Raw genomic sequence first — 142,243 nt, forward strand, 5'->3', positions numbered from 1 at the left:
TCATATCAAGTGCTTTATTTTTGTTTAATCTGCTCGGAATCCATTTTCATTTATTTACTTATCTAGAAAAGGCTAATACTAGAGCTGTTTTGATGCTATTATGCAGTTAAATTCGATACGAGTGTAGTAGTTTTTTACTGTAATGTTAACTAATAACAAGTAGTGAAAGTGCACTATATTTTGTTTCTGTGTCACATTAGGATAAATTAGAACAGTTTCAATGCACAGCTGCTTCTCCAACATTATTCTTGTCCTAAAATAGATTTTGAAAATCTGTTCTTCATACCTGACTTTGTCGTTATATAAATTTGTTGCTGGTAGATTGTACAGCTTATCTTGATTGCACATCAGAAATGCTAATTTATTGTGTGTGATATTAGGGGAAATATTGTCAGTTGTGATAATAGGCTTGAATTTTTATTGCCATGAGGACACTGGACAATCCTACCTTTTTCATTTTATTGGATGCTGATCTTCAATTATTTTATCTAATTCAACTGTGCAGTGGTCTTATGAGAAGTGAGCACTGCCTTTTTAGCAATCCTTGTTTGAGCTTCACTCCATGAGTAGACATTTTCATAACAAATGGACTAATATTTGTGACTATTTAATGTCTGGCGGTGGGTCGAAGTATATTCTTAAGAAAAAAAAAATTCCACCATAGAAATATAAATGATCTCTAATTTTTGAAGTGATCATACTTGAAGGTGTAACATTCAGTTATAATTTATTGTGTTGTATTTGATTGCTACACATTTACATGGAAGAATGGTGCTCTAAAATATGCTGATGACTATTCCTTCTTTCAGCAAAGAGAATTGAAGAGAGTCCCAGGGGCCAGGTTACCAAATTTATTAGCGGTGATGATATTGAGGATGACTTCATGATAGATGACGTACGCAGTGGCGATAATAACAAGTCAGCAAATTCAAAGGATGTCAATGTAACAGCAAAGAAGAAAGATCCTAAAGTTGTGATCTTTAACTAAGGATATCTCAATGTATTGTGTGGACATTGGTTTCCACTCTCCATTTTTGTTTCCTATTCTGCAGTGTGCAGAATTTCTTCCAGAATGAATGTAATCGCTTCTGCAAAGTCTCCGCTTCCCTAGAGTTTGAAGAATTGACATGTAAACGAGGTATTTTTTGGTAAAATTGCTAGTCTTTACTTGTTGATTGACTTTCGCAGCATTGTTTTTCACCACTGTATGTAACAGTAACTTTCTCTCACTAAATTTAGAGATATTTTCTGTGGGGTAATAGGTTTATGTAATTATATGAACAAAATTTTAATATACAAAATTTCACCCTCACATGTTTTTAAAAGGACTTTGGGTGCATTCAAGCAAATAGTTTGATTAATCACTTATCATGTGTGTATATTGGTGGCAAAACCGGTGGAACAGAACTGGTTAAGGGCCTTGGCATCTTGATTGCCGTCACACACATATATATTAAGATTATAATTAATTATACAATATTTTCTAACTTTTTAACAAATCAATTATAAAATAAATTAACACGATTATCATTATGATTTGTTAAATTATTTAACTGTAATGAAGTATTGAACTTAATTTATAAGTATTAATAATTTAAATTTATCATATTATTGAATTATAGCTTGCCATCCCGAAGTATGTTCATGTTATTTTTACAATTGAAAAAGAAGTACGCTTAAATTGTTTTTGTAAAAGTGTGTAATAATGTAATTTTCTCTGAAATTTTAGAATTTGATTAGTATCCCCATTAGTTAGAATAAACTATCCTCTTATACTCATAAAAAAGGAGAATCTATTTGAAATGTATCAAATTTCGACGTACTTTAGGTGCTTATTTGTCCCACGAAAACAGAATCAAACAGGCTTTAAATTGGTAGGAATTAGGTGCAGGACTCTTCATGATGTAGGATTTTTTTTCCCTAAAAAGACCTAATGGAAAACAATTTTTTCCAAACCAATACGATGACAAAAATATTTATTAGAACAGATATGATTTTTGTTAAGGTCAAAATTAAGCTATCGGGAAATCAAATGATTCATGTGATAGGGTAGTGGCCATGAAACAGTTGAAGATTCGACTCGAAATATAATTTTGATATGATTTTTTTTTTCATTTTTTAAAGAAAAAAAATATTATTTTGAATAATCTAGATCAGTAATAATACAAGTAGAAGTAGTGTTATATTTAAATTATTAATTTTAGTAAAATTAATATTATTAATATAAAAATATCTTAAGTTTATAATTTTGTGTGAAAACACTCTGTTTGGAGATTTTTTTTTAAATTCTTTTTGGGAAAATTTCATTATTTAGGAGAAAAATTTAAAAAGATTTGAAGGACAAAACAAGCAAAGACCCGCATTTAGCGTGCATTGTAACTTTGTTGATAATTGAAAAAATAATTCAAGACAAGTTTTAATTTTCTTTATTAGACAATTTTAAACTTCTGCTCCAGTATAATTGATAAAATAAATAAAAAATATCAATAATAAAATTATATAACATATTTATTTTTATAATTATAATAATAATAATTTTATTGTTATTTATTATCACAAAAAAAACGTGTTTTCACTTGATAAGATAAATATAATGTGGTTTGAGGAAAACATACTCGAGTGGAGTAACCCTAAATGTGTTGTAATCTTATAGGCTTATAAAATTAGGAATATTAAAAGTGAATTTAAACCTGTTTAAAAAAGTTCCATTGATTATAAACATTTTAATTTTTTTTGTTTGAACTGTAATTCTGGTGATCCATTCTTAACTGTGTCAATTAATTTTTACTGGTGGCAAAGTCGTAAGATTGAGCAGTGAATTAAGGATATCCCTAAAAAACCCTTACAAATTGCAGTTTCATTCTAGAAAAAAAAGGAGAAAAATTTAATTCCTCTGACAAAGAAAAACCCCGAATTAAACCCTAATTTGCGCCGGTTGCTTTAGCTAAGCAGCACCTTCGCCTTATAAGTCCTCTGTAGTGTTTCAATTCATTAAGCTGATGCTATGGCTGTAATCGATAGCCATGGCAACAAGTTGAGCGAGTCCTCCGTTAATGCGGAGGAAAATCCTCAAACACTATCTTCTCCGGAACCTGGCGCCACTGTGAAGAGGGAGAAAAAGAGAAAGAAAAGAAACGAGGGATCAAACGAACAGTTTCAGGCTGAGGTATGCCCGAAACCCTTAGTAGACTCACCATTTTCTCAAGAGGGAAATGTTGAAGCCGCTGCAGATAATGCTAGCCCAAACCCCAAGAAGAAGAAGAAGAGGATTAAGAATGTGCATGGTGATCAACAACTTCAGGCATCTGAGCCTTCAATTGCGGTTTGTGTGGAATCCGATGATACAAAGGGAGGAGGAGTTCGACAAGGTGATGCTAATGGTAACGGAGATTTGCTCCCTAAACCCTTATTAGATACACCAGTCCCAATTGTTTCCCATCAGGAAAATTCTGAAGGAACTGCATTGAATCCTGACGCGACCCCAAAAAAGAAGAGAAAGAAGAAAATTTTGCAAATTGCAGAGGAAACATGTGACCCTTCAATCCGGATAGGTGTGGAACCTCATGTTGCGAAGGATGAAGGATCACGAGAAGGTGATGTTAATGATAATGGGGGTTTGTACTCTAAACCCTTGGTAGATACATCAGTCCCAATTGTTTCCCATGTGGAAAATGCCGAAGCAAATGTACTTAACCCTGGCGCAACCCTAAAGAAGAAGAGGAAGAAGAAGATTTTGCAAGGTGCAGAGGAAATATGTGAGCATTCAATCCGGAAAGATGTGGAACCTGATGTTACGGAGGTTGAAAGATCACGAGAAGGTGATGTTAATGAGAATGAGGGTTTGTGCCCTGAACCCTTACTGGATAAAAAAATCCCAATTGTTTCCCATGAGGATGCCGAGAGAACTGCACGGAACCCTAGCCCAACCCCCAAGAAGAAGAGGATGAAGAAGATTTTGCTAGGAGCCGAGGAAAAATACGAGCCTTCAATTCGGATACGTGTGGAACATGATGTTAAAAAGGATGAAGGATCACCGGAAGGTGATGTTAATGAGAATGAATGTTTGTGCTCTAAACCCTTATTGGATACACCAATCCCAATTGTTTCCCATGAGGAAAAGGCCGAAGGAACTGCACAGAGCCCTATCCCAACCCCTAAGAAAAAGAAAAAGAAAAAGATTTTGCAAGCTGCAGATCAAATATGTGAACCTTCAATCCAGACAGGTTTGGTGCCTGATGTTCCGAAGGATGAAGGATCTCGAGAAGATGGGGTTGATGAGAATGGGGGTTTGGGCCCTGATCCCTTACTGGATACAAAAATCCCAGTTGTATCCCATGAGGAGAATGCTGATGGAACCGCACAGAACCCTAGCCCAACCCCCAAGAAGAAGAAGAAGAAGATTTTGCAAGGTGCCGAGGAAAAATATGAGCCTTCAATTTGGATAGGTGTGGAACCTAATCTTAAAAAGGATGAAGAATCACCGGAAGGTGATGTTACTGAGAATGAATGTTTGTGCCCTAAACCCTTATTGGATACACCAATCCCAATTCTTTCCCATGAGGAAAAGGCCGAAGGAACTGCACAGAGCCTTATCCCAACCCCTAAGAAGAAGAAAAAGAAAACGATTTTGCAAGCTGCAGATCAAACATGTGAACCTTCAATCCAGATAGGTTTGGTGCCTGATGTTGCGAAGGATAAAGGATCACGAGAAGTTGATATTAATGAGACTGGTGGTTTGTGCCCGGAGCCCTTACTGGATTCAAAAATTCCATTTGTTTCCCATGAGGAGATTGCTGAGGGAACTGCACGGAACCCTAGCCCAACCCCCAAGAGGAAGAGGAAGAAGAAGATTTTGCAAGGAGTCGAGGAAAAATGCGAGCCTTCAATCCAGATAGGTGTGGAAACTGATGTTAAGAAGGATGAAGGATCACGGGAAGGTGATGTTAAAGAGAATGAGTGTTTGAGCCCTAAACCCTTATTGGATACACCAATCCCAATTGTTTCACATGATGAAAAGGCCGAAGGAACTGCACAGAGCCCTATCCCAACCCCTAAGAAGAAGAAAAAGAAAACGATTTTGCAAGCTGCAGATCAAACATGTGAATCTTCAATCCAGATAGGTTTGGTGCCTGATGTTGCGAAGGATAAAGGATCACGAGAAGTTGATATTAATGAGACGGGTGGTTTGTGCCCGGAGCCCTTACTGGATTCAAAAATTCCATTTGTTTCCCATGAAGAGAATGCTGAGGGAACTGCACGGAACTCTAGCCCAACCCCCAAGAGGAAGAGGAAGAAGAAGGTTTTTCAAGGTGCAGAGGAAAAATATGAGCCTTCAATCCAGATAGGTGTGGAAACTGATGTTAAGAAGGATGAAGGATCACGGGAAGGTGATGTTAAAGAGAATGAGTGTTTGAGCCCTAAACCCTTATTGGATACACCAATCCCAATTGTTTCACATGAGGAAAAGGCCGAAGGAACTGCACAGAGCCCTATCCCAACCCCTAAGAAGAAGAAAAAGAAAACGATTTTGCAAGCTGCAGATCAAATATGTGAACCTTCAATCCAGATAGATTTGGAACCTAATGTTGCGAAGGATGAAGTATCACGTGAAGGTGATGTTAATGAGAATGGGGGTTTGTGCCCTGAACCCTTACTGGACACAAAAATTCCAATTGTTTCCCATGAAGAGAATGCTGAGGGAACTGCACGGAACTCTAGCCCAACCCCCAAGAGGAAGAGGAAGAAGAAGATTTTTCAAGGTGCAGAGGAAAAATATGAGCCTTCAATCCAGATAGGTGTGGAACCTGATGCTAACAAGGATGAAGGATCACCGGAAGGTGATGTTAATGAGAATGAGGGTTTGTGCCCTAAACCCTTATTGGATACACCAATCCCAATTGTTTCCCATGAGGAAAAGCCCGAAGGAACTGCACAGAGCCCCATCCCAACTCCTAAGAAGAAGAAAAAGAAAAAGATTTTGCAAGTTGGAGATCAAATATATGAACCTCCGATCCAGATAGGTTTGGTGCCTGATTTTGCAAAGGATGAAGGATCACGAGAAGATGGTGTTAATGAGAATGAGGGTTTGTGCCCTAAACCCTTATTGGATACACCAGTTCCAATTGTTTCCCATGAGGAAAAGCCCGAAGGAACTGCACAGAGCCCCATCCCAACTCCTAAGAAGAAGAAAAAGAAAAAGATTTTGCAAGTTGGAGATCAAATATATGAACCTCCAACCCAGATAGGTTTGGTGCCTGATTTTGCAAAGGATGAAGGATCACGAGAAGATGGTGTTAATGAGAATGGGGGTTTGGGTCTGGATACAAAAATCCCAGTTGTATCCCATGAGGAGAATGCTGAGGGAACTGCACGGAACCCTAGCCCAACCCCCAAGAGGAAGAAGAAGATTTTGCAAGGTGCCGAGGAAAAATGTGAACCTTCAACCCGGATAGGTGTAGAACCTGATGTTAAGAAGGATGAAGGATCACGGGAAGGTGATGTTAATGAGAATGAGGGTTTGTACCCTAAACCCTTACTGGATATACCAATCCCAATTGTTTCCCATGAGGAACAGGCCGAAGGAATGGCTCAGAGCCCTATCCCAACCCCCAAGAAGAAGAGGAAGAAAAAGATTTTGCAAGATGCAGATCAAATATGTGACCCTTCAATCCAGATAGGTTTGGAACCTGATGTTGCTAAGGATGTAGGATCACGAGAAGGTGATGTTGATGAGAATGGTGTTTTGTGTCCCTTATTGGATACACCAATCCCAATCGTTTCCCTTACTGAAAATGTTGAAGCAACCGCACAGATCCCTAGCCCAACCTGCATGAACAGGAGTTGGCCAAGTGGTGAACAAATATGTGACCCTTCAATCCAGATAGGTGTGGAACCTGATGTTACAAACGAAGAAGGACGGGGAAGAGCTGATGCTGTTGTGAATGGGGGTTTGTGCCCCAAAACAATAGACGGACCACTCCCAGTTGTTCCCCCCAAGGAAGATGCTATAGCAATTGCACAGAACCCTAGTCCAAATCCCAAGAAGGAGAGTTTGCATGGTGCACAGCAAATATGTGATCCTTCCATCCTGATAGATGTGGAATCTAGTGTGCCAAATGCAGAAGGAGGACATCAAGGTTCTGAAAGAGCTGAGACAAGTACACAGAACCCTAACCCAACTCCCAAGAGAAAGAAGGGGAAGAATGTGCAAGGTGAACAGCAACAACTTCAGATTTGTGACCACTCAATCTCGATAGGTGTGGAATCTGATGTTAAGAAGGAAGGAGCAAAACAAGTTAAAGCTCATGAAGTTGGGGTATCAGGAATAAGTGAAGAACGCCCTATACCTGATTCCTCAGCCCCAGAAGACACGGACCCGAAAAAGGATTCTGTGAGGAAAAAAAAGAAAGCCCTTAAGTCTCAAGGGGCTGAAGCTGAATCAGAACCAGAACCAAAGGAGTCCAATAGCACAGAGAACCCTCAACAGTGCACCCTGGACCTGAAACTGAAAAGTAAGGTGAAGAAAGGGCCAGGAGCCAACGCTGAGAACTCTGGAGTGTGTTCTCAACCTGAAGTTGCACCCCAATTAGACACAGCAGCCACTACGGCCTTAGAAAAGGCAGAGCTAATTGAAGTTAACAGGGAGCATTCTGAAGCGAGTTCTAAACCTGAATTAGAGCCCTCAATAGACATGGCAACTCAAATGAAGGTCCAAAAGACAAAAAGAACGAGGGAAGAAAAGAAAAAAGAGACAAATCCGAGCGAATCACATGTACAACATCCTCAACCTCAAACTTGTTCTAACCATGCACCTGCAGTTCGAGGAATAATTGAAGAATGCCCTGGACCTGAAGGGGCAGAATCCAGTGATGGCAAGCCACCTGAAACGCCAGTCCAGGGATTTTTATATCCTGCAGTAGCACTATCAATAGACCCTAAAATCCCAGACCAAGCTTCCCGAAAAGACACAGCAACCCCAATAGACCAAGATCAGAAGGTGAGTAAGAAAAATAAGAAGAGTAATCATGTAGCTGCCCCCTCAATAGAGCCAACAATTCAAACAGGTCAAGATCCCCCAGTAGACCCTTCAACCCCAGTAGACCCAGAACAGATGACGAAGAAGAAGAGTAAGAAAAGTAACAGTGCACTAAAAAACGAAGGGTTAGAATCTGAGAAACGCAATGCTGGTCTAAATGCAGAAACCGCAGTTCAGAAAATAGAAAGACCCACAGCCAAAAAATCTATGGTATGTAGAAGGATCCATATAGTTTCATTTGTGGTTGTATTATATGTACCTGAAATCTCTAAAATCATTAACAGATTCTAAGGAACAATGTTCTTCTGTTTCTTGAGATTGATATTATTAGATTTTGTTATTAGTAAACGGTACTTTGGTATTTACAGGGCAGACACAATGCAGAACCAGCTGCTAAAAGCCCGGTTCGTAGAACTGAACATCTCAAAGTCACTGAATCTCCCTCTAAACGACATGGTGATAGTTCCTTGGTATGTAGTGGCTTCTGCAAATTTAGTTTCTGTAGTGACTGAATTCGATGTTTGCTGTAGCCTGGAAAATTATGAACAATTCCTAACGATTTTTTCTTCTGTGATTAATATGGTTAAACCGTTGTACTGTATAAATTGTAACTTGATTTGTTCAGAGTTGCGAGGCATGCCAACAGCTTGGTCACAGATTAGATCAATGCAAGAGGTTGAGACGTCTTTCCAAGAAAGAAGAAGTCTGCTTCTTTTGTGGTAAAATTGGTCATTCACTTGGAAAATGTGGTGTCTCTCAAGCCGGTATGCTAAAATCTGAATGCTTTTCATGGGATGCTTTTTAGTTGAGTTCGAGAATTTTTAATTTTCATGCGTCAAAACTGTTTTGCATGCAAATTGGTAATTTTGCAATTTTTTATTGAAATTTACATAACAGCAATACATGATGTTTCAAATCTTACCTGTAAATGTATGACCTTGGCTGAATAATTTTATACATATTATTATTACAGGCCATCGGTGAGATCTTATTTGAGTAATAAAAGTTCTTTTCATGGGATGCTTTTTAGTTGAGTTCGAGAATTTTTAATTTTCATGCGTCAAAACTGTTTTGCATGCAAATTGGTAATTTTGCAATTTTTTATTGAAATTTACATAACAGCAATACATGATGTTTCAAATCTTACCTGTAAATGTATGACCTTGGCTGAATAATTTTATACATATTATTATTACAGGCCATCGGTGAGATCTTATTTGAGTGATAAGTATTTTTATTTTCCTTCATTAGCTCAGATGTTTAGCCATTCACTTCTATTAGATAATTAGACACCTTACCTTATTGAATATGTTACGAATTTTGAATAACACACAGCTAGGGATTTTCATTCTGTCCTTGGACTCGCTATCTACTGGCCTGAAACTTGCATTATATAAGTTTAATCTCTATTAAATGCAATCTTCACATATCTGAAATGTAATCGGTTTCACTTTATTTAATCTGCTATCTAATGATTCAAAATTATTTAATTGCTGATGCAGGGGGAAGGTTTGCGAAGTGCTTACTCTGTCATGAACATGGACACTTCGGCTATAACTGCCCTCAAAGTGAAAATGGAAAAAAGCGTAAGGTGTGATTTCTCTATTATTTTAATTTTACACAATTGTCATATAAGTTTTTCCCTTTTCCTGGAATCTTTATAGATGTATGGATACTTTTGATTTGTTATCCTAACTTTTCCCGTCATGCCAAGTCTAATCTTTTCACGCAATTTGTATTTCTTAGGAGCTTGTAGCAAATGGGGCTTCCAGTGGAAGTAAGTGTTTCAACAGGAGACTGGATTAAATTTACTTTTACATTTTTGTTAATAATATTGTTACTGAAGATGTTTATAGTTTGGCTAACACATCTCGGGATTTCCATTCTATATTTGGGCTCACAATCTACTTATATTTTCGTTCTATCTCTGTTACAATACAATCTTCACAAATCTGAAATGTCACAGGTTTCACTCTACTTTCTTAATCCGCTATCTTGTGATTAAAAATTGTTTCTTTCCTGATGCACAGGTGAAATAAGGTCTGCTAAGTGCTCACTCTGTCATAAACGTGGGCACCGCAGCAGTAACTGCCCCCAAAATCGTCATGATCCAAAGGTGTTATTCTCTATTATTTGGATTTTACGCAATTGTTATGTTTGTTTTTCTTTCCCTTTTTAACTGTAGTCTTGGTAAATTGTTATGTTGGATATTGTTGATTAGTCTTCATAAATTTTCCGGTCATTCTAAGTCTGTTCTTTTCATACAATTTGTATTCCTTAGGTGCTTGCAGCCAATGGGGCCGTCAGCAGAAGTAAGTCTTTCAACGAGAAACTGTATTTAATATCCTTTTTGGTTTTTTTTTTCACGATATTAGTTGTATATCATGTATATGTATGATTTGCTCAAAATTCATAGGAATTTCGTAACCTTGTTTTAATATTGATACATGTGTGAATCTATTTTTCAGGTCGTTAAACATCTTGATATGGACAATTAATTTGGTCAAGGTAGTGCTCGTAATTTTGGTTTGTGACTGAGCCTTTCCCAATGGGATGTCCATTGCATAATTTTTTGTAAAATAGGTCGTATGTTAATAAAAGGAACCTATTGTTTTTTCATAGAATATCTGGGAAAAGATTAATCGTAGGCTTTTTTAGGGTGGAAATGGATAATACATCCGTCGACTGCCTCGCTTGTGTGTCTCTTACAACATGTGATCGTCATTAGTACAAGTGTTCTTAGTTGCTATTTTAGATTTTAGTCCAAGGTTTGGTCCAATTGACGGAGTATGGAGGAGACTTTGTCATGATTGTTAATATTTTAGACTCAGACAAAAAGTTCAAATATGTAGTAGAACTTCTATCTCAGAAACTGCTCTCTCTAGTGCTCAAGTGAAAAATAAATTCCACGTCCATCTTCGGTTTTTTGGATGTAGTTTGGTACAAATGATTCAGGGGTTACTTTCCTTCGATCCTGAATAATCTGTTTATAGTTCTTCTATTCACGTGTCTTCAGCCATGAGTTTCTTCTGATATATATCTTGCTAAGCAAGAAAGGGTAGTCGTAATTATGTCCTGACAACTTGTATTCCATTATTTGTAGCAGCAGTGGAAACTAAAGGACAACCTCTTCCCGAATTTAATGCGAGCAGCACGGTCTTTCTGATGAGCACGAGTCAATTTACACCAGTACTCCCGCACTCGTGGATCCCAGTTCCTCTGCCTTAAGATTTGATGATTATATCATGTCTGTTAGACATGATTTCCCAATTTTGGTAGTTTAAAATTCTCTATATGTAGCAAACGGCAACATTATTTCAGACCTTATTGGGTTTTTCGTACCTATTTCTTGTTTACTTCTCTACGTCGGAATTAGTTGTGGCAGTTACAAGGTAAATGCGACAAAGGGTTGCTTAAGAGGTGAAGTAATAAGCACATGAGAAATGGCCCCAATATTTTTTAATTCAGTTGATGTTGAGACAATTTGGTTGCAGATATAGAATGTTCTGGAAATAATATATTGATCCTTTTAAATTAGAAGTCTTGTGAACTTCATTTTATGAAACTTTTGATCATATTGCTTAGATGGTCAAAATTTAGGGAGTTACTCAGTTGTCAAGTGATGACCATACACAATGAAAATGTGCGTGAATGTTAAGGTCGAGCTACAATTTTAAAACTTTATGAATCAGAACTTACGTGAGGTACAAGAAACTGATTATGTTTATGAGCTGCGTTTGTTAATGGGGTGCCTATTGATACTGTTCTGCCACTAAAAATTACAGAGGAAACTAGGTAAATGTTAAGCTAAAATTTCTTCATCTTTCGGTACTGTATGAAGTAATATTTATTAATGCACTAGCGACCATAAATACTTCAGGATATATATATATATATATATATATATGATAAAAATAAGTCCACCTACCAGGTATATGTTCCACTAAAAAGATTCCACAGGGTTTTGTTTGTGGATCTATTGGTATTATTGCCTAGTCTGTCAGACGGAACTTTGTTGTTAAGGTAGGAGAAAGGAAAGGGAGGCAGATGCTAAGTTTTTCATAAAAACTCAACTTAATCAAATTGTTTCAAACAACTTCGATGATTGACTTACACATTTAAACTTTGAGAAAATCAGTTCTGAACCATTCTTGGACACTACTTTTAAACTCAACTGTTTCTACAAACAAATACAAACATACTAAGATGATTTGGTACATTAATTCTAAATTTTAATGATACAAAGAAAAATTCTTGAAAAGATCAACTTCAAGATCCAGAGGATAGCCATTTTCATAAAAAGTTAAGTGAACAATCTTTTAAAGAATAATTCATTAATTGATTATTATTCGCTTAACGAAAATGAAGTAACGGTACAAGATTGCATTTATAAAAAAAATCGTTGAATGAAATACTTTTATCGATTGAAATTTCTTTAGAGAAAGTTGGTGTTATCCTTAGGGTCAATTTGTTCAAAAATATTTACAATCTATAAATACATTCAAGATTGGATAACCTAGAGATGCATTCTGAAAAATGTATTATAAAATTATATAATTCATAATGTATTTTCAAATTTAAAATATATATTTTAAATTATACAATTTAAATTATGTTTTAAAATTGTACAATCTGAAATATAAATCATATATAATTTAAACTTGTGCATTATCTGATGAGAAATATGAACAATCCATGAAAGTAGACGAGAAAAAAGTGCAAAAATATTTCTTTTGTGAATGTTTTTGAGTTGTCGGTATATTTATGGGTCAATTATCACTCTTCTTACATTGTCATTCATATTTTAAAGAGTTTACAGTTATATATATAAAGCTTTGATAACTTAAAAAAATCTTGATAAGATAAAAATATTGATTCCAACCAGTTTTTTATTTTATTTTTAAGAAGAGGTATTTTTCAAAATTAAAGACACATAAGTATTTGATAATAATTACATATATTTCCAAGATGAGAAAATAAAAAAAAATTGCTTACACACTCTTAAGTAAATTACAAATAGTAGTTTAAAAAATATATGTAAATAGAGGAATTCATGGCATCTTGATGGCTAGAATTAAAAAGTGAAAGACACAGGTGAGAGTGCACGTATACATGCAAAGAATGCATGGGTTTCAGAGGATATTAACACCCATAAAAGTTTTGAAGGATTTCAACCTCTGTTTCCTTCCTCAAAATTCTCTTCCTCTCCCTTTTTCTCTCAAACTTCTCATTTCCATTTGCCTCCCCCAAAAATAAGGATCTCTTCCTCTCTTTCTTTCTCTAACCCTTTCTTTCTCACTTCTCCATACCCTTTCTCTATCAACTCCGACAACATGGTACGTTCTCTCTCTGTCGCTAACGCTCCACTTCTTCATGGAAATCACTGCTTACATACACTTATATGCATATCACATCCACCATTTTTGTTTTTCCATGGACAGATATATTCATTTGTATGTTAGAGTAGTCTTATTGGCAGAAATGATATTGTTTGCATGGTAATTGCTCCATTCGATGCATGCATATGCTTCTAAATTATGAAAATTGCTAATTTTACGATTTTGGAAAGCACATTGATCAATTGGATGCCTAGAATTTTTCACGTTACAGTTAAGAACTTCTAAACTTCAGGGGTAACCATCCCTGTAGGCTAACAAGAACAAGACAACATTTTTTATCAGTTTCATCTGAATAGTATAGGCGTGACACTGAGTTTTCCCCACACCTTATAGTTCTGTTTTATATCCATTTCTTTGAGTGCTGGACTTGACAATGAATTGGTTGAGGAAGTGGGCCATTCTGGCTGAGTTTTCCTGGATTGAGACAACAGATTACATTTGTGTTTTAAACTCCACCGTTGGGGGCTATTTAAAGTCTCAAAAAGAGTTAAAGTCTACCAACTAGTCGTGATTTGGCCCCTAAAGGAAGATCCTAGGATTGGAAAGGAATTAGATTGAAAGGGAAGACTCTATTAACATGTTGAGCCGGATTCTTTGATGGGAATTAGTCATTGACAAAGCAAGTAGATACTCCGTGCGAATAACATGGTTACTAAAAAAACTTAAGTCTGGTTATTATCATCAAATTTTATATGAACTCATACTAATTTTCTGAAAACGTGTTGTAGGCCAACGCGGCATCTGGAATGGCTGTTCTTGACGAGTGTAAATTAAAGTTCCTGGAGCTAAAGGCAAAGAGGAACTACCGTTTCATTGTGTTTAAGATTGAGAACTACGAAGTGATAGTGGAGAAACTTGGAAGCCCAGAAGAAACCTATGAGGACTTCACTGCATGTCTGCCTGCCAATGAGTGCCGATACGCTGTCTTTGATTTTGATTTCACAACAAATGAAAACTGCCAGAAAAGCAAGATTTTCTTCATTGCATGGTAATATGTTATCACTCAGTTTTTGTTCTCTAACAGAAACTTATTTAATCTTAAAGAAACTAATCCAAAGCTACACTTGGAAATACTAAGAACGACAGAAAAGCTATTAACACATTGCAGTATAGGATTCTTAGTCTATAAATGAATGTTTGTGATGTTCAAATATGGCACCCTCGTATTAGAAATGAAACCTACTATGTTTAAATACTGACTTTGCTGTCATGTATTTATCTTTACTTTCTTGTTTCTCATGTTCAGGGCTCCGGATACGTCAAAGGTGAGAGAGAAGATGGTGTATGCCAGCTCCAAGGACAGATTCAAGAGGGAACTTGATGGCATTCAGGTTGAGTTGCAAGCAACGGATCCCAGTGAGATGAGCTTTGATATCATAAAAGCAAGGGCAATATAATAATGTCATCCAATTATTAAGATTTCACCCTTTTCCCTACAGCTAGCTTTGGCGGCACTATTAATTTCTTTATTTGTTTGACTTCTGCTGTTTTTTTTTGTTCTTTTTGTCAACTGGCCTACATTGTAAACTGGTAGTTTAATATGATACCTAGAAAAGCACTGCCATGGATTACAGGCTATATCGAACAACCTTATTATTGTATACACTACATTCTTTGAAGGTACAACTGCATTCCACTGCAAGTCTATTATGATCTTGTGTTTCTTCTCCACACTTTTTCCCCTTGTAAATTTGCTAAGGTTAACTGTTGTGAAACATTAGAAAAGAACCCTTAGACGACTGTGTAATTTTATGAATAATTAGAATGAGCATATGATGGGAAACTTATGTTAACTCAAGGTAGAAGTTGAACTTATTGTCAAGCAATCTAAATAAAAAGGCCGATTAGAAAACTGTTTGACAGGAGCTCTGATACGATGTTAGAAATTAGAAGATGAATTTTAAACTTAACCTCATCAGAAAAATAAAGTTTGCATTGACTTCTATACTCTATTTTTGTCACATCATTAGATAACGAGGGAGAGCTTTTGATTATATGCTAAAATATTATTTGGTCTGAAAACATCTTTATATACACATATTTTGGCTTAGTCTGGTGTAAAGACACAAAACAACTGTACCACAAAGCACAGATCCAACATAGGAAACAGAACTATAATATATAAAAACAGGAAATTACTAGCCAGAGTTTGTTATTTGTGTCTCATTTTGGTTGAGATAGTAGGTCCCAGGATGGACATCTAGGTCTCGCAAATTATATACTTAGACAATGCAAGGGTACCGAGTTGATTTTTCCAGAACAGAGAAAAAAAAAAAGAAAAACAAGGAAAAGCTGAATGAAAAAACTTGCTTTGCATACCGCAGTTGCACTTTTTTATGTTTAGAAATCTAAAATAAGCAATTTAAGTATTCCTTTTGAATACAAATCCACTCCCTAAGCCCATGTAGAACCATGACTTTACTGCAGATCCACTCCCTGATCAGATTTTTGAATCTTCAAACCGCACATATGTTGTAGATAATGTATTAATGAATATGTGCAGTGAAATTGAGAGCTTAGACAAAGACACAGGAAAAACAATCAAGCAAGAGGAAACAAGCTCTCTAGTCCTTTTGAATATCGATAATGACAACACATTGTTTCTACATTAAAAAATTTCATGAGATTTTAGCCATGTTTATATTAAACAGTTACCAATATTATCTACCAGGCTTACACACATATACCAAGGAAAATCCCTTAAATTTAGTATGATAAGAACACTCACAGGAATATAAAATTAGTAGTTTATATTAGGGTGATAATAGTCTGCTTACACATCTAAATGATCGTGCTTCTTTACCATTCTTTGAAATGTCCAGTACGAAATTAAATAATTCTTTTCTCTTTCAAACTAAGTATTCAATTTCTTAAGTTTATTTTCTTTACTAATTTCAGTCAACATTTGTTTTTTAATTAACTTTTAGTAAGTTTCCTTGCCGGCTTCGTAAATGTGAACAAGAAGACTTGATTCAAAAATTCATTTTTCTTCAGCTACCCCGAAGATAATGATCGATTCCGTTATCCAAAATTCACGAAAACCTTTTTAGTTTACGACCTTGAACAGCCATCTAGACCAAGTCCCCACAAATTACTATCGCGTTGACTCGTCTACTTCCCCCCAAAAAAACTGTTTCTTATGAAAACAACCACAAAGTATAACATGATTTTCGAATTTCAGTTCTTCTATCCAAGAAAACTGCGCTTATTGGCAAACATGAGAGCGGACTCAAATGTTTTGTTCCTTGTGCCTTTGGCTTTGTTGTTCCTTATTGCAATTCCACAATTGTGCTTGTGTGCAAATTCAACCTCTGACCACACAATGGAAGAGCGACAAGCACTTGAAAGTCTCAAAGGAAGTTTCTCCAACAGCTCCATGTTTGTTTCTTGGGAAGGAAAGGATCACTGCCAGTGGAAAGGAGTGCAATGTGATGCTATCACCGGACACGTTGTCAAGCTTGTTCTCCATTGGCAAAAGACATGCAGTTATCGTCGAACCGGTTTTGTACGCACGTGCTCAAGACAAAATTCTAATGGCGTTCACCCTTCTATATTGGATTTGAAACACTTGAACTATCTCGAACTCACAGGAATTTCTTTTGGCAATGGTCCTATACCAGCATTCCTTGCTTCCATGAATCAGCTGACACATCTTAACCTCTCTGACTGTGATTTCAGGGAAAAGATTCCTCACCAACTCGGCAATCTTTCAAACTTGCAGGTTCTTGATTTCAGTGGAAATCCTTTAGATGTTGATGTAGATGTTGATGATCTGGCTTGGCTTTCAAAACTTTCATCACTGAAACACCTAGCAATGAATGGAGTGGGCCTTGGAAGGGCACATAATCTATTGCAGGTGCTTGATACCCTTCCTTTCTTGTTGCAAGTAGAGTTTAGTGGATGTGATCTTACCAACATGAACTTTCCTGCTGGCCATGTTAATTCTACGTTTCTTGCCAATGTTCAAGTTCTGAGTCTTGCTCAAAATTTACTTTCTGACCCTGTTCCTGATGCTTTTCTGAACATGAGTTCAATTGTAGACCTCAACCTTGGTTACAACAATCTCACTACACTTCCAAATTGGTTGGTTAATTTTGATGCTCTTGTCAATCTTAATCTTTCTGGTAATCCCTTCAAGAGGATTGAAGCCTCCGTGATATCTATCTTGACAAACATGTGCTCCCTCCGATCATTAGACTTGTCATCTAGCATACCTATTTTTGAAGGGTCGGGGCTAGGTCAGGGAAACTATTCGGGATGTGGAAAATACGATCTGGAAGTTTTAGTGTTGAGAGGAAATGGAATTAAGGACAGTTTGCCTAGTTGGTTTGGACAACTGTCAAATTTGAATATCCTTGATCTTGCAATGAATTTATTCTATGGTCCAATTCCATCATCCTTTGGAAATTTGTTGGCCTTGACAACATTAGATCTTTCGGATAATCAGCTACATGGGTCAATTCCTGCTACCTTTGGACGGTTGTCATCTTTAGGTTTATTGGATCTTTCTAATAATCACTTGAATGGAAGCATTCCAGAAAGCCTTGGACAACTGAGGAATCTAGTGACCTTAAGGATGGTTAATAACTCATTCACAGGTATCATATCAGAGATTCACCTTCGTAACCTCTCAAATTTGATAGAATTTCAAATAGGATACAACAATCTGGATTTGAAGACAGACTCCAATTGGGAACCACCTTTCAAGCATTTACAAGTCCTTGGAATGGCTTACAATAATCTGACACATTTTCCTCAGTGGGTTCAAACACTGGAGCAACTTTTTACATTAGACATCTCTAACAATCAGATTAGAGGAAATATTCCGAGAGATTTTGGTCATCATCTTCCAAACCTGTATAGGCTAAATCTCCGTACTAACCTTATAGAAGGTTCGATACCAGACTCATTGTGCGAGATGGAAAACTTGTTCATTCTCGATCTCTCAGAAAACAGATTTTCTGGCACAATTCCTGATTGTTGGGTAAAGCAGTTTTTCTCCGTCTTAAATGTGGCATCAAATCGGTTATCCGGCACCATTCCAAACTCATTTGGGAATCTTACAGTGGGATGGTTGAATTTGAGCAACAATAGCCTCCATGGAGAGCCTTTTCAACCCTTGCAAAGCAACGAATGGTTGCAGATTTTGGATCTCGGTGAGAATCAATTTACCGGAAAAATACCTTCTTGGTGGGCAGCACAAACTGTTCTTGAAATTCTGAGACTGCGGGGGAACTTGTTCAGTGGTGATATTCCGACATCTCTCTGCCAGTACTATAATGTAAAAATCCTGGACCTTGCTGATAATAATTTGTCAGGTTCAATCCCTCCTTGCATTGGTAATTTCCGGGGTATGATGATAAATGGAGTTGAAGCACCACCAGCATTCACTTATGATGCAGATGAATGGGCAAAAAGGCATTTCAAGCAATTCTTGAAAGGAAATGAATATGATTACACAAAAAAATACGCATATCCGCATTTGGTAAACATAGACTTGTCAAGTAACAGTCTCATGGGATCAATCCCTGCCGGTGTAACCTCTCTTTCAGGATTGATTGGCTTGAACTTATCACATAATCACTTGTCAGGAAATATCCCAAGCAATATAAAGAAAATGCAGTCGCTGGAGTCTCTGGATTTCTCCAACAATAACCTTTCTGGTCCCATCCCAACCGACATGTCCATCATGCATAATCTAGGTTTCTTAAACTTGTCCAACAATAATTTATCAGGTTCCGTTCCAACAAATGATCATTTTTTGACCTTTGATAATCGATCTTTTGCTGGCAATCCACATCTCTGCGGAGAATTCCTGGCGAATAAATGTTCCATCGGTGATGGGGTACCTAGCCATGAAGACAACAATGAGATCGGTGATAAGAAAGAAAATGTGTTGTTTTACTTAGTCATTGCACTTGGTTTCATAACAGGGTTTTGGGCATTCTTCGGAACTCTGTTTTTGAGAAAGGATTGGAGACACGCATACTTTCTTTATGTGGATGGGGTTGTGGATAAGATGTATGTAACAATAATGGTAAGAGTAGCAAGTGTTGGATCGTGAGATGAACAACGATACACTTGTAATTAATCTTCTGATTATTCCAGAATTTGTAATAATTTCAGCTGTTTATTGGTTCATTTTCAAATCAAGCTTTATAATTCCACTGAACTCAATCAGGGATGTTCTTCCCGTCAATGCAACTAAATATATCGAGTTTTCTTTCTTAGCAAGTGAAATCTATCTCAACCTAAAACTCAATAAATTTAGAAGAGACTCTATAAATTAAACTCAACCTAACTTCAAAAACTTCTTATGTACTTTAGGAATCAATTGAATGATTTAAGTATTGTCATGTTGGGCACTATAGAAAGGACCTTGATAATTTGACACTGTTTTCTTATTTTCGTGACTATTATTATCTTATTTCAAAATTTTATTTATTTATTAATATAATATTTTACTAATAATAAGAAAATTCAAAAGAGAAAAGTTGGTGTAAAAATACAATTTTCCCTCTATAAGGTGGAAATATTAAGGGTAACTTACATTATAACAGTTTGCTACTACCTTATAAGCAAGACCAATAAATATGCAATACTCCATTTCAATAAAATAAAACATATTATCATCATTCATACTATTTCGAAATTAAAAATATATATATATATATATATATATATATATATATATATATATATATATATAAATAAGTGGCTTCAAATATCAAATATTAATGTAAATTAAAGTACATATAAAAAAATGTTGCGTTGCATCAACTTTACATTAATATAAAAAGAGTTCTATTGATAATAAATATTTTCATTGATATTTTTTAGAAGGATCCGTAACTTTGATATACATAATTTTGAATAATTTCCTTATTCTCATCCTATAGATAATAATATTTAGTTGCTCAGGTGTGAATGCTAAGAAATAAAGTTCAATTCTCATACAAAATTATCCTTGATTCTTATTACTTATCATTGTAAAACAGTGTATTATTGGAAATTGTTTTTTTTTAATTTAAAAAAAAACGAAGACATTAAATTTATTTAGTACAAATATATTTTCTGTGTAAACATTTTGTTTCATTCAAAATTTTGATGTGAATCGTTCACTTTGAAATTCTTATTTGATAGATAGTGGGTCTAAATTTAAAATATATGATTTCTTCACCATTTATAAAAGATAACGTGAAGAAATTAACCTATTCTACCTATTTAGTTTTGAACATAAAATTGATCTATGATTAGGAAACATGGCCTCAATTTCAGGATTGTTTTCTGTGAGAAGATATGTATGTTTCTTCATTACTTATTGTTTATTTAATAAAAGTATAAGTGCGCGAGGAAACATATTTCTTTTGGACCTTGATACTTTTATACTTTATTTTAATTATAGTTCCATTTAAAATATTGTTAGTTTATTTCAATTTTTTTCAAAATTTACTTTATTTATTAAATATAATATTTTATTAATAAAAGGAAAGACTCAAATGAAAGTAAGAGAAGAGTTGGGTATCAAAATGTAATTTTCCATTTCTTTTTACTACCTCAGATGAGAGTGATGATTCATTTGAATAGTTGAAGGTTTGTATTTACGAAATATTCTGTTCTCATACCAGACATTTTTCTTTTATTTACTTTTATATTTATTGTGATTCTATCTTCTTCGTCATTTTGACAGTATATCAAGATCTTATATTTTTTAAGAGACAAGAGAAAAACAAGTGATCAATAATCTTGATGTATGTGATTATAAAGAAATTTGTAGAATTCAAAATTTTGCTGTGTACATATTTCTTTTCTTATTTTTTTTAAAAAATTTGTAAGAATTGAAAATACAATAAATTGGTCTGATAAAAACTATTAAACAAGTGCATATAAATTTTCTATCCTTTTCTTATTCCCTTAGCTCATGCATATTGAATACCAATTGAAACTTATGCATTCTCATGAAGGGTTAACATTATATTGAATATATATTTTTTTAAGCTTAAATACGTATAGAAGCTATCTTATTAAAGGAATTTATTTGTAAAAGTCTTTCATAATCACCCTTGTTGAACTTACTCTTTAAAATTTCAATATTTTAAAGTAAATTAGATTAAGACTTCCAAAAATTGAATTAATTCTATTAAGAATTTCAAAATTTTCACAAAATTATATTTATATTTTGTAATTTTGTCATCGTTACACTTGCCTCGTTTATATTTGTAATGTTTTCAAAACTTAAAGAAGTACGTGCATAATATTAAAAAGAGAAAATATAATTTATTTTTTAAATAAAAATAAAATTTTATTGTATTTTTTAGATAAAGTGTTAGTATAATTTATTTTATTTTTAAATATATATATATATATATATATATATATATATATATATATATATATATATATATATATATATATATGGGGTTTGCTAACGCGCGTACGCCTGTTTTTCAGTTGGTACATTTTAGTAATGTGTACCGGGTTTTAGTAGACAAAAAAAATATCCTTATATATCATGGATTCTAAGTTTTAAGGTTAAGGGTATTTTAATAATTTTCATTCTCAAAACTAAAAAAAAAAAAAAAGAAATCCTCCAAACCCTTACTCACCTCTCTCATTCCTCTCAACCCTTTCTCTTTTCTCTTTCTCACTCCAATCTTTTCTCTACCCAATTGAAAATCAGAAATTTTATAATGATTTTATAATAAGTTTTCATCTTATAATTTTTGTCTTATCTAATTTTATCCAATTTTCACAAGCATAAAGGAATTGGTAATAGACCTGGAAAAAATCAGAAATACTCTCTGTTAAACAATTTCTTACAGAAAATGATTTTATAATGAGTTTTTATTTTATAATTTTTGTCTTATCTAATTTTATCTAATTTTCACAAGCATAATGACATCAAATGAATTGGTAATTGGCTTGGAAAAAATCAGAAACACTCAGTTATTAAACAATTTCTTAAAAAAAATGACTTTAAAATGAGTTTTCATTTTATAATTTTGTCGTATATAATTTTATTTAATTTTCACAAGCATAATGACATCCGAAAGAATTGGTAATTGGCCCGGAAGGTTTTTTTTAAAGATGATGATTCAACAAAACTAGAGAGGTTAGTGAAGATGGTGAAATTGAAGAGATCTTGAGTGAACCTTTGCCTTGAAGGTGAATATGTCAATGACTACAGTAGGAATAAGTTGGAGTGAGAGAGATGAAAGAGAAAGGATTGAGAAGAATGAGAGAGGTGAGTAAGGGTTTGGGGGTTTCTTTTTTTTTTTTAAGTTTTGAGAATGAAAATTATTAAAATACCCTTAATCTTAAAACTTGGAATCCATAATATATAAGGGTATTTTTGTCTACTAAAATCCGGTACACATTGCTAAAATGTACTAACTGAAAAACAGGCGTACGCGCGTTAGCAAACCCATATATATATATATATATATATATATATATATATATATATATATATATATATATATATATATATACTCATAAACAATTATTTACAAATAAACTTATAAATAATATTAATTACAATTATTTTATTTACGAATTTTTATTTATAGATAATTTATAAATGAAATTATCTTATCTACAGATTTAATGAATATTTACGAATTTTTACTATATAGAATATTTTCTTAAATTATATATAATCAATTCCTACTCTATATTATTTCTTTCTAATAATGTCTTACCTCAATTAAAAATGAAAATATAAAAATATTTAACAATTCATTATCTTTAACTTTTATCGACTCATATTTCAAATTTATCAGCCTTTCCACCATTGAAATGCATAGTGCGACCTCTACAACCACGTGAAGTAACATTGAAACCCCAATTTTCTGTTTGAAAAAACAAAATCCATGTCTCCTTTTTAAATTCCACATCATTTAAAAAATTTACAATTATTTATTTAGTCACTGTTTTTAATATCATTAAACTACAATGTTTCAATTTTTTAAAATTTCCAATTAAGAAAATAAAAAATGAGGAACATATATACGACTTTAAACTAAAAACGGGAAAGACTTAAATGGTTAAAAAAATATATTTTTTTACATCAGTCATAACGTTTATAAAAATAAGATAGTTTTAATAGAAGTTAACTTTTATATTTATAAAAAGTGAAAAATAAGGAAGTTAGGTAAAGAAGAAAAAAAAAGGCAAGGGATGAAAGTAACATTATTCTAGTATTAAATATTCTTGTAATAAAGAAGGTAGTGGCTATCCTTATGTGGCCTTCTGGTAGAGAAGAAACCAGAAGATTTGGAAAGAAAAAACTGCCCCTTTTGGCTGTGGTCAGCAAACCTCTCACATAATACTTTTCTTCCTGTTTTAAATATTAATTAAACATTCCTTTTATAAAAAAATTATAGCAAACGAAACTGATGTAAAAATGAATAAAAAATAATTAAGTTTGTTATCTAATAAACTATGACAACTTAAAATTAGGAGTTAAACATTTTCATATAAAAAATTAAAAAATAAATAAAAATATTAAGAAAAAAAGAAATAATTAATATATATCTATAAATTATATGATTCAATAATATTTGAGATTTGTGTTTTCTAAAATGTAATATATTATTTAAACACAATTATAAAAAAAATGTGTAGTCAACTTTTTAGGTGACAGACAAAATACCTTAAAAACGTCAATAACTTTATAGATATTAAATAAGTTGAATACTATAGAAAAAACAAAAAATTATGCAAAAGAAAGAAAAAAACAAATATTTCTTTAAAATGAAACTAAATTTTCTAAAGATAATAATAAAAATATATTTATTAAATTTAAGTATTTTAATAATATATAGCTAAAACAAATATTATATTCACACTCAATTTAATAATAATTAATATAAAAAAATTCTATCAGAATTAGAATGAGTTTTTTTTTCATCCTTATTATCTATATCAGGCATACTAGATCGGAAAAACTACATATTAGTGCATACAATAATCTAATGTGGTGATACTGTTTTATATGTGAGAGAAAATTTGGAGTGAGAATTTTTTATAATATAAAAGATCAGTCAAAACCAGTATTTTTGTATGGGGCTGTTAGGATTGTATTTTACATTATGTGAAGCAAGATTAATAAATATATCAATCTCATCTCAGTGCATAATTTTTTTTAAAAAATAAACATATAATATAAATATAATAGTATGTTATAAAATTATTATCTATTAAATAAAAATTATTATTCATACACAGTTATTAAATAAATTATAAATATGAAAAGAGTAGGACGAAAAATCAACAAAAAAAAAAATAGTATGAAATAAAATTGTCACTAGAGTTAACGGGCTGTGCGTGTAGTTACATCAAAACCTAACGTTGTACACTGTAGTAAATTGTAATTAATTATAGGCCAAGCTATATTCTACCTGCCATGTATTTACTTAGTAACAATATTACAACTATTTTCTAAACAAAAATTTACTTATAAATTTTTATTATAAGTAAATTAAACAAATTAAACAAAAATAAATTTAATTATATCTCATTATAAATTAAATTTAAATAAAATAAATTTACTTAAATTTAATTTATAATGAAATATAAGTAAATTTATTTTTGTTTAATATAATAAATTTAATTAAATTAATTATAAAAAAATTTATAATGAAGTATAATAAATTTATGCATTTTTATTTATGTAATTACAATAATTATGGTTAGAAATTATTGAATTAAAATTATTTTTATAAAAAAATTAATTTAATTACAAAAATAATTAAAACAATAAAGTTTATTTATTTAATAATATTAAAAAACTTTAATTATTATTTATATATAATTTAAAATATTTTATATACATCTAAATACATTATTTAAAAATTATAAATCGTTTTAAATAATAAAAGAACTAAAAAAAATAAAAGTGTGAAGGGATGCACGACTTTAACTAAAGAAGTCGTCATCCCTCCAAACATTTTAACTATTAAACTTTTTTATTAATTTAAATAATTTATAATGAAAAAATTGTTATTAATTAATTATAATTCGAAAAAAAATATAATATAATAATTAAAATTCAAAAAAATATATTACAATAAAATATAATTTTTAAATATTAATTAGATATAATTTACATTATTTCAAATAAATTTAAAAATATTATTTATAAATTATAAATCATTTTAATTAATAATAAAATAAAAAATAAAAAAGGGTAAAAGTATAATTTTTAATGAAAAAAGACGTGATAATGAATTATAATGCTTGATAATCGATTATAACGATCAAAAGTAAGAAATACACAACTTTAACCCTGCTCAATGCTACATGTGAAGTCCTATAGAAAACACTACTTCTTCATTCGTATAAGCCCCACGACTTGTCCATTCTTATAATTGTCAATTAATTTACTTCCCATAAATGGGAAAGGTTTTGCATGAACTCTTCATTAAGATTCCAACCAAATCAATTGAATACCACCATGGCGCGTCTCTAGCAAAAATTATTCATTCGTAATTCTTCTGTTTGCCTTTGTGACAATGTTGTTCATGTTCCCCAGTAAGGTGAAGTCAGCACAGTCATTATCTTTTAGCTTCAGCAGGTTCGGTCATGACCAAAAGAATCTTATCTTCCAAGGTGATGCCATTTCTGCAAACAATGTCATACAACTCACTAAGTTAAACAGTGGAGGAAATCCTGCCATTGGTAGCGTGGGAAGAGTGTTATACTCTGCACCATTGCACCTTTGGGAAAACTCTGCGGTTGTGTCAAGTTTTGAAACTTCTTTCACCTTTCAAATCTCAACACCTTACACTTTTCTAGCTGATGGCTTGCCCTTCTTCCTTGCACCATATGACACTGTCATCCCTTCAAATTCTGGTGGCTGTCTCCTGGGACTCTTTCCTACTAAGGCTTTAAGAAACTCCTCCACCTCTCAAAACCAAACCATTGTTGATTTCAAAGCTGAATCAAACAAAGTTGTCGCTGTCGAATTTGACACCTACCCTAATCAACATATTGGCAATCTAACATACAGACACATTGGAATCGATGTCAACTCTATTAGGTCCAAGACAACTGCAAGGTGGAACTGACAAAATGGGAAGACAGCCACTGCACACATCAGCTATAACTCTGCCTCTAAAAGATTGGCGGTTTCTACTTTTTATCCTGGGAGTAATCCTGTTATTCAACTGGAGAAGAGAGAGAAATAAATACCATTCTCTCGTGGTCTTTCACTTCAAGCTTGAAGAACAACGAGGTCAAGGACGACAAACAAGACATGTTTATTACAACCGTTGTGTGATCATAAGCGTGGATCAATGGTGTTCTATTTTACATGCATGTAATATATAATATAAATTATGCGTCAATAATGACAAGTACGAGGTAGTACTTGTATGTTGTTGTTTAATTACGAGTCAGTTTTTGTTTCTTGTATTTTGTTGTTTGTATGTACACATATAAAAGTAAACAATATTAATAAAATCATATATATATATATATATATATATATATATATATATATATATATATATATATATATATATATGAGTTTGTTTTAGTTTGTTATGTAAAAAGATCCGATATGTTAACAATTTATTTCAACAATTTTTTTATAACGGGACACGTATCATTTTTTTATTAGTCTCCTTAAATTTATTTTCAGAAAAATATTAAAAACGAACCTATCAATATCATAAATTAAGTCATCAACATATAACTTAAACATGTTCAAATACAATAAATGTGGCATCTCAAATATATAATAACCACAATCATATAACTTAGACTTCCACATTCTAATAAAGAGAACAGTAAGAATAAAATAGTAGTTCAGTAGCTGATATTACCATCATCCACAAAAGGACAGAACTTAAAACTTAAACAGTTTAGAGTATTTCAAAATAACACCAACTTAAATTTAGAAATCCTAAAATACTATACTGCATCATCAGCATCCTCCAACTCTTGCTCTAAGGGAACCTCCTCAACAACTTCTGCTCTCATCCAAGTGGATGATCATCGCAAACGAAAACATACACAAGCAGCAGTAATCATATAGTTCAATCAATAAATAGCATCGTGCTTAGCTACATATAAAGAACAATCAAGGCATACCACTTTAAACCATGACTCAAACACTCACACGACTCATCCGGATTGGTATAACTGTCAAACTATTGGTCGTCTTTGCACTTGCGTAGTTTAGCTGGAACTCCCCAACACTATGCAAGGTAAATCCCCCATCTATCTATATCTAAACTCTAAGACTATAGACGAGAACCTCCATCTACTCTCACCACTTACACTGCTCTCCTCTATTTGAGCATGAACAGTGCTTCGAGTGTAGGGATAAACATACCAGTTCAAAGCTCCATACAGTTATACAGAACAAAAACAACACCCCACACATCACTTTCAATCATCTCACCCCGAGATGTCTACTTCATACTCAATTACGTCATTGTAGTTCACATTCATATGCTTTACAACCACTCAACAACACCATACATACATCCTGGCAGTCAAACAACATCAATCAATCCAAATAGAAGAAGAAAAATGAGTGAGATCCCCTCCATGCACCAGTTTACGTTCATATATATATATATATACATATATATGTATATATATATGTATATACATATATGTATACATATATGTATATACATATATATGTATACATATATACATATATATGTACATATATATGTATACATATATATCATGGTTTTTATTTGGTAAACTACTTGTCTAATTTTCATCATAGTAGATATCTTACTTTTCTCCAATTGGTCACCGTAGGGTTCAGATGTCTGAACGCATCAGACTCACCTTCGGCGCTAGCACATATGACTAGTCACAATGTACTAGACCAGGCCAGGGCTGTTCTATGATTAGGGATGTGCCAACTCAGGTTTTTAAGTGCCCTCTATCCTACCAACAAAGAAAGGTTTTTAACAAGTTATGATTTAATTATCTAAGTTATTAAAATTGTCCTATAGTGTTCTAGACATCAAATACCCAATTATATATATCACCCTTCCGTAACCTTAAACAGTACCTGCCCATATACATGTTATCACAGAGCCCTTATTCCAAACCCTCCAACCAGAACAATTTCAACCAAAACAGATTAATTTCAACAGAGAACAATTTCAACCAAAACAGATTAATTTCAACAGAGACACTTACAAACATAATTGCCACATGTACCAGTTCAACACCAAAGCATAAATTATTTAAGCACAATTTCATCGTCTCAGTTATAATTATCCAATAAAAATTAACATAGTAGAACAGCTTCTAAATAGTACTCCTCACAGCAAAATTCAAAGACACCCTATAAATCATCCAATGGTGATAGAATTAGCTTTTTAGGCTAGAAATTACCACAAATTTGAAGTAGAACACTTCTAATGGAATGCATTCAGTAAAATAACAATGCCCTTGGTGCTAGAAACGGTGGAGAAAAGGAGAAAGTGACTTATCGGTTGTAACGTTCGGTCCGTTACGGAGCCCTTGACGCGGTGAACATTTGAGCACCACTTATTCAAAAATTGAACGGTTCAACCGGGTGGTATTTTAGAGAGAAGGCAGAACAACATTTAGAAGATGAGTTTTTAGAGAGAGAAGGAAAAAGTTGGCAGAGTGGAAAGCTGACTTAGGAGAAAGACTCTTACTAAGGTCATGTGCCTTTGATCTGATGGACCTGGCTGCCCCACATAAGGCCCAAAGACCCCTTTATTAATTTTACAGGCCCTTACAATAAATAAACATAGATCTATTACATTTAAATAACTCTTAAAGATTCAGCATCTAACCAAAGTTTAGATCACACGAGTCTAAACATCAATGGTCCCCTCATCTTCACTCACGCAACTAAGTGAGAAAGATTTTTATCTAGTATTTCAAGTCTCATGTAGTTATGAAATTTAGGTATGAAAGTTGATGGACCATAATTATTACTCATGTATTTATTTACATATCAAAAGTGATACAAGTTGATTGTTAACACTTTCTCATTTTCTTCACAAAAAAATTCTAATGACAATTTTAATTTAAATTAATAGTTAATTTCTAAAATTTAAATTATACAATTACCAAGATCGAAGCTATAAAGATCCTATAACAATATGTTCAGGAACAAAAAAAAATCTATATAAATTTAAATAAATATTATTTATGATGATCTTTTTAAGTAAGGTTCATTATAGAAATTATAGATATATGACTTTAATTTAATCTATATAAGATATTAATATCACTTTTAAATTAAAACTTCAACACATTTAATTTATAGGTATTTTTTACATAATGTTTAATTTTATCATTTTTATTCAATAAATAAAACTTAGATTTAGACGTGGTTTTAAATTTTTTTAACTTATGCAAATAGTGTTATTATATGTATAGATTATAATATTATATACTGTTCTTATTGCATATAAACTAAACATTAATGCCATAGCAGCATCACACAGTGGTGGATTCATTGGATCTCAACATTTTCCAACAATTGCATGGCTACCAAAAACAATAAGAGTTTGATTTATATATATTTTCTGTATAACATAGTTGTACGTAAACATCTAATCAAAATTAATTATTTTATTACATCATTAACTTTATTAATGCAATAAATTATAATAATAACATAAGTTTAACTAAATATCATAAATTAAATTCAAAAAACAATAACAATGCTTTCAACGTGATTACGTACAAGCCCAAATACCAATAGCTGCCCCTAAAGCTCATGGTGGAAGAAGATCAGTGAGTTGACATTTTATGCATGAAATAAACATGTGTTGAATATAAGGAAAGTAATTTGTTTTATTAATTCTACCTAACTCTACTAGAAATATGTATTAAATATAAAAAGATAATTTATTTTTTAAATTATTAATTAATTTCAAATTTTATAAAATTGGAAGGATTTTAACAAAATTTAATTCTAAAGAATATTTTTAGATAAATTTGTTTAGATTTAAAACTGATTTTAAAATTCGTATCAAATCAATTTATAAAACATTCAAACTTTTATATTGTAGAAAAAATAATCTCAAATTTAAATATCATCCCATAATTTGGATTTATTATCTAAAAAAATATAAATATGAATTTAATTCCACTCCAATTATTTAGATTAAATTGATTAGATTTTGAATTAGAATTTTAAAAATTGAATTCATTTCCTACTCATAAGATTGAGAAAGTGTGTCAAATATTGTATATAACTCTGCTGTCAATAAATATATATATATATATATATATATATATATATATATATATATATATATATATATATATACTAAATATGAAATAATATTTATATTTTTAATTATTAATTAATTACATATTTTATGAAGTACTAGTGAGAAACATGTGTTCACTTTTTAATTTTTTTTATGATAATAAAATTAATATTATTATTGTTATTATTATAATTATAAAAATAAATATAAGTCATTTTTATAATTTTATTATAAATAGTTTTATATTTATTTTATAGGTAGTTTTATAATTAAAAATGTTAAGTTTAAAAATTTAAATTAATAAAATGGTTAAATTAAAAAAATGATAAAATTGATAAAATAATTATTTTAATTTTAAAAAACTTTTATTTCAAGAATAAATTTGAAAAAGCAAATATGGACACTAAAAAAGAAATCTCATTTATATATAGATAAAAGACTTCAATAACTTTTCATTCTAAAAAATAATAATTTTACATTATGTTAAATTTAAAACTGATTTTTTAAAATATCCTTTTTGAAATCGGTGTGAGACTAATTTGTAAACATCCAAACTATTTAACTTTTAAAATGAGAGTTTGGATTTAAAATTTAATTTAATTATTTATATTTAGATCTACAAAATATCAAATTATTTGTTTTAGAAGATATATGAATTTAGATTTAATTCTAATACAATTATTTGAATTTATATTGAATTTCAATCCATACCTACACTAAAAAGCAAAAGTACAGTATCAAAATCATATAAGAGAATCATCACATATTAATAATATTACAGATCAGTCTTAAAAAAGATAGAACGTACGGTTTTGGCCGAACGGCCTTACAAAAATAGCAAAGGGTTAAAACTGTACAATGGCTAAAACTAATAGAACGAACAGTTTACAAAAATATACCGAACGATCAAATCAAAAGATGAGGTCATTAATTGACCGAACGTCCTAAGGTTCAGTCTTCACTTCCACCTCTTCCAGTGCTTCCTCCAGCAACTCTTTCCCTTTTGCTCACATCCACACGAACGATCATTGCAACAGGACAAACGATCGAACGAACGACACAGATAAGACAGAAAGTAGGGTAAGCTTATGTAATTCAATTCAAGTATCAAAATATATTTCACATAAATCAATCAAACAGGATCAATAATTCATTCTTGCATGCAACGACCAACACTTAACCCTGACCGTCCGGACTGTATGAATTCTGTGTAGCTACGACGTTTGTACACCCGAGTGATGTGGTGACTGGGATACCCTCAACAGCTGCCACCCGAGATTAATCCGTTCCGTCCAAGATAACCTCATGGACTAGGATCTCCTGTCATTCCCACACATGACTTACCCTCCTCTACGTGAGGAACGAGTAATCACAGAATATCAGGATAAACGCCAGCTAAGCTTTGTCCACATTCATACTTTACCATTCCAATATCAATTCATGAGATATTCCTCCCCGGAACACTCTTACATAACCAAACTCATTTCATCCATATCATATTCTATCATATTTCATTATTAAAACCTCAACTAAACCAAGTTGAATAAAGATCTCATAGTATACCGAATATCGAACATTAGTTTTTAACCCAGAACAAGACCGAACAATTGGAGTGAGACCGAGATGTCTCCAACTCAAAACAGATCAAACCAAGAGAGTTACTCACGGGTTGTGAAAGGGATCAAATACAATAATATTTCCCAGAGAATAATAGAATCGAACGTTATTTACCAAGTGAGCTAATTTAATGAACTGACTCTCGAGAGTTTAAACCGAACGCACTGAGCCTAGGCCGAGTACTAAGAATCCAGGGCGAAACCAATTAAGACAAATATTGTAGGACATCAAATAATAGTACCTAACGAAATCATATGAAGAAACCGAACGCTAATAAACAATTAGCTTATTAATGAGTTAATCATCAATGAAAACAAATGTCAGTCGAAGACCGACCACTGTAGAGAGCGAACGTTATTGAGATTGGACGAATGCTCTTATTGTAAAGATAGATTACGAGAACGAGAACGAGTTGGTGTAAGACCGAGCACTACTTAACTTATAGAATAAGGGTGTGACAAATATAATAAGATACAATTTTAACTAGTTATCAAGGAAGAACGAATATACAAATACATATGTATATTTAATTAATATAGAATACCATTTTAAGTTTATAACTAAATACCAAGGGATGACTACCCTTGGCCGAACGATTATTTACAAATTTTACAAAACGAAAACTCTCGTTGCTTAACTGAAATTCTCTCCAAATGAAAGAATCCAGTTCCAACCGAGTCTAATAGAAACCGAGAATTATAATCGAACAAGCGCTGACCTAATACCAACCACTTATTAAGGACGAACGCTAATGAAAACGAACGCTTGGTCCAAGACTGAATACCCAAGGTTAACTGAATGGTCAATAACCTTCAGTGACAAACATCAATTTTCACATAGAACTACAGACTTAAGATTCTTTATATTAATTCATTCCTCAACATCTATCTTCATACATTCATACATCCATAACATAGTAAATATTCATACTTCACATTTCATTCAGCAATCAAACAAACATGCCAGCATTCAAAAACGAGAATAAAAATCAAATTATATAAGCTTCCCTTACCTCTAAGCGTGACCGAACGTTCACAATTTGAACAGAATAGCTCACCACCAATTTCTTAGAAGACTACGATCACGATTTACGAAACAATCTAGAATCCGAAACTAATCGGTTCAAACGAACGCCCTCGACGCCGGGAGTGTTCAGACGGTGTCTGAGTGGTGATCAGAAGAAGAAAAGATTAAGATTTCTTAGAGAGAAGTAGGGGGTTTTTAGAGAGAATGAGGAGAAAATGAAAGTTCAGAACTTTGGGAAAGAAGAGTGCATGCAGAAGTGACGTGCATTTTTGAAAACTTTGAGTTTTGCTTCTATCGTCAAAATCAAATGTTCAATCTACATCCCACACCTGTCTTTTATTATCTGATTTTTGGATCCCCTTCCTTGACACATGTAATCCACTAAGATGGAGTTTTGAGTGGATTTTAATGGGTCTCCATGAAAATGGAAGTAGAATATTGAAAAATGATGTTTGTTTTGAACATAGAACAGTGGACTATAAGCTTTGCATGACTGTACTGTATTGGATTCAATTGGCACAGTAAAATTGAATATATACATGCATCAGTGGAGATACTCAAAGGTCAAAACTTTCTTTGCATTTAATCGTAATTATGGTGCTTACAAACTTCTACTCCTTGTTACCTTGCTTGTAGGGTAGGGAAGAACAACTTTATATTCAACTTCCTTTTAAAAATAAGTCATTCCTTATTTCAAATCTAATTATAGTATGTAATCACTTAATTTGAATCTAATTCTATAATGCCTTTAGTATTTATGTTTGAAATATTAGTATAATTTTAAATTTTTCATCACTAAAATAAAATTTGTTTTAATAAAATCATACTACAATATAATATAATTGTTACACCAATTTATTTCAACACACTTTTAATGACTTTAACTATTGGTTGGGACTCCAAATAAATTACTGACTTTTGATGGGATATATAGACCACATATAAGTTGCTCATATAAACAAATTGATATTATTTTTAATATAAAATCTTAAAGTTTAATATTTTGTACGTTGTATTTTTCGTATATTTATCTCAACTTTTACAAGACATTCAAGTAATTCCTAACATTTATTTATTCTAATAATTCTTTTATTAACAAATCTTATGTTTTATTCTTGTTATTTGTTAATAATTTGATTTGATCAATTTTATTTATTCTTATCTCTATCTCATCTTATTGCTATCAAATGCATGCATATGGAGAAGTTCATTTTAGTGGAGACTTAATCTCTAATAGCAAAATAACCCAGGTTATTAAATCACAATTAAGCTTTAAGCTTCATAAAATATAATTTTTATTTAAAATAAATATGACTCTGTTAATGAATTAACCTTTCATAAGAACTTTTACATGAAAAAGAATGTAATAAAAATTGAAATATTAACTTCTTATATATAGTTATCTATCTTTTCTTATTAACTTGCATATAAGTTAATGTTAATAGAGAAACTTTTTTGTCTTACATTTTGTATCTCAGTGTTTTCTTTTTCAGGTATTACGATAACAAGACAAAAGAATAGTGGGGTGAATGCATTTTTAAGAGTAGGCACAATCACAGGAATAACAATATTATAGATTGAAGCTGCAAAGTGACAGTCTTTCATCTAACTTGTAATTTTAATTAGATTTGTCGTGATGAGTAGACCATGAGTTGGTGCCTCATTGCCATTGCTGTAAAACAATTCTTAATTTAAAGTGATGGATTACCATGAATCTCAATATCGCCATTTATCTTTTAACTTCCATACATGCTTCTTTTCCCTTTCCACATATTTCGCTTTTTTAAATATTGTTAACATGTTCCCTGACGTGATCAAATTCTTTTTCTTTACGTACAAACATATAACAAGTTGACTGTGTGAGAAGGTACATAGGAAATCAAAATGAAAATATTGTTAGATTTTATATTTTTTTCTGATAATTCTTCCACTGATAAGAACACTATGGTTGAGAAAATTTTACAGAGAAAATTCACCTGGCGAGTAACACAGTTCATCACGTCAACGTTTGTCCTTTGTGTGCTATTGAGTTGAGCTATGCTGGCCAACAGTTTTGCATTTAAAGTGTCCATCTTTTGGATGTAGCACACACAGACACACCCACAAATAAAAGAAGATATCCACAACCGCACGCCTTACTTCTATTACAAAGGCCACACAAGTTTTCGACCCTTCATTACCCTTTTTCTTCTTTTCACGCACATCTTCCTCTTCACAATGGAGGCTCAGGTACTGTTTTTCATCTTCAATCATCTGCAATATTTCTCTCTCTCGCTCTCTCTTTCTTAGTTTTTATTCCACATGCACATGTTAGTGCTTGTTTGGTTATATTTGTATGTATAATTTTTAACTCAAGTATTTGATGGAAATTTTGTTTATCATTCTCTTGCCTCTGTCTGCATTTCCTGTCCCTCACTGGATCCGTAGCAGAAGGTGGTATTAAAGGTCCTTACCATGATAGATGAAAAAACAAAGAAGAAAGCAATAGAAGCAGCTGCAGATATCTATGGTTGGTGTTTACTTATAGTTTCATTTTCGTTCTGGTCATCGAAAACCTTTTCTTTTGATCTGTTTAACTGTTGTTCATTTGAACAAAATAGGGGTTGATTCGATAGCTGCAGATGTGAAGGAACAGAAGTTGATAGTGGTTGGCGAAATGGATGCAGTGGCGGTGGTGAAGAAGCTGAAGAAAGTAGGGAAGGTAGATATAATATCAGTTGGACCTGCAAAGGAAGAGAAGAAAGAAGAAAAGAAAGAGGAAAAGAAAGAGGAAAAGAATGAAGAGAAGCCAGAAGAGAAACCGGAAGAGAAAAAATAAAAGCAATACATATCATCCAAATTTTCAAATTCTTCCCCTCCTTTAAGATATCCCGATATAGATATTAAGCAGCAGATTGTTCGTATAGTTTATGAATAATGAAAACTTTTCTCGGTTCGAATTATCTTTTTGAGTTTGATGATATCTATGCCTTCTGCTCGTTCTTATAAATTGTACCAAGAGTGTGCAGAAGGAAAAAAAACTGGTACAGTGAGAATCCTCTTCCATTCTTTGTGGATCACTTTCTATCAGCCACTGGAAGCATGGTTCAAAAGGGGTTAAGGGTGTGCTCCCTCCGCTTAAAGAATAAGTGAAGGCAAAAAGTGGCTTTTAAATCTTTCTTCTGAGAGATAGATAACTTAAAACACTCAAGGTTCTTTGAAAAGGAAAGCATTTTAATTTATTATGTTCTGAATCATTTGGTTAGCTTTGGCTGTACATATGGCCAAACATGTCACAGAAGTTCACTAAATTTTATGACTGTTCTAACATGAAAGTCTGCAACCATTTAGCTAGCTACTATCATTTTCCGGACAAAATTACTTAAAATAAGAAAAAACTTGCGACAGTTTCAATAGTTTTTATGTCCTCTGTGTCTGTCTGCAACAAGTACCACCACAGTAAACTGTAAGTACTGACATTATGCCCAACATGTGAGCAAATAGTGAGAAGCCCAGAATGGATCGACATAGTTGAAGACTAGTGATACAACTACAATCGAAGATTGATGGTGTGGTGAGCAAAAAGATATCATGAAAAATACAAGACTAAACAAAAAATAAAGGGCGGGGGGAGGGGGAATTAGAGGTTTTAAGTGAAACAATAGAACGTTGTGCTGTGTGAATAGGAAATCCCACCTTATGCTTAGTAATACTGTAATAAGCACGGTCAATGTTATAGACATCATCATGAATCACTCAGATGTCTTTCAGTTCTTAAAATATGCCAACAACGAACTTAGTATGACTCTTGCGCGGAGAAGGTAACAGATTTCCAATGAACTTGACTATTTAAGAGTAAATGGATTTCTCGTATACATGTTCCAATGCCTGGTACAAGGAATTATTTTTATTTGGACTACTTTGATGAACGCGGATATGAATAATGCTGAATCTGAATGCTTTTATTATTCGCAGATTTGAAGAACGGTTCCATAAACTCAGTACTCTTAATCCGTGGAAGAAATAGGGACCACTTGATTTCTAAGTTTAAAATGCAATTTTATTAAAGTCAGCACTTGATTTTAAAAATTATCTATATATATATTTAGACATTCAATGGTTCTTTTTTTCTAAATCCTTTTTCAATATTAGTAGAGTTTTGCTCGGCGGTGGTAGGGTTCAACAGCCAACACCCTTGGATGAAATGAAACGTTCAATTTTATCCTCAGTCTCATTCTCAGTATAGGAATCTCACACGGTAAGTATGTAATGGCTATAATAACCAGTCAATTCAATCAGGAATACAAAATAAACGAATAAAACCGTATTAGAAAGATCAAGGGGGAAAACGCAATGCTGAATAGGCTTAGCTGACAGACCAAAAAAGCAACGGCCGCCTTCATCATTACATGTAGATACACAAGCCCCGGATGACGAATGTAAACACTTGAGTCGCCAATCCATCCAACAGAAAACCTAAAAACATCAATCCTATGAGATTGTACAATCAGAGCGGGAACTTGAATGATGGATGTATACACTTACGTTCAACATTTATCCTGTATGATGTTTAACTGCAAGAACAGTGTTATAATGTGAGTGGTTTCAAAAATAAATCCAATACTAGGAAAAATACATGTGAGAGAGGGTGAATCAAGAAAGTTTGGAAAAGACTTCAGAGATGACAGTGACTCTATGTACATGAAAAATTGCATCAACGTGTCCCATGTATCACTTGGCACGATAAATCGGAGAAATATTAAGCAAAAATCTGTTTGAAGGAGAATGAAAAGGAAGCCTTGTAAAAACAATTGAATCTGACATAAGTGGTTCCTACGTTGGGAAACTTTCTAACGAGCAAAGATGAAATTGTTGCACAACAAAAGCAGATGCAATTAGTTGTCAAAAATAAAAGCAGCCCTGATTTAAAATTTGGAAAGTAGCATTCCAAAAGGATAAGCCATGTAAAATGCTACTTATTATACAGACGATTGTGTGCTTTAGGCAAAGAAGTGTTGTTATCTACCATAAAGTTATACACTTTAATATCTCTAACAACAGCATACGCTTTTGCAATAAAAAGATCTCAAGCGAGATGAATATATGTGAAGACACCCTTACTGTTGGACTGCTCCCATGGCATGATGACAGAATATGCCTATCAAGTATGAAAACAAAATATCAAGCCAAAAAATGAACCATAACAATAACCTGACAATAGAAGAGGATAAGCTTTCCAATCTTCATCTGGAATGTGGCATCAAACTGAATGGCTGCCCTTTGAAGCCACAGAAAAGCAACCAGCTTAAGCATGTGTGTGGAGATCAACTTAAATAATTACTGCATCTCTGACTATTGGCAATATTTGAAGCTGTTGTTTGTTGCTTGCTCCGGATTTTGGAACTCATGAACCAGGAAGATTAGTCTTACACCTCCAAAAGCTAAAAATTAGTGTTATATCAATTTCAGTTTATATACTTCAGTGAAAATAATCAAAAGTGTATTTTCAGCACAATAATTAAATATGTAAACTGATCAGTTATTATGAAAAGAGTTTAATGGTTATACACTGATAATGTAAAACAGGTTTACATTTTTACATTGTCACCCACTCACAAATCGCCACCATTGGTACAATTTTTAAGGTAATTATAGTAAAAGTCAACAAACTTGCTATACATGATAGTTTGTGACTAGATAACAATGTAAAACTACTTTACACAGCAATGCATAGTGTATTTTCTATACGGAAAACAGACATATTATAAACTTTTAACTTTACAAGTAATAAATTAGAACAAGCAGAAGATGGCTTAAAATCTAAAACTACTTTACACAGTCAATGCATAGTGTATTTTCTGCTACGGAAAACAGTCATATTATAAACTGTTAACTTTACAAGTAATAAATTTGAACACGCAGAAGATGGCTTAAAATCTAAAATACAATTACACCATTTATTTCTTCTTTTTCAGGGAAATAGAGGTACATATGTTCCTTCAAAGCAGAAGAGCCAAATAGTGTACCTAATTAATCAATCAACTGTCAAGCATCCAGATTAAAAATGTTTTATGCACTTTAAAAGTTTTAAATAGTATAAGTAAATGCCACAGAATTAGTTCATAACACCACTTATAATTTAAATTAATTAACCTCAACGCTACTACCAAAACAAAATGATATTTACACTATATAGAATCAAAGACAATTTAAGCACCTTATTCGTAGCAAATAAGCTCTTCGACAAATGCAGGCCGATATTAGCAAAAAGAAGTATAGCCTAAAATTGATAAACAAAAAATATTAATAATATGTTATGAAAAAATGGCCATACAGGTTCAGAAATCAGTTACTAAGTGCAGAAATAAGTGAAAAGATGTGTGTGTGTGTGTATGTGTGTGTGTGTGTATATATATATATATATTAGCGGAGGGGGATACATACTTCATTATCCAGCTTCTAGTCAGCTGAACACGCAGCAGATCATGGGTCTCGGTTATCCAGATCAAAAGTCGATGCCTCATTTGTTCCGTTCGTATCTTGAATATATGTGAGTGTACTTGCTCTTCTCTGTCATCTGTCTTATCACTTCATGAGCAGCAGCAGTCTTTCCAGCATTCCGTAAACAACTCACTAAACTATCATAGACAACAGAGTTTGGACTACAACCTTTGGTTTCCATTTCCTTGAGCATTGAACATGCTTCATCAAATTTTCCTTCCCTGCACAATCCCCGAATTATGGAATTGTATGTAAAAACATTTGGAATTTGTTCTCTAGAAATCATATCTTGATACATTTCCAGGGCTTTCTCAAGCTCACCAGCCACTACATATCCTGTTATCATTACAGTGTAAGCCACCACATCTGGGATACATCCATTCTTTATCATTTCATCAAAAAAATACTTGCAAGCATCCATATTTCCAGCTCTGCTAAGTCCATCTATCAATGTAGTGAAATGAAGCACAGTTGGATCTATACCCATTTCTCTCATGTGATTTAAGAGATTGAGAGCTGCAAGCGGTTTGTCGCCTTTGCCAAGAACATGAAGTAGAATATTGAATGTATGAAAATCTGGAAAAAATCCATTTCTACCCATCTCGTCAAACAGTCTGTGGAATTGATCCAACTTTCCAAGTCTGTATTTTGCATACATGACAATATTATAAGTTAAAATATCTGAAGAAAATCCATCAAGCAACATCTGCTGATAAACCCACTCAATCAACTTGTACTGTTTTAAAACAAGAAGACCATGCAGGATTGCGTTATAGGAGTGCTTAAAAGGCCTAAAGTTAAATGTCTTTGATTTTAAGAACCTCTCCACCAATTTCTTAGCCAATCCTGCCTCACCACAAGTACGAATCAAGATATTGAAAGTTCGAGCAGTAGCCGGAAGCTTTTTCTCAATCATTTCATCAACCAATCTCCACAATGCCTTAAACTCCTCACACTCCGCATATATGTTCATAACTAAGTGATATGCATTTGCAGTATGCCGGTAACCCTCTTGCTGACTACACCACACAAAAAACTTGTATGCCAGCTTCGCACACCTAGTTTTATTCTCAGAATTTATGTTCTTAAAAATTCCAAAGAGAACCTCCCTCACAAGAAGCCCTGATGGCCTCACATGCAACTCACCTAAAACCAACCTGGCATCGAGACCGGGACCATCTTGTCGGAGAACCTCAAGAACCCTCTTAGCATCTAACCTCACACTTTCTATGAACCCTTTCCTCAGTGAAAACTGCTTTTGGTTATAGCCCCAATCCTCGTTTAAACGGAGCGTTCCATCCACAGCAGAATCACAATTTAATTCTAGGTTTTTCAAAGGCTCCTCAATGCATTCAAATCCATCACCACCAAACGGATGGCTACATAAACTCCGCAAAATAATCAAAGAATGGGAAAATTTGTGGACCACCTTTGGACCTAAAAGGGTTATTGAATTCATGGTTCGAATTCGAACCCATCATGTCTGACAAATGAGCAACAACTGCGATTTGGCCAATGCTAGAATGGAGGTTTCTTGCAGTTGAAGCTTCCAGAAGCCCCGTGTGCCAACGAGTGGATGGATATCCATCGGTTCGAAAACCAAGTTCCGGGAAAAGGATAGAATCTAAAAGAGCAACTAGAAAAACGTGAGGGGCAAAACAGCTTACCGGTGTCAGACGATCTTTTGAAATATTGGTCAAAACAATGTTGGCTATGTCCAGGAAAGGTATCATATAGTGTTGGAGTTCATTGTGAATGGTGCGAAGTGGAATGTGAAATAAGGTTGTTGAGAAACAAAAATGGCGACCCCAAAAACCCTAAAAGGGTTATGCAAGGAGAAAGAAAACGCTTATGCATAACCGTCGTTTCATTAACGTTATTTTTAAAATTCAATTGGATTTGGGCCTTTCTGGTAGAATGGATTTGGGCTTTAAAGCAGCGTCCATAGGATGAGTTTCATCCTACACCTCCAAGATCTCATTCTGCACCTCTAAAAATTTCATTTTTAACCTTCTGACATCTCATCATTATCCTACACCTTTAACTTTACAGAAAATTTATTTTTAATTTTAATAAATATATTTTTATTTTCTTCTTTTTCTTGTTAAAAAGACTCTATATCACCTTAATAATAATTAAATTTAAAATTTAAATATTATTTAATATAATTTTATATTTTAATAATTATTAAAATATAATTTATGTTATAATAATAATTATATTAAAAATAAAATAATAAAATAATAAAAAATAAAAATAATAACAAAAAATTAAATTATATTAAATAAAATATTTAATATACTTAAATATATTAAATTATATTAAAATATTAAATTAAATTAAATAATTATTAAATTTAAATAATAAACAAAGTTTTAAAACAGTTATTTATCAAATAACAAATAAAATTATATTAAATAAAATATTTAAATATACTAAATTATATTAAAATATTAAATTAAATTAAATAATTATTAAAATTTATATATAAAATAAAACTTTAAAAACCATTCTTTATCGGATATGGATATCCGGTTTATAACTCATCGGATATCGACAAATTTTTCAAAATTTTGTTTTTTTTAAATTTTAATAATTATTAAATTTAATTTAATATTTTAATATAATTTAATATATTTAAATATATTAAATATGATTTTAAATATTATTTTTATTTTTATTTTTATTTTAGTTATTATTTTTTAATTTTCTTAATAGAACTATTTTAAAAATATAAATTATATTTATTAATTATTAAAATATAAAAATATAATAAGTACATATTATAATTTTTATTTAAGTTTAATATTTATTAAATTTTAAATAAAAAGAAAAGTATTAACATATTTTATAGATTTTAATATATAAATAAGCTTTTTAAAATTTTCATTTTTATTTAAAATTTAATAATTATTTAATTTATTTTAATATTTTATTATAATTTAATATATTTGAATATGTTAAATCAAATTTATTTTTATTATTATTTATTATTATTATTATTATTATTATTATTTTTATGTTTTTAATATAATTATTATTATAATATAAATTATATTTTAATAATTATTAAAATACAAAATTATTTTAAATAATATTTAAATTTTAAAATAAAATAAATAAAATTATTATTAAGGTAGTGAAGATTTTTTTAATAAAAAAAAAGAAAATGGAAAAATATTTATTAGAGTTAAAAATAAAGTTTTGAAAAAGTTGGAGGTGCAGGATGATGATGAGATGTCAGAAGGTTAAAAGTGAAATTTTTGGAGGTGCAGGATGAGATCTTGGAAGTGTAGGATGAAACACTCATAGGATTTTTTAAATAAATTTATCATTGAGTGTATCTTACACCTCTAACACTTCTCCTCTCCTCTACATTTTCATTTTTAATCTTCTAACACCTCTAACTTTTCAAAAAATTTATTTTTAACTTTAATAAAAAAAAATTTATTTTCTTCTCTTTCTTATTAAAGACACTTTAACAAATATTTTTCTATTTTCTTTTCTTTTTACTAAAAGTATTCTTGCATCACCTTAATAATAATTTAATTTAATTTAAAATTTAAATATTATTTAATATAATTTTATATTTTAATAATTATCAAAATATGATTTATATTATAATAATAGTTATATTTAAAATATAATAATTAAAATAATAAAAATAAAAAATAAAAAATAAAAAAAATGAAATAATAATAATATAAAATTTGCTTTGACATGTTAAAATATATTAAAATATTAAAATAAATTAAACAATTATTAAATTTTAATAGAAACAAAAATTTTAAATATGCTAACGTTTTGTTTTTTATTTAAAATTTAAGAAATATTTAATTTAATTAAAAATAATATTATTATTTATTATATTTTTATAATTTAATAATTATTAAAATATAATTTATATTTTATAATAATTTTATTAAAAAAATAAAAATAAAAATAACTAAAATAAAAGTAATAATAATGAAAATGAAAATAGTGTTTAAAATTACATTAAAAATATTTAAATATATTATATTATATTAAAATATTAAATAAAATTAAATAATTATTAAAATTAAAATAAAAAATTTTTAAAATTTGTCAATTGGATATAGAAATCCGATAATATATTTTACGGATATGGATATCCGATTAAAAATTTTGTTTTTTATTTAATTTTAATAATTATTTAATTTAATTTAAATATTAATATAATTTAATATATTCAAATATATTAAATGTGATTTTAAATATTATTTTTATTTTTTATTTTTTTAATAAAACTATTATAAAAATATAAATTATATTTTAATAATTATTAAAATATAAAAGTATAATAAATAATATTTTAATTTTCATTTAAATGAAATATTTATAAAATTTTAAATAAAAAACAAAACCGTTAGCATATTTAATAATTTAATTTATTTTAATATTTTAATATATTTTAACATATCAAATCAAATTTTATATTATTATTATTATTTATTTATTTTAATTATTTTATTTTTACTTTTAATATAACTATTATTATAATATAAATTATATTTTGATAATTATTAAAATATAAAATTATATTAAATAATATTTAAATTTTAAATTAAATTATATTATTATTAAGGTGGTGGAGTGACTTTAGTAAAAAAGACAGAAAATAAAAAAATATTTATTAAAGTGTCTTTAATAAGAAAAAAAAGAAAATAAAAGTATTTTTATTAGAATTAGAGAATAAGTCTTTGGTTGGAGGTGCAAATGTTAAAAAGTTAAAAATTAAATTTTTAGAGATACATCAAAATGTCGGAATGTATGATGAAACACTCTAATTTGTAATACAAACTTAAACTTAAAAGATAATATAAAATATAAATAAAATTTTGGATTGTGAAATTTGTAATACAAAATTATATTTAATTGTATAATCTATAATACAAATTTAAAAAATAATTCAACACATAAAATACATTCAAGATTATATAATTTATAATATAAATTTATATTTTAAATTGTATTAAATCGTCATTACGACAGTAAAGCCTCAAGTATTGCGCCATATGCAGCAACGAATCCGAATTTAAAACATGAGCAGACCTCAAATAGGATTTGTATAGCTGCCAGATGATCTAAAGGAGGTTCTTTGCATCTCAATGCTTATTGCACGATCTAAAACTATAATTTCAGACATAATTAGAATTTGAAAAGAAAAAATCAGTGCATAAATAAATTCTCTCTTTTTTTTTCATTCATCTAAATAACATTCTTTTTATTTCGCTTATTCCTTATATTTCTATCATTTATATGTTTTTTCTATTTATTTTATTTCTAGGTCTATCTAGAAATCTACTTTTGCTGTTTAAACAAATTTCTTAAAAAAATGGAAGCAAATAACCTCTCTAACCCATAATTTTAAGAAAATTTTACGATTATGCAAAACCTTTATTATAATTGCAAACAAAAAAGTAATTTCTTTATTGGTACAAACACCTTTAAATTTCATCAATTCAATATAAAAATCAAACTTTTGTTTGTCTGTTCAATCTCCGGATTTTTTCCATAGGAGTCGTAAGACTGAAATTATTTCTGGAAATGTGTAGAATTCTCTAAAAACAATTTTTTAATAAAAAATGCATTATTTCGTATCCATTGCATTATTTTGTACCCTTAAAACTGAGATGAGACTATTTTGTTTTTTTAGAAATCACTAACTAAACACTTTTTACCTCTTTTGTTTTAAGTATAGTATTGAGATCAACAATTTCTAGGTGACTTTTGTTTAGTATTTTTTTCATTAAACTTGGAAATACATTGATTAGTAAAAAATATTAGATAAGATTGTGGAAGTATTATTAAACGAGTCTAATAATACACGTTAAACAGTCATTTATATATTTATGAAGCAATTTTAACAATATATATTAAATAATATTTTCACACAAATTATACGAACTATTATTAGACAAATATTTTCCTTTATTGTTTAGATTAATTTTGCGATATATATTAGACGAGTTTGTTCATACATGTTACACGAGTATGTTTATACACTGATAAGACGAATTTTATAATACAAATTAAACGAATTTATCCATACATTGAGTATACAAGTCTAACGATATACATTAAACAAGTTCATTTATATATATATATATATATATATATATATATATATATATATATATATATATATATATATATATATATATATATATATATATATATATATATATATTAGATAATATACATTAAACAACTCTAATCATTTTATGATTAGACGAGTCTTGCAATATTCATTATATAGGTTTGTCTATATATTAATTAGATAAATATAATTAGATGAATATGTTTCTATACTAATTAGATAAATAATAACATATATTGAATAAGTTTGTCAATATATTGATTAAACCAGTTTAACCATTTACATTACATAAGTTTATTCATACCTTAATTTGTACTTTTAACGAGTCAATTCTACATATTTATATATATTTGTTATACTTTTAGAAAAATTGTTACTCTATTTTTATAGATATTTTATCCTTTATATATTTACCAAGTCTATTATTTATATTTTTATAAATTTATTAATTTTCTAAATCTATAAATTACTTTTAAAAATATATTGACTTTCTGTAAATTATTTTTAAGATTATTTTACTCAAAACTTAGTTATAAACTCAAAAATATTTATTATTATTTTTTCTATTTTTTTTTCTTTAACAATCACATAAACCATGGTAACATGCATGGTGTATGGTGTACAACCATGAGTTTAAAACTAGTTTTTTATAAATAAAAAAATGATACCCTTTGCATTATTTTGTACCCTTAAAAATAAGATAAGACTATTTCTTTTTAAGAAATGACTAACTAAACTCTTTTACCTCTTTTATTTGAAGTATGGTCTCCAGATCAACCATTTTTAGGTGAACTTTGTTTAATATTTTTTTTTCCCTTATATTTTTCATTGTTTAGTTCAAAGAAATGGTAATGCTACGAGAATAAATTATAAACACAACAAATATGGAAACACAAAAATATTAGCATATTGAAAATTACACAATACCAGAACAGAATACAGATATATTGTCACCTTTTTTTTACATTTAACCTTATAATAACAAGTCTTATTCTTTGTTCCAGCACAAAGATATCACACTGTAAATTCGACATCTACACAAACATATAATACTTTCACATGAACCCCATAGACAAAACCTAATACAAGGAGAGAACTAAGCATATGTATTAATCCAACATCCACCAAGATATTTAGCGAGTCTCTGTTTCTTCAATTCGACTACTGTTGCTTTCACCAACAACTGGGCTAACCTGTTCCACTTCTGCACCAGAATTTGTATTCTTGGATAAATGTTCACCTCCTGCAACCATAACAACCGCAAACACAAAATCAGAAAAATACACACACAATTTTGCAAAATCTATTTAGCAAAAGAAACCTCATTCACCTTTTCCCTCAAATTTGCCAAACCATGAGCCAACAACACCCTTAAGCTTGTCAACCACACCTTTTCCTGGATCATGCACACAGCTCTCTTCAAGCATTTTCTCATCCCCACCATCCAAGTGATGCTCATTTTTCACTGTCTCTTCCTTCCTCTTACTTAAAGTTTCAGAAATTACCTCAGAAAGTGCCTTGTCCTCTTCACCAGGCCTTAGCTTCTCAGCCAAATACTCCTTCACAGAAACCCCTTTGTCTTGTTCTTTGACCTCATTTGTTGTCTCAGTTCCATACACTTTGGACTTCACTGCATTTCCTACACCTGCAACCTTGTCATAAACTGGACCTAATTTCTGTGTCAGAGAGTCAGCAATGTCCTTCCCATACTGTGCAGTCGAGCCAGACATGTTAGAAGCATCCCTACTTTTTGGTTGCTCTTCATTTATTACCACGTTGTCCTTTCTTTCGTCTTTCTCTACTGAACCTTCCTCAGAAGCTGTGACATCTTTAGGAGAGAAAACTTTATAACAAGAGTGTTCATCAACTGCGGTTGTGATGGTGCTTAAAGTTTGTCCACTGTCTGTGACATTTTCCAGGTTTTTGTTGACATTGGGGGATATCGTTTGCTCATGGCATTCAGAAGAAGGACTCTGAGTTTGAATCGCAGCAGAAAGGTGTGGCACGGACTGATCATGGTTTTCAACACGAGGGGATTCAGAATCAACAATAGCAGGCTGCAGGTTTAGTTCTGAAATAGATTTTGGCTCCTCCTGCACATTCATTCTTGCAAAAGATTCCTCAACCGGTGTGATTTCCATTTCTTCTTTTACTGCTGTAGCCATCACACATGAAAATCTTAATCCAGACCACGGTATATAAATATCATCAAGAGGAGTCAAATCCATTTTTATTAATTTAACCATCAAATCTTGCAAACAGTTACACTGATATTAATGCAATTAGCAAAAAATTGAGTTGTACAACTTTGTTCAATCATCTTACTTACCTTCTTCAGTTGGATAAGTGACTTTGGTTTGATGACTGGGAGGAATATATGCATCAGGCCTACTTCCGGGAGAGTATTGTTCTTCCTCCAATCCTGTTGATCTCTCCAAATTGTCCTTAGGAAGCCCTGCTTTCTCTTCCATCCGAAATGCTTTGGCTGGATCAGAGGCTATCTTATGATCAGTTTCAGTAGTTGAAAATGGTAGTGAATCGTGATGAGATTCATCTGCCATGACTGTTGTATCTCCAATATCAATTCCTGACTTCCCTAAATTTTCGAGTTGCTCACTTGTGGGTGTAACAATTTTAACATCTTCACTTTCATGAACTGCAGAACAATCAAAAGCATATAGTCCAACTCAACTTCAATCAGATTTGTATTTATTTTTAAATTTGCAATCCTTAAAAAGGGTTAATGATTCCTGCTATTTTAAGAAGACAAAAAAAATTAGAGAAGTGAGTATCTATAAAAGATCAATTTTTAAGGTCAAAGCGGTTTTCAATCTTCGTAAACATGTTGAAATCTGATTGAGTTCAATCTCTGTATAATGTTGTGTAAAAACTGTATACCCTCCAACTAATTAAAAATTACAGTGATATGACTTTTAAGTTTGAAGGATGTTACTGTAAAATAATAACAGTTTTAACTTAGGTGATGATTTTTGAAAGATAACTGTAAAATTCTTATGCATCCTGCATAAACTATTTACTCGGTTTGATTTTATTGCTCCAACATTTTTATCTTCTTATAAACTTTAAAAGTTTTGAAACCAGTTTCTTTTATTGTGTAACATGTATGTATGTAAATTATCACTTCAGGTATAGATATAGAATAACCTTCTTTTATCAGAAGAATAGTCACTAATGATCTGATAAGATATATCATCATTAATAAGTAGGACAATATTTTCAAAAACAAATAAAATTCATAAAGATTAAATCAACAATGAAATTAAAAAGACTAAACATATTTACTGTCCTAAAATATATTTAAGCACAGATTCAGTTTCACTTTATGCAGATGACTTGGAAAAGAACATACTTGGTGTTTCATGAACTTGTGTGTCCTTGTCCGTGTCTTCATCCTCATCTAAGTCATCGTCATCAAGGTTGTGCTGATCTTCATTGTTATACTCACGGCCACGATCAAGGACTTGATGGCCATGTTTCTTAATCGTGTCCTTGATTTTCTTAGCCTTTACCTTGACTTTATTCAGAACAGACTTCTTCTCATGATCAAAGTGTTGATCTTCTTCACCATGTGTTACTACATCAAAAAAATTGTTCATTCAAAGAAAAGAAAAAACACCATATGAAGATATGCCTTCAAACATAATACAACTTATTTCCAAATGTGACTCATACCTTTCTCTAAGGGAACAATGAGGGGGTAGCGTTCATCATTCTCCTGCACTTCACTTCGAACTACTCTTGAATCCATGATTGTAGACAGAAGAAAAGTAACTGTTTGATCGTTAATGACAATTATCACAAAGGCATATTTGTTATATAGGGAAGGAAATGACATTATATGGCACACATGGCATCTCATAAACAGAGACACGTGTGGCATAACCGACATGTCTCTGTCATATGACACGTGTTGAGTAGTTTTTTGCGTACCTGGACTCAGAATGAAAATTGTTGTCGTCTTGAACATGGTGATTATGATGTTTTAGATAAGGGCATTTTGGTCCCCTCCGAATAACGACAATGGTTCATTATCTACACACGTAAACTGTCCTTTTCACTGATGCCACTATACAAGTGTCCCTGGCTCTTTGGAAAGAAAGAAAAGCTCGATACAAGTAATTTTTTTTCCTTGCTATTTCTTGACAACTGATACACACAAATAATTGTGAAATTCGTCAACTTTGGATATGTTACGTAAATACTTGACACACCTAAGAAAAAGTAAATACAAGTGTCTAGTTGGTTCTTTTTCTATTGTTTATTGAATAAGGTGTGGACACTTAAATCAAGGTTTCTATGCTTAATTGGGAATAGGTGGAAATAAATGTCAACAGCAGAAGTGTTGTTGTTTATGCCAAATACGAGACTGGGTGAACAAAGTTGTATTCAATAATTAATAGGAGAATATGACAATTATTTTGTGTCACTTTCTAACAGTTTTGAAGTTAGAAAATGGGTATGCTCAGAATGTACAAAAATTACAGGAAAAAAACGAAAAGTGAATTGGGGTCTTCAGATAGCATGATCAAATTTCATTTATAAGCTATCTTCAAGCCTCTTATAAAAACAGTTCGTTAACAAAAATACCATTTTCATATATTAATAAAAAAACTCATGTAAGCTTTAAGTGAAATTTTCGTATTCGTATAGTATATTTACCCCTTTGTTGTAGTTGTCAGTTGTTATCATCCTAAATTATACAGTTTTCTACCGGTTATTTTTTTCTAAAAAAAATGAAAAAGAGAAAAAAAAGTACCATATGTGCCAACGCCAAAATTTAAAAGGAAGGAGCACATGGTTAAAAAAATCCCTGTTACTCCTGCTATTCTTTCTTTATTCTGGCATCAATTGTTGGTAACAGCACAAGTCTATCACGAGACTTCTATGTTCACACACTCCACAATCTAAACTCGTGATCGCCTCATATATAGCAATTGGAAGCTTGTCTGAATTGTGGTTCTCTTTTTCCATTATTGGAGGCTACAAAACATTGAGGATGTGTTAGAAATGACGCTACAATCCATGGTGTGAATCTTCAGGATCAGTTCTCTCTAAATTCGTCTACGGTTGTTTTATGGAACTTCATATTGAAATAATGAGCAAGAAACGAATAAACAGATAACAACAAAGTTGGAAAAATTCCTTGTCCCCACCAGCTGGTTTTCTCCAACATGCTTTAAACAGTTCTTTCTACCTTTAATTTTTTGTCAAAACTATTCATTACCGACGTTTTTGGTATTGTAAAAAATGGTACTGAAAAAATAAGTACTACACATGGGAATTTTCTTTTACAACAATTGTAAAGTCACTGGCTTTCTGTATGTGACATCTAACACTAGTTTTGCAGCAACAGAAACATTATAATAGGAACTCCTAAACTTAGCTTCAAGTTATTGCTTCTGAAAACCACCAATCAAGGTAACCATACAGATGCTTACCCATTAGCCAGATTTTCTTTATTCGACCAACACTCAATCAAAACCTGAGCATCATAGATGTTATGTATATGTTACATTGGATGCCAAAAATTTCAAACTAATGATAAATCATTGGCTGCTACAAGGGACTATATGAGGCCACAGCATCATGCCCCTGGCTCATTTGCCAATGTATATCATACGACATGAATATTGGATGGACTGAGTGCCCAAAAAAATTTGGATGAGTAAAGTTGTTAGTAGATGTCATATAGGTCACAACTTGTGCAAACTGCAATGTACTGGTTAAATTTGGTTCCTACATTCTGATGACGATGATAGCATGCCTCCTTCACCACTCATGCATGATTTCAACGAGACACCACACCTGCAAAGAGTTCTAGTTCTTCTTCCCATTCTTGAGATTGCGTACAGCCATAACAAGCTGTTGTCTTTCTCCCTCTACCTCTGCAAATTTCAGACTAATCTCTGAATATCTTTCCTCCATGTCTTTCAGCTCATTCTCCATGATCTTGTTCTTTTCCTTTAGTAGCGAAACTTCATTCAACAATTCATTTGTAAGGCACTCACCCTCGCTGTCAGAGGAGACAAAATAATAGAAGTTAGTTCTTGAATGAGACAGGCAACATGAAAAAATTGACATTGGTGGCCGCAATTTCATATAACAAAGACAAAGAATGATAGTAATGTTCATGATTATGTTCAAGAGAAAAGAATTTGATTATACCTTCCAGAAGCTTGACAAACTTTGCTCTCATCTGACTTGTTTACTGTTCCTCCTTCGGACTTGCTTGAAGCATCCTTTCCCTGTTACAAAGATAACAGCCTGAGTTATTATAGAGAACCGGGGACTAGTGTATGAAAGGAAATACCAAAGAATTAAAACCTTGATCAGGCATTTGCCTTTAGCACCATTTTAAGTTTGAGATTTTCTGCTTAATTTGTCTTGTCATGTAAGTGTGTTGAGCTTCATAGACCAGAAAAATTTCAGTTTCACTACCAAAGAACCACAAAAGTTTTAAATTGTGTTTGCTTTCATGCACACATTAGTCTTTCCGTGTCAAGTTCCATAAGAACTGGGTTTCAAGCGTATGTTATTTGAATATTTGTTAACTGTTTTTTAGTTTCACAGGTGACAAAAAGAAATTATAGATTATCTGGAATGCACACAAAGAATATTTATCCACGCTTCATCACCATCCTCACTCGGTTTGAATGATAGAATGCGGGGTTTTATTATTTCTTTTAGATAAAAAGGAGGTTACCTTTTGTAATAATTTTTTAAAATGGCTTTTGAAATTTATTTGTAGACACCAAGGGAAGACTAAAACGTCAATTTGTGTTGTATAGATACCTTTTTAATCATTTGTAATTTTTCATATTACTGTAAAGTTTGACATACGTTTATATTGGGCATGAGAAATATTCCAAACACCTTAAAAAGCTGGATTAAAAGCAAATAATATAATCACATCGAGAGGGGTTCTACAAGGATGACTAGTTGAGATGTTTGGTATATGTTATAAAACCACCGTCACCACCGTAAAAGTTAATACTGCTGGAGAAAACTCTTACATATTATATCATTTACCCAACTTTGTACTGATCTCTGGATTTTAATGCTACTACTTATGTCTCCTTATTCTGTAGAGTGCATAAACCTTAAGGGAGTGATGTTACTATGTATCTAGTCCTAATATGAAACAATAAACTTTATGTTCTTCATCTCTGATTTTAAATTTGGCAGAAGAACAATTACCTTATGCATTTCGGATTTTGACTTCTTGGCATGTGTTTTAGCTGGAGGCACCACACTTTCATTGTCTCTTGATGTCAAATTCATATGTGTAACTGCAGCTCGTCCTTTGTTATTCTTGAGCTTCTTTTCCATAGTACTTAAATCTGCTTCCTTCTTCTTCAGCTCTCCTTCTAATTGAGATATTTGTTTCTTCATACTTTCTTTCTCCATTTGTTCTTTATGCAAACCGTGTTTTATTTCAATATGCTGGTTCTTAAAGGTTTCTACTTCTGACAATAGAGTGCCAAGTATCATCTCCCCGTCATTTGAGATCATAAATGGTTGTCCTTTCTGAGCTATTTTTGCATCCTCCCTTACTTTTTCAGACAATACACCATCTTCCATCAACATTCTAATTTGAGATCTGAGCATTTGAATTTGCTTGGAAAACAAAGCATCCTTTTCATCATAGTGCCTTTGCACATTCTCAAGTTGTTTAGACTTAACTTCTAGTTCTTGTGACATCTGTTCTATTATTTTTGCTTTTGAGTCTCTTTGGTCCAAGAGCTCTTTCATTTTCACTTCATTCTGATCTGTGATAAGCCTGAGCTCTTGATTGCATTTATGGAGCATTTCTTCTATAAGTTTGTTCTGGTGCCGCAACTCATCAGCCTCTGCAACTGCTTTCAAAGTCATATTTTCATTCTCCTCAACTTTTTGTGCCATTTCAACAGAAAGCAGTCTATATTCCTCCTGAAAACGCTCGGATGCTACAGCATTGTTGTGTCTTGTCTTTCTCAAGGCTTCTTCTGCTTGCAGGGCCCTTTCTTCCTGCTCAGTTTTTGCACATTGCATGACATGGAGATCTTCTTCAAATTTCTCTGCCTGTGTTTTCAGTTCTTTCTCCAACGACTTAACTTCATCTTCAAGTTCCTTTATGTAGACCAGAGATGCTGAAAATTCATCTTCCTGCACCTTTAGCTTCTCTTCTAATCTCTCTACATGGGATTCAAGTTGTTGTATTGTAACTAAAGAAGATGAATGTTCATTTTGTAACTTGATGTGGTGTGCTTCATCTTGCTTTAATCTCAAAGATATGTCCACATTTTCCTTCTTAAGTAGATCATACTCCAAAGTAAGTTCTTTAATTTGCTCACTGAGCTCGTCGCGTTGTTTACAGTAATTGTCTATTTCTTCATCCTGGTCTGCAATTTTTAGCCGCAAGAGGTCAAATTCTATGCCCTCTTCACGCTCTTTAGTAGTCTTCTGGGATTTTATATTCGTAGATAGATCCAATATTTCCTTATCCTTTTGTTCCAGCATTGCTTCAAGGTCTGTCACAGCCAAAAGTAATTCAGAGTTTGAGTTTTGTGTCTTCCGCAGTTGCAATTGAAGATTGGCACTCAATTCCTTTTCATAAACAAGCTCTTCCTTCATTGCCTCTAACTGAAGCCTAGTATCTTCAATCTCAGACTTCAAGGTTTTGGAGGTTTTGGAGGTTTTGGACTCATTACTGAAGTTCTGCTGGGACTTGAGTTGCTCGTATTTGGTTTTGAGCAAATCTCTCTCCTCTCTGAGGCTGATTATTTGTCTTGACAAATTCTGTCCCCTACTGCTTTCTTTTTCTATCTGCTTTCGAAGTGATTGTAACTCTATTTCTGACACTTCTGCTTGCCTTTTCAAAGAAGTAATTTCATTCTTGAGGCTTTCATTGGAATTATTTGAAGGCTCTTGTAATCTTTCTCTTGGAGGATTGTCTTCCAGGCTGTTAGTCCAGTCACCTAAACTTCCATCTGATGCCGAACCCATTGACCAGTTCGTGTTTGACCTCTTATGCACCTGGGCTTCTGTTGCAATGGCTTTAACAGTTCCTTTTGATGGAATTGAATTTTGTCTGAAGCTATGAGGATCCTCCCATGAAGCTAACACAGGACTAATGCCATTAGATGCATCTTGTTCAGAATACTCAGATCTGGTCCTCGCCATGTGTTCGTTCTATAAGATAATAATAAAAAGTAATGTAACTGTAATGTCTGTAAATGAATTATTTGTTGGAAGGTTAGCATAACTTGTCCCCTTCAGAAGTTTCTGTTTAGGAAAGTTTCAACTTTGTTCAATAGAATAGTTAACCATATAAAGGTATCTTATAAGACCTTACTTCATCAACATTATAACTTTCGTGGTCTGTACTGCCATAGCTCAGCTGGTGTTTCAAGCTTCTATCACTGCCAAGTTCCTCAGCCCCATTATCTTCCCCATTTCTGGAATCAAGGTATAAAGGTTCAGAGAATATTGGAAACAATTGAATTAAAAAGAAAAATAGGAACGTTGTATGGTTTAAATAAAGGGGGTTCTACGGTTCATTTTCACCTTTCAGCAGCATATCCTTCCACGTTCTGAATAGTCACCTGTCTCAACAATTCTTAAGTGAGAAATTAAGAACTGAATGGTGTTTGTAATCTGATTACGTTGAAGAATTATAATTTTATAAAAAATCTCAAATTCTTAAAGGGTGCTAAAGAATAAGAGATGAATGTTGTGGAATTGCTTATTAAGACCCGAAGCAAGGCAATAGGAAGATAAGGAGCACTAACGTGTAAAACTATGCCTGAATTGGCAAACTTTAGGGGTAGAGAAATTGTGATTGGCTCAATTTCTGCAACAAAATCAGCAAAATCAATCGAGGCCTCTCCAAGAAAGCCAGATTTTGAAGATCCCTGCAAGAGCCCACACGAAGATTAGACTTTCCAACCAACACCCTACTTGAGTAAAGGACGGTGAGTGTGAAACTACAACTACTTCTTACGGTCGAAACAATGAAATGGTAGATTTTCTCATGAATTTTGCCTGATTTTGCATCCGTAACAAGTTTAACGGATTCAAAAATTGGATTCTCCCACGAGCAGGTCCCATCTTGCGCAGCAGTTTTCTCTAGTTTCACTGTTGTCTTACCAACATCATCTGGCACCAAAGATACCATTATAGCATTCTTTTTCATCTTTGGCACCTGATAAAAAGGAGACATGGAACAAGGTCAAAAACACTGTTTGCAGAATCTGGAAATCGGTTTGTGTATATAATAATCCCATCACTGCACAAACTGTCAAACTCTTGTAAATAAAACAAATAAACCACACTGTTTAAATTTCAAATTTCTTGCGAAACATGTTACGATTATAACAGCTAAGTCAGACCCTATTTCTAGATTTAGTTGTGACAGACAATAAGGATTTGGTTTTATGTTTGTCTCACTGACCTGAGTTGCCTGAAATTCCAATTTGAACACAGCTTTGATCTTGTGCTTCTTGCTCCATGACTTGAACATGTTTTCAGGGTGATAAAAACGGCCGTTGCAAGGTTGTAGACGCAGAAGAAGCCTCTTATAAGCGGCACCTCATTGGTGAGGAAATGCTATGTGTTGGATTTGAAACTGTGGTATTTATTATGTGTGACAAACGCAGTTAATGACCAGAATGAAGTGTCAGGATGTTCAGAAAGCCAAGAATCTTGTGAGTTGTGAAGTACCTCCTGATTTCCTGAGATACTGAACTTGCACTAGTAGAAAACTAACAAAAAAAGTGATGGAGGAAATAAAATTGATATTAGAAGCTTCTCAGCATGTCTTCATGCACCAAAGATAATGTAAAAAGAACACAGCTGAATCCCATTATGGTCTACTTTTTGCTTTATTGCAAGGACAAAAGAGTGGGGAAAATTGAAATGACAACATTGACCAAACACATGAGTGTTAATCACGGTAAACTGTTTTCTTTTTTCAATTGATGTTTGGCTCAGATTAAAATTCCAAGATAATAACTACATTTACTTCTTGTCAAACTCACATTTATGGTGAAATGGGGTTTGAGAGAACTTACACTTAAATTAAAAGAAAAAAATAATATGAGAAATAGAGTTAGGAAAAGAGGTTGAAATCAGCAGCTGGATTGTAATTGTTCCAATCCAACATTTAAATGGGAATAATGAGAGCATGAGAATGACATTTCATTTGACCAAATTTACCAAGAAATCTAATTTTTCCAAAGGGTAAGTGAAAGTGGAGAGCAGCGTCCATGTGCTTCTGTGCTGTCTTTGATAAGCAACAACCCACCAAGACATAAATGTAGCACCTTTCTGCTGTAAGGGCATGATGAAGAAAGTTTACTCAGAAAAATGAGTTGTAAATGCAAAGAGCCTTGGTCCCCACAACTGTTAAACCCTCTTCATATCTATTTAAGAGACAATATGCTAATAAATTAAAATATGATTTAATAAAAAACCCTAATTTCATAAACCAAGGCAAAGAAAACCAGGTATTTGTGTATACACACATCCAGCACATGCCAGTGTCGGCAACCAAACAGATCCTTAACGTATTCAAATTATTTCTCCCATGTGTGTTAAATAATAAGCAAGAAACACGTCAACGATAAGGCAGAAGAACCCTTAAAAAACTCACACATTATTTGATGTGTATCATTGAAAAGAAAGTTTAAACAAAAATTCAATTTAATTTAATTTCAGATTCCTCGCACATGAGACTCGCATTATAAGATCTGAAACTAAATATGGGCCATTCTTTGAAAAATAAATTGGTATGTATAAAATACAAAAAATAAAAGTATATAAAATAATTGACCTTCTCTTACCCAAGCAAACGGCTAGTGTGGTCCACAAGCAAATGGTACCTTGCGAGATAGAATGAGAAACAACAGCATTGACTTCATGGCTCCTTACAAATTTAACATGTTGCAGCAGCAGCAGTAGTGAGGTTTATACAATTCTTTTTAACTATATCAAAAAACAATTAAATTGCATTCATATTATTAAAAATGAGAATACATTAAAATTAAAATTTGATATAAAGACAAAAATCAAAATTATTCTGTAATTTAAGGATAAAAGAATAGTTAAAATTAAAGGAAAATTATCAACAATGTCTGGATTCCTATCCTCAAATAAAATCAAATATTCAACTCTAGGTCATTGATTGATATTTCTCATTATGTTAACCTAATGTGTGACATTTGACTATTGCAGCTAAAGAAATATTTTCATTGATGATAAATAAAAGGTTGGGGAATTCTATCATAGTACCAAACCACTTGTTTCAAAGCATGTTGTCTTACATGAGTGGTTTGGAAGCCGTGTTCCATTAGAGATATCAGTGTCAAGTGTGGTCAGTACGTGTAACCAACCAACCCTTCAAGGCATTGATTTGCCATAAATTTAGAAGACGAGGCACTTTCTTTCTCACTTTTTATTTCTTTCTTGAAAAAAAGAAATGGGAAAACCCATCCTCGATTTCTTTTCTTGGTTACCTGTCCAAAGCATCACTCTACAAAACTCACTTTCTTCCCACCACACTGAGCGCTACAACTTTTCTCCCCTGTCCCAGACTTTCGTTTGCATCTTCAGAATAATATTAATAATAATAAATAATTCAGTAGTAAAATAAAATAAAAGTTTAATTACCTTTTCAAAAGTGAGCACTCATCTTGGATTAGCAAGCACTGGCCAGAAGAATGATTGGCTGCTTGGACAATCATGGAGATGGAGTCATGGAGAACCAAAAGGCTGCAAACAAGAATTAAAGATTAGTGCCCCACAATTAGAGATGCAAAAGCAGAATGAAAAGTCTTTTGAGATTTCATGAAGCAATGAAATCGGTTCTTCCTATTCAATGTGGGAATCTTCGGAGATTTTATTTTATAGGCAGAAAAATCTTCAGTCTAATGGTGGCATTTATGTTTGCCAGCTACAAGGCGATGTAAGTTACGTACGTTTCTCAATTGTTTGATGAAGTTTTACTTCAGGAGCATATATATATATATATATATATATATATATATATATATATATATATATATATATATATATATATATATATATATATATATATATATATATATATAATATTCTTTTATTTAATATACTATTTTTCTTACTACACATAAAAAAAAGAATTAAGTAGAGGAATGCATTGATTAAAGTTTTAAAGGGCTTTGAATAATTATTAAATAATATTTAATAATTAATGCGCAATTCCTAAATTAGTTTTAGAAATTAAAAAACGTGTAGCTTAAAGAGGAAAAATTGGAAAAAGAAAGTTTAAACTTGGCTACTATGACAACTATTTCCGTTATAAAAGGTGAACAAATTGTCTAAACAGAAAACAGTTTAACGAAAGGAATTAATGAATTGAAATTTTAAAGAATTTTCTATTAGAATTATTAAAAATTGTGTTATCAGTAAAGACTTTTTTATATAAATAATTCTTGTAATATTAAATCAGAATAGTTTAAGAAATTAAAAATACAACATCTGATTCTAATATTATTCATCGAAGCTTTTCTACAATTTATAGACAGTCTTTTGGTTATTCTTTTATGTGAAAAAACAATTTTGTAGTTAAAAGTACATAAACTGATATCGTTGCAAGAGATAATGCTTTCATTTACATTCTTTTCTTATTATATCATGACAAGTTACCTTTTAAAACCTGTTTATAATTTTACAAAATTTACACTGTAATTAAGAATTAGTTAGTTTATATGTTCCCATTTTCTAACAAGAAGTTTTATAAAACTTATATCTTAAGTTTATTATTTAAAACTTTTTTCAAATAAATATGAAAACTAGTCGTATGATAGTGTTTACCTGCTATTTGTTTTGTCTAAAGGGATTTTTTTTATTAGATATATGTGAAAAAATATCCACGACTTTTTTTTATACATGATATTATTCATAGATGCTTTTATATCTTAATTTTAAAAAATTTAATTTAATTATTTAAAAACGAATATTTAAAATATAAACTTAAATGAGAAAAAAAATAATATTTAAGTATAATTCAAATCAAATTATCCAATAAATATTAATGTAAATAAATTTAATCTAAAAAAAATTAAATAAATTGTGTTTAAAAATTTAACTTCATAAGTCTAAATAAAAATAATAGACTTTTCAATGGCTCCTAAATTACAGGAGTTGATATTAAATAAAAAGTACGACGAATTTAGTTACAAATAAAAAGTTCATACAATTACTTATACGATAATACATTGTTTTTAATCGAAATCTTTTATATTTAGCAAACATAAAAAATTGTCTTCCTGTACGATTTATGCTAAACAAGGGTGAACAAGTTGTGAGAGTTCGATCATTGTTGATTTGTCTAGCCTACATTTTACTTGGATAATGATACTTTTACAATATTTTAACATCTACATATCATTCTGTGATTGGTTTGTATTGGTATTTATGATTATTATTATTGATTGTGGAGTAATTTTGAACCAATCATAAAATGACATGTAAATGATATTAAAATATTGTCAAAGTATCATTATCCATTTTATTTAGATGTTTTGATCATTGCTGATTTGTCTCTTTCTGACTCTGTAAAAGCACAAAATTCGTTACTTGTGAATTTTGTTCCTAGCTTATTGTCGTCATCTTATCAATGTCACATAGAAGATGATATTAATAATATGTTCTCTTTTTTTCTTTCTAAAATGATCACAATTTCATAAATACTAAGATGGCGAATCTTGATCGATCTGGAAGTGGGGTTTGCACTTGATTTAAATATTTCGTCTGATATAGTAATTATATTGAAATAATTATTCTGATAATACACACAAATTAAACCAATAGAAGAACATAACCAATTAGATTAAGAGTTTCAAGAATAATTTAAAAGGTTTCAAAACTAAAGCCGTGTTACTTGAGTTTTTTAAATAAACTTTTCATAATAAAAATTCAGAGCAAACTGTCCTGAACAACGTTTCCATTATTATAGGTAATGTTATAATCATTAATATTTATGAAGATAATATTTAAATATAGATTTTGGTGATATGAAAAAAAAATAATGATTGTTTTATAAGAAATTAATGAAACTTATATAGTATAATTTAAATATTTAATTGTTTATGCTAAAATAGTGAAATATAAAAAGTATTTTAGCTGCACTAACATCTTTTATACACAGAGAGAAAACCTTACTATTACTAACAACACTGCTATTTCTACAATCAGATGAACTTTTTTCTTCAGTTGGTCATCTTCAATCTTCAAAATCAAGGACTTAACTTGGTGTCTTTTTTTACCATAATTAAGTTTCACAAAGATAGTTCCCATGTTCTGACTAAAGAATGACACTAAAACACCAACACAGAACTGATTCAAAGTTATGTTTGAATTTAAATTCCTGAAAACCATCTGGAATTATCAGATGGTCATTTAAGACTGTTGGACCAAAATCTGATAACTGAGGTACACCCTTTGCTTAGAAGATGGTACCTTATCTTTACAATTACTTGCAATTGGAATCTCCAAAACTGTTGCACAGTTTCTTGACATCATAAAGGTAGAGTTGATCTGAGAGACAGCACATGGCATGAGCAACAAAGAGAAGAAGAAATGTGGTCATATGCTGCAGAATTCAACAGATATCTTGAGCAGTCGGCACACACAATAAAGAGAAGGACACATTTTTATGGCAACAACTACATACCTTAATCAATAACTGAGTCATTTTGCACTTAAAACAGAAAAATGGTACCATCACCAACGGATGAGTACGACATATTTAGTCAATGTTGTTTGAGTGGTTAAAGGAAGTAAGAACACTGCTACCAAATAAGGAACTAGCACCTCAAGGACTGAGACCCCATCCATCCACGATATCTTCTGGATATGGCACCATCATGAGGTACTTCTTGCTTCCGATCAATAGTACGTATCTGTATATGAATGATAAATAATGCATAAAATATAGCCAGTATACAATCTAAACAGAGACGGTAAAATTTATAGCCTGATACAATGTAGAAATTGCAGGAAAAGGCCCCCATGAACACTGAAAATCTTGTTTTCAATTAAGGCCGACAAACTGCAGTTTGTTGTAGTCAGCATATGAAATTATAAGGGAAGTCACAAATAACACTATTTGGTTTCTAAAAGGTTGATTTATCACCAATCTGGTCTTCCAAATAACACTTTTGGTCAGCTCATTAAGTCGATATTGAAATGTAGTCCCATAAATCTGATATCTCGATTAAGGATGAAGTTTCATCAAATTTGGAAATTTGGTCAATAGATGTAAATAATCTGTTGATTAAATTGATGTAGCTATTTGGGTTAGACGCTAGTAGGTTATCATTTTGGAATTTGAGCGGTCACGACTAAACCCTACAGAAAGAAAAGCCAATTGAGTAATTGCAGTAAAAACGAAGGAAGAATAGAGGAAATATAAACAGGCCAAGAGGGGGGAACTTTAGAATCTTATAGTAAACAATCTGCCAACCACTTTTATTAAATTATGAGAATAAAAGTTGCAGAAACAACTGCCAAGCAACTTTAAAATCAGATTCATGTCTTTTAAGTATGATTTACAAACAACTAGTCGTGCACTACTTTCAAATATTTATTAAATGGAAACTAACACAACAATACTTACAAGAGGGATATAAAATCAATCCAATCATGCACCAGCCAAAAATACTTCACTACCATCACTGGAAAGTATCACTCGGAAAATAAATTGCTTCTATATTACCTCTCCTTTGGAAAACCAAGGGTGCCCGAGACTGGCACCATCCCGGTGAGGGTGGTATCCACTAAAACTTGGTAACTGCTGAAGAAAGACTTGGACTAATGTGGGCAATCTTATCTGCATAATCAAACATCTTTTATGTTCTTCTTGCAATCATATCTGTAGTAGGAGCACCCACAAACATCCCTGCAATAAGTACATATATGGGCAAGGAAAGAATTGACAAAGAAAGATAACTTTTAGAAGATTAAACTCTGATATTGAATGACACAATCCATTTATTAAAGAATTACGTAAATAACTAAAGCCAATAAAATAATACAACGGACTATGAAAAAGAAAACACCTCCACATGCTTCAAATAATCTGGAGCATCAGATTGATGCATGTATTTCACACCTTCAGCAGCATAAAATTTAGATGTGCATTCAAGGAATGACTTCTCAAAGCTTTCTGATTTCTGAATAAATTCCCAAAGCAGTAAACATCTTCAAAAGATGGGTTTTACCACTGCTTCGCCTTTTCTAAGAAGACAAAAGAAAAAACAAGTAACACATGGCACAAAGAATCTTACAACCTCATAAAAGCTTCATATAACACTTCACATTCAAAAATGAATAATACATATAACATGTGAATATTTTCAAAGAACAAAATAACCCATAAAATCTAGAGTATTTAGGGTTTATAATGAAAAAAAATATAGTAAACGGAATATTTAGGCTTTACAATCCAAAAATCTAACCTTTTCAATTGATAAAATTCAAAAAATGGTACCTTACAAAAAATAGAATAATGGAAATCAGATAAAAAACCGAACTTGTATCCACAAATCAACTATGCACTAAAACTATACCACACAAAAACCAAACCAATAAATATAGACCAAAACTCAACCAATTCATACAAACTCCTTTACTAATATATGACGATGATGAAAACAGATGGAAGAAAAGTGTTGTCGTAAGGAACTAGTATCCAGAAATCAATCAATAAATCAATAAACACCAAAACAGAAAACCTGTATGATAAAATCCTAAACAGAAAAAAAAAATAGAGACAAAAACAAAACTTGTATCACAAAAGTTTACAAACAACTAATCACACCACTTAAGAACCCAACAAACGACAAAGAACACGAAAATAGTAAGTGCCCAAACTTCATCGACACTATCACAACGGACATACCAACATAGGTAAAAGAAAATAACTCACCTTCAACCTTATGGTGCCCGGAAATAAGTAGAAAAAGAAACAATCCTTAAAGCTTCAACCTTGAACAAACAATACAAATATTACTTATCAACTATGAGAACGGAAATATCAAGATACGAAAATAAAGACCTCCACAACGAAGACAACAACAACAAAAATTACCTGACCTAAAATGCAATGGTAACTAGAAAGGAGGTTGAAGAAGAACCTAAGCTATTTGAACCAAGCTACAAGACAATGAACATTATGCAGAGAACGGAAGCTTTCACACCAATCTATTCGACCTCTGCACCACGTCCATCAACCACACTCACAGCCTCAAAAATGACGAAAGGAGCGGTAAAATGGTAAAAACCACAAATACCATTGCAGAGGATGAAGAAAGGTTTGATACGTTGAAGACAAAAAAGACATTTTCGAAAACAACTATGAATTGACCAAATAACCTGACAGGACGCAAACAAAGAAAAACAACTCTAAAATGATCAAATAACCTAACTATGGGACAGGTATCAAACAAAGAAGTAGGGTCAATTTAGTAGTTGCGTTAATGGTGTTTTTCCTGTAGTTGAATTATATTTTTCAAAATAATTTTTTAAAAGGGTTAAATATGTTTTTAGTCCCTAAACTATTGGCCGTTTCTGGTTTTCGTCCCTGTTTCAAAGTAAGGTACAATTTGGTCCTCATTCTTTTCGAAACGTTCGTTTTAATCCTCGAAAACTAAACACTGTTTAAAAATTTGGTCCTCATTTAGCAACAAATGAGGACTAAAACCAAAATTCCAAGGACTAAAACGAACATTTCGAAAAGAATGAGGACCAAATTGTACCTTACTTTGAAAGAGGGACGAAAACCAGAAACGGCCAATAGTTTAGGGACTAAAAAGATATTTAACCCTTTTTAAAATAAGTTTTTTTGAACAACTTTTTAAAATATTCAATTTTTCAAAATAAAGATTTTAGAATTTGATATAGACATTCCTCTTCTGTTTATAGGTTTGATAATAGTATTAACAAATAAGCAATATAGAAGAAAAAAACTACATTGTACCATATAATTTTCACCAAATTCAACGAATAACTTTTTGCTCGTTCTTCGTTCCTACATTCTCCGACATCTCCCCGAGTGAGACTCCAGACTTTCCTAAAGGTAATGAAGGTAACCAAGTGATAGCATGGTACAGTTAAAAGAGAGAATTTTAATTTTTTTCGCTACTAATACGAAAGTCAAGATATAGTAATAATGAGGTTCCAGAAGACAAAGACCCATTTTTAGATCTTTCTTTTCAATTTTTTCTTTTCTAAATTTTAGACTTTCAAAGACCCGTGGTTGTTGTGACGTAGTTATGGGTGTTATACTTTTTTACACCACCAACTTATAAATATTTATTTAAGTATTTTTTATTTAAATCCATTTGCTTATGGTAGTTTGTATAGTTTATTTCGTTCTTTTTTAATTATTATTTGATTTGGTTTGGTTAAATTCTATTTTTAACGAATTCGTGTTTTTTTTAAATATTCAATCGAGTTTTTATTAATGTGATTTTTTCTGTTAAATCAAAGTCAAAAGTGTTTTAAATATGTTATATGTTAAAAATAAAAGTAATATATGAGATACTAAGCTTGAAGTTTACTAAATATTTGATTGTATGCATACTATATTATCAACTCACTTTATTATCCATCAAGAATCAGATTATTATAATTTGAATTCTTGATAATTAGTATTACTTAATCAGTTATAGAGAGATATAATTTTTATATATATATATATATATAGGGGTTTGCTAACGCGCACGCCTGTTTTTCAGTTGGTACATTTTAGCAATGTGTACCGGATTTTAGTAGACAAAAATATTCTTATATATTATGAATTCCAAGTTTTAAGGTTAAGGGTATTTTAATAATTTTCATTTTCAAAACTTAAAAAAAAAAAAAGAAACCCCCCAAACCCTTACTCACCTCTCTCATTCCTCTCAATCCTTTCTCTTTCATCTCTCTCACTCCAACCTTTTCTCTGTCATCCCTACTCTAATCCCAATTGAAAAAAATCAGAAACACATGCCTTTAAAAAAAATTTCTTTGTAAAGAGTTGAGTCATTGACATATTCACCTTCAAGGCAAAGGTTCATTCAAGATCTCTTCAATTTCACCATCTTCACTAACCTCTCTAATTTCATCATATGTATTTGTTGAATCATCATCTCTAAAAAAATCCTCGAGGCCAATTACCAATTCTTTCTGATGTCATTATGCTTGTGAAAATTAGATAAAATTATATACGACAAAAATTATAAAATGAAAACTCATTATAAAGTCATTTTTTTGTAAGAAATTGTTTAACAACTGAGTGTTTTTGATTTTTTTCCAGGCCAATTACCAATTCCTTTGATGTCATTATCCTTGTGAAAATTAGATAAAATTAGATAAGACAAAAATTATAAAATAAAAACTCATTATAAAATCATTTTTGTAAGAAATTGTTAAACAACGAGTATTTCTGAATTCTTTCCAAGTCAATTACCAATTCCTTTATGCTTGTGAAAATTGGATAAAATTAGATAAGACAAAAATTATAAGATGAAAACTCATTATAAAATCATTTTTTTGTAAGATTGTTTAACAGCAAGTGTTTCTGATTTTTTCAATTGAAGCTACGGCAGGGATAACAGAGAAAAGATTGGAGTGAGAAAGAGGAAAGAGAAAGGGTTGAGAGGAATGAGAGAGGTGAGTAAGGGTTTGGGGGGTTTCTTTTTTTTTTTTAGTTTTGAGAATGAAAATTATTAAAATACCCTTAACCTTTATAAGGATATTTTTGTCTACTAAAACCCGGTACACATTGCTAAAATGTACCAATTGAAAAACAGGCGTACGCGCGTTAGCAAACCCCATATATATATATATATATATATATATATATATATATATATATATATATATATATATATATATATATATATATATATATATATATATATATAATTATAATTAACTTATTTATGACATTAATTTTGATTAGATATTTTCTTCTTCAAATTATTAGTTTTAAAAGTAATTTTAATGAAAGATCAACTAGTAAAGGATGCTTATAACTATATAAACATTAATCATAGAATAAAACAACTAAATAAATCTGTGATCCATAAAATTGAAAATTGATGTAAGTTTTATTCTTATTAAATCAAATATTAACATGTGAAAAAATAGTCATTCATATTTATTTTATAAAAATATTTTTCTGAGTAAAATTTAATCCATGCTACGTATTTTGAAATGTTTTCAAACCCATCACTTTAAAAATTCCGTCTATTTTTCTAATTCACTCACCAAACTCTTTAAAGTTCATTTTACAAAACCTTTATTATGTTTGAATAGGAAAAACTAATCAAGTTCTTTTCCTCATTCTTTTCTATTTATGTTATTTTTGTTTTAGTGAGCATAATTCTTACTTAGATCAGTTCAAACAATTTTCACCTACTTAATTACAAAATTCATAAGAGCATTAAAACATTTTATTCGTTAACAAATACTAAAGCAACTTCAATGTTAAATTTTCTTTATCTAAGTTTTTAAGTAAATAATTCAAAGCAAATATTTTGCAGTAAGAGAGTAATGAAGAAATGAGACCAAGAAAAAGTTTGGGTCAAAAGCAAAAACCTAATTTGCCTGTGATGTTTTATTATTGAGTCAATAGCCAAAGCCTAATTTGCTCCTGAGGCTTCATTATTGGGTCAATAGCAAAAGCCTAACATGTCCGCTCATACAATTCAATAAGGGTGTTACTCCCTCCACCCCCACACGTCTCTTCCTCCACCTCCCCAATTTTCTAAAATGCCAATTATATCCTTCTAAAATGACAATTATATCCTCAAAAGTTAAAATTTTTTATTTTTATTATTTTAATATTTTAATTTATTTAAAACTTCTGATTTACTTCCTCTGCACCTCTTTCTCTCTTCCATTTTCGTTTACCTTTCTTTCTTCCGTTAAGCTTCTTCTCCACCTATAACAAATTCATATTTTAACAAATTCATATTTTAACAAAATTATTACGTTTAAAAACTAACCATATATAACATTTAAAATTATAAATTACTGTAAATAAAATAAACAAATAAAATAAAAACGAAACGTAAGAGGAACACTGCCTCTGGACGGATGACATCCTTCAACGGATGTCAACATCCGTTTAAGGCAAAACGGATGTCGACATCCGTTTTGCCTTAAACGGATGTTGACATCCGTTGAAGGATGTCATCCGTCCATAGGCAGTGTTCCTTTTACGTTTCGTTTTTATTTTACTACGTTTTGCGGCTCATGCAAGGATTATAGGCTTGGATATTAAAAGGATTATTGGAAGTATGGGAAGGATTTAGGGTTTAGGATTATTGGAAGGATTATGACTACGTACCTGGAGAGGAACCACGACAAGGACACTACACCATAAACGCATTGCACCACGTACTGCACCGAGAACAAGAAGAAGATTGTTTGATAATTCTTTTCACGATCACCAAGTTTTGTAGAAAAATATTTTACTCATACAAGGAACTACGTAGGTTATCAGTGAAATGTTATAAATGAATAAAATTAAAAAACAACAATTTTAAAAATAAAATTTTACTGAGGGGCAAAATAGTAAAGGAAAGGTGGAGGAAGGGGCAAAATAGTAAAGGGGAGGTGGAGGAAGAGATGTGTGGGGGTGGAGGGAGTAACACCCATTCAATAAACCTAAAATTTCTAAATAAGTTTGCAGAATGGCCCATAAACTTAAACATTTTCACTTTCGCATAATAGATCTTGAAAATTCTTAAACGTCTTTGTCAGTCATTCATTAACTCAATCTTTCACAAGATAACAAGATAATTACAACTCTAATAAATCAATGAATTATTTGCTGCAAACAAAATTTTCATCACTGTATATTTTAAAATAACGAAACAATAAGTGAAAAAATGGATTATATTAATTTAATTGTTAGTAATATTTAGGAAAGTATGATAAAAATATTTAATTACGATTAATGATGTTTTTTGTGAAAAAAAGAATATACAAGGTAATCCTAGTCGCCAAAAGGGAATACGAGTTATGAGGTCATAAAAGGGAGCTTTCTAAGCGTCTGATGGTTGAACTTTGATATATTATATTTATGAAAAGTGGTAGATAAAGTTGTGAATATTTAATATCATAACTAGTACAAAAAAAGAAAAAAATGTTTGAATGAATTTTAAAATTGTGTTTTATAATGTTTTGTTTTTTTTATTAATTTATAGGCACTGGTTGAGGAAGATGAGTGGATTTTGCTGCCATAAAAGTCCAAGTTCATTCGAGCCAGCGTACACCAACCACAAATAAATGAATTCCTATACCCCACGTCCATGGCCCTTTAACTATTATTATTATTTAAAAATAATTTATTAATTTCAAGGTTAAGTGTTTTTTTCTTAATCATAGATTTACCCTTAGAATTTTTTTTAACAAGCAATAATTTTTAAACTATCATTTATAAGTGTTGTTATAGCAGGTAATTAATTTCAATAAATTTTGTATACATTTTTTAATTGCGCTGTATAAGTATAAAAAGGTATTTATTGCAATAAATTATGACATTTTTAGTTTAATTTTGAAAAATTAACGTTATGTTCATGATTGTTTTTAAATTAAAACAATCTTCTTTAACGTTTATAAATATTATGTTAAATTTCGCGGTAACTTATTTTTAGAACAAAAACATTTAGAGCATAAATCAAACAACTTCAAAATCAATATTACAAATTTAATTTAATTTAAAAGTTTGTCACTGGACGTGATCAACGATCGGATAAAAAAGTCCAGGGAGAATAAAAAATACAATGAAAAAGTGGTGTATCAGTGATTCACTGGACGCGACTAATCAGTGAAAAAGATGACTAATAATAATTAGTGAGGTTTAGAATAACATAATAGTTATTGCTTGCTTTCGCTTTTTTATAACAGAAGCGTTGGAGATTGAGCCCTCCATAATTATAAACTAAAGTTGGTATAATAGTCAACATAAAATCAATTTTAGATGTTTTTTTAAAAATATATCTCTTTCCATCAATTATTAGTTGATAATCAATTTTAGATATTTTTGGATAATCAACTCATTATTAAATGAAATTAGATAAAACGTGTTAAATTGAAGTAAATTATCTTTAAACTATTTTATTTAAAGGTTGAATTATTATTAGCTATGTTTATATTATAATTAAGATTCATTTCAATAAAAAAAATTCATCAAAAAATCTATAAATAAAATTAAGATAAAAATAATAATTTACGTATTTATTATCTTTATTATCTAAATCGAATTAATTCTGACATTTAACAACTTTTATCGAATACTTTTCGATAAATGTTGATGAACAAAAACTAAAGACTAAAAGTAAAGAACTACCTTGTAAAAAAGAAAAAACCAACCTCATAGACCGGTAACAATTTTAACTTTTCTTTATAATTTATTTTCATTAAATTTCCAATTAAAATATATAAAAAAGCATAAAATAATTTTTTAAATATTGAGATATTAAAAATATTTATTTTCTTTAATTTTTTTCTGAAAATATTTGAAAATTTTAAAAGAACATTTTAACCTTATTTCAAATTAGCTTCCAAACCTTGTCGGTGTGAAAAATTTGAGGCAAAGTTCCCCATTTTTAAAAATCAACATATTTATATTCTAAATTTATAAATATCTCATCTTTGGTTTAGAAAAGAAAAGCTAAATAATTAGAAGAGAAAACAAATAAAAATTGATAAATTTTTAAATTATTTGAAAATGAAAGAAGAAGAAGAAAAATGTATGTATAAATCAGTGACCCTGATTAATTGAATACTAGGAAAAGTGGGGCCATTTGTTTGTTGATTGGAGCCGGGTCCAGGATCGGGGCGGCTGAGCAACATATGAAAATTTTGTTTTTTATTAATCATTTTTGTTTATTGTCATTTTAGTTTCTATATTTTAAAAGTCTGTAATTTAATTTTTTTATATACTTTATTTTATTTGCCTTAACCATAGATTTAGCGTATTTATTGGAAATTTCATTTAATTAATTAAAATATGAAAAAAGAAAATAAATATATGATAAATTAAAAATTACTTTTCAAACGTAAAAATCAAGACTGTGAAAAAAAAAGATAATGATACTTTGACAACATTTTAACACTGTGTGTGATTGGTCTATATTGGTGTTTATGATTATTATTACTGTGGAATAATTTTGGACCAATCACATAATGACACGTACACAGTGTTAAAATGTTGTCAAATAAATGTTGTCAAAGTATCATTATTCAAAAAAAAAATAGAGAAACCAATAAATTCAAAATTAAAAGGATATCAAAATTATAACTTAACTAAAAATAAACAAATCAATCAAGTACAGAAAAAGAGCTTAAATGAAAAAAAAAGCGTATGAATGTAAAGTTTTTAATATTGTTGACCAATAAAAAAATATACTTATATGATTTGTAAAATAAATATAACCAAAAATGTGAAATTTAATTTTCTTAAAGTTATATTAAATCACACTCTTATTTATTTTAATTTCACATCTTTATTTTATTTTAAAAATATATATTTTTTATAATCTTTTACAAACATTTATTTAACTTTTAATATTTTAAATTTTTTATTTTTATTTGAAATTTAATAAAATTTTGAAATAAATTAAAAAAACGAATATAAATGTCTATTTAGAGATCATAAAAAATTGATATTACTTCGTAAAAAAAATAAATAACAAGTATCTATTTTAAAATCAGAAATTATAAGTGTCATTGAAGATTGTCTAATTTCCAAAAAAAAAGAAATGGAAGTTAATACACAGTGTACACAAGAGAGAAAAAAACAGATGGAAAGTGAGGAATTAGATGGTGACACGTGGCAACGATCTAGCGGATAATGTAAAAGATCTAGATGGGGCGCATGATAAGGTCAAATAGGGTGGAGGCTCCTGATATCTTCTTATATACTGATTGGAGTTTGTTTGAATTCACAGATTGAGAGAGAGAGAGAGCGTGTTTGTTATAACCTCCATTGAAGAGAAGGCAGAGAGAAGAGAAAAGAAGAGAAGATGGGGTTAGGTATACCTGCTTTTCCCTTGACGATCGTGACTCACGTTCTGGGCGTGGTTGCCACCGTTCTCGTATTGGTTTGGCTCGTCAATTTCAGGGGAGGCTTGGCTTGGGAAGATGAAAACAAGCAACTCATCTTCAATGTATGCTTCCACCCTCTCTTTCTTCAGTTTTAGATAACTTTACATGTTAGACTACTTCTTCCTCATTCCCCAACTCTAATTTTTCCCTTTACTGTCACTCTTATCCATTTCTTTTCGAAGTAAGTTTCAAAGGATAATGATTTGTATGTTTTTAAACCTTAATAATGTTTTTTTTAACTTAGATGAATATGTTTTTATCTTTTCAAATTATATTTTACCGTGATAAGTATGGAGATATTTTTATGCTTAGTAAAACTTCTTTATAAGTATGTAATTGAACATGTGTAATTGTGTAAAAAAAATAATATTAACAGTTTTTTTACCCTTTCTTTCCCTGCTTATTCCTATAATTAATTATGTTAACACTGATCTTGTTTTTAATAAATACACATCACAAATATTAAAGACCAATCATGTTTGGAGTTATTTAATTATTAACTAAGTTAAATGTTATATTAAGACATGTTTGTTATTATTGTATTGCAGTGAATATTTACTCTAAATTAATATATATATATATATATAGATACTTTCTCAAATTTAAAAATAAAGCGTTGGTGGCAAGAGGTGACATTAGAAGTATCTCAAATTTAATACTTGATTCGTTAAACTAGTTTGTGTCTGAAGCTCTGAAACGTTGCTTTTGATATGATTCATTTATAGCAAATTGTACTAACTGGGATGTTTCTTAAGGGCGTGAACCTCGTGTGATATATATACCTATATTATATTTATGAGGATGCTGCTAGTTGTCATAAAATTCAACGTGAGATATTATTTTTATATCTAAAAGAGGGCATTCATATAAACCAGTGCCAGATCACTCTGCTCAAAAAAAGGAAATACCATATTCAGTAGCAGATCCCTTGGTTGTCCCATAAATTAAATAAGCTAAGATATGTTTTAATGGCTAGCTAATGATGGCTAAAGAAGCTGACTTACTTTAGCTTTATTTTGGTATGTTTATCTAATAATTTAAGAGGGAATGTTTAGGTAATTATTACCAAGTTTCTGTTTTACTGCTCTAGTCACTTTGAGTGTTGCTATTGCAAATTGAATCCCTAGTATTAAGAATGTTGAATTCACAGGTTGAACAGAGCCTGAATTGATGTAACCTTTCAGTATCAGAATATACTCTTATATGCGAATAAAATAGAATTGGGACCTAATTTTGTTTTCCTATTTTGTCGGTCAAGTCCTGCTTTCTAAGCTTAACTGGAAAATGAAAACTGTGTTTCGGAAGCTTTGCGTGTACATTCTTTATTATTATTTTATTATTTGTCGATTAATTATTGACCATGTTTTCACTTGTGGAACGCACATGGACAGACATGACATGCTTATCTGTTTTGGACTTGAGTGAGAAATAAACTAGCCGTCACGTGCCACCTATGGCTGCGTCTCTATTTTCTTGGTCAAGAGTTTTGAATTTTGGGTGTCTATCTTCTATGATTAATTATTTGAACATGCCATTTGCACATGTCGTTTCCTTCAGGCAGAAAATCAGTATGCCTATCAGTACACTCCTTTACATTTGCATGCGTCTGTGATTAGAAAAGAACGCGATACTCTGAGATGGAGTCCTTTGAATTTTATTTTTTGAAGAGAGAAAAGTATAATTTTTTAAATTCTCTTAATCTGAATTAACATTATGGCTTATGCATCAAGAGATCAAAGAAATGTCTGTACAATATTTTGTTACACAATTTGGTTGATGTACAGAGTATTTGTTGCTGAATTCTGATATTACTTTTTGGAAGTCCCTATAACTTACGTATATTTTCCATTATACAGATTCATCCATTTCTTATTGTTTTTGGCCTCATAGTTCATGGAGGTGAAGGTAATCAAAATACTTTCAAAGGAATTTCTTCATTAATCAATTCCATTTGACTTGTTAACCCACTAATTGTTTCTCTGATTTTCTCACACGGAAAATATATTCAGCTATTATAAGTTACAAAGCTCTTCCCCTGAAGAAGGAAGTGAAGAAAGTGGTACACCTTGGTCTTCACGGAGCCGCTTTATCACTTGGAATAATTGGAATTTATACTGCCTTCAAGTATCACAATGAAAGTGGGATTGCCAACCTATACAGTTTGCATTCATGGCTTGGAATTGGGGTTATTGTCCTCTATGGCATTCAGGTAAACCACTGGGTGTATATACCAGGCTATCCTATGAATGTAGTATACCTTGGATTCAGGATATGATTATGGTTAAGTTTATGATTTTAGTTTAAGCACCAGACATATACTCTATGGTGCAAGCTATGAATTAAAAATGTGGACTTTGCTTGTGTCCAAATGAAACTCAATTATTTACTAATTTTGTCTAACATTGTGTTGGTTACCTGCAGTGGATATATGGGTTTGTGATCTTTTTCTACCCTGGTGGGACTCCAGATATTAGACGTTTCTCTCTTCCTTGGCATGCACTGTTTGGGCTCTTTGTGTTTGTCTTGGCTGTGGGAACAGCTACTCTTGGATTTCTGGAGAAGCTCACTTTCTTGGAGAGCACAGGATTGGATAAGTATGGTTCTGAGGCTTTGCTTGTGAACTTCACTGCTATCATCACAATCTTATTTGGTGTCTTTGTTGTGCTATCTGCTTTAGCTGATGCTCCTGCAGCAGCAGATGACTATGAAGCAATATAAATTTTTGTCTGTATCATATTTTTATTCTTATGAAATAATCTCATGTCTGCTATTAGTTTGTGTGTATTGGGTGTAGGAAGAAGGAACCAATTTGTTGTTTGTATTTTTGGGCATAATAAAGTCTGTGATTTGATCATCAGTATCAACACATCAACCCAAAAGTGTGTGATCAGTCACTGGTTTACGTAAGGTTTATTAGTTGTCAACTTAAACTTGGTCAAATTGCGGCCAAATATTGAAAATTCAGTCTGTAATTTTAGTGCATGTTTCTTTTTCCGTCAAGTTTGATCTGAATGTGAATTCAGCTCTTTACTTTGATACAAGTTTTGTGGATTGAAAAATAAAAGAAATCTATGTTCAGTGGAGTTTCCACTAGTTTCTAAACACTCTTTTATTCTCTGACTTTCACTTTCTTGTTAATAGATATAAGGTAGGAATTTCAAATTTGTACATAATTTACTCTCAATTTTATACTTCCTACGAACTAGGTTGAAGAGTAGTCACTAACAAAATATGAGACAAGACACCAGTAAAATGTGGCTTTTAGAGAATTTTGAAGAACAGATATAAGTGGATTAAGTGAATATATTAGAGATTGAAAAACTAAAGTATGTATGTTTAAGGGTTAATAATTGATAACATAAATGAATTTATCAATATTTTTGTACCAAAAAGATACATTTTCTTGCAACGCATTACAAAAGCTTCAAATGTTAATCTGCTTGACTTTGGAAATGAGTGGTTTCAAGTTTCCTAGGGAGTGTGTTACTAAAAAACAAAACATGATAAAAGAAAAAGACCTGTTACGCTTTATATGGTACACAAAGATCGAGGCGAAATTTGTCCCCAATTGTGACAAAAAAAACTCCAAAATTAATTTTGATCATTCCTTGTCACCTAAAAAGGAACATCCAGTACCAAAGAACAACAGTTCTGAGCAACGAGGGATTTTAAAATGATGGGTTTATAATTCGAGCTGAAATCTTTACGAGGGTGTATGTTAACTTATTCATTAAAACCTTTTAAAATGGCTCGAAAATACCATGCTTGATTTTTCCTTACAACTTCCACAGTTTCAAATAAAAGTACTACCTTATGACATTAAAATTAACAAACATTTAGTATAAATTTAAACAAAAATATCTTCTGTAAGAGCATGAAGATAAGGCTATTGAACCCTGCAGTCAGGTCCAAATGACTAAAGGCACCCTGACTTAGAAGAGGTTCTTTCATTTTTTCAACTTTGAGCCACTTTCCAGTTCTTATCTCTTTCTCTCTCTAAACTCAGTTTTCCTCCTTCTTTCTCTGCCTTCTCTCTACCCTTACATTCATTTGAACCGTTGAAATTTTAATTAGGTGGCGTTCTTTCGCTCACAGAGTTGAGGGCTTCCTATCCATCCGATTAGTTTTCGATTTGGACGGGTAAGTCAATTTTTTCCCTTTTCTTGAACCTAGGGCATGCAACTTTACTGGTTGCATGCAGCTGGGTAGTATTTCCTTTCGACTTCCTGCCTGTTCTAGCTCTAAGAGCTGTTTCCATCACCATTTAAGTGGATGTAGGACACTGTTTGGGTTTTCTCTGTGAAGGCACTGTTAGGGCACTTTAGTTGCCTATACTACTCAACTCCAAGGTAAGGGGAGCTAATTATTTTTATATGAATTTATTTTATAAAAATACATGCATATGAATGTTGAACTGATGTGCTCTTGTGAAACTGTTTTATGGCTTTTGTTGTATTGGGTGTTATAATTGAAACTGTGAAATTGTGGATGTTGTGATGTTATGAATTTAATTTGTTTTGAATGAGTTTGTTGGCTGAAATTGATCTTGTTGGAAGATCGGGAGTAATGGTTCTGTAATAGCATGTATATGGGTATTAAATAGATGTACAGGTACTGTTTGAGGTTGCTATGAGAGGAAGTGAAAATATTAAAATTAGGCATTTCAGATTTAGAGCATAAGAGAACAGGGTAGATAATTTAAATAAATTAATTGTTAATTATTGAGAACCTTTCTTTGTTGGTAGGATAGAGGAACCTTAAAAACCTGAGTTGGCACATCCCTGATCATAGAGCAGTCATGGTCTGGTCCAGTCGGTTGTGACTAGTCATATGTGTTGGCGTCGAAGGTGAGTTTGATGCGTTCAGACATCTGGGTCCTCTCCTAGGATGACCAATTGGGGGTAAAGAAAGATCTCTACTAGGATGAAAATAAAATAAAACAAGTTGATTGTAGATGCATAAGGATCCATATATAAATATATACATATATATATATATATATATATATATATATATATATATTTTATATAAATATATAAATATATACATATATACATATATATATTATATTAAATATATATATATATATATATATATATATATATAATATAATGTAAATATATATATTTATAATATAATGTACATATCATATATATATATATATATATATATATATATATATATATATATATATATATATATATGTATAATAATATAATGTACGTATCATATATATATAATAAAGTAAGGATAGTTGTTTATTATATTGAAACAGGAGTGTTAATCAATAATTATATTACTTGTAGGTATGTATAAATTGATGCATTTTATTAGCTGTTGTGGATTAGTTGGAGTTGTTTGGTTCTTGGTATTGATTAACTTAGGTTCAATTGTGGAGATGTTATTTTTATAATTTGTAAGTGGTGAGTGATGTATATTGTTGAGATTGTGTATATGTTGATTTTGGCAGAAAGTATATGATTACAAAGTGATGAAAGTATGATACAAGTTGTAAATCAAGTTCCATCAGTGTAGGATCTCTTGGTGAGATTCTTAGTGTTTTAGAATGAGAGTAAGAGCTCAGTCTTGGGGGTCATTCTGAAACTCCAATGGCTAATCATACTCAAGTAGAGAGATTAATCCATGTGGTGAGGAGTAGCAGGAGGTCTTAGTCTTGGGGGCTTTCACTATGCCCAAGGCCCAGAACAGGCTAACCTCGTGAGTGTGGCAGGGTGGGAAACCCAAGTTTCATAAGTCACCACGAGTGCAGGACCCGCCATAGCTCGACTATCATTCTAAAGTCCGGACGAGTCAAGTCTAGAAGATAACATGCTAGGATGTATGTCTTAAACTACTTTGATTTAAGTTAACTCCTGTATGTTATGTGCTTGATATGATGCATGCTTTTATATAATTAGCTCACCCTTGCTTGTTTGTGTGCTTGTTGTATGTGTTTTGTTTTTTGCAATGATCATCCACTTGGATGTGAGCAGAGGAAGATGAGGTTTCTTTGGAGGCAACATTTGAGAGAAATGAAGATGATGCCGCAGCTTAGACTCACTAGGAATTCTTAGTTCTCTTATGTCCTTTTGAAGAACCTTGTTATGTTTTAAGTTTCAAATTTTGGGCATATTTTGGAATACTTTAGTGCTTGAAGTTTTAATTTCTTAGTAAATTCTGGAAGACTGTAATCCTATAATACTTTAAGCAAGGTTGTCAAACTCGAGAGTTTACGTAAACTCGTGGGAGCTTCGTAAACTCGGATCGTAAACTCGAATCGTAAACTCGTAAGAGTTTACTTCGTGTAAAAATATTTTAAAATATCTATAAATAATAGAATAATTTAATATTATAATTTATAAATAATGTTTTTATACTTTTATAATATTATTATAATTATTAGTTTATCATATTATATATATTTAAATATTTTTCTTTAATATTATTATTATTTTGTCATAATTTTAATTGAATATAATTGAAACTTCAGTTAGAAAAACAAGTTCTTCAAGTTAATATTGGTCCAAAAGTTTGGTATTCTAAAAGGAGGCCCAATAATCAGAATAATAATGAATAGATACTTTAATATTAAATATTTTAATATTAAATATCTACATGCTAAAATTGAAAAATGTGACTCACGGGTTATAATTTTAGAATGAATGACAAAACTTCACCCACCACCAGCGGCTGGAAGAAGAAGGGCAGACCAGAAGTTGCGAACGGCGGCCACTGTGACAGTGATCGCAACTGGGGACGAAGCGAACGGCGATAACGAGGGGACGAAACGCGACCACAACCGGGGACTGAACGAACGGCGACGACCACGATCAGCAACCGGGGACGAAGCGAACGGCGATGACGAGGGGACGAAACGCGACCACAACCGGGGACTGAACGAACGGCGACGACCACGATCAGCAACCGGGGACGAAGCGCGATCACGAGCGGAGCTTGACCACGAGCGACGAAGATCAGTGGTGGAGTGAAAACCAGGCGAACGACAGTGGTGGAGTGAAAATCAGGTTTTAAACCCTAAACAAAACGACACTTAGTTTCTTCGTTTCTGGCTTTTTTCGAACTCGCTAAATCGCTGTGCAATCGCGATTTCGAACGATTCCACCGAGTCCGTGTCCGATTCTACCGAGTTCAGTCCAAAAACGAGTTTGGTACCGAGTTAACTCGGCAACCATGGCTGAAAACATAAACTCGAACGAGTTAACGAGTTAACTCGCGAGTTTGATAACCATGACTTTAAGTACATCTCTTAACTGTTTTCTAATATTATAAGTTGGTGATATCTTTGCATATATATCTGCTATATATTTGGGATGTCACATCTTCAATTTTTCAACTACTCCTATATTTCTTTTTTAACCGTGAGTAGTTTTGTATTAATTATTTTTAATTAATTACGTACAGGGTTATTATCTGAAAAACTACAGTTTAAAAACACTAAAATAACTACAGTTTAAAAAACACTAGGAAGACTGATATTTTGAAATGGAATAGTAATATTTTAAGGTTATGTGGCACTCGTCAATAATTACTTAATATAACTTTTAATAACAATATCCATAATTTTTAACCTAGTCTATTTTCAATGTAGATAATATTATATTAATTACTCTTAATTATATATTGATATATTATTGAAAAAAAAAACATAAAAAAGTAAAATAATTATTATTTTAGAGGAAATAACTAACAAAATTATTATCCTGAAACAAAGTAGTTTTGTTTACCATAAATAATATTTTGCAATGAAGAATTTACTCTTGAATTTTAATTCATTCCATATATTACTTCATATTTTTATAGGTTTTTCCAATCAAATAATCCACTTATATTTTAATTTTGAAACAGTAAAAGGGGTGAAGAAGTATCAAAATTAGTATGCTTTTATGCTAATTCATGTTTATTGAAAAAAATACAAATAAAAATATTAATAATGTTGCAAAATAAGAATATCATAGATTTTTAAAACTAGAACAAATAAATAGTATTGGGCACCTGCTAAGTATTGTTGGACGCGCCATTGGGCAATTATTTTGAAGTTTAGTAGCCAACACATGTATTATTTTGAATTTTTTTTATTCATGTTTAAGTGAGTACTTAGGTATTATAAAAAGTTTTATGATAGGTATTTTCTATGTGATAGCAACAAGCTATTTATTTATAGAAGAAAAACTTATTGAATGAAATTGTAATAATAACAACATTCTTTATTAAATATATATTTTGAAAATAGATATCCTTAATTTAATATGTGATAGTTTTTCATCAAAATATTTGACTTCAAGCTTAGTTTGGTTGTAGGAATGATAGTTTTTCATCAAAATGAGAATGAAGAGAACATATAAAGGAAGAGGACAAATTTCCCCTTACTACTTGTAGAAGCAATTGATCGTGAATAACATGTAAAAGAGCAGGTTTATAAAAAAATAACAGTGGAAAGATATAAAGTATATTAAGGAAAATCACACTTAGGAGTTAGTTTAATTTCTTCTAAACAAGAAGTCAATTTATATTAAATAAGTCTATCTTTTTCTTGGATTTTTTTTAAGTGAAATGTGAGAGTCAATAATTTATTTTTATTTGTTTTAGGGTGTGTTCACTTGGGGATGATTTGGGGACATGATTTGGGGGAGAGTGATTGAATAGATTTGAGAAGATTTGAAGGTAAATTTTTTTGTGTTTACTTAAGTGGATTTGGAGGTAATTGAGAGTGGATTTAGAGGTAAAGTTCGTGAGAATTAGTGTAGGATTTGATTGATGTGACCGTTTTAAAAAATTTGTTTAATTGGTAGAAATTAAAGATTACCAAAATGCCCCTAGTTATTAAATTAATATAAAATAATAATTGTTAATGAAAATGTTTATAAAGAGTAAAAAATTAAAAATAATGATTAAAATTAATTTTTAAAAAGTAAAAAAATTATAATTTAGTAAAATGAATTTATTTTTAAATGTTGTATTTGTTTGTAATAATCACATTATAAAGTTATATATATATATATATATATATATATATATATATATATATATATATATTTAATGGATGTAATTTTATTTATTTATAAATTTTGATAATTATGAGATAATTTGAATTTGAATTATACTTTATTAATTAATATGTTTATAAGAATCCATTTATATCATTATTATGAAATGTTAGATGTGAATTTATTTTAATGACTAGGTTGAGGCACATGAATATATTTAAATCACATTTCTATTAACTTGGGACTCTTGGCCTTCAAAAAATCTTGAACTACGTCTTTATCATTCGCACGTTTCCCCTCCCCGCGTCCTTCAGAACCTCCGCGACGACATTGTTAGACGAGGCAGAGAAAGTTGGGCCCAGGCGAGATGAAGCATGCCACAACGTGGTTTTCATGGCGTGCTTCAACTCCTACGGCGGCTTGAAGAACCAGTTCCCGATGCTGATGAAGTGGGTGAGATTGTGCGGCGAGAAGCTTCACACGGATCTCAGGAGCGAGATAAGGCGGGTGGTGAAGGAGGAGGGTGGGGTCACTGTGGGGGCATTGGAGAAGATGAGTCTGGTGAAATCAGTGGTTTACGAGACGATGAGAATAGAGCCTCTAATACCCTATCAATACGGGAGAGCGAGAGAGGACTTGGTGGTGTAGAGCCACGACGCCTGGAATCGGATACAAGTTTAATGTAACCGAATACAGCTCCGCGTTCTTCTTCTTCTTCATGGCGCTGTAACCGAATAAGCTTCCCTGTTCATCGTCTTCTCCAGCTTCAAACACTCCAGAAATCTTCATCAATGACTTCCTTCTTCATCTTCCAGCAACCTCATCTTCTTCTTCTACCACTAACCCTACAACCTCACCTGAGCTTTCTCTTCTTTCTCCTCTTCCAACGCAAGCTTTCTTCAACTCGTGAATGCACAATGAAAGTTGTGTATTTTAAAAATATGCAGTGAAATTGGATAGTTATTTTAAGGTATATTCATCTGGAATTATTTTTAACCACAGGAGCATTTCAGACAAAGTGTATTTCATCCCTCCAAATTGCTTCACATTTGTGGGTGACTGAACAGTAGAGCAATCCCGCAATTCGCTTCAATTCAAATCCACGTAGTTCACTTCAAGTGAACACGTAAAATTTTAAAATTATCACTCACCAATTTGCGTCAACAGTAGATTCAGCCTAAGTGAACATAGTCTTAGTGACCAACTTTCAAGAATATAGTGGAATTAATGAATCTATAAGTGATGTAGCATGTCATTTAGATGAAACACTATCTAATTAAAAATTTACTTGTTGAGATTTAATTAGTTATTTGATTTTTGTTTTTGTTTAAAAATATTAAATTGGTCTTTTATTTTTTAGTCTCAATTTGATTTTGATATGTGAAAATTAATTTTTGAAATTTATAAATGATTTTTCAGTACCATTGACATTAAAACTAACACCAACAAAACATATAATCATTATTAACAATTTTAATTTTGATGAAAAACTCTTATCTGTTTCAAAAAAATTAATAAAAATAATCAAATTATATTATTTTTCACAAGTCAAAATCAACTTAAGATTAAAAAAGTTAGATGACTTAACTTTGAAATTTTTAAATACAAATAATAAAGATCAAATGACTAATTAAATCTTAAAATAATTTATAGTGCAAGAGAAACTCACTTGATAAAAAGTTTTTTTAGAGTTCAACATTGTACATTTAGTTGAATCGCATACAAGTGAAAAATAGTTATAAACTTATTCTCTTAATACTTGTTTGTTCAGTGAAAAAAAATTATGTAGTGTTTACTTTATTCTATTGTAAAAATGTTTATTTTGTTATACATCCACATTATATAATGTCATTTTGTCACTTATCATATCCTTTCACTGTAGTATATTTCTTATTCCACAGAAAAGACGGGTTAGGTTTGAGAGGATAAGATAAAGTCCATCTTTCCCTCTCTCTGTATAATATCCACATATAAATTTAAATTATTATGATAGTTAAAAAATATTATTATTTAAACATAATTTTAAAGAAAAATATTAACATCATGATATTAGTTTTAAGAAATTTATGAAATTTAATAATATTTCTAAATAAAAGTAATTATTTAATTTTTTTTATTGTAATGTTAATATTATATGTATGTGCGTGTGGTTCTTTGCTACAATTCCTACCAAAAAAAATTATTTAAAACAAGATTATCTTTGAACTATGATGGACTCACTTTCATTTTCATGATGCGAACTGACATGAGATAACCACAAAGACGATTTTTGCTGTGACCAAGAGAAAGAGACAACAGAAGGAACTATTGATAAAGCAAACGTTGTTTTAATCTCTTGTCTCTCTTCTCGTGAATCTTTGCTGCACTAGTTTTGGTGGGTTACCACTCAGCACCCTTATAATCCCCTTTAGAGTTGCTTCCTCCACTACATTTAAGAATCACTCTATGCGTCACTCTATATCTAATTTGTATTTGTTATAAAACGGATGTGAACATCTCTTTCACCTTCAATAAATGTTAACATTAATTTACATATTTTATATTTTAATTTATTATTTTTATTTAAAAAAAACAAACTTCAACAAACGTACCATATCTGTTTAATAAATTTTTAAAAAATATTTTATTTATTATCTAAATAATAATATATAAATTAAATTAATAATTATTATTTTATTAAATAAAATAAAATTAATTTATAAATAATTAAGTAATAATTTTAAAAAAATTAAATAATATTTATATATTAATTTAAAATATAAAAAATTAAAAAAAAAAGAAAATTAATTCGGTGGATGTCGTCACATCCCTACATCCATTTAGTAGATTTATAACAAAAAATTTATTTATTATTTAAATAATAATATATAAATTAAATTAATAATAATTATTTTATTAAATAAAATAAAATTAATTTATAAATAATTAAGTAATAATTTTAAAAAAATTAAATAATATTTATATATTAATTTAAAATATAAAAAATTAAATAACTAAAAACTAAAAAAAGAAAAAAACTAATTCAACGGATTTCGTCACATTCGGATGTGCACATCCGTTTAATAGAATTATAACAAAAATTTTAATTATTATTTAGATAATAATATATAAATTAAATTAATAATAATAATTTTATTAAATAAAATAAAATTAATTTATATATAATTAATTAAGTAATAATTTTAGAAAAACTAAATAATATTTATATATTAATTTAAAATATAATAAATTAAAAAATTAAAAATTAAAAAAAAAACTCAACATGTGACATATCCGTTGAATTTTTTTTTCAAATATTGATATCCGTTGAATAAAATAGGTGGGGTATAGGATATTTTAAAATATAAATAATAGTTTTAAAATTTAAAAAAATATATGATGATGCAGGGGAGTGTTATAGGGAGTAACCCTCTCTACTTTATACTTATTTCCCCACACTTCTAACCCACTTCACATTTATCACTACGGTTTTCTAAAACAAGGGAAAATAATTTCTTGCTTTTAACTCTTACTCCCTTTCGAAAGTGAAATTAATTTACATTATGCTTCCGAACTCATATTTTTTTCTTTTGGCAAAAAGTAGTATCAAAGGTTTTTACAAAAGGAATCTATATTATACGAAAATATATGTAAAAGTTAGTAAACACAGGAAAAACCCTGGTTCGTGTATTCACAAATATTAATTATTCATTAATAACGGATATTTTAATATTATATATAAAGAATCGAATTTGAGTATTATTGTATTGGTTATTAACAAAAATAAAAATAAAAATTTAATTTATATTTTATTAAATTTAATTTAATTAAAATTAAAATTAATTATATTTTATTAAATTTAATTTAATTAAAATTAAATTTTAATTTATATTATATTTTGTATATTTTTTTAATTTAATTCAAATTTATTTTAAAAGTTTAATTTTTTTTTAAATATTTGCAAATATCTATAAATATTCATAAATTGTAAAATATATATTTTTTAAATGGATATATACATATGAGTAGCAAATTTTCTTTTTTTACGAATGAGATAATGAATCTTTTTGTCCTGTTGTGATACCCCTGCTAAAAACAAATGATAACCGAACCAAAAATTGAGATTAGTAATACATTAATGGGTTTGAAATAAATTAAATTTGAATCAATCAATCTTCAAATAAATATAGCCTTTCAACTGAGCTTGCTTAAAATAAAGGAAAAAGGAAAAAAAAAAGTAATAACACAAACTTGTTTAAAAATTCAAATTTTAGATGATTGAAAGCTGATGGTTTTACAAGTGGATTGGGAAATTAAGCAATGTGGTGAGTGAAATGATTGATTGCAACAAATGGCAGCACATAAGGATTCCATTGCCATCAAAGAAAGAATGTCCTCCTACCACACTAAAAAATATTAATCAAAATAAAAATGGATGAATAAATGAAAATTTCAAACTTGATGAACCAACAATGAAAGGCACTTTCGCAACTTTATTATAAATAAAATAGTGAATATAGACATTAATTACCAATTCAGTCCGACTTAATGGGTGTATACTATTTTCAGTTCAAATACTCTAATTGAATTTAAAGTTTGTGTTGACTTCAAATGAAGATTTAGTTCTTCCAACAAAAAACAAGTATGTTATAGAAAATTTAAGTATCACTAATTTGTCACCTAAAAATTAGTCTTACATAGGGTTTAAGATATTGTGGTACCTACATTGTTTGGTATTTTTGATTAAAGAAATCAGAATGGAAAAATAAATCAGTAAGGATTTTTCAATATGATAGAGTTAAGAATGAAAGAAATAAAAAAAAGCTTGACCTTTTTTTACTTTATTTTTATTCAATTTTAAACATTTTATAGACTTTATTTCTTAATTGTTTTTACTCACTTTTAAAAATATTTTATTGTATTTATATTCTTTCTGTTAAAGGGATCCTATAAAAGTGTTTAAATACTTTAATTCTCTGTTAAAGGATCCTATAAAAGTGTTTGAATACCTTAATTATATATAAAAGAAGTGGATCATCTAACTTATTTTTAGCATTAATGTATATTTCTAAAAAAAATATTTTTAATATAAATTAATTTCATACAATTATTTTTAATATGGGTATATTTGATTTTTATTTTTATTTTATGACAAATTTTATATTTCATCAAATATCCCAAGCTAGAGCAACTGCTAATGAATGAAAGACGAAAAATAATATTTTAAAAGTCAATGCAGTAATTTAATAATTATATTATAATAATATAACGATGAATTAAACAATAAAATCCAAGCATTATGACTTTACATATATAAATAACATTATATTTTTATTCTAGAAATACCAATATATATATATATATATATATATATATATATATATATAATACACACGAATCAACTCCAAGATACTGTATAAAATAAAACATTAGTTGGAAATATTTTTCTAATTTATATAACTTTTTAATGGGTCATTGAAAAGTTTTTATTATTGTGATTAATGTTTATTATTTAAGGTGTTCTAAATAACGTCTTTTAACTAATAATGTATTGCTTAACGAGTCATTTAAAAACATTTACAATATAGTTATTGCGTTATATTCAACATCAAACAATTTAATGGTGATGAATTTCAATCACTAAAAGGTTTTAAAAGTATTTATGTGTTTATAAAAAAATGTGACACTTTGACTATTTTCATATTTAAAATATTTAACACATTTATTTTAAATATAATGCAGTATAATATTGCTTAACTCACTTATGTTGCAATTTTAGTTTTTATAACATGTTCAATCACTTTTTGTTTTTCTTTTATTCATAAGTTTTACATTCAATAAATATTAACATTTTTTTGCATATATGTCATACAATCTGTCTTTTTTAATTATTGTTATTAATATAACTTATTATTTTCTGCATGGTTCTACTGTTCATTTATTTCATGTACATTATTCCCAATATAATGTTGACTATATTTTTTCAATATATGGTTGATTATTTTTCAATATATGTTGTATACTAACTAACAGTAATATTGCTTAAAAAACCAGTCAATGTTGATAAAACCTTTTTGTTTAGACAAGATGAAAGTCAAAGTATGGAGATTTCTTCTCCATCAAGTGCTTACATATTTGTGTAAAGCTCATTAACATAATTAATGAAACAAATAATTAAAATGATTTGTGTTATTAATAACAACATTAAGATGTTTAACTAAAGAGATATTCTTACAAATTTAGATGCTTTAATCAACTAAAAAATTAATCATTGTTTTGAATCTTATACTCACTCTTAATGGTTGTTTTGTACAAATAGAGGGAGATGCTGTCTCTGTTGGTGGGCTGTGCCAACTCATAGGAGGCCACTTGTACCTACCACTGTTAGCCACACAGCTAAGATTTTAGAATTTGAGTTAAGTTACCTTCCTTCAACCATAATATCCCAACTAACTCTTTCCTCTTCCTCAATTCCTCTACATATATTTGCATCATACTATTTTTAACACTCCCAAACAACTCACACCTTTTTTCTCATCACTTTCTGCAGACAAATCTGAGTCACCACTGTCAGAAAAAATGAATGAGGAGCAATCCAAAATTGTGTCTGAGAGTACTACTACTACTACTATCCCTCACACTCCACCTGAACCTGTTGCTCATGACCCTCCAAAGGAGGATGTGGCTCAGGAGAAATCTGTCATTCCACAACCCTCTCCTTTTGCTGATGACTCCAAAGCTCTTTTACTTGTTGAGAGTATGATAATCTTATGTAACTCTACCTTTGCTTTTCTCTTATCATTAAGTTAATATCTGCTACCAAAAGGGTGGTCAGATATCGTTGTGTTTAAATCATTGCTTTTGTTTTATGCTTTTAATCTCATTTTGGAGTTATATGATGATTTTAATATAAAGTGAAATGTTTCTACCTACCTATCTACCTACTTGTGTGTAATTCGGACAGTTCAGATAATTAAAGTTTAAAGTTTCTGCATCTTTGTTCGTGTTTGTTTTTCTGTCTTTTGCTATGATTTTTAACGTCTCATGTTTGTAGCAACTTCATTTTTTTTTATTTGGGATACGTTAGACAGCTTCCTATTCCTGTGTAAAAGTATTCCAATTGGAAGAAGTTTTTTTTTTTTTTTTCATTTTCATTCCTTTTATTATAACGTGACTTGTACTATGGAGTTTCCCAAAGGTGTTTTTACACACATAAATGGAAAATGTCAAAACTCTCTGGTTAAGTTAAGCTTTCTGTGAGGCTTTTTTTTTAAAATACTTTATTACTTTTTAGTTTTTCTTGTATTTTTATTATCAGTTTTCTTCTGCTGGAATTTCCCTGTCGTAGGTCTATTGGAAAGAGTTATATGCCCAAACCAAATTGATGGGTTACCAACTGAATGATAATATGATTCTTTCCGTCAAGTAAAGATCTATTTTTTCTTACTTGAGCTCATAACATGTGGAAACTCAAAGGAAGAAACATCTTCACCTGGTCTTGTAATTCATACAGTATTACTCTATTCACTATTTTAAGATCTCCCATGTTGATTATTTTTTTCTTAGCCATAATCTCTTTACAACTTCTTGTAGCCTTGGATTCCAAAGTATACACTTTGCATGCTGTATACTCAACTTTTTGTTCAATCATATCATAAAAATTCACCTTCTTCTGTCTTTAGTTCACCACTATATATATATATATATATATATATATATATATATATTATATATATAGAAACACACACATTTATATACTTCTATTTAATGATCATTATAATTGCTGTAAAGGCTCAAACAATAATAATTATTATGTTGTGTTGTTAATTTGGTTTTTGTCAGAGACCAGTGAAGTTGTTGTAGAGAAACCAATTGAGGGATCTGTGAACCGAGGTGAGTTTGTGTGCATCGTGATACTTTATTTCTCGTTATGCATTTCATATTTACATCCTAATTCCTACGACTTCTCTTTCTTCTTCAGATGCTGTCCTTGCGAGAGTTGCAACAGAGAAGAGGTTGTCACTGATCAAAGCATGGGAAGAAAGTGAAAAGTCAAAAGCTGAGAACAAGTAAGAACTTGCATAAAATATTGTTAATTTCCTTATTCAGCTCAAATAGAAACTGTAGCATGATCTTTGGCTGTTTTTGGTACTGCACTTGGCATTAGAAAACAGTACGATAGTTGTGAAGTTTAAATAAGATCTGTGAATATGGAGTCCTAATTATTTGTTTTGCCAAACTAGGTTGTTAGTTAACACCAAATGTTCGTATTATTTGATCATTAAATGTAGTTCTTTGAAGTCATTTAACTAATTCATATGAATTTGATGAGCAGGGCTTACAAAAACATTTCATCAATTTCAGCATGGGAGAACAGTAAGAAAGCTGCTACGGAGGCTGAATTGAGAAAGATTGAAGTAAGAGCTTGTTTTATTATTAGTATTAAGAAATTATTCGTAGTAATTGTAACTTGTTCTGTAGGTACTTTCTGAAATTGTGTCCATACCATTTTTCCAGTAGGAACCGGTTTTAAACGTTTTTTTGTTTATCTTCTGAATTGAAATGATCAAGGAGCAAGCAAGCTTCCACCACCCACCCTCTCAGAAACTGAGAGAATAAGGGTTTGGGATGGATCTGAGATTAACCATTTCTTACAATAGAAATAGAATAACCACAACTAAAAGTATTCCTATCCTTGTTCTGGAAAGTGATCTTATATTAATGTTTCAGCCCCCACAAACATTATTTTTACAAGAAGGCAATAAGAATTTCTGTTACAAATAATGTTTATTCTAACATGTATATCCTAAGGTCAACCTAAAAGGAATTTAAGTACTTCGTACACAACATTGGAAGATAGAGAGAGATTAGAAGAAGAAAAAGTGAGGAGTGAATGGAAATGAAGAGAATCAACACAGATAAGAATCCGGGTGTGAAATAATTTAGTGTTACACCAAACTTTAACATGTCTTGTGAAAAGTAAAATAACTTTTCCAATTTACATGACATTGAAGTTGGCAGAGATGGGGAGGAAAAATTGACATTTGATTTTCACTGTGTTTGTGAGCAGGAACAACTGGAGAAGAAAAAGGCAGAATATGGAGAGAAGTTGAAAAACAAAATAGCTACAATCCACCGAGAAGCTGAAGAAAAGAGGGCATTTATTGAGGCCAAAAAAGGGGAAGATTTCTTGAAGGCAGAAGAGACAGCTGCAAAGTACAGGGCAACTGGAACAGCCCCAAAGAAACTCTTTGGTTGTTTCTATTAAGCCTGCTCATTTATAAAAATGTAGTATTACTATTATTATTACTATTGCTATTATTTTCTATGATAGTTCATATCAGTACATGTGTGGTTTGGTTGTCTTTTGTTGAGTTTTAGTTCATCTTCATTTATTATTGTGTGCACAGAGATATGTTGGTGGTGTGTATACAACAATTACTGTCTGCATACAAGAAATTGAATTATTCAATTTGGGTAATACCAATTTCTTGTACCATCATGCCACTAAACTTTCTCATTCCCTCACGAGCCCTCCTACCTTATTGGACAATATGATGGTTGTTGATAAAGGTTCAATTTCATGACCCAAAAGTACAATTTTGTTCTGAAGTTTACTTTGTCGCCACGCTAATAAATAAGTTTGATGATAAAAACTCGTTTATACGTGAACTTGGTGTAAAAACATATCAAATTAGGACATTGCTCAGGAGTTGCATCATTTATCTGAAGCTTGTATTCGAGTAAATAAACTACTACAATTAAAACACAATCTAGTCTTGTTAAAATTCAAAATTAAAACCTTTTTACTCACTTCAAAGCAAGATTAGTTGAGACAACTTATTTTTCAATAAAATATTTGTTAAGTCATGTTAACACCAATTCTTACTCACGCGACAATTGAATGCCAGCTCTTATGGGAATCAAGAACACATTACCAATTGAAGGACATGAATAATGTCATTAACTCTGAATCCATTAATGTTTAATTTTAACTTCAAGCGTCAAGTAGAAGGTAAAGTTGAACTCTGGCAACTATTCTTCTATCTATCTTTTTCCCCTCTTGACCAACTATTCAAAACCAGCTACATAGTGAGTGCATTTACAAAAATGAAGAAATCATCACAAAAGGCAAAGAAAATTTTCTTGTCAGTTCAAAGATTGCCTTTCTCTGAAGAGATATGAAAGAAACTATCTTGGTCACATGTTGCATCAAGGAGATTCAAGAAATTATCATTCTGTCCCAGGAATCCAACATCATCAGAGATATGTAGTAGGTGCTTTAATGCAGAATCTGAAGTATCAAGAAATTCATAATTGCCTGAGTCAGACCCAGCCGTGTCATCAAGCTTTGGTTTGTAGCTACTTATCTGTTCATGAACCATGTTCACATCCTCAATGCATGGATAGAGGCTACTAGTACTGTTTTTCACCTGCAATGACACATCTGAACAAGACTCCAATTTAGATGAGGATGAAGGATGTGAGACAGGACTTTGACTCACAATCCCTTCCTTTCCCTTGACCATGCGAAATGACTTTCCAACCTCAGAATGCCAAAGATGAAGAAAATGATCAGGGCATGTTGAACTCTTCGGCCATGAATTGAGGAACGAGGATTCCATTGACAACCTTGCCTCTGCCTCAACTCTTACACTTTCCCACTGTACCATGTGACGCGTAGAAGGAGATTCAGACTTGACAATAGTTTGATCCAGAACCAGACACGACTGTTTTTCTCTTAGGGAATGACATGATCGAAGGAGACGCTTCTTTAGATGGGTGTTCCAATAGTTCTTAATCTCATTGTCTGTTCTTCCAGGTAATTGGGATGCTATAGCAGCCCACCTAAGAGAATGCATGGTTACTTCCAGTTTATACAAACAAGTGAATGTAATATCACAGACTAATCCAACCATATATAAAAAATTATAAGCATGAGAATGTAGGTCTTAGGTTACATTATCATTATCATGTCGAAAACTTGAAACTCCTCAGCTTCCTTAAGTTTTTAATTCGTACACTAAGGATCCATAATTGCAAAAGGGTAACAGGATGAGAACATTAAGCAATGAAACAGAAACAATATCCATTGGGAGTAAAGTGACACATTTTTTGAAGATGCAACATGTTTACTAATTATTAAGCAGCTTATGAGTAAAATAAGACTTTAGGACCAAGAGGGTTTGGGTATACGCATGTGTATAGTACTACTGCCTACATGTTGAATTTAACAAGCAAATGGAACAATATGGTACCTGTTGCCAAGCATGCCATGGAGTTGAACAATTGTGCTTTCTTCTTCACTGGTAAACGGGCCACGCTTGATACCAGGGCGAAGATAGTTTATCCACCGAAGCCGACAACTTTTTCCACATCGTAAGAGACCTAGTTGTAAGCAAAGGTCAATTAAATGATTTTTCATAGACTAATTTTATCCATCTTTATAAGTCATAACCATGTCTGCTCCTTTCTCCTTTCAGTGTGCCAATATTTTACACCCTCTGCATAGCAAGCTTCAAAACCCTCGGCAAACACAAATTTCCAAAACAATTTTCAAGGGCAAAGTACAATTGGATCAAGATAAAGTTTTATGCATATGCCAACAAATTAGGTTATGACAAGTACTGGATGATAACACGATTTCTACTGTTTTCAATGGTCCATTTCTAAGAAGGACTGTACTTACCGACCCCCACCCACGCACGCGCAGAACATAAAAGTACCATAACATGCAGAAATTGGTGTCACGAAAATACAGCAATAGAAAAACAACCATCGGATTCTCTTCATTCTGAAAACAAGTCACACTGAGATTGGAGTTTATCCAAGAGAAAAATGAAAACTTCAGGCATAAGAAAACGAGCTCTATTCTTCCCTATCTTCAAAACTTTCATAAAGATAAATAAAAGTTCTCCTACTTTACAAGAAATGCAAAAGTAAGGAAGGAGAAAGTGATAAAAGAAATAAAGAAAAAAAGAAGGAATGATAAGAAAGTGCACCTGCATGTTTGGGAAGTGTACGCCAACTTCCATGACCATGCTCCTTGATGTAGTCAACCAAGGCTTGGTCTTCTTCAGGAGTCCAAGCTCCCCTTTTGACTCCATGTTTCTCACAACAAGGTGCTTTACCCATCTTCACCACTCATTACCACACCCACAACAATAATTAACACCACCGCTTTGTATTTTTTTTTTTACCTTGTGCTGCTAATAATAAGCTTGCACTTGCACACTGATGACAACAACAATTGGGTCGGTCAGGGTCTACTCATAATGACCAAAAAAAGGAAGAGAGAGAGAGGGGATGTAAAAAATGAGAAGAAAAGTGTTGCAGAAGGAAAGGAAAGAAAAGGCTAAATATTAAATGCATGTGTGCATAATAGGACAATGGGGTGGCTTTAGAGAGGTCCAGCACACAGAGAGGGTCGCATTTATAAGTAAAAAGAACATACATACCCTTGTAAAGCAAAGTGGTGTGGTTCTTAATGGCATGAAATAGAGATAAGAAAGTGAGAATGTGAAGAAGAGAGAAGGGGGTGTGCGGAGAGTAAGGGTCGCAGGAAGCCCCACTGAGGGGTCAGATTTTACTGGTGTTTTGACGGTGTAAAAGTGATGCAGAAAACGAGGGAAGTGATGATGGAAAACAAAAGGGTGCACTTAAATATGAGAATAGAAATGCATCATCACCTTGAGTGCAATGCAGCTGTGGGGTGAGCTGAAGGTCATTTCTTTCTGCACAACTCAAGAAAAGCAGAAAGAAAGAGAGGTTTTTTGTGATTGTGTTGAAAGACTAGAAAAGATGGAGGCGGTGGAAGAAAAGACAAGAGAAGATATGAGGGAGTGATGGATGGAACTGAAAGGGCATAATAAAAACCATATCCAATGAACGTTTATTGGTTAAGGTGAAGATGATGGTGGGAACGAGGTGCATTTATGTTCCTAACTGCCCATGAGTTAAACCTTGGTCAACATCCTCTTCCATCTTCTTCTTCTTGTACCATTTTCTTTCTTTATTTTTTATTAGTTTATTTATAAAATTTAAAATTATATTCCTGCATTTTTAATCTTTAAATAATGATCACATAGATACGCATTTCTTTTATTAAAATTTAAAACTTATTATATTGATTACTTTTTCAAAATAATAAAATATATATAAGAAAACAAAGACAAAAAAGTACAATAATATTAGTTTATTATAAATAAGTTTCATTATATCATTTTATTCTTGATATATTTTGAGTTTTTCAATAACTTTTTTTAAGTTAATTTTTTGAACACAAACGGAATCTGGTTTGATTCACTGGTTAGTCACTTAATGAGTTAATCTAATCCGATTTATTTATTAAAAAATCGAAAAATTCGAATTTGACTCGGTTTATCATAAGTTGATGGATTAAACAGACTGATTTACTAATTCATTTAATTACAAGTATTTTTCAAAATCCAAAAAAAATATTTAAATTTAAATAATTTTACTCTAAAATGATGTTAAATGTTAGAAGTGTACTTTAAGTCTAACTCAACCCCACAAAATGGACTTGTAGAATGAGGTTTGCACCCACTTATGAACTATGAATTGGCCTTATCTGTCGATGTGGGACTTTCAACATTAAACTCCAAAAATAATTCAAAATCAAAAAATTATACAAGTCAAATTTAATCCAAAAGCAAATCCAAAAAATGGATAAATAAGTTTATAATATTGTCATTTATAAGATTAGAGTCTTGAATTGATAAATTTATAAAATTTTGCTATCTTGGAAAAACATCTTTTTCTTAATTCCTAATTACAATATATAATAAAAAAATGTTAACTAATAATATTAAAACACAAAATAATAAATAATTAAATTAAACTAGGTGAGTTAGTGAACAACATGGCTCACCACGGGTTTAATCCAGATAAGTCTGTGGTAAGCCGGGTTTTAAGTGAGCTGAGTTGAAAATTGACTTGTGTAAAAAAATCATTTTTTCAAATTCAACTCGACCGAACTCGTGGTGGACCGGATTGATCCACAAGTTCTAACCTATTTTGACAACACTAGTTTTGAAGCTATAATTATTAAACTATTTTTTATTTTTAAAATAGAAAACGCATTCTTAATCTTGATATATATTCACATCACATAAGAATGCTTCAATAAATAAATTAATCTTAAGTTTAAAGTCTTTATTAAAGCTTTGATACAACATACTCTTTGTTACTCTTTCCTTCAGTATGTTCATTTTATCATATAAAAACTGGTATGATTTATGTTGTATGGTTATGTAAATTTAAAATGAACAAAACGAAATAAAGTGTTACTTTACCAGATTCTAACCTAAACATTCTCCTTGCGACATTTCTCCCAATGTCCAAAAATACCAAAGATTATATCTCTTCCACCCTAAAACAACTATATAGGGATTTGAGCTAACGACTACTTTTAAAATTATTTCAAAGTACTAAATAGACTTGCATGGTCTTTTCAAATTTAAGCACAGTGCCTATCAATCTAATTAAGTAAGAAAGTTGGTAAGTTTATCCTAAAATGAGTTTACGTTAAGGGGTATTATTTTCTTAATTTGATTCAAAATGTATATTGTATTATCTCTTGTGATTGTGAATGGTAGATTACACAGATCAAAGTATTCAGCTTGGACTAAAAAAATGAAAAATTAAAGTAACAATTTGCCACGAGGAGCATGACATTTGAAAAGATGGAAAAGGTGCTGACGAGGGGAAATGCATATTCTTCTAAAGGAGTTTATCTTATAAAGCTTTTGCCACCCACAATGGTTCCTTTTGTACACACACTACGAATAACTTCTTTTCCAAGTTCTCTTCTCATTCCTTCACCTCACACATTCTATAAAAGGGCCTTCACAAATTAGTCCATCCATCTTAGTCATTGAGAAAGAAGAACCAATCCATTATTTGAGATAAAAGGGAAATGTTTAGAAACCATTTACCTCAGAGGGAATGGTTAAGGTAACCATAGTTGGAAGAATGAGCGATGGATTGCCTCTAGCACAAGGACTGAGATATATGAATGAAGAGTATGCATATCTTTCATGTTACAGGCAACAAGCAGAGTTCATTCTCCAAGAAATTTCAAGGGGAGCACTAATAGCTTCCAAGATGACTATTCATATTCACAATTTCTGCTTCAAGTATCCTTCCCTCTTAATTTTTGTTCAGTTCTTACAATTTCCTTCGAAGTCCGTTTTGGTTCTTATATCGATGAAGTTGCAATTTTCTGTTATGCCCTTTATCAGAGGCTAATCTTTCAGAAAACAGAGTTCATGTTGAGTCTATAAACATTCCATTTGAACTATAAAGTTTAAGTTAATGGAACTTGCCTTTAGGCTTTGTTTTCCTGTCTTGTTTCTAAAGTCGCAATTCTATTGCAATAAATTTGATTATGATAAAATATGTATTCTTTTAAAGCTACATGGTCGAGAACGGAGTTGTTTTCATTGTATTAAGTGAGTCTACGTACCCAAGAAAACTGGCTTTTCATTACCTACAAGATATTCAAAAGGAGTTTCAGAAGTTTGATAAAACCCTCATTGGCAAAATCACAAGGCCATACAGCTTTGTCAAATTTGGTAATTCCCTTGAACCATTACCCTGCTACAATGTTATCTTTGTCTAGTATTTTGGGATAATGTTTGCTGAATAAGGAAGTAGAGGTCCACTTTTTTTAAACCACCCATCGCCCTAAAATTATTTCCTCCCTGTGAAATTTTTATTTTTGCCACACAAATCACAATTTTTCTGTCAGATGGTATAATTGCAAACATCAGCAGACAGTACATTGACACAAGAACTCAGGCCAACCTGTCAAAACTTAATGCTAACCGGAAACAAGATGTAGATGTTGCTAGTCAAGATTTTTACGACATTGTTGAAAGGAAGAGAAGTTCAGGTAAGAGTTTCCCCCTCCTCAAATTTTTCATATCTTACTTTGATTGGCTGCGGTAAGAACCAGAAGCATGAACAAAGAAAAACATGTTATATATGCAACCTTTTTGGTCACATGACAACATCTTATAATGACAGAAACAATGAGAAGATTACCGGTTACTCCTCAACCTGAATCCACAATATGGTGTTCTCCACGTCTTGAGGTATGCTGAAGTTGAAAGCTCCAAATTTTGATTCCCTGTTTTCTTGACAAGAAATGAAGAAGAAAAAAATGTTAATTTTTCATTTTATTGTTTGGACCACTCACCACAGGCGATTGCTTTGGAATGGACACCTATTATGATCCTTGTAATCACTTCTATGGCTCTTCTATGGGCTACCTTAGTCCTCACAGATGACTTTATTATTTCAAGCTGGTGAGAATTCCTCATCTCAAGACCAAAAGATGACGATTTAATACCATAAAATTTCAACATTGCATGCAGGAACTTAAAGAAATGGTCCACTGGTATTAAATATGATGCAACATTGATGTTGCAGAAAATATAAAGACATGGACTGGCCCCTCCGCCACCACGCAATCCAGGAAACGCAGAGAAAGAGAGAGAGATCCAAATTGAAGAAGAAAATTTCTGATTTGTCAGAGTTTCTACTTTCTACCTTGAAAGTGAAATATTTCCTTTTAAATGAACCAGTACTCTGACTTGTGTACTCACACGAGTTGCCAATTGATATTTATATGTATGTATTAAATGGCGTGTAAATATAGAAAATAATTTATATCTATCAAACTAGTAAATTTTCTAGACAGAGTTCACTGTTTCGTCAAATTTCTCATTATATTTTCCTTTTTCTATTTTAACTTTTCTTAATTATTTAAAAATATCATATCCATACTTTCAGATTTTTAAGCGGGTGAAAAATAATAATCATTATTACAGCACTAGTAGATTATTCTACTGTAGTTCCAAATATTCAACTTACTTTTGAACTGTTTTTCCTTATTCTGGGAAACTACTTAAATGTTTGAAAAAAAGGCTTTCCCAAACATACTCTAATAAGTTGGTATTCACGTTGTGTATTGGCGTATCTGATAGAAGTGGTAAGGAGTGTTTGTAAAATTGACTTGTAAGGATTTAATTACTTCGTTTTAACCTTAGCGTGATATTTCGTAGTAATTTTCACATGCATGTCCAAAACTGTAGACATTAGCCAAATAGCACTCAATCAAATGTGATTTTCTGTAAAAACAACGAAGACCATCAGAAGTTGACTTCTTAAACTGAAACGAAATTACATAGCTGTATCGCATTGAAATAATTGGAAGTGGGTAGAAGAATAGAACATACAACTTGGAATGCAACTTTTATTTTATATAGCTTAAGTTTGATTGTTTTGTGTATGTATAAAATTAGAAAATGATATTATTCCTTGTTGACCAACTCCGAAACTTACTTCTCATATGTACATTATCGCATCATTGCTCATGCTGAAATTGCTACTCATCAAGTCAACTCCAGGCACACAATGGATGAAACCATTTTCCGCCATCTGATTTGCATACTTCAGCTCTGAATTCAAAATCTCAGGGGCTGAAATGTTAGCCAAGCATCTATGGTACCCTCCACCAAAGGGTATATCTGACATATCATGGATTGCAGCCTCCTGAATAGTTGAATTTTGATCAAATCCATTCCTCAAACCAAAAGAGTCAATTGAATTTGCAGAGTTTACTTGATCCAATGAAAGCCACTCAGCAAATAACAGTTTTGGCAAGGAGCTTTGGCTAGCCTCTTTGGTGAAGTTACAACTCTGTGTACCTTGAGTTGCAAGGTTTTGGAGAGAGTTTGAAGACTCCATGGTATCTGAGCTTGAGCTAGCATACTTTATTTGGTTATGAGAATCCATTTCCTTAGCTTTTGCCTCTTTCTTTTTCAAATATGAATGCCAGTAGTTTTTAATCTCATTATCTGTTCTTCCTGGCAAATGCTGTGATATCTGTGACCACCTGCCCAATAATATAATTCCAGTTTTTCTCAGCAATCTTCACTACATGTGAGAGAAATTATGACAAAGAGTTTAAACAGTAGTTTGAATTTCTGTTCTGAGTTTTACAGACACACATTCTTTATGTGAATAGTTTGTCTTACTGATTGGAATATAAGAAGGGACACTCTGAAACACTAGACAAATGGTATTGGACTAGATTTAAATTTAATATACAACAGAACTGAGGAATAGTTGAAAAGACTTTTTTTATTGTTTTCAATGTTCATCCCTCTTTAAAAAATGAAGCATGGCATCTAAGCCAATCCATGATTTGACTTACTTATCAAATTTTTCCTTTTACTTTTCGTTTTAAATGCCCTAGTTGCTTTTCTAAAACTGAATCAAATATTAAACTCCTTCCAATTCTAATTGCATTTTATAGCTTCAGCCTCAAATATTGAACTAAGGGACTCTGTCTTTTCCTTTACTTTGCATAACTTCTTATACTAATTAATGCACAATTAAGATTTAACACCTACTCCTGACATGTCTTCAATATTTTTGACTGAAAATTACAGAGTTTACTTATTCTGTGTTAACTTGGTCATAAAACTGAAACTTTTAAACTGATAAAGTGAAAGAAGATTTACTCTTGTGGCTTACTTGTTGCCTAGCATGTGGTGAAGGGTGAGGATTGTCTCTTCTTCCTGTTTGGTGAACTTCCCTCTCTTTAGTCCTGGTCTCAGATAGTTTATCCATCTTAGTCTGCAACTCTTTCCACTTCTTTGCAAGCCTTCAGATAAATGTATTTTCTTCATCAATGTCAGGTAAACATTGAAAATATTATATAAATGCATGTTGGTCTGACTAAAACACTTTTGATCTTTGTCAGCAAATATACTTTTACACAAAATGCCCGTTTAGTCTTACCATAAGATGTTAAAATTACGCAAGCCAGAATTATCAAATTACTTTAGCAAGCAGGATTATTAATTTTTAGTAACTACCAAGTCATCAACTTTTTTATATCTTTACAGTGGTCTCTTTTGTCAAGAAGTCTTAGTGATATTTTCAAAATAGAAAATTTGTGTAAAGTTTTAAAAGACTGGAGTTTTAGTGTAATTTGAGGACATATGAAGAAGAGTTAGCTTAACTTAGTCTGAAAAATACACTTCATTCACAAGTATTACTTTTCCCTACCAATGTATCCTTTTCATAAGCAGAATTGATTGGATAAATTTATTAGAATTAATCCAAACAAAGGGCAAAGAAGAGCTTACTAAGACATCTGAAATTTACTGAAGTGAAAGATGCCAACATTTCAATTTGATAACATAATCTTTGCTCAAATAAGTAGTAGACATACTTTCAAATAAAGGAAGAAAGACCTTTCTTATTTAATAATATAACAGTATTAAAAGTAAGGAATAATGCCCCTTTGTATAGTACATAAAAGGAATATGCTAACTGTGGTATGATTCACAAAAGGTCACAACCAGGAAAGAAGAAAGAAACCAACCTGCCTTAATGGGAACAGAACTCCAACAGCCATGACCTTGTTTAAGGATGTAGTTTCTGAGTTTATTGTCTTCTTCTGGTGACCATAACCCCTTCTTATGTTTTGGTTTTCCCTTTTCCAATGGCTGGCACCCCATTTTGCCTTGCCTCACAGAGTTTCACTTCAATGTTAGGCTTGGAATTGGATTCTCCAAAACAGAACTCACAGAGGTGGCAGAGAAGACTAAGAGAAGGAAGGGAAAGTATTTGACAGGGAAACAGTGCACAAACAGACTTATATATAAAAATTCCACGAAATAGTCGTGCTTGTGCATTTCTTTTTCCATTACTTAATCACAACAAGCGTTGAAATAACAAAAATAAAATGATAAACCCAATAAAATATTTCTGTCCTGCCCCAAAGGGTTGAAAACTTGTTCCACCTTCCTGAAATTCACCTTTGCAGACTCAAAGGGTGGCAGTTTGGAAAATGTTGGAATTTGTGGTATCAATGTTTGCTATCAATTTTAGTAGACCACATGTCCAAAATCCCCAAAAGTTACATGATTTGTTTTTAGGTGCAGTATTTTTGGAGTTCTTTATTGCATACTTTGAATACTTCTATGACAAATATGAAAGTCTTATTTCAGTTTATGAAAGGTATGAAAAGAGTGTTCAGACTTTACCTTTAACATAAATTAATTTTAACAGATGAAACTTCATTCTGTTCTTTAGCCAGGTAGAGTGAATGGTAGTGAGGTAATAATAGAAGAACAGCTATGAATTGGAGGGCACTATTCATTGAACTGGTATAGTAGACTCAATAGTTTAGGCTTATTCAAGTCAACATTCGTCTCTCGTGCCGACACATTCTGTACCGTCCAAGAACAATTAACAGACTGTGTATAAAACTTGATCATTGATTGTCACATTGTAACGCCAAAACACACAACAAACGTGCAAGACTCTACAAAACTGATCATTTTATTACCATGCATATCAGAATAATATATGTATTTCATGTGTAAATTTAAACCCTTTCTGTAAATATGCTTTAGGTTATGAATTTTTATTGTTTTCATGACTGGGTTTTGCATCTAGCTTTTCAGGTAATGCATAACTCTATTTCAAATGAGGCAGGACGTGGTTCTTTTAACTGGTGTCCACTGTTGAATTGAAGGAGTGCACGATATGGTTAGCAAAAACTGAGGATAAAAAACTAATATAATCAAAACTAATCAAACTTTTCTTCATAGAAAAGTTTTTATTTCAAAGTTATGCAGTTAAGAAACCAGTCTTTGTCCTCTTTCTGTGGCTGATGTGTGCAGTTGATGAAATAAACAGCAGAAACAGCGAATCGGGTAAGCGTGTGCGTGCTGAAGAGGTTGCAATAGGAGAAAACTGTCCTTACTAGAGTCATTAAGGCTTGCAATGTTATTGCAGATGGAACTATCGTACAAATTTGGATGAGCATGGAACATGTTTTTGGATTGATGCTGGAAAAATCAGGATAAAATATAAAAATAAGTAAACTTGGATGAAATAGGTGGGTAAAATTTCACCACAAATCTTCATCCTTGTCACAAGAGCATGAACCCACAAATGTGATATCCATTGTTTTGTCAAGTTTTCTTTAAGGACATCTTAAAAGAAAAGTTATTCATGGACACTATAAAAGTGTTTTAACTCTTAATATATACTTAAAGAGATAGTAAAAATAATGGAAAGAAAAAATAAATATGCAATAGATGTAGATAAAATGAGACTGTACATCTATTCTTTCGACTATGGGTCGAGGTTATTCTTCGAGTATAATGTGTCTTAACGTTCATCTTCGTCACTATTCGTAGCTAGAATGATATTTATAAAAGATATTAATATTCAATATTAAAAATTAATAAAGATTCGACTAGGTTAATAATTAATGAGTAATAAATATAATAATTTATTTTTTTATTATAGATTTTAGAATATTTATAATCTAATCATAATCCAATTAGTATTAATTATGTTTTATCGTAAGTTAATTGTTATGAAATCTAGTCATTGTTTAAAGATAATCATTTGGTATGTTTGATACAGTCACTCACTCAATTTGAAGTGATCTCTTTTATGTTTTTGACTATGTAGATCGTCCAGTCGTAAATTAATCAGAAGACCATACAATACAATATATTTATAATTATTGTTTTTATTAAAAATATTTGACATCTTAAAATATCAAACCTCGATTCTTTTTTTAGCAAACATTTTCTTAAATTTTTTTTGAAAAAGTTATTTGGCATGAAATAAATATGAAGCAAACACTATTTTCCTTGAACACTTGAGAGGATAAAAATTACAAACTTGTAAAGAAATTAGTGGGTAGATGCACATGTGAGCCTAACTTATTGTATGATGATGTTTGATACTAGAACTTGAAAAGGAATCAGAAGATACCCCATGTATATCTTGGAGTTGGTAGTGTCCCTTCAATCAGCCATATACCCAACCAGAACAAGTCATTGACTAAGAAAATGATCCTACTCTGTGAAGAAACACAGGAATCCCACTCAGACACGACAAAGGTACAGCGTTCGTGAATTTCAGATTATTCAATCAATTAATCACTTTATGAGATCGACAAGGAATCACAATTATTGTTCAGAATTGGACAATCAGCTACTTCATTATATAAACAAAACCATATTTTATTTCTATCTTGAATTAATATATATACCCACTCAGGTCCCTTTGCCAGATTACACTTTCATTAATATTAAAAATTTAAAGAAAAATACTGGTTGAAAAACTACACTCTCAAAGTTCAATGGGGATAAAAAATTGTCACGCATGGTTGAAGGTTGGCCTCCTCTAAGTAGCTAGAATTATTCAGTTTGTCAAATAATATTAAACAACAATAATATTGATGAGAACGAAGAAGCATGTAAAGACTTTTCTGTGTGACCTTTCTGAACCTTCAATAAAATACATATAAGAAAACCTCAATAAACTTAATTTCAATTATCAAAAACTTATAATAATAAAATTACATAAATAAAATTGTAGGCGTGGCTGAAGCTCCAAAGGATGTATTTTCATATAACAAAAGTTGAAGCATGCTTTGCTCTACAGCTGTTTGTTTCTGCCTAAACTCATGGAACAATTAATTATCTTATTCTGCCTAAAACTTGTGGAAAGGATAGGATGAAGAATGATTATTTGCCGACCATTATCTTCCATGGAACAAAGGAATCTTACAATTGTTGTTTGCATGCCTTTTATTAACTATAAGGTTATTCATGTCATATTTTGGTCCTTAGAGAAACGGTGTTTTCATGTTATCAACAAAAAAATGTTAATATATATATATATATATATATATATATATATATATATATATTGAAATATAGATAAAAATAAATAGATAGGTAAATGATATCGACGGAAAAGAGACTTCGATATCTAACATTTTAATGTTTTGGGGTGAGAAATTGTAACCAATGCAAATATTTTTTCCTGGTTGATTGAGGTTTTTATAGGTTTTTATAGGTTTTTTAACTTAATATTTGGCCAACATTTGACATAAAAGAGAAAATGATAATGAGTGCAATTACTGTATTAATTAGAAGAAAGCAAAATAGAAAATAAGTAATAAATTAGCATATACACAGTCTTGGTAATTTTTTTATTCTTCAAAATACAATATTCCTTTACTTTACCATGTGTATAAAAAATCAGTTTTACTCTTTCACAATTATAAATCCTCTGTAAGGACCGATTGTAAACATTCATTCATTTGAATATTCTTTATTGAGTTTTTATTCAAAAAAAATCATTTTCTTCCGTATCCAATATTTTGTAATTCATTTGTTTAAATATTGTTTTATTTGTGTATATATATTCAGCTCATTGTTCAATTCATTCTTTTTTTTTTCAGAAACAAATTAATGGATATATTAAAGAATGTTAAAAAGAAAAAAAAACAAAAACAAAAACAAGTGAACCAACTACTTGAAAACTACAAAATAAGATTAACCGTTATTAGGTCATATTGTTTTTCAAATCCTATAATCTTTAAAAAAAACAATCTCATAGAAATTTATAAAGAAAATAAATTAAAAATATATAAATTTATTAATTATTCAAATCTCAATTAAATTGTATATTTACTATTTTTTAAATTATCTTTGAATATGAGAAGAAAGTGTGTATAATATTTTGTTTTAACTTTATTCGTCAGTAATGTTTGTAAGTTAAGTGGTTATTCAACCTAGCAAAACTGTTTTAAAACCACATTAACCGAAGCAACCCAAATTGTAAAAGTTTGGTTGTGGTGATGGCATAATTAGTTTCAATCGAACCAAACCACACTAGATGTGTGCACTTTAAGTTTTTTTTTAATTTATTTTTCATAAGTATTTAACATTTAGAACATATTTTTATGGTACTTTGCCATGTGTTCGGTGACATTGTTTGATTTTGCTATGTACTGTGTGGTAAACCCATGATTGAATAAGATTAAGAGATTGATGACGATAATTATATAGAACAATAATAATATATGTTATATGATAAAGTTGTCAAGCCAATTCAAGTATGGCCGTTAGTTACATATGAGATCATGTTTTATATGAACAAAACCCCTCTAATCCCCTGCTTAAAAAAGAAAATCAAGATATTGTTCTAATCTCAAATCCTTGCTTGCTGGCAATAAAATTTCTTAACAAATGGCATGCACAATATAATGCATTACAGTTTTTTTTTAATTAGTATTTTGAATATATTGGCATCATCACTTTAGATTATCAATCTGTCAAGTTTTCTTTCAAGTTCTTTCTCTTTTATCACTACATTAACATGTTTTTGTCGTGTTAAAAAAAAAATCTGCCTTACACGAACTTGGTTTTGTATCTTCTACAATATATATATATATATATACCATTAAATTTCGTAAGAACACTAATAAGATGGATTTTTTTATGCGTAAATAATTACTGTTCTCAATAATTTATCCTCTATGAATATGCAAATTTTCTAGGGTACATGAAATGAATATTTGGAATATTTTGATATTTCAAAACTAGTAAGATTATCTCTTAGAAAATTAACTAGAGAAAAGGTAAATAAATTAGAGAAGAGGTAAATATAAAAGATAAGAAAATAAAGATGAGAAAAAAATATATATTGGAAAAAGGAGTAGAACATTTATATATGGACATAGGATGGGTGAAATATCTCACAGAGAAATTCTTGCAAAAAAACTCAGGTTTCTCATGACATTTGGGAGACATCACTCTTTACCCAAAACCTAAAACAATGAGTTGATGGGTCTTTTACCTTTATATATGACTCTACTTTCTCATTTTTATTCAATGTGAGACTTAAACTCACACTTGGATTCTCAACATATACTACTACAATACTCATTTGATTTTCTTATTTAAAACTCAAAATGCAGTTGTTAAGCGAGAGTATTTGAGAAAATATACTAATTACAATACTTATTTCGCTCTCTTATTTAAATACTCAAATGAAACTTAAAAGTAGGTATGTTTTGATAAACACCCATTAAATTACATAGATGATAATAATCACTCACAAAATACTCTTGAGTAACATATAGACACTTAAACACATCATATGACTTTTCAATGTAAAATTGAAAATGATCATACATTACTCTTCAAACACTAATATGGATTAAAGGTAATATGTAGACAAATTAATATAGACTTTAATTTTATAAACAAAATTGAGATTTTACATATCACAATGAAAAATGTTAAATGTACATAAAACTGAACATCACATTGTTAACAACTAAAGTTGTCAAAATGATTTAAAACACACAAGTCAACCAGAACTGTCACGAATTTGAGCCAGGTTGAATTAAAAATATTGTAAATTTTGATAAAGAAAAAGAAAATGAACCTAATCCACTAATAATTCGTTAACATTTCAACTTACTTAAAGAAAACTTTTAGTTACTACTAATAATGATATATTGACATGGACCTATACATATTCTTATTTTTTAAATTTAAATTATGTTTTAGTCTTTATGATTAAAAAAAATACTTATTTAAGTATATTTCTTTAAAATATAATAAATTACTCTTAGTTATTAACCTTCTTTTAATAATTTTATAATTTTATGATTTTATGATTTGATTTTATGATTTTATGATTTTATGATTTTATGATTTTATGATTTTATGATTTTATAATTTTATAATTTTATAATTTTATAATTTTATAATTTTATAATTTTATAATTTTATAATTTTATAATTTTATAATTTTATAATTTTATAATTTTATAATTTTATAATTTTATAATTTTATAATTTTATAATTTTATAATTTTATAATTTTATAATTTTATAATTTTATAATTTTATAATTTTATAATTTTATAATTTTATAATTTTATAATTTTATAATTTTATAATTTTATAATTTTTTAGTTTTATATTTTTAAATTATTATAATTTTATAATTTTAATATTGTATAACTGTTGATTTTTTAATTTTATTATTTTGTAATTTGTTATTTTATATTTTCATAATTTTTACTTTTATAATATGTTGTTTTATATATTTAAAATTTGATAGTTTTATAATTATTTAACTTTATAGTTTTATATTTTGTACTTTTGTTTTTTTAGTTTTAGATTTTAGATTTTTAATTTATTTTAAGATTAACTTTCAACAAATTATTGAAGGAGATGTTTGTCATTATGATTTAATGTAAAGATGTATTACTCACAGTATTTAAATAAAATAATAATATAAGATGGGTGTCACATTATATATTTAATAAAAAAATACTATTACGAAAAGTAAATTATAAAAAAATTATTAACTTAAGAATAATAAATTATTGTTTTCATTTTTGTAAGTGAAAAATGGGTAAAGTGACTTTAGAAGAGTGAAAGTGAAGAGAGCTACTGCAAGACAGAAGAAGTAGAAGAAAGTCCTTTGTGGAATCCTGAAGCGCGCCAAATCGAACATCAGTCATGGGAAAGCAAAAGCAACAAGTGATTTCCCGCTTCTTTGCTCGCAAAGCCAAACCTTCCTCTCCTCTGTCTCCCTCGTCTCCTTCTCCTCCTTCTTCTCCCCGTTCCAACCATCCCACTCCCAAAATATCCGCCACCGCCACATTCTCCCCTTCCAAACGCCGCCTTAAGTCCCAACTCACACCCCCCCGCAAGCTTCAGAAGCTTCAGGAGCCTTCTTCCCCTTCACTTCACCAACGCTTCCTCCAGAAGTTTCTCGAACCTTCCTCCTCTGAACATCCCCCTCCCCCTTCCTCTTCCAAATGTCCAACCTACACTCCTCTCGAACAGCAGGTCCTCCACCTCAGAGCCAAACACCCCGACGTTCTCCTCATGGTCGAGGTCGGTTACAGATACCGTTTCTTCGGCCAAGACGCCGAAAACGCTGCCAGAGTCTTAGGCATTTACGCCCACATGGATCACAATTTCTTAACCGCTAGCATACCAACTTTTCGATTGAATGTCCACGTCAGGAGGCTCGTCAGTGCTGGGTATAAGGTCGGCGTGGTGCGGCAGACCGAGACCGCTGCCATCAAGGCCCACGGTTCCAACCGCTCTGCGCCGTTCGGGCGCGGGCTCTCGGCGCTTTACACGAAGGCTACGCTTGAGGCGGCGCCGGAGATCGGGGGAGGGGAGGATGAGTGTGCTGGAGAGAGTAATTACTTGCTTTGTGTGGTGGAGAAAAGTGTTGGGGGGGAGAAGGGGAATTGTGGGGTGGAGGGTGGTGCTGATGTGAGGATTGCGATTGTTGCTGTGGAGATTTCGACCGGGGATGTTATTTATGGGGAGTTTTGTGATGGTTTTCTGAGGAATGCGCTTGAGGCTGTTGTTGTGAACTTGTCTCCGGCTGAGTTGCTTCTCGGGGACCCTCTTTCAAAGCAAACAGAAAAGGTAGTTTTAAACGATTTAATTTGACAGCTCGACTCTTATTGTCTCATTGTTTTGTGCAATGGAACTTATGTGTAGTTGCTTGCTGTTCTTTACTTGTCATGGTTTTGCTTGATGGAATGTTGTTGCTTGATACTGCGTTGGACGATACATGGATGATGTAGGATTGAGTTTGAAGTTCAGGTTTCAAGGTAGCTTCTTTCTTGGCCTGACTCCAGGTCTTGCTTGTATGAAGAAGTGGCAATTTTGTGTAAAATGTACTGTTTATTAGCATTGTTTGATGAGGCATTTAAAATGGGGACCATTTGGATGAGTTTTTCTAACACGATATTTCATGAATGGAGGTTAGTGGAATAAACACGATGTTCGTAGGCATGGGTCTTTACTATGCTTTTTTAAGTATCGAAAATGTTTGATTTGTCAATCACTGTAATTTGTATTTCAACTTCTGACACAGAAGATAATTATACAGTGCAAATCCCTTGTCTCAATTCAGATTTTCGGTGTGAAAATTAAAATTTAGGTTCCCATTTAATGAAAATTTTAATTATCTGAATGGAGAAATGAAGTTTCCAGTAATGAATGATTTTATTTGAACTACTTATCAATACAATTTAATGCGATGGTGTTTTCATTGTGGCAGGTATGAATTAGTCCAGACTGATTAGTTGAGTTAACATAACACTGAAATTGGTCTTCCTAAGAATTAAGACTAACTGGATGTTAAAATTGTCACCAAGGTTTTTGAACATTAACGTTGTTCCTTTGTTGTTCCTTCTTAGTGTAAAACGAATCTTCAATTTAGGAATGAATTTGAGGCTGCAACACTTCTTCAGTAACCAAGTTGATGCCTATTAAATTCTAAGCGTTAAAGGACTGACTTGATGCCCAAAATCATTGTAGGATAACCATTACATCCTGTGTGTCTTCAGACTTTAGAGAACCAATTACCATTTATATACTGTGCAGCTTGGATATCTTCTTGCATGACATGGTTTTTCCTTTTCCACAATTTTCGTGTATTTCACTTCTTTATTAGTCAGATTTCTAATTTTCTTCAATTGTGTTCTTACTTCTTAGAATTTTTCTAACAAACAAAATGGTATTTTGACAATTTGAAGTTTGTTAAAATCATCTAAGGCTTGTTTCTGAAACTATAATGTAGTTACTATTCTCAATATTTTTAGAACAAAAATATTAGACTGATGTTATCCTACAGGGAGGCATATACTTATAATTAAGTTATAATCACTAAATGAATTACTGTAATAATCCACAAGGAAAAACTCCACCGCCCTTGGCCTGAATTATGTGATTGGCTGATCTGTTATTAGTTATTGCTGGATTTTGCTGGACCTGCCTCAAATGTTCGTGCGGAGCGTGTTTCACGAGATTGCTTCATTGATGGGGGTGCTCTTTCTGAAGTTATGACCTTGTATGATAACATGAATGTAGACGGTCAACCAGATTCACTACAAAACAAGAATTTGAGGGAGCACAGAAGTCAGCAGTTAGTAATCAAGGTATCAACTTCTGATATTTTATAAAAAAATTATTCGAGCAGCAGGTTTGGAAATTCCTTAAAACAGAATTTCTTGTTGGTTTTATTATACAGTTTTCCCTTAGGCAACGTCTATCTTGTGATTATTGAATATGTCATTGTAATTTGTTATCATTGTTTGTGATGGATCTAACAAAGTACTAAAATTTCATATACTTGTTTTTGTGTTAACTTCGGTGTTTAATTTTCTATTCCCCTTATCATTGTACTTTTAAATTTACTTTATAAATTGTAGTTTTAAGTTGATTGTAGTTGCAATTTCAACTCATAACTACCTGTTATTTTTGTCTCTACTCTTTGTTATAAAGGAGGTGATGAACATGCCAGATTTGTCTGTCCAAGCTTTGGCCTTAACCATTCGGCATTTAAAGGAATTTGGTTTTGAAAAAATTTTGTGTTCAGGAGTTTCTTTAAGGCCCTTCTCAAACAATACGGAAATGACCCTTTCAGCCAATACACTTCAACAACTGGAGGTAATTATAAATTGTAGATTTTTGAGAATTTTTAATAAGGAATGGAGCATTTTTGAGAATGTTTTAATTCTTTTTGTACTTTTTTTTTAGTATGGCAATTACAAACTGTTCCTATGAGTAGGTTGAACTTAATTATTGTAAACATACTCTTCAGCTATCATTTCCTTTTCGCTGCTGTAGTGCTGTGGTTCTTGGATAAACTGGCATTGTTTATAAAGTTGATCAAACTAGAACATGAATTGCTCTTTCTTTCTTTGGTCTATGTACTACTCATGGTAGATTCATATAAAGGTATAGCAATCAAAAGTCCTGGACCACAACATGAATAAGCTGTATTATCATACAATGGGTCAAAATACAATGGATGATTTCATATCTTACAATGTGTGTACTTTGAAATGTATGTTTTTTGCCCTTGTGTTTTTTTTTTTTACAAGCTAGAAGTGTTGTTTTCTCCCCTCATACCAGCTTAATATTCCCTTTTCTTGCTGCCAATGAATGCTTGCTGTATTTTCAGGTTTTGAAAAATAACAACGATGGATCTGAGATTGGTTCCTTGCTGCAAATTATGAATCACACTCTTACTGTATTTGGTTCTAGACTTCTTCGGCAATGGGTATGATATGCTTCCATTCCTCATACAGACATTGAATGTTGATTTTTTTTAATCATCCAAAAGAGACCCTTATTTAATTGTTTTTGTGCACGATACAGGTATCTCACCCATTATGTGACCAAACCTTAATCTCTGCACGTCTTCATGCTGTATCCGAAATTGCAGAGTGCATGGGATCTTGTAATGGCACAAACAATCTTGGACAATTTGAAGACAATCCGGATGTAGTAATCATGCAACCTGACTTAGCAAACATTCTTTCATTGGTTTTGACAACTCTTGGCCGAGCACCTGATATACAACGTGGAATTACGAGAATTTTCCATTGCACTGCTTCCCCATCTGAGGTGATAAATGGCTTCTTGTTAGCCTTTTCTTTTATTTCCCTATATTCTGTACTTCAATCAATTGTCTTCATATTCCTTGTAATTTATTTTCACACGTAGGCTTTGTATGAGATAGGGAGACAAAAAGAGAGTTGAATTCTTTTAATTACTTGATGACAAGATTTAAATGTTTGAATGCTTCTTTGTTCCATCTTAAATTTAAGAACAATAGACATGCTAAGAATCCTTGTAATTTCTTTTAACACGTAGGCTTTATGAGATAGGGAGACAAAGAGAGTTGAATTCTTTTAATTACTTAATGACAAGATTTATATGTTCGGATGTTTCTTTGGAAACCCTTGTGAGTTAGACTAGACCACAATTGTGTTTCCAACTGTAACAGGACTGTGGTTTAGATGAGACCTGGACCTAATATATGAGTATATTATAATCTTTACCAAAGATAAGGAATACACGAGTATACCCATTTGTTTTGCGAACACTAGCTTCACCTTTAGAACTTGAGTATTTAAATTTTGTATTCAGGCATATTCAATAAATTGACCTTTAGATGTTCCTTGAAAAGATGAGACTGCTTTTTAGATGAGTAGATTTTTCAGCTTTACGAAAGTGATAAACTGTAATGCAATTATTGTGATTTTTTTGTGTGAAGATGTTCTCGTTGATAATTATTGTGTTTTTATTGCAGTGCAAAGGAAATGGTTGTAAATGTTTGTATTAATTTTACTGAACAATTATAGGCATTTGGATTCTTCTTTCATCATAATGATGGGTACCAATTTATTCCAAGGCATTTTAGTTGAACAGAAAGATGCTAGGCATTGATTACTTGAAAAATTGTCTTTATACAGTTTGTTGCAGTAATTCAAGCTATTTTCTCAGCTGGAAAACAGCTACAACAACTTAACATAGGAGAGGGGAATAATAACACATTGCGCTCCAATCTGTTAAAAAGGTTAATTTTGACTGCTTCCTCTGACAGTGTTATTGCTAATGCTGCAAAAATGTTGTCATCTTTGAACATAGAGTCAGCTGATCAAGGAGATCTAACAAAATTGATCACTGCTTCGGAGGGACAGTTCCCAGAGGTTTGTCAATGCCTTTTTGTGTGAAAAAAAAAATTATAATTTCCTTAATCATATTTTTATCTTTAACGATATTGATTTTATAATAATGCATGTAGGTCATTAAAGCTCGTAAGGATTTCAAGCTGGCAGTGGAACAATTAGATTCACTGATTGACTTGTATCGCAAATTGCTTAAAATGCAAAAAATGGAATTTATTACTGTTTCTGGAACAACTCATTTGATTGAGGTAATCTAATTTGAAGGAATATCCTTAATATTTAAATGCTTCAGAGGCTGGAAATTTGGTATTCTAGTTCTTGTTACTTTCTCATTTCTGATTGTTTGCTCATTCACATCTGATTTTTATAATTGATCTGAAATGTTCACTAAATATTACTATGTAGTGATTGACCTGTGCTCCAAATGTGTCTTAATTCATAAATTGATAAACTGAAGAAGTCAATTTAACTTCAAAAAAGGGGATAAGATAATGGCAAGCCTTTTTTGGCTTCTCTTCTTAAAAGCTGACAAATCAAACATATTTGCTACAGCTCTTAAATTAAAAGTTTTTTTTTGTGATACACGAAAGACTGAAAAATAGAGCTTTTTTACAAGCTACTTGAGAAAGTTCTACTTTGAAGGAGAAAAGAAGCCCCAAAATTCAGTCAAATACTACTAAAGATGGATGAAAATGCTTGTTTCATGTTCTCAATACCCATTTGACACTGTTTCTTCTTTCATGCTGACATTACCAAGTGTCTCTATTTAATTTTCCTTTATTTTATTAAATTTAAGATAGACAATTACAATTTTCGCATTTCTTGTTTATTAGTTAAGAACTCTAATTTTACAATTGTTTTCAAACAATGGTATCTTTCCATTGAGTTAATCTTGGCTGTGAACAAGTTTTAACTGCCATTTAATATATTTTTGGGCTGCAGTTATCAACAGATGTAAAGGTTCCTTCAAACTGGGTGAAGGTAAATAGCACGAAGAAAACAATTCGGTATCACCCTCCTGAAGTAGTAACAGCATTGGACAGGTTGTTATTAGCAAAAGAGGAGCTCAGCATTGCTTGCCGAGCTGCTTGGAATAGCTTTCTCAGGGACTTCAGTAAATACTATGCTGAGTTCCAAGCTGCTGTTCAAGCACTAGCAGCTTTAGATTGTATGTACTCACTTGCCATTCTTTCAAGAAATAAGGTTTGTTAAAGAAATTTTCAAGTGCCTTCAAATGTTTCTGTAATTTTGTAATATAATTTGTCTGTTTTCTGTGATAGGGCTATGTTCGCCCTGTGTTTGTAGATAACCAAGAGCCTGTTCAGATACAAATTTGTTCTGGTAGACATCCGGTATGAATTTAATGCATTGACTTTTTGTATGAAATTCCTCATCCAGTGGGACAAGGCTTTTGTTGCTTGTACTTTTTGTGCCAAATTCAATGAATGTTTTGTTGAATCCATTTAAGTTTCAAATACTGGCTTGTCATATTCGTAGTTTCGATGTTTGTGTATTTAGTATAAGTCATCATGTGCATTTATTTCCTTCAAACGGGTTCTTGGATGGCCAAGGCACTGCCTTGTGCATCAGAAGAATTGTTTGACTGTTGCAACTTTCTGGTGTAACAGAATCTGAATGCTCCACTCTCAAAATTACTGGGGTTGTGCAATACTTTTGACTTTGACTCAGTGAATTCAAGTTCCTATTGTTGATTGGCAATCAGATGCTCATTATTGCAAGTCATTTCTCTCCAGGTTTTGGAGACCACCTTACAAGAGAATTTTGTCCCAAATGATACAAACTTGCATGCAGACGGAGAGTACTGTCAGATTGTTACTGGACCCAATATGGGTGGAAAAAGTTGCTATGTTCGCCAGGTGGCTCTGATTGCTATAATGGCTCAGGTAGATCCAATGCGGTGTCTACTGTATTTCTGCTTTGATTTTCTGCCGTTAATGCAACAAGGTGCTGAGGTTGTGCAGTGCTTACGCTTTGTTTTGTAAATACTGAAAGCTAAGTGAAAGGTTCTGATATCTCATGTTTTTAAATCAGCATAAACTTTTTTTTTTTTCAAATTCTTTGTATTTTTTATTGAATGTAGTGAAAAATTAGGTATAAAGTTAATCTCCCTTGCGTCTAAAATTCACATAAGGGTAATATATTTATAATGAAGAATGATACAAGTATATATAACAATCAAACATAAATATGGTAAATAGAAGATATTGTTACAAACAATATCAATGTTTACTCAATGTATCTGACATTTTTGAGCAAAGAGTTGTTGAAGTATTTCTCCCTCTAAAATTTACTTCCGACTGTTGCTTTATTGAAACATCTCTGATCTCTGTAGGTTGGTTCCTTTGTACCAGCATCATCAGCAAAACTGCACGTCCTGGATAGGATCTACACCCGAATGGGTGCTTCTGACAGTATTCAAGAAGGGAGAAGCACCTTCCTAGAAGAACTAAGTGAAACTTCACATATACTCCACTGTTGCACAGAACATTCACTGGTTATCATTGATGAGCTTGGGAGAGGAACAAGTACACATGATGGTATGGCCATTGCTCACGCGACATTGCATTATCTTCTGAAGCAAAAACGAAGCATGGTCCTCTTTGTTACTCACTATCCAAAGATTGCCAGCTTGTCAACTGAATTTCCTGGCTCTGTGGCGGCATATCACGTATCACATCTTACCTCACGTGATGCAAGTAAAAATTCCAACTTGGATGATGATATAACTTATCTGTACAAGCTCGCACCGGGTGTTTCAGAGAGGAGTTTTGGATTTAAGGTTGCCCAGCTTGCACAGGTAATAAATTCACGAAATTATACTCTATTATTTCACACAAGTCAATATATATCTATATCTATGTGTGTGTGTGTTGTATTACCAGTCATTGCTGCCAGAGCCATTAGTTGATTTTACTAAGTTGATAAAAAGAAATGTGATGGCAGTGATGGATATATCTCCTCAAGTAGTGTTAGTTAATTCAACATTAGGGCTAGGAAATTTGGGGATTGCCTTGGCATTTGAGTTTGACCGCTGAGGTCTCAAATGATTAAATTGTTGAAATTTCTTATATATTGAATTTCATTTAAGACAGTTGGAAACATCTTTTTCTTTTCAGTTGCCATCGCATTGCATCAGTCGAGCCCTTGTCATGGCTTCCAAATTAGAAGCACTAGAAGATAGTAGAATGCATAGTAGATCGGGAAAGGAGCTATTATTGGATACGCCGGTGATCGGTCAAGAGCAAGAACAGCTTATGCCTGAACCGCATCATTGTCGTTTTCAAGAGTTTGGTATAGCTTACAAAGATTTCTATCTAAACTTAAAAGCTGCAATACAAGATGATGACTGTGCAAAAAGCTGTCACCTGTTGAAACATGCCAGAAGCATTGCAAAGAAATTAATTGGCAGTTGAGGTACCTTGTATTTTTTTTTCTACTTTTTCTCAAAGAAGGGATATTGCTAACTAAGTTTTATTTTCTTACTACTAATTAGCTCCTTTTGGCGTCACTCATATGTCCCTTTAATAAGAAAAAGTGGATTTGCATGGTGACAATTTTAATAGTTTAGACTTTTGACTGAATTTTCTCTTCCCAGATATTATCTGTATAATATATTTACCATCGGAATAGTTGTAACTAGCTACATATGAGGGTGCAGTGGAGAAGCTTGGTAATTATTTTTGGAGGGGTTTCTGACTAACTGAGTTGGTAACTAGCTACAACTAACTATGCAGAGGCTGGTTTCGGGTCTCCTCCAGTGTTGTAGAGTGTAGACAATCTTTTGCATAGGTTTTTGTATACTCGTCCAAACTAAACCTTCCAATTTTTTCTCCTGCCTCGTTTATATTTGTAATTTCGGTTTATTTACCGCCATGTATATTGATGTTCTAATTTGAGCTTACGGAAGTAAAAGCAACAACGTTATGATAATGTCGATTTCATCTTATATATTTCAGAATATTTATTTATATTACGAGATACATTTATTTTGGCTATTAACTTTTTAGCGTGTCTGTTTACGCTATTTCCTTATAAAGGTCGCCCTCAGAGTGTCCCTCGCAGTGTTTCTTTGTAGAATATGATCACCATCCATTCTAAAAGTGAAATAGGAACGGTGTGATGGAAATTTTATGTTTCAATCTCATCAAACATGCATGGGAAGTTTGTGATTCAATCAAAATCTTCAACGATATTCATTCAAGTCTTCACAGGCTCTGGTGGATTTGTATAATTAATGTTTATGAAATGGACTTGACCTCTCAAATTGAAAAGACCGACGAATTTGTATGTGCATAGTTTCAATGGGTGGTCGAATATTTCGATCAGTAGTTATCCAAAACCAAGACTTCAAATCAAATTGATCAACACTGCCTTCTATTCTATTAACTATTACTGTTTCACTGAAATGGAAATTGTTTCTGCCTCTAAAAAAGCTACTATGCAATATAGTGCCCATGTTAACGATGGTTAATTTCAATCACAAATGTGTTTATTAAACGGATTGATGTTCCATTTTTCTAAAAAAGACTGGGTGAAAATGACGCACGTGTTTGGATTTTCTTAAAATTTAGATTCAGATATTTGGATCAAGTTTTAATTTTAAAATCTTTATTTATTTTCTATAAAAGCAAATAAAAGTCATTCTTGTAAAACTTATGATATTTGTTCAATTCACTCTCTTTCAATTTCCAATTCGGTCCAATAAGTCCAAGGGTGTTGCTCCCTACACCACTCCAAGTGCTCCTGCACCTCTCCACTATTTTCTTTTATTCCAATTTTTTTTTTATTTTAAAAATATCCTACACCTTCTTATTATATTCAACAATCTTTCTCTTTCCACATTAATGGAGCATTCACATGGCTCAGATTTAAACTTGTGATATATTGCAAAATTTTATTTACATTTTTCTTTAAATAAGTTTGATTCGATCTTATTTTCACTGTTCAATATATTTTATTTTTCAAATTACTTAATAAATGGTAAAATTTTGTTCTAAATTTCTAAAAAAATGTTTATATATATGTGTGTTTTTTTTTTACATTTAATATGTATAATTTTTAACATTATATTATGTTTTAACTTACTCACATGTTTGACTCAAATAACTTGAATAAAGTATTTAATTTATTAGATAAATAATATAAAAATATTATTAAATACTTAAAATATAAAAGAAAAGTTATTTGTTAAAGATTTGGAATTTATTTAGTTCTTTCGTCGTTATAAAGTTAGTATATAATAATAATAATAATAATATATTATTTATTATTAATATTATTATGTTTATTATTTTGTATTTGCATCTAACTTTTAAGTTTATAAAATGAAAGTGGTAGAAGCACTAATATTGAAGTTTCCTCTGAATTTTATATTTTGCAATATATTACAAGTTTAAATTTAAGTCATATGAATGCTCCATTAATGCAGAGAGAGAAAGAGAAAGATTGTTGAGGATAGTGGGGAGATGTAAGGTATTTTTGGAATAAAAGAAAACAGTGGGGAGGTGTAGAGTATTTTTGGAATAAAAGAAAATAGTTGAGAGCTGCAGAAGCACTTGGGGTGGTGGAGGGAGCAACACCCTAAGTCCAATTCTTGGTTTTGGTAAGTCTAAATCAATCTTTGGTCCAAATTAGTCTTTCTCAATTCTTGATTTAAGTCATATTGTATAATCTTTTGACCTAAGCTAGTTTATCTTGACATTTAGTCTAGGTAAGTTATGTCTACCAAATTTCAGTTAGGATCAACTCATCGAATTTGACCAAATATTGATAAGGTTGACTTAATCGGATTCTACCAAATTTTAGTTGGCATCGAATTAGCCTAATTTCCACTGAGACAAACTCGATCAAATACGATCGAAATTCAATTAAGGTTGACTTAGTCAAATTTCGACCAAGGCAATCTCAACTAGGGATGGCAACGAGTCGGGTCAGGCACGGATAGTGCCTACCTGCAACTCGACCTGACAAAAAAAATTCACCCGCTACCCGACCCAGTACCCGCATGGATACCCGCTTAAAAATACTCGCGGATGCCCGCGAATATTTAAAAAAAATATATTTTTATAAATTATTAAAATAAAATTTAATTTAATTTAAAATATATATATACATATATATAATATAAATTAAATTAAATTTAAATTTAAATTTAATTAAATTTAACCGTATAAAATATAAATTAATGTTAATTTTAATTAAATTTAACTTCATAAAATATAAATTAAACTTTTATTTTTATTTTTTGCAGGTAGCAGATATTTGCGGGTACGGATAGTATAATACCCGCACCTGACCCGTTTATAAGTGGATATTAAAATATCCGCAACCCGAATGTAGTAAATATTCACGAGTATTAACTATCCATCGCGAGTTTTATCCATGGATGTCCGCGAGCGCGGATTTTTTGTCATCCCTGGTCTCAACCATATTTGAGTGAATTTGGTCTAGTGCCTACTCGACCAAATTTCAGTCGCAACTGACTCGATCGAACTTAGAAGAATTTCAATTGTGAATGATTCACCCGAATTTCAACACAAATAACTCAACTAAATTTGACCAAATTTTGGTTGGGTCGAGTTGGTTATTAGGCCAAATTTTGTTCGTTCTTGACTCGGCTAAATTCAACCGAATTTTTACTCAGGCCTGTCCAATTCGATCTTACATTCGGGTCGATCCATCTCGACTTTCATTATGATCGGTTCATCTCAACCTTCATGTCAATCCAACTAAAAAATTTAGATTAAAAGTTTGAATTTTCCATATTTAAAAATTTGGATTCAGATGGAGATCCGAAGTTATAAAATATATATCATATAGAAATCCATGGAATAAAATGAATTTTAAATGGATTGGATTGAAACAAAGTGGATCAAATTGAGAGAAGTATATTTTTTCTCCCCCTACTTATTACAGACTCGGACGTGAATGGAATTGTTTGAATTACCACAAGAAAAAGTTAAATGGAGGATGGCAACGCGGCAATGTAACTAAATACTTTCAAAATTAAATTAAATTTCTTTATTTAATTACCTAATTAAGTAATCAATACATAAATCCCATACACATGACACGAAACGTAAAGCATGGTTGCAATTTGTTTGTTCGACTTAAAGAAGCATGCGAAGAACAAAACCTCTAATTTAAACGAGACTAATAAAGAAAAGTTGAACTTTGCATGTGATTTTAAACTTATACTTGATATCAATTTTGTAAATTTTATTATGTTTTTAAGAGTAAACAATGCATGTATCAATTCACTTTTATCTAATTACAATTTACAAACAGGGTATATGCAAAAAGTTTCTTCGTTTAATATTTATTTTGAAAATCATATTAACGTGGTTTTTTATTGGCTGAAAATGTAATACTTTTAAGCTATAGAATTTAATACTCGTTATCTAAATATAGTTTTTAGCTGCAATTCACTTCCCACTTATGTCATGTGTGAGATGAGTTGTCGGTTGCATGCCTAAAACAGAATATGTTTTATTCTTTTATAAGAGAAATTATGTATAATAAATTATACAACAATTCACACACGTACGAGGGAGAACAAAACGAATTGGAATATATAATGGAAAATAATAAATTTGACAGTGTAAAATAATCAATAAAAAAATAAATTTGGTGTTCCAATACGAAATGAGAATGTAAAAAATGGAGAGATAAGAAGATATGATATAAAAGAAGTTAGATTTAATCAAAATAGTAAAGATAATAATAAAAATAATAAGCTATGAGTTATATGTTGAATCAAACTAAAATAAGTGGATTGGTATTAATTGATAAATAAAATTAATTATTTAACAGTTATGAAATTATTAATTATAATTAATACATTTGCCTGTGCTATTAGTTTTGTAAGTTTTGAATCGTATAATTTCATTTTTCAATTTTTTATTTAGGTAAAATATTTTACTTATTATTACATAAACTAATTATTTAAATATTTAATAATTATTAATAATTTAAAAATATTAATGTCGATAATGTTTTGGGTAAATCTTAGTTGATTTTATTTGTTAAGTTAAAATCAACATTTTTTTCAATTAAAATTCGCAAAATAAAATTTCTTCCTGACACATGAAAATAAACATCCTAACAAGGAGATTAAAATTGAGAAATTACAATATGATTAAGATCCATCTAAAAGGAGTTAAACGTAAAATGATAAATTATTTAAGAATCCCTTTGTATGTATTTAAATTTAATTTAATTAGTAGTATGCTTCTAACAAATAGTTAAAGAGCTTACATGTATGGCATGAAAAAAATCTTTTAAAAATCAAATTGAATAATTATTGCATCTTATGGAATTTTTTTTTTAGCTTTGTATTCTCTTCCACTTTTAAAAAGGACTACATTCCACCCTCTTTTATTTTCTCTCTTTTTCTAAAAAAAATGTTTGACCAAATTCAATGCACCTAAAAGTTCGTCTTAATCCTTATAGTATCAGATAATGTAAATAAATATTTCTAATTAATGTTAGTTTCAATTCAATTAGTTTACATAATGTGGATATTAAAAGATAACATAAAAAAATTGTAAATATTTTATTAAAGTTAAGAAAATTTACTATATTTCTTAGTATATTATATTTAAAGCGAATTTTATATTTGTCAAGTCGAAAGAAACGAGAGAAACTATTTGTGACTCGTTTTAAATATTTAATTAAGATCATTATATACATCTTTCTTTTGCACAAAAGAAATCTGAAATAGTGACATAATTTTCCGAAAAATGTTATAAATAGGAATTTTATTAAATGAAGATGTGAGGATTTTTTATATTTTATCTTATTTTTAAGAAATTAATTAAAATCATCGATATATTTTCTCTTGACATATTTATCAATATATATAAAACTGTTTCATCTTAACTATGAATTTTTTTTTTCAAATTCCAAAACCATGATACTTTGTTCACTTGGAAGAGAATAATTGAGGGAAAGTGAGTAGATGTATTTGAGAAAATTTGAGAGTTAATTAATTATTGTTTATTTGAGTGGATTAGGAGGTAAATGAAAGTGGATTTGGAAGGAAAGTTTATGAGAATTAGTGTTTGATTGATGTGATAGATAAAAAATTTAATTGGTAAAAATTGAAGATTACCAAAAAATGTCCCTAATTATTAAAGTAATGTAAAATGATAATTGTTAAAGTTATATATAATTATAAAAATGTTTATAAAAAAAATTAATTATTTAATTATTTATTAATATAGATTAAAATAAAATTATTTAATTATTTATTAATATAGACTATTAAATTTTTAAAATTAATTTTATCATCTTAAATTAATATTATTGTTATAATAGATTTTAATAAACGTTTTCCAATGTTTTTAAATCCTTTTTATTATTATTAACAGTAGTTATACAAAATATATTATTATGATTAATTGATTTTTTAATTAATTTTAATTATTTTAATTGCACCTTAAATAAAATTCATTTAAATCAATTACACCTGAAATTAATAATGAAATAAAGCGAGGATAAAATTAATATTTTATATCAATGGCCTTCAAATCTTCTCCTATCAACGGTTGATAAATTGATCTTGTATCCTGCAAATCACCTTATTCTCTTCCTTTCAAATTGTTGCAAGTGAACATGAATTTATCCAACAATCCATCTTTCCCAATCTTCTTAAACAGTGAAATCATCCAAGTGAACACTAACAAATGTTTAAAAAATGAGTGAACAATTTTATAAAATGTTTAAAAAAATGTCACCATCACTAAAAAGTGTGTTGTTGCGATGACAATACAACCTTTGCAAAAAGAAAATAAAACATTTAAAAATAATATTTGAAAATATTTTATTGATTAATAACTAACTTTTTTGCATCAATAATATATAAAAAAGTTAAATTTATTTCTCATAAATACTTGTTTTTATTTGTTAAATATAATTAATTCAAACATCAAATATCGATACTGCTCTCTCAATACGAATAAACTCATTTGTATGTTTTGGTAATAGTTATAGTTTATTTATGTTTTCTGTGGTATGTTTCTTATTATGAATCTGAAGTAGTTTTTAATGTTTTGTATTTTTTTAATTTATTTTTAATAAATTTTATGTAATGATAAATAATTAATGGATTTTGAAATATTAATTAAGATTTCAAATTTTATAATAATACCTAACATGACTTCGTTTGAAAAATAAAAAAAAATCATACCTTATATATATTTCAAATTTATTTGTTTAAAATATATGTTGATATTAATAATTACTTAATATAATATCATATTTTAATAGTATTTAACTATTATAAGATTTCTAACATTGAGTAACAATAAACCGAGAAATATACATGGTATAATTGCAATTATTATGTTCTAAATATACAAATATCAAACTCAGTGTCAAAACTCTTGCATTTTCTCTCATTCAGCGTTAACAACCTCTCACTCGATTAATTAATTTCAATTAAATGTTAAACTTGTAGTGGTAACAGTTGTTTAACCGGGTGTCTGTCATCACTTAACTTCAAACCATTTACACTTTGATATGCTTAGTGAAACTGCGCTCAACGCCATACCAGAAAAGTCACAGCTTTAAATTTTGTGGTTTGAAGAACTAAGGACTTGTGCAAATGATCAAATTGTTATTTTGATTCATGCATAATTAAAAACTATAAGTTATAATGAATACCAAATTACTTAAATGGTTAGATTCTCAATTCCTTAACTTCACATCAAACAACCAAAACACACATACATTCAATCAACAATCACAGCAACAATTCTACGTACAAACACATCAATTTTAGACTTAATAAAATATTCATCACAATTTATCAAATCAAAAAAATGATAATTAGCTGTTTTAAGGAATTTAGAATGATCCCCTAGCCCGATAAACTCTATTTGCCTATACAATCTACAAAAATATAATCAGGATACACTAAGGATCATTCATCAATAAAAAGTACTATGAAGAATTTAAAAGACATGCGTTACTAAATTTTTCACATGAATAAGAAAAATGTAAACTAAGAATAAGAGAAAAAATTAATTTTCTTTTTTACGAATTGATCGGACAAACTTCAAAACTTTACCATAATAATCACTAAAAAAGTCTATAATATTTAAACAAATTAATTGTTAAAAGACTCATATAAATAATATATTTTAAATAATAAAACTCTTTTAAGTAAATTTTTATATATACTTTTTCGACCTTTAATATTAAAATAAACAAGTTTTAATATTTATAACATATTATCATTTATAACATCATAGTTTAAATGCCGTTACACTTACTTCTTTAAAATATTATATAACAATATCGTGATTATCATGACATATTTTACACAGTAAATTAAGAAGAACTTACGTTAAGATAATTTTTAAGAAAAATATTATAAAAATAAATAAATGTGTCATTAGATTTATATAAAATTAATTGCAATATATTTCCATACGCTATTCAATATGTTTTTAATACAAAATTTACTATATTATATTAATTGTGAATGTGGAACTCTGAATTTAATTGCAGAACAGTGCTAGACAAATCTAATTATCTGCATTTGACTTTTCTTTCCAAGAGAAAAGTTCTGTTTTGTTTTTTCGGAAACCACATTACATTACCTAAGACAAGGCTTTTCTCGTAATTTCATACGGTCCCTTGGAATCCGCATCTACATCCACCTTTGTGTTCACAATTTACATGTTTCATGATATTTTTTTAATATAAAAAAAGGGAAAAGAAGCAGAGCAAGAACGAACACCTCAAAATCTCTGCACTTGTTCATCTTCAACTCAGCTACTCAACAACGACACCAACATCCTCATCCACTCCGCACACTACTTCTGTTGTCTCAAGGTCTGTCTCCTTTCTCTCCCTCTCTCTCCTCTTCCTACTCTAAACACACACAAATCTCAAAGTACATACCCATGTTTGTGTCTGTAAACAAGTTGAAAAATTGGGGTAGCGGAGGATTAGATCTTCACCTTAAACAATTGACCCAGAATTTTTTTAGATTCCAAGAGTTTGTTTCTGCGCCTTTTCATTTATGGGTTTCTGGAATTTGTTTGATCAAGAATTCATGATTGCGGTGCTGATTGTTCCCGCACTTGCTTCTGTTTCGGATTTAGTGCTTTCGAGATCTGGTCTGAGAGAGTTACAATTTTTTTTTTTATGATGCTTTGCGAAACATGAGTAATTGTTTTGTCATGGAAATTTGTAAGTTGGCGTAAGTGTCCGAGTGAAACCCGAGTAATTAGACTGGAGAGTTTAATTGAACAAGTGCCAATTGTTTAGTCTGATTAATTGTTCTTTTTCCCACTCATTTCACATCCAATTTTCATTTTTAATGGTAAAGTTTTAATTTTCGAGTGAATGCGGTTTGGACGCATAATCAACTCCACTCGTTTCTTTGTTATCTTTGGTTTGTTCATCTTTTCTGTTCTCACATCTCTATTTCTTTATTTTCTTTTTTTCGGCTGATGTTACCGACCGACCGGTTCATGTGATCCTGATATGTAGATGAATTCTAACAATGATTACAATGATATTGTCTATTCAAAATTCTGTATGAATTAGAGGATTTTTATCTAATATTTATGAGAATCCTGGACTGGAGTTAATGATGTTTTAGTAAAGAGGTTATGGGAATTGTGAATTGCTTTCTGCAGATGCTATGTTGGTGATTTAGTATTCCATTTATGCTTAATTTGTGAGTTCAGGCCGAAATGATTGAGTTCGATAACCTTTGGCCGGGGTTGTATCCATGGTGGTTCTTGATGATGAGTGTGAACTTCTCTCTGAAATATTTCGCATGGGGTGAAAGATTATTAGCCCTTCACATTAATCAGAACTTATGATGACAGTTAGTACTGCTAACTAATGACTAACACTAGCGCTGGGGTGTTTGGTAGGGGGATTCTTCTAGGTTTCATAGAAATCTTGAGTTGGGAATGTCAAATGTGTTTACTTTGTATTTGTATGATTTATTTTTAAATGTTTTAAAGAAAAAAAATTGAGAAATATTTTAACCATTTCTCAATTTTCAATAAAATATTCCTTTTTAGAGGGTCTTAGAAATCCAAGATTCCGAGGAAGATGAGAAAATTTTAGCGATGCACAAGATAACATATCAGGAAAATAGGATTACTTGGAAACTTGATTTTTGAGAAACATAACTCATCAGTTGTTAGAAATAAAATTTTGCATACCAGGTGCCCTGTATAGGAATGGTATCACTCTCATTAATTTGTTGAATAACAAAAGAAAGTTGTCTTCCTCAATTTGTGATTAAGCTGTACTTGTATATTCCCAAAAAATGGCTCCTAAGAGTATGGGTATATGAACTTACTCATGAACTAAAATCTTCATTTTTTAAATTCTTAAATAATTGAAATTTGTACCATTCTTAATTTTTGTGGCTTATAATATTGGTAATCTTTGTTTAAAGTAAATCTTTGTATGTTTCTGCATCTATTAATTTTCAATATCATGGTATGTTAGAAAGGAGACTTGACATATTGGCTAGAAGAGGAAGGTTGGGAATGAAAAAGATGAGAACCCAAAAATATATAAGCGTGATGAACAAAAAATAAAACACTAAACAGTAGTGAAAATGATTAGAAAGAAGATTTGGATTTAGGGGATGGTATTTACATGCATATAGTCTGCATTATGTAAACTATATAGAAAATTTTGGAACAGCTTTCCCGCTATAATGTTTTCAGTGTCGGTGGTTATACTACTAACAGGGATTGTAAAGCTTGTTTGGATTTCCAGTTATCCTCTCTATTTTTGAGTTTTTATTATTCCTTTTCATATGCTGCTATTATTTTTTCACTCCAATGGTTTAATCTTGCAACTGGTTTTTGGTTTGGTTTCTGTAGGTATTTCTTTACACTGAAATTCAGTGAGGATTTTGAAAAACCTGACTTTATGGACGACAACGACTCTAACATAAGGAGATGGGAGGATCTGGACATAGATATTTTGGTGAAGATTTTTCAGTTGCTTGACATTTTTGAGTTGACGTCTGGCATCTCTCGTGTTTGTAGTGCATGGCGCATGGCATGCTGTGATCCACTTCTTTGGAAAACGCTAGATTTGTCAATGCTAAAATCTAATTTCATCAAGATCCCATTAGAGCCATATGTTTATGTTGATGAACGATCTGATAGGATATTAACGCGATTGTTGAAGATCTCTCTGGGTCTCAGCCGGCAGAGTATAATGACTTTGATCTTCCATTTCAATTTGTACGTAAGTGATGAACAGTTGACATACACCGCTGAAAGGTAACTTCAACTTTCAAAATCATTATATCTTTGTGTTAAACGTATAAAGTTAGCATAAACCATATGAAATGAATACACACAGAAGGGTAATCAATGATATTTATAACCTTGTGGAATATGATTTGTTGGTTGATCAACTTTCCTTTGGATTTCTGGAAAACATTTGAAAGTTAGTAGGATTGTGTAGTTGTATTACATTGTTTAGAAAAGAAGGGGACAAAACAACCAATGTTGGTAATTAACACACCTTAAAATTAGAGATTGCGTATGTATTTTTGTGGAAAGAGCTAATAATGTCCCTTTGCCAGGTGCCCGCGACTCAAACGACTTGTTCTGCCAGCTTGGAACAGAATCAAGAAAACAGGAATGTGCAAGGCCATCCGGTGCTGGAAAGAGTTGGAGTCCCTGACAATGCCTAGTATAGCAAATCCACCGTATATTTTGGAGGAAATCTCAACCCACTGCAAGAACTTTAGTGAACTCAAGATTATGGGGCCATGTGATGTTTTCTTTGCTTCATCTCTGGCTGCGTTTCTTCCAAACTTGAGAGTCTTGAGCCTTCGATGCTCAATGCTTTTTACGGATGTTCTTGTTCTCATTCTTGACAGCTTACAAAACTTAGAAGTGCTCAATATATCACACTGTGTTCTGATGGAAGCCCTTCCAGCTCCTCAACATAAAAGAATTGTTAAGGAAATTGATGTGACTATTCGTCAGAAGGCTTCTCGGTTACGTGAATTTCTCACATGCATGGATGACAGTTGCGTCATGTGCCAACGAACAAGAACTGACGAAGGATTGGTTAGGTGGTACAAGTACGAGGAAGGGCTTTGGAAAACAGACGAGGTGAGGTCTCTCACGCTTTGAGCAAAAGAAAGCAATCTGATAGTGATCTGGTCTTCATCATTTGTGACATTTTCTGTTGTTTGATGCTGCTACCTTAAGTGTAGATCCAAATAAACAAAGTTTGATTCTTACAAATGAATGCTGGTGCACCCTTTAGGAGTTAGCCAAATCTTGTAACTGTATATAGGAATAATAAGTTTTGTTTTTGTAGTTGGTTTTATTTTGAGAAGTGTTTTCCATCATGAAAAAAATGATGAGACGATAATTTTGGTTCTTTACAGAGTGTAGAGGAGATTAGTTTTGGGCTATTCTTCTTTAGTTTATCATTTACCAGTCAAGTAGTCTTTACCGGTTCGAAATGGGAACATTTACATGTTCGGGGTGAATGTAGAACGTTTGCATCCACGTGTTCTCTGTCGGATGCTTGTATTTTGGAAATTTGGTCGGTGGTTTTAAATGCTTGTTTTTTTTTAATGCCGTATATTCAAATTCAAATTTTTGATTGCAATGACAAAATGATCCATATAGTGTAAATGGTAACTTTGAATTTTATAAAAACTATTTTAAAAACCACATATATCATGGTTTTTTATTGGTTAACCATAAAAAATTGCATTTTTAGTGCATAAAAAATGCACTCAAATATATAACTTTAGTTTTAACCAATAGGGAAGTCTGTTATGAGTGGGGAACAAATATTGAAATTCAATATTGTATAATCTATTTTTTAGTTTTATTAGGTTAAGAATATATACTTCTAAATATTAAAGTATTGAAATAAAGCATATTGAAGAATACCAATTCGATAGGACGGATGATCAAATAACCTTCGAAAGTATTTATATATAGAATTTGAATGTAAATTTTTAAAGATAACAAAATATTACATTATCTAAAGTAAAACATGAGAATAATGATAACAGGTGTTTATATTCATGTTTATCGATTTCTATATTTTTACATAGAAATCACTATTATTTTTTGGTTATGTTTTTATCTTGTTTATTTAAATTCTTATTAAATTTTTGTGTTTTATGTTTTATCTTTGAGTGTTTTTCTTTTGTCTTGATAATTTTTGTTCAAATCGTTTACATTTTATTTTTCAATCTCTCTCGTTGATCTTGTCAATCATTACTCAGCTTGTTTATGAACTTTCAATTATAGATTTGCCTTTGTTCAATCATTACTCTTCATACTGAATTTCTTTTTATATTTAGAATTATGATATTTGATGCATGTATTGTACTACACCATGTTTATTTTAATGATCAAACATCTTTCATTAAAAATAAGTTCCAAAATAATGTCATTAAAATTAATTTGATATTTATATTTGTTGTGTATATTTAATCCATTCAAAATTTAAAAAGAACATATTAGTCAGAATAAGAAAATTCATATTTTTTTATTAAAGTTTTCTATTTTTACAAAATTTTATCGAAAATGAATTATTAATCCAATATCAAACCAGTGTTGGGTAGGACAAGGAAAAAAATAATAATAATAAAACACTTTAATTTAAACCCTTTTATTTGAGGTGAAAAGTCATTATTTACCGAGTTTCATTCTTGGTTTGGAGAGATTCAAATGGATTTTATTAACCAAAGTTTTGTTACCTATTTCATAATGGGTAATAATTAATATATAAAAGGAATTTTAATGAGATGTATTCATGATATTAAACGTTGCCTTTTTATTCTGTACTCTTTCTTTTGTGTTAATTAGAACAAAATATTTTATCTTTGATTTTTTTAAGTGTTGTATTTACTATAAACCTTTATTTTTATAAGGAAAAATTATTCATAGATACCCAAAAAGGTACATCAACACCTAATATATGTTTAAAAATAAAACAAAAATGATATAATAAATTTATAGGTTATACATATCATTATAATTAAGGGATATAATAGATGTTCACGTCTATAAATACTCGTATTCAAGATTTAAAAAAAATTACAAATAAACTTTATAATTTTTGTTCACTTATGCAGGTAAGCTCCAAAATTCAGTTATGCAAAACACGTCAAACATGTTAATAAATAAGTTAAGAAATAAGTATTATGTGAGTCTGTTTTTACTAATTTTCCACATATCAAAATCGATCATCTGCATTATCATACATGTAAATAAAATTTAGATTCTAACTCCAATAATATACATTTAGTTAATACTATTGATGTGAACAGTAGTATACATTTAGCTATAACATGAAATCAATAAAATTATTTTTTTTACTTAATAGAATTAATCGATTCTTCAATTTAACATTTTTTATAAATTTATTTAAATGTGTTTTTAAAATTATTTAAAAGAATAAAAAAACACTATTTATGTTATTTCCCTTTTTGTATTTTCATGTGTGATACAAACTTTAAATAATCATATTTTAAAATTAATTAATTAATAGACATCACAAGACAAAATAGTTGTTAGAACACAAAGAACACGTGAGGACTGAAAAACAAATATGTGATGTGATGTGATGTAATGGGCTAGACCCATTGGTGTACGATCCACCAATCAAAAATTAAAACACCAACACTTGCAGCTCTTTGGGTTCATCCTTCTTTGGAGACTTCGTCACCTATTCTAAATTCACCCAATCTTTCGTTGGGATTAGATTTCAAAATTTAATTAGATTTTAAATTTTTATTTGATTTAATTAAATATTTTAGTTTAAAAAATTGTTCAATTAAGGCAAATTTACGTTAATGTAATTTTATATATGTTATGTTTGTGATATTTTCTATTTTATTTTCTAAAAATTATTAGTTATAGATAAAAACTATTATTTGTTAAATTATTGTTGTATCACAGGATAATATCAGTTTTATGTGATAACATTAATATTAGAATAATGTTGTCTCTATATAAAGTAGATTAAATTAGTAATTAAATCTAATATTACTTACATACACATGTCAAATATTTTTTTAAAGTTATAATTTTTTTAAATATTAAAAATGTAGATGACACTTGCGATCTTTAAATTCTAATATTTTCAATAATTTAAAAAAATGTATTTTCTTTTTATTTGACAAATACATTTACATGTTTTTAATTTAATATATTTTACATCTTTATTAATTTATTTAAAAATTACAGATATCACTTTATATTTATATTTTTAATATTATAAATCTAAAATAAATATTTTATATTCAAATTAAAAATATAAAAAGTAAAATTGATAAAATATTTGAGTGAATTGATTTGATATATAAAATTATAAATATATATATATATATATATATATATATTAACTAAATTTAATTATTAATTTGGTTTTATGTTAGAAGAAGACAATATAAGAGCTTAGAAAGTTGTATTTCACAGTGTATTTAAAATAGTGAAAGTTGTATTTCATAATGTATCTAAAATAATGAGAATAAGAAATTCTAATATTACAAATTTAAATATATATAGAATTTTTCCAAAACAAGTTCATTATTTTAAAATACAAAATTTTTGTAAAACCTTCTCTTTTACACTTCACTTCTTTTTAGATTTTTTTTATCGTTTATCTATTTTAAATATCAGGTTTTCTTGTCGCTCATCTATTTGAATATCATAAACTATTATATGATCATCTGACGAGTTTTTTTTTTTATAAGTTTCTTTAATAGAATACCTTAGTTTTCTGTCATTCTTTTTATTTGTTTTTTCTTTTTGTATATGACATTTTTATTCACATGTAGTGTTTGAGTTCTATTTGTTATCTTTTAATTATTAATAAATCTAATGGTTCATTATTATTATCATTGTGTTGATTATAGATACAAATAGAGTTTTATATATTTTTGAAGATGTTTTAAAAATTCTTCATTATAAACTTTCAATACTTATTTTAGAAAATTATTAAAATAGAAAACTTTTTCTGGAAAGCTTTATTTTCATATTTTGCTAAGAAGAATTTGTAACTCAATTAATATCTTACTTTTTGTAATACTGCCATTTTATTTTGAATGATTTTGTTGAAGAAGATAAAAAGGTTACTTAAATGACAACTTCAATTAAAAAATATTAAAATCATTAGTTATTTACGATTTCATACTTAAAAAAATTAGATGCTAATTTTATCATAACGAAGTCACCTATACAGTAATAACTTGGTAAATTTATATTTTATTTTCTTGAAAATTTTACCCATTTGAATAATTTAATAAAGAAATTGTATTCATTTGAATAATTTAATAAAGATACTGTACTCCTTTACGCTATGTTCACTTCCGTGGATGACACTATTCAAATGAATTTGCGAAGAATGATTTGTAATGCTTGTCGTGTTCGCTTCAAGTGATATGCATAAAAAGGAAAGCGATTAATTGCGGGTTGCATTGATTTTCTATCACCCGATGAAGTGCTGAGATTTAAAGGGAATTACGGAGAAATATGATGTTTGCCCTCTGCCAATTTTGTAATAACCAATTCTCTATGTTGAGGCTGATACAAGCTTCACAATGTTGTGAACTGTAAATATTTTGAAGCTGCACCATATTCTTATTCTATCTGTTTTTCAATCTTATTTGAAATTTTTTTAATAATAATAACAATAATAATAATAAAATAATACTAATAATAATAATAATACAAATTTTTTTCATGTGTTAAAAATTAATTTTTTTATAATATGTTATGAGAAGAAAATTAATTCTTTATCACGTTCTTCCGCAACCAATTTTTTTTCTGTCCAGATCTTCATCTTCTACCTTTGGTTCTTGATTTTTCTGCCTTTTTCTTCTCCTTCTATGGCTACTCCCTCTGTTACTCTCGCATCGTTGCAAGATACAACATACGACTATTACATTCACCTTAACGAGAATCTTTCACAGGTGCTTGTTTCCCCGATTCTTGAAGGTCACAATTATCATGGATGGGCTCGCTCGATGTCTATGGCACTACAAATGAAGAATAAATTTGGTTTTGTTGATGGTTCCATTCCTTGTCCAGCTGATACAAATCCCATGGTTCCAGCATGGAAGCGTTGCAATAATCTAGATTTATCTTGGATCAATCATTCTGTTTCTCATGAGATTGCTACAAGTATTATCTGGATTGACTCTGCCGCTGCGGCATGGAAGGATCTCAAAGATCGTTTCTTCCAAGGTAATTCTGTTCGAATTTCACAATTGCATCAAGATCTTTATTCAATGCATCAATTTGACCTAAGTGTTACTGCATATTACACTAAAATGAAGATTCTCTGGGATGAACTTTGCAATTTTCGCCCTATTCCTGAATGTCAATCTTCTGCTTCTTGTTGTGTTGTTTGTAAGACAATGAAGGAATATCGTGAAAATGATTGTGTTCTTTGTTTTCTTAGAGGTTTGAATGATAATTACTCTGTTGTTCGCTCTCAAATCCTTCTCATGGATCCCTTGCCTTCTTTACCCAAAAAATTTTCGATGATAATTCTACATGAGCGACAATTACAATAAGGATTTCTTTCTCAACCTCCAGTCATGGCGTCACAAGTTTCTCAATCTAAACATTCTTTTTCTACCTTCAATGGCAGAGGTAAACCCTCTCCTGCCAATGATTATGGCCGGGGAAGATCTTCATATCAAGGTTCTCAGGCTTGTTCCTTAGGGGGAAGGTTCGGTGCACCTCGACAATGCACTCACTATGGCAGGACAAACCACACCATTGATACTTGCTTTCTAATACATGGATTACCACCTGATCTCAATAATGTTACAACAGATTCTTCTACAGTACTTCCTTCTTATAATAATTCTCCGACATAGTCACATTTCTCAACTCTAGGACTTTCTCAAGAGCAAATTCATGGTATATTGGCACTTCTTCCTCAATCTAATCCCACAGTCCCACATTCTACCAATCTAGTGAGCTCTCATAATGCTTCCATTTCTTCTCAGGCTCAAGGTAATATCTATTCCCAATGGATTCTAGACACGGGTGCTATTGATCATATATTCAATTCTTTGTCTCATTTTATTTCTTATCATAGAATCTCACAAATTACAGTATCACTACCCAACAAGAACTCTTCATTTGCTCATTATTCTATTACAATTTCACTTAGCCCACACCTTACTTTACATAATGTCTTGTTTGTTCCTAATTTTTCTATCAATCTTATTTAGGTCACAAAGTTAACTAAATCTCTATCTTGTAAACTTAACATTTCTGAATTTTCCTATGAAATACAGACAAGTCAACCCTGCAGATGATTGGAAAAGCTGAAGAAAGAGATGGCTTGTATGTCTTGATAGTTCCTGCACCCACACCCCTTGGTTCACCAGCTGCTATTACTTCTGAGAATGCTATTGCTTGTTCTACAATAAGACATAACTCTATAGATATTTGGCACTATAGACTAGGGCACCCTTCTTTTTCTTGTTATACCAAATTACGCAATATGTATGCCACTTTACCCAATACAAAATACACTCATTGTGATGCTTGTCGTTATTCTAAGCAAAGAAAATTGCCTTTTCAATTAAGTACTACTGTTTCAAAAGCTCCTTTTGATTTAATTCATGTTGATATTTGGGGGCCCTATAGTACTTCTTCTGTTGATGATTTCAAATATTTCTTAACTATAGTGAATGATATGTCTAGATACACATGGATTAAATTAATGGCAAGTAAATCAGATACAAGATCACAACTTATTGGCTTTGTTTCTTATATAAAAACACAATTTTGCATTGATGTAAAAGTTGTTAGATCAAATAATGGTAATGAGTTTGCAATGACAGATTTTTATAGACAAAAAGGGATACAACATCAATTATCTTGTGTTGAAACACCTCAACAAAATGGAGTCGTTGAGAGAAAACATCAGCAAATTCTCAATGTTGCTAGATCTTTAATGTTTCAATCCCATTTGCCCATAATTTTCTGGTCTTTTGTGGTTCGCTATGCTGTGCAACTCATTAATATTTTACTTTCCAAAGTTTTGGCATATTTTTCTCCATCTCAGTTGTTACACAATGTTAAACCTGACATTACTTACTTACGAGTTTTTGGCTCACTTTGCTATGCTTCAACCCTTCAAACTCATAAAACAAAATTTCAACCTCGTGCAAGAAAATGTGTTTTACTGGGTTTTAAAACAGGAGTGAAAGGCTACCTTTTGTTAGATTTCAACTCTAGGGAAATTTTTCTATCAAGGAATGTAGTATTTTATGAAAATATATTTCCTTTTCTTACTAGTGACAAGCACTCACCTATTGATACACAAAATTTCTTGGATTTTGTCACCAAAATTATTTCACCTCCATCACCTCTTTTCTCAGAAGTTACTGATCAACCCTCTTTACCACTTACATCTCCTCCTTCTATTATTTTCGACCCTATTATTTTCTCTTCTCAGCCTGTTTCTGTTGGACCTGTCACTACTACTCTACAAAGGAAATCAACCAGGCCATACATCATCTTATCTTCAGGATTATCATTGCAACATGTTATCTACTTCTTCCACCACTCAGTCATCCATAGGTACCTTATATCCTATCTCTTCATATCTATCATATGATGCATTATCATATCTTCATAAATCATATGTCCTTAATCTTTCCCAAGTTAGTGAACCTAAAACCTATAACCAAGTCATCAAACATGATTGTTGGAGAAATGTCATGGATCAAAAAATTACAGCTTTAGAAATTTTACTTTCAAATTCACCCTCATTTACCCCAAATCTACTCAAACAAACAACAATTAATTCACACTCAAAGATTCTCATATGCATCCACCCACTCTCTCCCAATTCTTGTCCTCCAAGTGAATACACCTTAATGCCATAACCGACTATGAGGAGTGTCTTTCCTAAAACTGTTTTCAAATTAAAATTATAGATTAAATTGAAATAAACTCAACACGTTCAAAGTTCTCCTAGAAATTTCCTTTAAATTAAATATTTTGTTTCAGTTTCCAATATATTGATTTGTTCTAGATCTCGGGAAGGAAAAGAACATCAGAATAAGCAATTTACTTTAAATTTTTATTTAAATTTTTTTATAGTGATGGTTTTCCTTTTCTTTCTTGTATTAAATTTATAAGTTATTTAAATATGTTTGATTCAATTTTTTTTATAAGAAAAATAATTATCAGTGACAAATTTTGATAATATTATTGAAAATTTTGGGAATAGCAGAAATTTTTAACTCCAATAAAACTAGTTTAATTATTAATTAAGTAGAATGACAGGTGGTTTGAGATATTTATTATTAGTAGACAGTAAGTACTATTATATTATAAGTATTTGTATTTTTTATTTTGAAAGAATTAAAATTAGAATTATATTTTATTAAATTAAATTAAATTAAAATTAAAATTAATTTATATTTTATATTAAATTAATATTATTAAAATTAAACTTTTTTTATTTAATTTATATTATGTTTTATATTTTTTATATAATTTTATTTTAAAATATTTTTTTAAATATTTGTAAAGTAAGTTTTAAAATATTTTAATTATTTTTTATACGAATATTTGACAAATAATGAAAAATAAATAATTTTCTTTATTACATATATCTATTCTTCAACCCGTTGTTATTGTTACTATTAAGGTTAACTTTATATTTTTAAATTTAATATTTTTAAATTTTAAAAACGGATAAATTAAGGGAGATATATAATATTTTAAAATATTATATATTTTTCTAAAAAAAAATTATTTCGATCTGTCAATTATGAAATTATATTATAACTGGTTAGAATTAATAATAATTAATCGTGATAAGTAATTTTGATTAATACGTTGCACTTTTTTACTTAATGAGCCAAAAAAAAATATAACCATGTTGTGAAAAGGCCAATAAAAAATTTGGTGAGTTTAGAAAAATATTTTGTAGAAGTCAAACATGTCAGTGGTTGACATTAGAGATAATTCTTTTATTAACAAACTGATATGATTTCCTTTTTCGATCTAGTTTACATTATAGAAATATATTTTAAATTTGTTAGATGAATTCAATTGTTACAACACAAATTAGTCTTATATAGGTGAAATTTGTAATTTATATTGACTAAATATACAGAATGACGGCCAAAAATGAAACTTTGATAAGCTTTATATATAAATGATAAAATACATTTTTTAATAATTTTAAGAACATTAAAATGATTTGAAATCCTTGTTGAGAGTGGTGCAGTGTTTATAAAGTATTTATATAACATTTTCCAGTTTAGAAATTGCATTTTCAATCACACTTTTTATATTAACCTTGTATGGTATTTAGTATATATTGTCAAAATTATTACAAATAACTTATTTGACATTAATATTAAATAAAAATTGTACTTCGACATTTTTGAAACATATGTAAAAAGAAAATTAAGAAAATTAAGAAAATTAATATCTATGTGATTATATAATAAGAAAACATGGATAATGTATATTGGTTTTTGTGTTTTATGTAAATGTGAATTATTTTAAGTTGTAAGTTAAATTTAAGTTTTCATAAAATTTTGTTGATGGTGATTTCATTAACGTGTTTGATAATATTTTTGTTTGGTAAGAATATATAGAATTTTTATGACTGTGGAGTTGTCTTAGGATTCATAAAGTTGTGTGGTTATTTATCAAGTAAAATAAATTAGATATTTTAGTGTGTGAGAGTTAAATATTGTTGGTTGAGTTTAATATGTTGAACAATATTGTTTTTTTTGTTGAATTGTATAATATGTTTATTGTTTGAGCTAAGTGTTGGTTGTGTTTGGAATATGATGATTGAGAAAAATGATAATTTGACAGTTCGATAAAGTTAATGTCCACTATGACATTAAGAACTATTTTTAAATTAAGCGTTGAGTCAAGAACATCAATTTGATTTTCTAAACAAATCATTGGTTTCCCAAATTACATATTTAAAGTGGTTGTATTTTTGATATGGCTTTGAGCGCTAGCTTAGTACTACAAGTCTAAAAGCAATTTTGCTCCTAATCGGTAAGCATCCACTTTTTTTGTTAAGCGACCATTTTTGCGAATGATCTGGTGTTAAGCAGTGGCAAGACCCCGCTGAACGCCATTTTCCATTGTAGGTTTGGAATCATTTTAAGTTCAGGTCGCTTAGAGACAAAACAGTATCATTGAATGAGCCATTTTGCAATAATAATGGCGTTGAGTGCCATTTTATATTTCATGTTTTGGTTTATTCCTTTGGTTGTTTGCTATTAATTTGTATCATTCTTAACATTACTCGTTAGTATAATGACTGCATGCATGTATATAAATTTTTGATACATTGATGTGTGATTTGTTTATTGAAAGAATTTTAGGGAGAAATTTCATGACTTAGTGATGTTTAGTGTGTGTGCTTGATATATGAAAGTTCATAAATGATATATTTTGATATACCACGAGATATTCAACTAATGTAAAGATGAATTAATACTAGACTTTAGATCATTATCCTATATTTTTGGTGTGTTTATGACCATGCAAATCATAAATACTACTACGAGTGCACACCTGACTAAAGTATATGTTAAAGTATGTATCCAAATAATTGAGTGTAGAATCATCTATATGTATGTTCATATTAGTTATGATATGTTATAAATGTGAAACTAATATGTTATATGCTTCAATCATTTTATAAGTTTTGTTTTGAACACTAATTTATCATGCCTTTTTGTTTTTATGTGATATTTATATTTTACAATAATCATCTATTGGTGTAAACAAATAATTAATTACATGTATTTAGTGGAGACTAATAAGGTGTGATAATTTTTGTTTTAATTAATTGTTTGTATTACAATTTCTCAGCTTTTGAAAAACTAGTTTAGTGTAACTATTTTCCAAGATAATTATATTAATATTTTATATGATTTGTTGTGTATTATGAAAATGTATAATACTTTGTTTATAAATTTACACTATGTCACATTTATTTTAGTCTTTCCTATTTTATAATTTATTTCAGTTTTTATCTTTTAAATTTGGTTTAATTTAAACTTTCCGCTAATTTAGAATATTTTTATTCCAATAACTTTCATAATCACAACTAAAATCGGGGAGAACTTTCTCTATTTATATTTTTAATAAAACGACACAAAGGTTTTTATTATCTTGTCTTCTCTTGATAAGTTTGAAAATCAAATAATTTGTTAAGACACGTGTCAAATCAAATTAAATGAAATTTTATTTGTTTAAAATTTATGTGACCATACATTTTTGTTCATATATGAACAAGTTATTACCCATTTTTTAATAATACAACTTTAGCATGACCTGTTGAATTATTTTTATTTAGACAACCATTTGTCGTAAATTTAAGATGTTTCAATTAAAATGCATTAATTTAAAAATCCAGCGATTCCAACTCAAAAAATTATAACTTTATAAACAAAAATTCCCATTTAACATATTTACATTTTGTTTAAAATATCTAAGGTAAGTTATTTATTTATTCTAAAATTCATAGTAAACACCAAAATCACATTTTAAAGTCTAAAAGCTAAAATTCATTGGTCATAACAAAAATAAAAAAGTATGGATTGATTTTCTTGAAAGGAGGAATAAGAAGTTTAAAAATATTTAATAAAGAAGACAAGGAAGAAAGACTGTAGATTGGGTGAAATGATGAGTTAGGTGAGAAGATACGACAAGAAATCAGGACCGTGCCCTCAAACATCGAGATACTGAGTTTATTCATCACTATATATTACTAAATCAAACCTACCAAACAAACCATATCTTCCTTCTCTTGGTAGCCTCTTGGGTCTCTCTAACACTCGCAAGTGATGTCTGTGCAACTGTGGGAGACCTTGAAGGAGGCCATAGTGGTCTACACTGGCCTAACTCCTTCCACCTTCTTCACGGTGCTCGCCCTAATTCTGGCCGTTTATTACGTCGTTTTGGGTCTCTTTGGGACTCAACCGGAGCGCCCCCGCCCCCACCACACCGAGGAGGAGGAGATGCCGCCTCTGCGGCCGCCGGTCCAGCTCGGTGAGATCACGGCTGAGGAGCTCAAAGCCTACGACGGCAACGATACGGGTAAACCCTTGCTTATGGCCATCAAGGGACAGATCTACGATGTCTCCCAGAGCAGGTTTAACTTCACACAAAGCCCATCCTTTTCTTAATTTGTTCTGTGTTTTGTTTCATCTTGATGGTCGGGGCTTATTTTGGGTATTTTCTTTGTTTTGTGTTCATAGTGAATGCCTTCCAAGTTAGGTTTTTTTTTTGTTTCTTTTTTTTAAAATTAACCTTGTGCAGTTATTGCTTTTGGTATTATGTATTACTTTTCTCTCTTTAAATTTGTTCGAGTTATACATTTTCTGCTGCCTTTTTGTGTTAATTGTTAATGTATTTCAAATTTGTGAATTTGGAGGTACTTTTTGCTTTTGTAAAGGTCAGATTTTTCTTTCTGTACGTGGCTGATTTTGTTGTTATTGTGACATGTTATGAGAGGATAACTTGTTCCTAGTATATTATTGAGGACCTGATTGTCTTAAAGTTGAGTAGAGCTAGTTTTGAACTGTACCTGATTACAATTGCAGTGCGTGTCTGAAGTGTTTTTTGAGTATGTTGTTTGATGAAAAGTCTGTGAATTGATTTTCTAACCACAGCATAAACATGCAAAGTACATGGTTTAAGTAGAAAATCTGAAGGTTGGATTTCGAAGGTCGAACATGGATTTGTAGAAACTTTTTGTTTTGTGGAAGGCCTTGTTCGGTTTTAAAGGCTAAATTTCTGTCATCCCCGTCGGCATTAACTATTACTGGCATTAACTTTTACTGATTGCTTTATTGAGTGGAACTTTCATTGTTTACTTATTAGTCCCACTACACCTTGACGCATCTCAATGTTGGAATAATGTAATGCTCACTGTGATCTTTATTTTTATTGGACTAACTTTGTTTGAGATGGACTTGGATGTGGCATTGAGTAGCCGAGTTCTGTAATGTGAGTTCTGTAATGTCAGCTATTTTCGTTTGAGAAACTGTTTCATGAAGCTGAATTATGGAAATCATCGTCATTGCTACCTAACTTATTTCTCCTGGAACTTGGCCCCCTTTTTTTATACTGATGTGAATATGTTTTCTTCATTGATTTTTCAATTAATTTTTATCAATGCAGGCCTTGTTTGTTTCTACTATAATGTTTTCTGTTTGGTCCGCCCCTTGCTACTTTAGCTCAGCCAAACTTTCCCTTCTTTAAAAGAGCATATGCTTTTGATAGTAAAATTCAACAAATTGAAGTGACACATGATCGCTTGACAACATAGTTCATTTTCTATCGGTCAAGAATGAAATATGTACATATGTGCGATGATTTTCTTTTTTGTTCCTTAATATATTTTAATTGGGCTTTAACACCACTGTTTTTATCATGTGGAATTGTGTCCTCCCAGGATGTTTTATGGTCCTGGTGGACCTTATGCTCTATTTGCTGGAAAGGATGCCAGCAGGGCTTTAGCAAAGATGTCTTTTGAAGAGAAAGATTTGACTGGGGATATTTCTGGACTTGGCCCATTTGAGCTTGATGCTTTACAAGATTGGGAATATAAGTTCATGACCAAGTATGTAAAGGTTGGAACTGTCAAAAGTGAACTTCCTGTAACTGAATCAGAGTCCACCGCAGAACCATCAGAAACTACTTCCCGTGATATTGATACTGCTTCTAAGCCCAATGAAGATGGCAAATCAGAAATTGGTGCTGTTAAAAGTGAAGAAACCCCTTCAAACATTGATGCAGAAAAAGAGAACATTGATCCAGGAAAAGAAGAGTGATGTCTGAGTTGTCCCACAATGCCCATGACGAAATGGAGAGAGAGAAAAATCTGCATTGTAAAGACTGAGCAAATGTAACTCAAGCTTTTTCGAAGATGAATGTAGGTCATCTCCTCTGATTCTCCCTTTATTTGAATATTCGGTGTTATAATAATCAACTGTGGGTAAATTTTTCAAATTTCATAGTATGTACGTGTTATATTAGACTGGTAAGCTTTATTGAATAATATTTTTCTTTGACAAAAATAAATGAAGCATAATTAGTCTTTCATATCTGTGTGCATGGTATAGCTAGTTACATATGAAATTTCGATTACTGAAAATTCAGAGACATGTATTGATGCCAGAAATGGATGGGGGATGGTGTGTTGGTGAATGCATTTATTGCTTTGGTACCTAAAACTTGGAAGAAAGGCTTTTTATTGGTCGAGAGTAGAAGTACTGAAACAAGTCTAATGAAATTAAAGTAAAATAAAGCAGCAAAGAAATCCGGCAGGTTCTGTAGGGTTATACATGTCAGCAAAGAAAATGGTGCTGATAGAGATGGGCCAGAGGGAAATGTATGCAAAGCCAGGTTAAAAAAAAATAAAGATTCATTTTGAACTTGTAGATTATTTGTGCGGGAGGAAGGAGGAGTGGATTTCAAATACCGAACGTTAATTTTGAACTTTCAAACTGGCTACTACACAAGAAAAATATTACCTCTCAAACTTTCCTTCTCCTCCTCCCATTATTGAAGGCATCATAATGAATAATCAATCACTCCATCAAATGTTTATATGATTGTTTTAATATTTATTTCTGAAACAATAATATTTTTGTGGTCGGTGTGAATTTTTTAACAAAATTGAAACATAAAGCGTAGTCCAAAATAACCCAAATATGATGATATATTTGTATGAAGAGATATGTTGATATATTGGACTGAAAAGTGGTTTT

At 30.8% G+C, this 142,243-nt stretch overlaps 16 protein-coding genes, 1 long non-coding RNA gene and 1 pseudogene across 28 annotated transcripts in view; 12 read left to right on the top strand and 6 right to left on the bottom strand.

The window, feature by feature from the left end:
* LOC124837478 (uncharacterized) overlaps positions 1-1,187 on the top strand; it is a 4,984-nt gene extending 3,797 nt beyond the window's left edge. Inside the window, exon 5 of the mRNA XM_088096197.1 lies at positions 810-1,187. Within this exon, the coding sequence (XP_087952323.1) occupies positions 810-988 (179 nt within the window). The 3' untranslated portion in view covers positions 989-1,187. The remainder of the gene's footprint in view (positions 1-809) is intronic.
* A 1,685-nt stretch (positions 1,188-2,872) lies between these two features.
* LOC124837475 (uncharacterized) lies at positions 2,873-11,588 on the top strand. Of its 3 annotated transcripts, none has more exons than XM_088096195.1 (9): positions 2,873-8,245; positions 8,404-8,505; positions 8,661-8,799; positions 9,538-9,626; positions 9,782-9,812; positions 10,066-10,151; positions 10,317-10,347; positions 10,504-10,543; positions 11,139-11,588. In XM_088096195.1, the coding sequence occupies exons 1-8, from the start codon at positions 3,005-3,007 to the stop codon at positions 10,509-10,511; spliced, it is 5,727 nt and encodes a 1,908-aa protein (XP_087952321.1). In that variant the 5' UTR covers positions 2,873-3,004; the 3' UTR covers positions 10,512-10,543; positions 11,139-11,588. The 3 variants fall into 3 exon arrangements, with proteins under 3 accessions (XP_087952321.1, XP_087952320.1, XP_087952322.1); XM_088096194.1 differs by having other exon boundaries at positions 11,142-11,588; XM_088096196.1 differs by having other exon boundaries at positions 11,145-11,588.
* Positions 11,589-13,210: 1,622 nt separating this feature from the next.
* Positions 13,211-15,059, top strand: LOC124837477 (actin-depolymerizing factor 7). The gene is made up of 3 exons (XM_047312843.2): positions 13,211-13,371; positions 14,163-14,422; positions 14,681-15,059. The coding sequence occupies exons 1-3, from the start codon at positions 13,369-13,371 to the stop codon at positions 14,829-14,831; spliced, it is 414 nt and encodes a 137-aa protein (XP_047168799.2). The 5' UTR covers positions 13,211-13,368; the 3' UTR covers positions 14,832-15,059.
* A 1,019-nt stretch (positions 15,060-16,078) lies between these two features.
* LOC124837490 (receptor-like protein EIX2) lies at positions 16,079-19,596 on the top strand. Its single transcript, XM_047312862.2, has one exon. It carries the CDS (start codon positions 16,574-16,576, stop codon positions 19,496-19,498), a length of 2,925 nt encoding a protein of 974 aa, XP_047168818.2. The 5' UTR covers positions 16,079-16,573; the 3' UTR covers positions 19,499-19,596.
* A 6,314-nt stretch (positions 19,597-25,910) lies between these two features.
* LOC148194769 (flt3 receptor-interacting lectin-like) lies at positions 25,911-26,819 on the top strand (annotated as a pseudogene).
* An 8,512-nt stretch (positions 26,820-35,331) lies between these two features.
* LOC124841819 (heavy metal-associated isoprenylated plant protein 39-like) lies at positions 35,332-36,274 on the top strand. Its single transcript, XM_088096130.1, has 3 exons — positions 35,332-35,543; positions 35,745-35,823; positions 35,915-36,274. Exons 1-3 carry the CDS (start codon positions 35,532-35,534, stop codon positions 36,130-36,132), a joined length of 309 nt encoding a protein of 102 aa, XP_087952256.1. The 5' UTR covers positions 35,332-35,531; the 3' UTR covers positions 36,133-36,274.
* Positions 36,275-37,493: 1,219 nt separating this feature from the next.
* Positions 37,494-41,652, bottom strand: LOC124841821 (pentatricopeptide repeat-containing protein At1g55630-like). 5 transcript variants are annotated; one of them, XM_088097793.1, is made up of 5 exons: positions 39,738-41,652; positions 39,511-39,573; positions 38,505-38,734; positions 37,839-37,867; positions 37,494-37,769 (listed from the first exon to the last, which is right to left on the bottom strand). In XM_088097793.1, exon 1 carries the CDS (start codon positions 41,251-41,253, stop codon positions 39,814-39,816), a length of 1,440 nt encoding a protein of 479 aa, XP_087953919.1. In that variant the 5' UTR covers positions 41,254-41,652; the 3' UTR covers positions 37,494-37,769; positions 37,839-37,867; positions 38,505-38,734; positions 39,511-39,573; positions 39,738-39,813. The 5 variants fall into 5 exon arrangements, with proteins under 5 accessions (XP_087953919.1, XP_087953918.1, XP_087953920.1 ...); XM_088097792.1 differs by having other exon boundaries at positions 37,494-37,867; positions 38,505-38,718; XM_088097794.1 differs by lacking the exon at positions 37,839-37,867.
* Positions 41,653-46,798: 5,146 nt separating this feature from the next.
* Positions 46,799-49,714, bottom strand: LOC124841822 (uncharacterized). Of its 2 annotated transcripts, none has more exons than XM_088096092.1 (5): positions 49,609-49,714; positions 49,286-49,510; positions 48,245-48,571; positions 47,246-48,067; positions 46,799-47,158 (listed from the first exon to the last, which is right to left on the bottom strand). In XM_088096092.1, exons 1-5 carry the CDS (start codon positions 49,682-49,684, stop codon positions 47,049-47,051), a joined length of 1,560 nt encoding a protein of 519 aa, XP_087952218.1. In that variant the 5' UTR covers positions 49,685-49,714; the 3' UTR covers positions 46,799-47,048. The 2 variants fall into 2 exon arrangements, with proteins under 2 accessions (XP_087952218.1, XP_087952217.1); XM_088096091.1 differs by having other exon boundaries at positions 47,246-48,070.
* Positions 49,715-51,355: 1,641 nt separating this feature from the next.
* Positions 51,356-58,815, bottom strand: LOC124841820 (Myosin heavy chain-related protein). 3 transcript variants are annotated; one of them, XM_088096819.1, is made up of 11 exons: positions 58,585-58,815; positions 57,759-57,841; positions 56,638-56,678; positions 56,369-56,542; positions 55,919-56,119; positions 55,707-55,829; positions 55,483-55,520; positions 55,271-55,373; positions 53,134-55,107; positions 52,102-52,181; positions 51,356-51,949 (listed from the first exon to the last, which is right to left on the bottom strand). In XM_088096819.1, exons 4-11 carry the CDS (start codon positions 56,435-56,437, stop codon positions 51,754-51,756), a joined length of 2,784 nt encoding a protein of 927 aa, XP_087952945.1. In that variant the 5' UTR covers positions 56,438-56,542; positions 56,638-56,678; positions 57,759-57,841; positions 58,585-58,815; the 3' UTR covers positions 51,356-51,753. The 3 variants fall into 3 exon arrangements, with proteins under 3 accessions (XP_087952945.1, XP_087952944.1, XP_087952943.1); XM_088096818.1 differs by having other exon boundaries at positions 57,759-57,900; XM_088096817.1 differs by having other exon boundaries at positions 56,369-56,678; positions 57,759-57,900.
* Positions 58,816-61,086: 2,271 nt separating this feature from the next.
* Positions 61,087-64,355, bottom strand: LOC148194770 (uncharacterized). 2 transcript variants are annotated; one of them, XR_015781739.1, is made up of 6 exons: positions 64,054-64,355; positions 63,887-63,945; positions 63,018-63,195; positions 62,675-62,857; positions 61,631-61,859; positions 61,087-61,549 (listed from the first exon to the last, which is right to left on the bottom strand). It is a non-coding gene; the product is annotated as an uncharacterized LOC148194770 (long non-coding RNA). The 2 variants fall into 2 exon arrangements; XR_015781738.1 differs by having other exon boundaries at positions 64,049-64,355.
* A 7,533-nt stretch (positions 64,356-71,888) lies between these two features.
* On the top strand, positions 71,889-75,146 carry ACYB-2 (Cytochrome b561/ferric reductase transmembrane protein family). The gene is made up of 4 exons (XM_047294675.2): positions 71,889-72,125; positions 73,920-73,968; positions 74,073-74,272; positions 74,485-75,146. Exons 1-4 carry the CDS (start codon positions 71,982-71,984, stop codon positions 74,779-74,781), a joined length of 690 nt encoding a protein of 229 aa, XP_047150631.1. The 5' UTR covers positions 71,889-71,981; the 3' UTR covers positions 74,782-75,146.
* A 12,358-nt stretch (positions 75,147-87,504) lies between these two features.
* Positions 87,505-90,412, top strand: LOC148194771 (remorin-like). Its single transcript, XM_088096335.1, has 5 exons — positions 87,505-87,804; positions 88,890-88,940; positions 89,029-89,116; positions 89,383-89,464; positions 90,118-90,412. Exons 1-5 carry the CDS (start codon positions 87,627-87,629, stop codon positions 90,313-90,315), a joined length of 597 nt encoding a protein of 198 aa, XP_087952461.1. The 5' UTR covers positions 87,505-87,626; the 3' UTR covers positions 90,316-90,412.
* Positions 90,413-90,998: 586 nt separating this feature from the next.
* On the bottom strand, positions 90,999-93,879 carry LOC124841686 (transcription factor MYB17-like). Its single transcript, XM_047318002.2, has 3 exons — positions 93,050-93,879; positions 92,306-92,435; positions 90,999-91,895 (listed from the first exon to the last, which is right to left on the bottom strand). Exons 1-3 carry the CDS (start codon positions 93,180-93,182, stop codon positions 91,202-91,204), a joined length of 957 nt encoding a protein of 318 aa, XP_047173958.1. The 5' UTR covers positions 93,183-93,879; the 3' UTR covers positions 90,999-91,201.
* Positions 93,880-95,741: 1,862 nt separating this feature from the next.
* LOC124841688 (SNARE-like superfamily protein) lies at positions 95,742-97,761 on the top strand. The gene is made up of 5 exons (XM_088097579.1): positions 95,742-96,205; positions 96,483-96,643; positions 96,820-96,963; positions 97,098-97,165; positions 97,275-97,761. Exons 1-5 carry the CDS (start codon positions 96,015-96,017, stop codon positions 97,380-97,382), a joined length of 672 nt encoding a protein of 223 aa, XP_087953705.1. The 5' UTR covers positions 95,742-96,014; the 3' UTR covers positions 97,383-97,761.
* Positions 97,762-98,201: 440 nt separating this feature from the next.
* On the bottom strand, positions 98,202-100,736 carry MYB19 (myb domain protein 19). Its single transcript, XM_047318005.2, has 3 exons — positions 100,471-100,736; positions 99,615-99,744; positions 98,202-98,970 (listed from the first exon to the last, which is right to left on the bottom strand). Exons 1-3 carry the CDS (start codon positions 100,604-100,606, stop codon positions 98,421-98,423), a joined length of 816 nt encoding a protein of 271 aa, XP_047173961.1. The 5' UTR covers positions 100,607-100,736; the 3' UTR covers positions 98,202-98,420.
* Positions 100,737-107,374: 6,638 nt separating this feature from the next.
* MSH3 (homolog of DNA mismatch repair protein MSH3) lies at positions 107,375-116,434 on the top strand. Of its 2 annotated transcripts, XM_047318001.2 has the most exons (13): positions 107,375-108,379; positions 109,711-109,899; positions 110,246-110,410; positions 110,928-111,026; positions 111,125-111,373; positions 112,225-112,461; positions 112,557-112,688; positions 113,383-113,643; positions 113,721-113,792; positions 114,195-114,344; positions 114,794-115,258; positions 115,578-115,875; positions 116,057-116,434. In XM_047318001.2, the coding sequence occupies exons 1-12, from the start codon at positions 107,450-107,452 to the stop codon at positions 115,872-115,874; spliced, it is 3,246 nt and encodes a 1,081-aa protein (XP_047173957.2). In that variant the 5' UTR covers positions 107,375-107,449; the 3' UTR covers position 115,875; positions 116,057-116,434. The 2 variants fall into 2 exon arrangements, with proteins under 2 accessions (XP_047173957.2, XP_047173956.2); XM_047318000.2 differs by having other exon boundaries at positions 115,578-116,434.
* A 7,718-nt stretch (positions 116,435-124,152) lies between these two features.
* On the top strand, positions 124,153-127,891 carry LOC124841690 (RNI-like superfamily protein). The gene is made up of 3 exons (XM_047318009.2): positions 124,153-124,302; positions 126,330-126,737; positions 127,046-127,891. The coding sequence occupies exons 2-3, from the start codon at positions 126,379-126,381 to the stop codon at positions 127,602-127,604; spliced, it is 918 nt and encodes a 305-aa protein (XP_047173965.1). The 5' UTR covers positions 124,153-124,302; positions 126,330-126,378; the 3' UTR covers positions 127,605-127,891.
* An 11,357-nt stretch (positions 127,892-139,248) lies between these two features.
* Positions 139,249-141,575, top strand: LOC124838833 (membrane steroid-binding protein 1-like). Its single transcript, XM_047314524.2, has 2 exons — positions 139,249-139,620; positions 140,926-141,575. The coding sequence occupies exons 1-2, from the start codon at positions 139,313-139,315 to the stop codon at positions 141,302-141,304; spliced, it is 687 nt and encodes a 228-aa protein (XP_047170480.1). The 5' UTR covers positions 139,249-139,312; the 3' UTR covers positions 141,305-141,575.
* Positions 141,576-142,243: the final 668 nt, after the last annotated feature.

The sequence above is a fragment of the Vigna umbellata genome, chromosome 8 (assembly GCF_029865625.1).
Source record: "Vigna umbellata cultivar VRB3 chromosome 8, Vumbellata_1.0, whole genome shotgun sequence".
Taxonomy (NCBI): domain Eukaryota; kingdom Viridiplantae; phylum Streptophyta; class Magnoliopsida; order Fabales; family Fabaceae; genus Vigna; species Vigna umbellata.

What these genes read in the sequence shown, in the direction of transcription:
- LOC124837475 (XM_088096195.1), top strand. Translation starts at nt 3,005, where the DNA reads ATGGCTGTAATCGATAGCCATGGCAACAAGTTGAGCGAGTCCTCCGTT. An exon ending in AAAATGGAAAAAAGCGTAAG is followed by an intron (nt 9,627 to 9,781) that starts GTGTGATTTCTC and finishes TGTATTTCTTAG; the next exon opens with GAGCTTGTAGCAAATGGGGC. An exon ending in AAAATCGTCATGATCCAAAG is followed by an intron (nt 10,152 to 10,316) that starts GTGTTATTCTCT and finishes TGTATTCCTTAG; the next exon opens with GTGCTTGCAGCCAATGGGGC.
- LOC124837477 (XM_047312843.2), top strand. An exon ending in AAGATTTTCTTCATTGCATG is followed by an intron (nt 14,423 to 14,680) that starts GTAATATGTTAT and finishes TCTCATGTTCAG; the next exon opens with GGCTCCGGATACGTCAAAGG.
- LOC124837490 (XM_047312862.2), top strand. Translation starts at nt 16,574, where the DNA reads ATGAAAACAACCACAAAGTATAACATGATTTTCGAATTTCAGTTCTTC.
- LOC124841819 (XM_088096130.1), top strand. An exon ending in AGCAGCTGCAGATATCTATG is followed by an intron (nt 35,824 to 35,914) that starts GTTGGTGTTTAC and finishes TGAACAAAATAG; the next exon opens with GGGTTGATTCGATAGCTGCA.
- LOC124841821 (XM_047318179.2), bottom strand. Translation starts at nt 41,253, where the DNA reads ATGAATTCAATAACCCTTTTAGGTCCAAAGGTGGTCCACAAATTTTCC.
- LOC124841822 (XM_088096091.1), bottom strand. Translation starts at nt 49,684, where the DNA reads ATGGATTCAAGAGTAGTTCGAAGTGAAGTGCAGGAGAATGATGAACGC. An exon ending in CATTGTTCCCTTAGAGAAAG is followed by an intron (nt 49,511 to 49,608) that starts GTATGAGTCACA and finishes TTTTTGATGTAG; the next exon opens with TAACACATGGTGAAGAAGAT. An exon ending in TGGCAAATTTGAGGGAAAAG is followed by an intron (nt 47,159 to 47,245) that starts GTGAATGAGGTT and finishes TTATGGTTGCAG; the next exon opens with GAGGTGAACATTTATCCAAG.
- LOC124841820 (XM_088096819.1), bottom strand. Translation starts at nt 56,437, where the DNA reads ATGTTCAAGTCATGGAGCAAGAAGCACAAGATCAAAGCTGTGTTCAAA. An exon ending in ATTCAGGCATAGTTTTACAC is followed by an intron (nt 55,521 to 55,706) that starts GTTAGTGCTCCT and finishes TTGTTGAGACAG; the next exon opens with GTGACTATTCAGAACGTGGA. An exon ending in GTTTGTCAAGCTTCTGGAAG is followed by an intron (nt 51,950 to 52,101) that starts GTATAATCAAAT and finishes CTCCTCTGACAG; the next exon opens with CGAGGGTGAGTGCCTTACAA.
- ACYB-2 (XM_047294675.2), top strand. Translation starts at nt 71,982, where the DNA reads ATGGGGTTAGGTATACCTGCTTTTCCCTTGACGATCGTGACTCACGTT. An exon ending in CATAGTTCATGGAGGTGAAG is followed by an intron (nt 73,969 to 74,072) that starts GTAATCAAAATA and finishes AAATATATTCAG; the next exon opens with CTATTATAAGTTACAAAGCT. An exon ending in TTGTCCTCTATGGCATTCAG is followed by an intron (nt 74,273 to 74,484) that starts GTAAACCACTGG and finishes GGTTACCTGCAG; the next exon opens with TGGATATATGGGTTTGTGAT.
- LOC148194771 (XM_088096335.1), top strand. Translation starts at nt 87,627, where the DNA reads ATGAATGAGGAGCAATCCAAAATTGTGTCTGAGAGTACTACTACTACT. An exon ending in TGAGGGATCTGTGAACCGAG is followed by an intron (nt 88,941 to 89,028) that starts GTGAGTTTGTGT and finishes TTTCTTCTTCAG; the next exon opens with ATGCTGTCCTTGCGAGAGTT. An exon ending in CTGAATTGAGAAAGATTGAA is followed by an intron (nt 89,465 to 90,117) that starts GTAAGAGCTTGT and finishes GTTTGTGAGCAG; the next exon opens with GAACAACTGGAGAAGAAAAA.
- LOC124841686 (XM_047318002.2), bottom strand. Translation starts at nt 93,182, where the DNA reads ATGGGTAAAGCACCTTGTTGTGAGAAACATGGAGTCAAAAGGGGAGCT. An exon ending in TACACTTCCCAAACATGCAG is followed by an intron (nt 92,436 to 93,049) that starts GTGCACTTTCTT and finishes GCTTACAACTAG; the next exon opens with GTCTCTTACGATGTGGAAAA. An exon ending in CATGGCATGCTTGGCAACAG is followed by an intron (nt 91,896 to 92,305) that starts GTACCATATTGT and finishes GCATTCTCTTAG; the next exon opens with GTGGGCTGCTATAGCATCCC.
- LOC124841688 (XM_088097579.1), top strand. Translation starts at nt 96,015, where the DNA reads ATGGTTAAGGTAACCATAGTTGGAAGAATGAGCGATGGATTGCCTCTA. An exon ending in ATTCACAATTTCTGCTTCAA is followed by an intron (nt 96,206 to 96,482) that starts GTATCCTTCCCT and finishes ATTCTTTTAAAG; the next exon opens with CTACATGGTCGAGAACGGAG. An exon ending in GGTGTTCTCCACGTCTTGAG is followed by an intron (nt 97,166 to 97,274) that starts GTATGCTGAAGT and finishes CACTCACCACAG; the next exon opens with GCGATTGCTTTGGAATGGAC.
- MYB19 (XM_047318005.2), bottom strand. Translation starts at nt 100,606, where the DNA reads ATGGGGTGCCAGCCATTGGAAAAGGGAAAACCAAAACATAAGAAGGGG. An exon ending in TTCTGTTCCCATTAAGGCAG is followed by an intron (nt 99,745 to 100,470) that starts GTTGGTTTCTTT and finishes ATTTATCTGAAG; the next exon opens with GCTTGCAAAGAAGTGGAAAG. An exon ending in CACCACATGCTAGGCAACAA is followed by an intron (nt 98,971 to 99,614) that starts GTAAGCCACAAG and finishes ATTATTGGGCAG; the next exon opens with GTGGTCACAGATATCACAGC.
- MSH3 (XM_047318000.2), top strand. Translation starts at nt 107,450, where the DNA reads ATGGGAAAGCAAAAGCAACAAGTGATTTCCCGCTTCTTTGCTCGCAAA. An exon ending in TTTCAAAGCAAACAGAAAAG is followed by an intron (nt 108,380 to 109,710) that starts GTAGTTTTAAAC and finishes ATCTGTTATTAG; the next exon opens with TTATTGCTGGATTTTGCTGG. An exon ending in GCACTGCTTCCCCATCTGAG is followed by an intron (nt 111,374 to 112,224) that starts GTGATAAATGGC and finishes GTCTTTATACAG; the next exon opens with TTTGTTGCAGTAATTCAAGC.
- LOC124841690 (XM_047318009.2), top strand. Translation starts at nt 126,379, where the DNA reads ATGGACGACAACGACTCTAACATAAGGAGATGGGAGGATCTGGACATA. An exon ending in TTGACATACACCGCTGAAAG is followed by an intron (nt 126,738 to 127,045) that starts GTAACTTCAACT and finishes TCCCTTTGCCAG; the next exon opens with GTGCCCGCGACTCAAACGAC.
- LOC124838833 (XM_047314524.2), top strand. Translation starts at nt 139,313, where the DNA reads ATGTCTGTGCAACTGTGGGAGACCTTGAAGGAGGCCATAGTGGTCTAC. An exon ending in TACGATGTCTCCCAGAGCAG is followed by an intron (nt 139,621 to 140,925) that starts GTTTAACTTCAC and finishes GTGTCCTCCCAG; the next exon opens with GATGTTTTATGGTCCTGGTG.